Source organism: Phyllostomus hastatus, unplaced genomic scaffold, assembly GCF_019186645.2.
Source record: "Phyllostomus hastatus isolate PE091 unplaced genomic scaffold, TTU_PhHast_1.1 phas_contig_38, whole genome shotgun sequence".
NCBI classification, from domain to species: Eukaryota; Metazoa; Chordata; class Mammalia; order Chiroptera; family Phyllostomidae; genus Phyllostomus; species Phyllostomus hastatus.
The window spans coordinates 3,635,939-3,773,084 of NW_025333869.1; the positions used below are offsets into that span (position 1 = coordinate 3,635,939).

Genomic DNA, 137,146 nt, shown 5'->3' on the forward strand with positions numbered 1-137,146 from the left:
TTACAGTTGTCCGGTCATTTTCCTCCTTGCTCACCACAAACCCCCACTCCCACAGTCAATCTCCCCCCATTTTCTGTGCCCATGAATCCTCTATTCATCTTCCTTTACTTGCCCCTTCCCCCCTCTTTCCCCCATTATCGCTCTTACCCCTCCCCTCTGGTCACTGTCAGTGTGTTCTTTTGTTTGTTTGTTTATAGCCTTATTTTTAATATATTTTATTGATTATGCTATTATAGTTGACCCACTTTTCTCTCTCCTTTATTCCTCTCCTCCTTGCATGACCCCTCCCACCAGCATTCCCTCTCCTTAGTTCATGTCCATGGGTCTTACATATAAGTTCTTTGGTTTCTCCACTTCCTATACTATTCTTAACCTCCCCTTGTCTATTCTGTACCTATCATTTATGCTTTTTATTCCCTGTACCTTTTCTACCATTCTCTCCCCTACCCCTCACCACTGATAACTCTTATGTGATCTCCATTTCTGTGATTCTGCTCCTGTTCTAGCTGTTTACTTAGTTGTTTTTTTTTTAGGTTCAGTTTTTGATAGTTGTGAGTTTGTTTTCTTTTACTGTTCATAGTTTTGATCATCTCCTTTTTTTTAGATAAATCCCTTTGACATTTCATATAATAAGGGCTTGATGATGATGAACTTCTCTAACTTGACCTTATCTGGGAAGCACTTTTTTCTGTCCTTTGATTCTAAATGATAGTTTTGCTGGATAGAGTAGTCTGGGTCATCGGTCTTTGGCTTTCATGACTTTGAATACTTATTTCTAGCCCCTTCTTGCCTGCAAGTTTTCTTTTGAGAAATCAGCTGATTGTCTATGGAACCCCTTGGTAGGTAACTCTCTCCTCTTTTCTTGCTGCTTTTAAGATTTCTTTCCTTATCTTTAATCTTGGGTAATGTAATTATAATGTGCCTTAGTGTGTGCTTCCTTGGTTACAACTTCTTTGGGACTCTCTGAGCTTCCTGGACTTCCTGGAAGTCTATTTCCTTTTCCAGATTGGGGAAATTCTCCTTCATTATTTTCTCAGATGAGTTTTCCATTTCTTGCTCTTCCTCTTCTCCTTCTGGCATCCCTATGATTCAGATGTTGAAGCACTTAAAGTTGTCCCGGAGGTTCCTAAGCCTCTCATTGTTTTGAATTCTTGTTTCTTCACTGTTCTGGTTGAATGTATACTTCTTCCTTCTGCTCTAAATCATTGATTTGAGTCCCAGTTTCCTTCCCTTCATTGTTGGTTCCCTATATATATTGCTTTGTTTCACTTTGCATAACCTTCACTTCTTCCTCTATTTTTCAACTATACTCAACCATGGTTGGAGCATCATCCTGTAGACCAAAAGGCTGCAGGTTCAATTCCCAGTCAGGGCATATACGAGAAGGCAACTGATCAATGTCTATTTCTCACATCAATATATCACTTCTCAGCCTATTGGCTAAGATCAAGTGTAGTATCTGTTCTTATCAGTTTGTTCTTTACTTCCAAGTCTCTGGTTCTATTTTGCTCATTTGCTTGTCTTGTTGATTAGGTTCCATTTATAGGAGAGATAATATGGTATTTGTCTTTTACCACCTGGCTTATTTCACTTAGCATAATGCTCTCCAGTTCCATCCATTCTGTCATGAAGGATAGGTACTCCTTTTTTCTGCTGTATATTATTCCATTGTGTAAATGTACCACATTTTTTTTGATCCACTCATTTACTGATGGTCATTTAGGCTGTTCCCAGTGATTGATTATTGTAAATAATACTGCTATGAACATTGGGGTGCACAGGTTCTTTTGAATTGGTGTTTCAGGATTCTTAATGTATAATCACAGCAGTGGAATTGCCAGGTCAAAAGACAGTTCCATTTTTAGTTTTTTTAGGAAATTCCACACTGTTTTCCACAGTGGCTTCACCAGTCAGAATTCTCAGCAATAGTGTACCAGGGTTCTTTTTTTCCTACAACCTCTCCAGCACTTATTTATTTTGTTAATGATGGCCACTGACTGACATGAAGTGGTATCTCATTGAAGTTTTATTTTGCATATTTCTGATGGCCAGTGATGTTGAGCATTTTTTCATGTGTCTATGGGTTCTCTCTATACACTCCTTGGAGAATTTTAAAAAATATTCTTGTGGGAGTTTGGCACTATTTACCAAAGCTTTATATGTACACCTCCTTGAATTAAGAGCCTGGAATTATTGATTTTTTTCATTATATTCACACATGAATGCAAATATCATTATATGGGGGGAACCCCCAAATGATGGAATTATCTTTTGAAGGGTGGGCCCCTTGTAGTACAGGCTTCCCCTACTAGGTGAGTGTTCTCAGGACCCATCTGTATCAGTGTACTAGCTGGCATTGTTGTGAGAGGCTGAGTTCAGCTTCAGTGAATTTTTTGAAGACTCTTTCAACATGTTTGCCCATTTCATGATGGGTGATTTATGAGTGTACCTGTCCACACCATGCTGAGTGTTCAGCAGTTTTTGACCAAAAATGGCATGACCCCCATTCCCCACCCTCCTTATTTACTAAATCTCACCCTGAGTTTGTTTTTTTTTTGTTTGTTTGTTTCACCAGGTAAAAAAGTCCTCAAAGGGAAACGTTTTGCTAATGCAGAAGAGATGAAACATAAAACAGCAGAACTAAAGGGCGTCAAAACTGACAAGTTCAAAAACTGTTTTGAGCATTGGAACAATTGTCTTGATAGGTGTATTGCATTAAATGGAGATTACTTTGAAGGAGACTGAAGTTTAAAAATGAAAGAATAAATACACAATTTTTAATAAATAAATTCTGGGGGGTTAGGGTCCCCCCTCATATACAGATGTGCAGTGCAACTTTGTTTATCAGAGCAAAAGAATAGAAAGACTAAACGTCCTTTAGTGAGAAGGTGGTTAATTAAACCTTGGCACATTCACACAAGAAGTGTTGGGAGACCCAAGGTAAGCCATGTGTCCTGATGTGGAAGCATTACCGTTTCATTTATTCATTTACTCTACAAATATTTGTTGAGAATGTAATGTTCCAGGAATTGGTCTAGGCACTGATGGATACAGAAGAGAAAGCTCCTTGGCATCAGAAGCTTACATTATAGTGGAAAACCACACACACATAAATATGCAAACACATGCAATGGTACAAATATAAGAGAGTTCTAAGCAGAGCAAAGCAGAGTAGAGATGTCACAGGCGGGCACAGGTAACCAGGTTCTTAGTGATCAGGACAAAGAATTGAACCGAACACCCAGAGTTCATAGAAGAGAACATGGGAGCAGGCCAACTCCAAGCAGAGATTGACTTCATGGGCTGGAGGGACACTATTCTTATAGGGGGATCCTTTCTAGCTAGTTTTGGTGGGCTTTTACTGAGTATATACAAGTAGTTACATTACTTTAAAGCTACTGCACATGTGGTTTCCCATGATCTTCCCCAATTGGCCACCAGGGAAGAGGGTCCCACAATGCTACCAAATTGACCCCCATTTCTCCTGGGGTCCCCCTGTACTAGGTTCACCTTTCCCTATGCCAGAGAATTATAGCTCTCCATGTTAGAGGTTGGTGAAAAGGAAAGGAATTATTTATTTAAGTTATACAGACTAAAAGTAATGACTTAATGTTTTTGTCAAAATCCCAAAGTCCCTTAAAACACACACAAACACACATAGTTCTTCCTTCCCCCTTTTGCCCAGTCTGGGGTACCACATCTCAGGAAAAGAAATAGAAGTACGTGACTCAGGCAGCTCTCGGTTCTTCCTAGTAATTTGTGCTCAGCTGGCAGGACTTCCTCAGTTCCCAGCACCATTGGTTGTGTTGCCAGGATCTCCAGCTAAAGCCGCGTGGTGGTTCTCTGTTAAAGCCACATGGTGATACTTCTCATGGCTGCGGGGGCGGGGGTGTCCCCCTTTCTGGGAGAATGATGCAGTGGTGGTGGCAGCAGCACCAAGAGGGCTAGCGTGGAGCTCATCGTGTCCTGGCCAGAGTAGGTGGCTGCGAGGTTGCCTGAGCCCGAGCAGTGAGAGCTCTGTCGCAGTGCTGGGAGGCCTGGCAGTGGCATTAGCGGTGGCTGCAGCAGTGGGGCAGTGACCCGGTGCTCCTGAGTCACTTACTGGTGGCCCCTTCTCGAGGCCACTGCTGCAGAGCTGGCTGGGGCTCAGAGCCAGGTGGTAGAGGAGCAGCAGGCGGCTGCATCTGGGATGGTGTCTGCACCGCTGTGGGAGTCCCCACTCTACTAAAGCCACATGGTTCTCTCCTCCGTGGCTGCAGTCCTCCCTGCACTGCCACAGCTGCATGGTTCTCCCTCCAATGGCTGCCATGTCTGGGCTTAAATCCCTGGGGCCAATCTTCCTCTGCAGCCCCATTTCCAACTCCTCCCACACTCGGCCTCACATGCCAGAACTCATATCCTTCCAGCTTTACTGGGCTGCCATCATGAGTCTGGGCAGGAGTGGCCCCATGTCATGGAGCTAGTCTTCTCTGAGCTCCCATGCAGTCACTGTAACTTGGGGGACCTGCCCCCCAGTTACATCTTGGTGGGGAAGTTACTTCCATTCCCGTGGCTCAGAGCTGGTCACAGCTATTTAACATATCTATGCAACCAGTTAAAGGTTATAGATATGTTAAATGACCACGCTAGAGGGTAGCTGCAAGGCTGTTGCTATGCGAAACAGCTTTCAATGGCCCTGCTTCATTTGTCCCTTCCCCCAACTCACACTTGGGGGGTGGGGGTGAGGACATCTTAAAATCACCTGGACACCTTGAGTTCTGGACCCCATTCCAAATCTCTATTTGGGGCCCCCTCTGTCTGCACTCTCCTACAGAGATAGTGTGTAAGCACTAATTAATTTAGTATGGCCAGGTAAGGCCTGCTAAGGAGCTACATGTGAGTAGACACCTGTGCAAAGTGAGGGAGAGACCACAGGCATCAGGGCTGCTAGCACCTCCCAGATAGTGGGGACAACCAGTGCAAAGGACCTGAGGTTGTGACGTTTCTGAATCCCTCCTGTGAACTTGCAGCAAGCTGAGTTCTGGCCTGTAAAGATATTGATTTTACTAAACTTCTGAAAAGCAGCAGTAATAGGGCTGCTGTGAACACCAAAACGCACTGAGCAGGGTAGATCAAAGGGTACTAAACAACACACTGCAATTCTCTGGAATAAATTTTACCAAGTGAAAGTATATGATTTCGTAACAGGGTGCAACCAAAGGTGGGCCCCAAATGGGGATTTGTAATGGGTCCAGAAGTCAGGGTGTCCAGGAAATATTAGAAAAAAAAATATATATATAGGATGCCTGCACCCTCACAAGTCTGAGCTGGGGGATGGGGCGCATGGAGCAGGGCCATTGAGAGTTGTTCTGAATAGCTACAGTTTTGCAGATAACCTCCAGAATGGTCATTTAACATATCTATAAGTTTTAACTGGTTTCATAGATATGTTAAATAGCTGTGGCTATGATTGGAGCCAGGGGGTGGGAGTGAGTTCAACTCATGGTGTAACTGGGAGTCAACTCCCTCTAGGTACAGCGCCTATGTAAAAGCTTACAGAAGATTGGCTCCATACCATGGGGCTACAGCTGCCCGGACTTACTATGGTAACCCAGTAAAGCAGGAAGAATATCAGAATGCTGTCAGGTGTAATGTATTGTGGGAGGAGTCAGAAATGGTGCTGCAGAGGAAGATTGGCACTGGGATTTAAACCCAGGCACAGCACCCATGCTGGGGATTTTGGGTACCATGCAGCTTTGGCGAAAGTTAGAACCATGCAGATTTAGGGTGCTCCCTTTTTGCCACGTGGCTTAGGAAGCAGGAGAGACTTTGCCTGGAAGATAAGGGGTGAAAGTATTCTTGCTGGTGGGCCACAAGAAGTGCCACATGGTTTTGGATTAACTGGAGATCACAGAAGCAACACAGCTGATGGCACCAGAGCCAAGGGACTGCCTGAACCACAGATTTCTACTTTTTTCCCCTGAGATATGGTACCCTGGACTGGGCAAAGGAGAGAAGAAAGGACTGTGCATTTGTGGGTATTCTAAAGAACATTGGTATTTTTAATGAAGACATTAAGTCATTACTCTTAAGTCTGTATAAATTTTTAAATAAATAACACCCTTTTTTTTTCACCAGTCTCTGGCACTGAGAGACGTCTTTCCCTGGCAGTGGGCAAGGCAAACCTAGTATGGGGGCAGGTGGGCCCTGGAGCACAAAGGTGGGTCCATTTGGTAATAGTATATAATTCACCCTCCCGCCCCCCCCGCCCCCCCCCCACCCCCCCCCCGTCTGTTCTGTAACAGTTTTATTTAAAATAATATTGTATGATTACACCTACACCAACAATGCCCAGGAAATCCTTTCTATTTAAATAACACTAGGCTATTATGTAAAAGGACAAGCAAGCACTCAGAAGCTCATTTCCTCCATCTCTTTGACTGGAGGGAAGTGCCTTAGTTGGGGTGCCAAGGGGTTCCTGATCAATGTCACTATCATCAACAGAGATAGCAAAACAACACCAAGACAGCAGCAGATGTGGGCTGTATTTCCTTTGCCCACTGTTTGCCTCCAGCAAATCTCTGACTTCCATTCCAACAACCTTGGAACCACCATCCCTTAAGAGCCACTGCCCCAAGATGTACCAGGCAGCCTTTCCCATCAGTATCTACTCCTAAACCTCTTATTGTTAATCAATACATTTTGATGTGTGGATCCATAAAAACAAAACAACCAAAAAAATTAAAAGCAAAAAAAATCTGAAACACCACCACCCCAAAAATCAAAAACAAACCAAGCTATCAGCACTTCAAGTTCATTATCATGAAGTTCTTTACAGTCTATATTAGTTTCCTGTGGCTACCAAAACAAAGTACCACGCACTGGGTGGCTTAAATAGGAGAAATGTGTTACCTCATAGATCTGTAAGTTAGGAGTCTGACATCAAGGTTGGTTACTTCTGTGGGCTCTGAGGAAAGGATCTGTCCAAGGCCTCTCTCCTTGGCTTGAGTCTCTCCACATTGTCTTCCCTCGGTGCCTATCTCTGTGTCCAATTTTCCCTTTTTTATAAAAACCCCAATGACCTCACTTTAGCTCGATTACATCTGTACAAACCCCATATCTAACTAAGGTTGCAAGCTGAGGTCCTAGGAGTTAGGACTCCAATGTTTGGATTTGGGGGACACAATTCAGCCTGTCACACAATGAAAAGAATGATGTCTGGGTTTATGTTTATCTCCTCAATAAGATTCAGTACCACTCTTTGGTGCCCAGACCAGCACCATGGGTAACACTGCAGCCAGGTCCAATAGGCAGAGGGTACTGCCCTGGGGCCAAGAAGGCTGCTTTGCTCTGTGGCCTTGACCAGTCTCTCTGGGGCCCCAGTACCTCCATCTGTATGCTGAGGCTTAGATTGGGTGGTCCATCAGGGCCTTTCTATCCCTGAGATTGAATAGCGTCTCTTGTTCCTGGCTTTAAGCCCTGGAACAGGCCCCATATGGGTGTGGACAACAGTGTTGAAATTACACAGGCTTCTCTCCTTGGCTGCTCAGGGAAGGGCATGCAAAGATGTCATCAAATGCCTCCCTGGAAGTGCTAGATTCATGTCATCAAGAACAGGGAACCAACACTTCCCTGAGAGTCTCCTCACTACTCATCCCTGTAGGAATTTTCCTTGGGTGCTGTATGGTCAGAGCCCAATAGAAACAGAGAGCACACATGAAGGATAGTGAGTAGGGCTTAGTGTAAGAACAGAGGACTAGGCAGGACACAGGGAGAGGCTGGCACAAAGAGGAGCTAGTATCCTCTACACTCTGCGGTTGTTGGAACTCCAGACCTGGCAGGGAGTGTGGCTGATGAAGAGGAACCCCCAGGGGAAAGTTGGGGCTTGGCAGGGAGGGGCTAGGGGACAAACACTCAGTCTCCTGGCATTGGTCTCCTCCAGAGCCTCAATATTGAGGGACAGATGATAATGTGTTTCTTCCCGCAGGACCAGGTCTAGGGCAGACACCTCTGCAGGAGGCCAGGCTCACTGGCCCTGACTCTGCCTGCCTGCCCACTGTCCATCCTGCCCAGGTACAGCATGTGCACGGGGGTCTGGAGATGGAATGAGCAAGCACAGCCCTCACCACAGGTGAGTGCCTCTCCTTTTACCTGGCTCATCTGGCACAGCAGGAAGGCCAAACCTATAGTTGCAAGATACCCATCTGCTTCTGTGCATGAACCCCAGATTGAAACTCCCTGCAGAGAATCATCCAGGCACTAGCTAGGAAGTGCTTAGACTTACATCTCCTTGAAGAAAACAGAAGATCCCAGATTAGTAGTGGTGAGAATTCATGCTCGCTTAGGCAAGTTTCACCGAAACCAGGAGTTTGGAACAATAGTTGTCACAGAGGAAAGATGGATGTGTGTGTATGATTACCACCAGGAGGTTCCCTGAGCTCATGGCAGTCTCACTGCTCTGGTCTCAGTCAGTGCCTGGTCCAGCCTTCCCTGCCCTCTTTTTCTGGCCACTTCCTGCAGGCCCTTAGAAGGGGAAGGGGAGACAGGTGTGAGGCCCAGTGAGACAGTGCCATGAACCAGGCATTCATAAACTTGTCAGCTCGTGGCCTGGAGCTCACCAGGGAGGTAGAAGAAGGAAAAAAAGGAGACTGGGTGGGCTTGGATGGACCCCAGTAGCCTCTAGGGCAGCCCACGTGCTCCCTTCGGCTCCCTTCACCCCAACCACCTGGGCAGGCACAACCAGATGGCCCCATTTCTTATCCCTGTGATTTATGCTGGCAGGGCCCTACAGCACAAAAGGTAAATCATTGTCTCAAGGTATTTAACCCAGAGAGTGTTAGATGGAGGTGGCCTCCCTTAGAAATTCTGCATCTGATGTTTTTATATTAATCCCTTAGGGGCAGATTAATTTTTATTCAACTGACTGTTTTCCTCATTGTCTAGGAAACATTTATGAACAATGCATATCTTGTTAAGTATCCTCTGGCTGCAAGGTTTTCATTGAAAACTGAAAATTCCTTTGCTCCAAAGTCTGTCTTGGTAAGTAGCAATACATAGGCCAACCATAGTAACTGCCACCACGGCCACTGCCACCTGTGTGTGCTGTCTGGAAGGGTGTGAAGGCCCAACCAAGGACACAGGGTCCCCTGACATCCCCATGGCTTCTCCTCTTCCCCCAGCTTCCTCAGGCCCCTGTTGGTCATACAGAAGTCCTGAGTCAGCCAAGTGACTATAGCTTGACAAAGACCAGCTCCCCTAAAGCTGAACATATGGTCATCAGGATGATGTCAATAGCTGACTTGCTTTGCAGATAAGAGAAATGTGTTTGCTGTAGATTCTCTAAAGCTCAGTATTGTACAAGGGATGGGTCACAGATTTGGGGCTGAATTTGGCCCAGTCATGGGAATGGCCACCCTGTGTGCCTGTACACTGAGGACACTGTACCCTCCATTGGACTCTGAGGAGTCTGAGCCTCACATGAGCGGCTCAGCTGAAGAGATGGGTCTCAGAAGGAGATAGAACTGTCTGCAACCACAGGCAGATCCTTGTAAAGGAGCACAGCAGGTTAGCTCTGGGTGGGCTCCCAGCAAATCCAAGGCCATGGGCATAAATCAGGAGTGGATGAAGGCTGGGAACAGGGAGCAGATACAGAGGAAGAAGAGAGGTATACTGGCTGGAGGGCAAAGTGGGTGGGCACCTTCACCCCTGAGACCCTCGTTGCCTTTCTCCCATCCAACCATGCACCCCAGTAGACCCCATAGTCTGGGCCTGGAACCAGAAGCATCTGCAGTTCCTGGTAATGTGTTCCAAGTGAAGTCTCTCATCTCACCCCACATTCAGAGTTAGAACCTGGGGGTCAGGCTCAAATTGTTCTTAAACAGCCCTCTACCGAGTGGTATGGAGCAAAGCCTCCAGAAAAAGAATACCTGGGCTGGCACCTCAGTGACCTCACCTGTAAAATAGAACACTATTACCACCTGAGCAGGAACTGTAACTCTGAATTAGACACTTCCGTCCAAGGCTACTCCTAGGTAGATTGTCCATAGCCAACAGCTGTGAGCTATTCTTACTTAAGCCTATCTACCCTAGACCTGCCTTTTTTCTAGGAGAGATGATTTGAGCTTGCAAAGGTTTGCCCTAGAATGACCTCACTTGTACTTTCTTCCAGGGGTCAGACATGTGTAATTAAACCCCAAATCTTTAGGATTTGGAGAAAGCTGATAAATTACAGATGCAAATGGGTAATCAATCAATACCTCCCTTGAGCCTGAGAGGTTATTCCCTCCTGCCCCCCATACAGGCAAAATCATGAGAGCCCCCAAAGATGGTTTATAGTTGATGGACTGCTTCTAATGTGTGGGCAGCTGCTCCCAAGACACACTGTGAAAAAGCAGGAAAGATTGTTGTGAATGGTACAAGAAATCAGCCACATCCAAGTATCATCCTGCAAGGAAATGAATCACAAAGCAGGAGCAAAAATTTAGAGGATTGTGTACTCCTGGTGAGGGTCTTAGCAAGTCCCAGGGGCTAATGGGTGAGGGCGTTAACAGTAGGGGAGGAGTAAGTGGGCAGACTCTTGGGGTGGGGAAAAGGGAATCAAGTTCAGGCCTCTCAGCATCCACTGCCTGAGACAACTGGGATAAAATGACTGAGACTGTTGACCACACTGGATCTTGTTCACACACAAACTCCTGTTTAGGAAGATGCCAAAATATTGACAAGTGAGGGTTGGGGCAAATTCTGAGCCTGGCCCCTGAGCGCCACAGCTAAGGGTACAAGATGGAGGGGCAGGATGGGAGGACAGAATAGCCACAGAAACAGAAAAACTGAAGCTGAGTTTCTCTGTTACAGCAGCTGGAGCTGTTGAAAGCATGGTTCTAGGTGTTCACATAATTCACCTGATGAAATGTGAGGCTGCTTCCTGCAACCAACACTGAGTCTTGGTGCATTGACTGATTAGACATTTCTGTGCTCCTCAGAAGGGGTACTATCCTGTCTAGGGATGCTTCTGTCCAGATGATCACTATCTCCAGTGTTTGTCACAAAGCTGTGTTAGGAGGAGGCCTGCTTACCTGTGTTGTTGGAACCCACACCACCACTAAGCCCCCACGGATTTCCTCTCAATTCTTTCTGTATGTTTTCTGTGAACCAGATCCTGGGTCTCCATGGTGGCCCCTCTGCTTTTGCCTAGGCTCCACATGCCACCTCCCCACCCACACCCACTTTACTGGGAAGACAAGACTGAAGTCAATCCAGCTTGGCTAGGGGAATCCCTCCACATCCAGGTGGCCCAGAGCCACAGCACAGAAATTTGGGTTATAATGCTTTGGTGCTGGCCTCATTTGAGGATAAATTGCAATTCAAATAAGGCATCCCCCCTTTCACAAAGAAGCCTCCATCCTGGAGGGAGCAGGTGGAGGCTGAAAACAGAGCAGCACCCAGAGCTTGTTAACTAAGCCAGAGCTGGACAGAGGGTAGCTACAGGACCCAGGGCTTTCTGCTGATCCTAGACCAGACAGAGCCTGAGATAAGCAGGTGGGAGCCTGTCTCAGCTACAAAGCAGAAGCTTCCAGACATGATTGCATCTGACCTTCTCCTCATGTCTCCTCTCTGGCATAGAGCCCATAGTGAGCTCAGCTCCTGAACACTCCTGGGCTTTAGCATGGGGAAATTTGTAAAGTTTCCAGTCCATAGAATATTTCCAGCCTCTGGAGGCACCCCATCCTCCACATGGAGCCCTACTCATCTTTGATGACCAGCCGCCCAGGCTCTTCTTCAGGTGGATTGGGAAGAGAAACTGCTCTGAGTGAAGAAGACACTTCTAAGCTTCCATATCAGCTTCCTGAGATACCCTCTTCCTATGCCTCCCCACCAAACTCTGCTGGCTTAGAGCACTAAGGTCTCCAGAACCTCCCAGAACATTCCTTATTTGAGCAATGCCATCCCAGGGAAAATCCTGAGGGAACCTGGAGGAGAATGTTCCCCTCACTGAGGATTCTTATATCCTTATGTTTAAAAGGCCAGAGGGAAAAGGAGTGGAGCTTTTAAGAGAAAGTCTCTCAACAAAACACTTCCTGATGCTTGTCTTACACTCAAAACCTATTAAAGTCATAAACCTCTATGAAACACTTCTCAAAAAGAAATTTACCTAAAGGGCATCTGTATTTGGTCTGAAACTCAAATGTTTCAAAAGTCAGGCATTAAATGATTTATTTGGGGGCATCTTTCTCTCCCCCTGAGAGAGGCAGCCCAAAGGAAGAAGGGGTACAGAGGAGCATATGAATATGCATTTAAGGTCTCAACAGATAGCCCCCTACCACTCCACCTGTGGTCCATAGCATACCGCTTTGCCTCAGCCAAACCGTCCTCTCTCCCTGGAGGTCCATTAATCACTGAAAGGCATTTCCAGCATTCTGAATCCTCTCTAGGTCCCCATTCCAGGTACTTGGCATAAATTCAGCACAGTTATACCAGGAGACACACCAAGCCCCCTTTGGAGTGTCTCCATGGGGATTTTGAGCATGGACTAGGAAGAGATAAATATTGGAGCCAAGATTTCTGAGTGATGAGAAGGAGTTGAACAACAGAAAGGGCCAGGAAGAGGCAGGAAGAGCTTTCTAGGCAGAAGGAACAGCTGGTGGAAGCCAGTGGCCAGGGAGCAGGTGTTAAGTCTGGGGCCACTGGAAGGCAAGATCTCAGGAGCAGAGGGATGATGACTATGGAGAGGGAACCAAGTGCTGAGCTCCCAGCATTAGCAAGCAGGACCTTGAGTCTCAGGCTGCTGCACGGAGTCCCCTGACAACCCTTCATCACTGCATCTTAATATGCACAAATTCATCAGCTCTTTCCAAAAAGGCCCATGAGAGGAGGGCCCTACCTTTACTGAGTTGCACTCACTCTGCCTTCAAGGGGCAGGGACTTCAGCAAGCATGGTCAGGTCATGAACTGGACCTGGAGAGGAACAGAAGATGCTCTAAGGCAACTAGGGTATTCAGGGTATACCCCAGCAATGCTACCCATCTCCCTGGGTCTTTGGATCTTTAAACAACCAGGAAGTCAGAAAGAGTGAAAGCTGCTGGATCAGAGAGCCCACTGGGGCCACCCAGTACCCACAGGGCCTGGACCTGGGAACCTCGCCAGGCTCTGGCTTCTCTGTTCACACTTCAGTGGGGCAGGTTTGTTCCAGGAGTCCATCCCACCCCCAGGAGCTCCAGGGAGAGGCTGAGGAGCTGTTTCTTAAACTTTACTGCCCAATAAGTATACTAGCCACATGTGACTATTAAATTTTACATTAATATAAATTCAGTAAAATTAAAAATTCAGTTCCTCAGTCACATTAGCCATATTTCATGTGTTCAATAGCCATAATTGGCTAGTAGCCATCATATTGGATAGCACAGAGTGGAAAGTTTCCATCAATGGGAACATTCTATCAGACATCACTCTTCCGTGGGTAAAGGTCAGACTGGCCAACTTCTCAGCAAGGAGGGAGCCAGCCCCATCTGGCCTCTGTGATGGGTCTGCAGCAAGGGTGGGAGCCCTGTGGTATCTAAGCTCAGGTAGCTACCTCAGGGAGGTACTGGAGAGGAAACAATGAGGGCAACTGTGATTCACCTGAAACCAACTCCCTAGGGTTTCTGAAATAGTTGGGTATGGTGTGCAGGGGCTAATGGGGGTTGGGGCGAGTAAGTACTAGGCTCCTGGCCCAGTCTGCAAACACAGGGATCTGGGGCAGCCACCCATACTGTACCTTTATACATTGTACCTGCCCACTGGCAAGCAGTGGTCTCCCTCTGTCCCGCCCCTCCAGCTCACAGCACACCACCTCAGCAGCCAGGCCTGAGATGGATCTGAAAGTTGCACTTTGTGCTTTGAGCTGCAGCCTACGCCATCCTGGGCAAGGAACCTTCAGAATCCATTACAGGGCATTAAGTCAATGGACTTTCTATTTGTCAGCATGCCAACAGCACAGCAGGTTTTTCTATATCCAAAAGCCCACCTAGGCCAGAATATTTGCCAGCAGATCCTGTGACTGTAACTGTCTCAGACCAGAGCTGCAGCTTCCATGAGGACAAAGGTAAGGCTGCTAAGGAGATGCTCTCATGAGGAGATGGAGAAGAGTATGGATCCTGTTCCTGCTGGGGCAGTGTGAGGAACTCTAAGGCCAACCGTGGCCTCCTTCCCATATCCCAGTGTTTCCCAGGGAGGGCAGTAATGTCCCTTCAGCTCCATCCTCATTGCCCAAAGTCAGCTCTCCAGGGCACCCAACCCTGAGGAACACACTGCCCTGTATCCCTCACTATCTGGGTCACTTACAGATGTACTGTACATATGCATTGTGTGTTGGTGATTGTAAGAAGCACCACGAAGGAAGGGTCTTTGTTTCATTTTCTGTAATATCTCCATTGCTGAAAAAAACACCTGGAATATAGTCAGCACCCAACAAATGTTTGTTAAATAGATTAATTCTTCATATGGAAGGGCAAATTGGAAATTTGAAATATGGACTCATATGTGAGTTTTTAAGCAAAAATAAGTCTCAGCTTTATGCTACTTGATTGCTTTAGGTTCCATGACTGAGAAGAGGGAAACAAAAATATTGGCGACATTGGGGGTCCCATTGGGTCCATATCTACTTGTGGACCCTCACTGAGTCACTACTACCCTTTGCCTCAGCATCCTTCCCACATAGTAGGCTTCCCTGCAGGGTCTCCAGCTAAGACCCCCCGCTACCTTGTCACCAGTTTTTGTTTGTTTGTTTGTTTGTTTTTTATTGTGGGCCATAGACCAAAATTAAGAAGTATCACACATCTTACCTGATGGTTTTGCCATTTTAGCCTGAAACTGGAGAAGTCCTATTTAGGTTTTGAGATGGTAATAGTGAGCTTAATTTTTCATTCTCCAGCTAATAGTCAGCCCTTCTCCAATTCCAGAAGCAAAATGGAAAAGAAAGGCTTCCTGGTGACAGGATAATTTGTCAGAAAGTTATGAGTGAATACAAGCAGGGCTGTATAGGAAGTGTGTATTGAATGATATGACACACTGGCTTCTAATTGCTGCTACCCTTCTGATCAATAATACATGTTTTCAAAAAGCCTCCTGTTTGCATTTATACAATGGACTGTAACTACTGCAAAGGATCCATTAAGACCTATTTTAAAAAGTGCATTCATAAAAACTTGTCTAAATCTGCATTACAAGGCAGATAATGAAAGCACCTGGGGATATGTTTTTTTCTAAAAAGCATCCAGGCCATATTTGCTGTACTTGCCAACTCAAATTTTCTAATATCTGCACAGCTTGCTTGTGAGCCAGGACTGACCTTCTCCTTGGCCAGAATGATGCAAGAGGCAGCTGCCTTAGGCCAGCTGTGCCCTCAGGCTGGGCACTCTCAGACTCCATGTGAGCAAAGCCCCTAGGAGCCAGGTGGGGCTCCCAATGTGTAATGAAATGGTTAGTAAGTGCTGCTGTGGCAAAGAGGACTCTCAGGTTCCAGGGCTCTCTCTCCTTCCACTGAGAAGGCTGCAGGTCAAGTGGTGAGGGTGAGGGATAGGTGTTGGCTCAGGCAGTTCAGTCTCAGTTTGGCTGCCATCCCCATATAGGTGTGCATTGTTGCCTGTGCTGTTGGGGAGCCAGACCAAGGAAAGTAGTCATTTAGGTTTAAGGGACACCTGTTCTCCATGCTAACTTAGCTAACCTCTGTGACTTGTTGGCCTCAACTCCTGCACCTAATGGACATCAGTAGTAACAGCTCACCCTGGCTGCCTGGAGATTAACTTTTTGTCAGGCACCTGGAGAGGAGGTGCAAAGATACTGGGGATATATTGGTTCTCACAGAGAGAAGACACAGCCAAGACACAACTCAGGGCTACCTGTAGCCTTCACACCATGCCGCTGCCCCAGCCTCCTACCCAGACAGCTTCCTGGATTTCAGAAAATCTTGGAAGAAAAATGAGGACAACACCCATTTTCTGCTGAGCCAGGAACTGTGTTGATTCTGTTGATGCTTCATGTGGGTTTAGGCTTGCAGCACGGCAAGACAGTTACCATATGATATTCCCATGTTACAGGTGAAGAACCCAAGGTCTAGTGAGGCAGTTAGCCAGTTCTTGGGCTAGGTGACAGGAATAGGGACAGATTCCTCTAAGAGAAGGGGGGCGGGGAGGAAAAGAGAAGGAAAAGCAGAGAAGAAAAGGGAGAAGGGAGGGGAAGGAAATTCAGAGGAGAAAAATAAGTCCATTGTGAGGCCCTTGGAAGGGTAAGTTGGGGCTAAGAGTTGAGTTCAGGCCTTCTGGGTGGAGGTGGACCTTACTGAGCCTCAAAGGGTCTCTGGCAGATAGACAGGACCAAGTTACTTGTGCTCCAGAGCCTTGGGCCCAAGCCTCAGGCACCCAGTTCCTAGCAAGGCATGAGGAGGGTCCTCTCACTGGTCAGGCTGAAACCCTGTCTACAGACACTAGCTGTGGGCATGAGGCAGGCAGGCAGGACCTCCACAGAGCCAGGGAAAGAATTTCCCTGGGCCACACCCTGGGAGTCCAAGCCTGGCATGTTGTGAGTGTGTTGGGGACACAGCATATTTGACATGGGGGTAGGCAGGCAGTAAGGCTTGCTGGGGGCCCTCAGAACCAACTGACTCTCCTTGAAGCTGCATCTAGTGGAGAGCAAACAGAAACATCCATAGGAGTAGCAGTACAGTGGTAAATACTATCATTACTTATGCCTAGAGAGGGAAAACTGAGGTGCAAAGCAATTAGCTACAGCACTCACAATCAGCCTCAAAGTCTATGCTTCTAGTCTCTATATCAATATACTTGCAGGAGGGACTGGGATCCTATCCTATGCTCACTCTGACCACATCTGACACTAAGCAGGAGACTGAGGGGTCTCCATTGGCAGTTCCTGGAATGCTGCCTGGCCTCCAGTACCTGCAGGACTGGGCTGTGCTCCTGGCTTTGTTTCTCCATCCCTGTAAAGACCTAGGGCCCTGTTTCCTGTCCCTGTACTCAACCTCTACTCCTAAAGGTAGTTCTCCCCAAGTCCTGACAGCCACCTGGGTCCATGGTCACAAAGCATCCTGCCCTACCTCCTACCCCCACCAGCAGTTCTTCCACACCTGGGCAAGCCTGCACCAAATACAAGATGGGATCCCTGTCCACTGGGCTTGATCTCTGTCCTTCCTTCCCTGAGCTGTGTTTTAGACCCAGACCCAAGGGAGCTCCATGTAGGCCTCATCTGCTCAGAAGCAAGGAATGCTGAAGGAATAATGTGAGCTACCCACCCTCAGAACACCTTATCCTGTGTTGGAGGCAGAGCCTCACAAACACTATTTTAGTCACTTCTTCCAGCCACCAAGAGGAAAGAACACTATTTCAGCCCCCATTTTAGAGATGACAAAACTGAGGCATAGAGAGATAAAGTGACTTATGCAATAGCACATGACTATCAGTGGCAAAATTCAAACACAGGTCTGACTTACTTCTAGCAGAAGCCCATATCAGAACCTCTTGTGGTACTATTTTTTTAGATGTGGATTTTCTATAGAGGTGGGGCCCAGGAATCTCTTGATAAAAGTTGCCCTGTTGATACTCCAAGGTTGGTTATGAGCAAGGGTAAGCAGAATTAACCACACTGTGACCCACCTCCTCCCCCAGCTCCCATATAACTTTTCAATGCCTGTGACAGCCCACACCCTTCAACAGTGTGGCCAAGCCAAGTCCTAAGTCTGGGCAAGATGGTGATTGTGATTTATTGAGTACTTATTGTGTGCCCAACACTGAGATCTACTTTCACACCCCCTTTTTTAAATCTTCATTCCTTCTGAGAGGAGGATGTATACAGTTGGAAACTATGGCACAGAGGGAGATGACTAGGAGAAGCCAGGGCAAGGAATAGGACAGGGAACCTCCTACATACTCTCTCCAGGGCCCCTGGGACAAAATGGAGAGATTTCTTAAGGAATCAGACTAGCCTCTTTGGATTCTGTCCCAACAGGGCTCTGATCTCACTCCGTGGGACCTCAGGGAGGTGGCATTCATTTCTTCTCTACTGGGGAAGGAAGTACCTCCCTACTGCTCTGATGTTCTGGATCCTAAGCCAATGCACAGTACCAGGCAGGGCTGAGTCACTCTCTGCCTACAGTCTGAGGCTAGCAAGCCCAGGGTTTCACAACTGCCCTTTACTGGGTGTGCCTTCAGTCAGGTCTCTGAACATGCATGAGGGGAAGGTCTACAACTATATCCATGTATGAGAACATATATGTATGCATGCATGCCCACATATGTGCATATACATGTATATACAGTGGTACACAAGTGAGGACCCCGAGACACTGATGTAAGAGGGCAATGCACTCACCATAGTGTCAGGTGTACACTCAAGACCACAAACAGTGGAGGTACAAAGAAGGTGGAAGCGAAGAGGGAACCCAGGCAAGAGCATCACCTCAGACAGGACACACAGAGCCAAGCAGACATCCAGCCTGTCCAGGATCAGCCAAGGTCTGGCCAGGGTACTCCCTGGGAGATGGGGGTGGGGGCTGGTTGGAAGAACAGACCCAGTCACCCCTCTTCCTTCTGCATTCTCCTGCCACAGGAGGCTGTTGTAACAAAGAAGTACCCCCTCCTTCCCTGCTCAGGTTCCTTCGCTGCACATAGCCCTGAGTGTGTAGCTGTGGTAGCCATTAACACCAGAGTTAGGGCCTATCTACACCCAAGGGAGCTCTCTGCGGCCAACTCCAGCCCCATAAATCCCAGGGGCTTAGGCCTTGGGCATAGGTAGCAGGCAACACAAAAGTCTGATGGCTGCAGGATGGTTCTACTGAGCTGGCAACTCTGTGTCCTGGCCTCCTGCCAGCAGGCCCACTCCGCACATCCTGGTTGGCAGAGCCCCCAGCTAGTCTCTGTCTTGGCAGCTCCTCCTCATGCTTGCAAGGATGACTTCACTTTGACTTCATACCTGCAGAGTGATGTGCAGATATCCTAATGAGCCCCGAGCTCAGTCAGGCAGGAGGTCCCAGCTCTGGGCACAGCAGGAAGAAAAGACCCTAGAGTAGTGGCCCCACAGGCCTAGCTACCCTAGATCCTCCCACCCCAAGGTTTCTTTTCCTCTGACCCAGGTGGAGGCCAGGCCTCAAAAGGCAACTACAGGGTGGGAGAAAAACAGTGGACTTTTCCCACAGAAACATAGAACCCACCTCACCTTAGGAACCCCCTGGTAAGGCCACTGGGTTTCCCCCTTTTAGGATTACATTGCCAATATGTGTTTGTGGGCATCATTTCTTTGGGTGAAAATTAAATTTTGTGGCCCCAGTTCCACCCTGCTACTCTCTCTCCTATCCAGTCAGTCCCACATCCAAAGAGTTCCATTGTGGAGGGGGTGCGGGGTCGGGCAGAATCTAGCCTCCAAGTACCCAACTAGGCTACCAGCGCCAAGTCTCTTTGAAAGGTGTGCCCAGGCCCAGTTTCCTGCTCCCGTTGGTTGCACCAGTCCTAAAGAGGTGGTATCACAAACTGACCCCGGAAGACCCCTACCCTCTTTTCCACCGCAAACGCTGATATTGTAAGCCACACCCCAGGCTTGTCCTAGGGTTCCTCAGAAAGCACAAAAAGTGCTTTGGCTCCCCTGCCCTTGCCCTGGCTCTTCTCCTCCCGCGTAGAGCTCCAAAAGGCCGCGTTCCCAGCTCGCCTCCCGCTCTGAGAAATGGCGGAGGATGTACTCCGTGCCAGGGCTTTGGAAGAGAAGCACCATCATAGTCCCTATGTCCACTCGGGTGCAGCTCAGCCAGGCCTCCCAGACCCCACATCCCCGCGTAGTTTCTCCCAGCCCTGTGTGGGCAGCGGGGAAAGGCGAAGCGCTGGGACCGCAAGCTGGCGCACAGGCTACGAAAGAGTGTCTGGGCTTGAGAAGGGGCGTAGGTTGGGCTGTGGGTGGCAGGCCTGCACCCGGAGCCCTGCACCTCGCTCCTACTCCTGCTCAGCCCAGCCCAGCCCAGGTCCGTACTACTACCAGGGCCTCCCCGGATCCGCACCAGCACTCACCGCACCAGTATCCCAGTCCCACCCCTACTCCAGCCAAGCCGGCCTCCCGGCCCCGCCCCTCCCCGCCCCGCCCCGCCCCTGCCAGCACCTCTTCCGCAGCCAGCAACAGCCTCGCCTAAGCTTCGAGACCAGAGGCCGGTGCACAGCACCGCAGAGCACCCAGAGTCATTCCCCTACGCTCAGCGTCTTCAGTGTCTCCTGCGTCTGGAGCGGGATGGGGCGGCTCCGCTGAGCGCCGCACCCAGCTGCCAACAGCCCCTGCCAGAGCCACCAACCACTTGCCGCGGCTCCGGGGCGCACAGGAGATGGCTAGGGCGACGGCTGGCACCGCAGGGCTGCGGTGGCTGCTGCTGCTGCCGCTGCTCAGCGAAGGTGAGTCCTACTGGCTGCCGGTACCCGCAGCGGCCAGGGCGAAGTTGATGCCGCGTGTGGAGCGGCAGAGTGGACGTGTTCCAAAACACTGTGTGCAGTGGGCATCAGGCAGCGCCTTTTCGGGCTGAAGGGACGGCAGGGAACGAGATAGTGTAAGTGAGCAGGGAACCTAGGGAGGGCTCGGAGTTGTGCGAGTCTAGGGCTAGAGAAAGAATAGAGCAAGAAGTGTGCTAGGCCGGGCTGCAGGGATCGGCGCCCAGAGTCCGAGATGTAGCCTCACATCCCAGCCTGGTGATTCTTGGAATAAAGCGGACGTATCTTGTCGCGGTACCGGAGCAGGTAGGGGAGGACAGACGAGGTAGCGGTATAAAACCTGCGACCTGCGCAGGGAGTTCTATTTCTGCAGAAGATTGAGCCCTGGTTTCCTTTTGCGCTTCACCTCGGTGCATTCCTCCTCCCTGTAGGATCCTCTGTGCCGTGGCGGTGCGGAGGCCAGCTGCTTTAGAACACACCACTGTCGGGCAAGTCCACCTGAAGGTGAGGCCTTTGGGTCCATATTGACAGCCCTGGACCAACCTTTACCAAGAGCTTTTGACAATCTTAGAGTGGGCTCTAGGCCTCTGTGCCACCATGTTGGTGCAAGGTGCTAGGAGTATTAAATATGCCCTTGCAAAGGCTGGTCACCGCCTCCCCACCCCCAAATCCTAATAGGATGAACCCCGAGGCTATAGAATCTGACCCCCTTGGCCATGCATTTTAGCATTTTAGTTTCCCTCAGACTGTCCCTGACTGGTCTGCACCTGTAGTACCTCTGTATGCACCAACTTTTCCTTAGGCAGAGAAGGAACACTGGCCACCCTCCCCCCACTGCTTACAAACAGATTTCCCTCTCTGTGGCCTTTGGGTACAAAAGAGGAGGTGACACCTTGCCACTAGTCCCAGGTCCTGCATAAACTCTGGGTTCACAGGCCTGCTGGAGGCTTAGTTTCTGTGACTGGATCTTAGTATCAAGGATCAGATACTGAAGCCATAATGGTCCCCAGGGTGAGCCACCCTTTCTTTGCCCTTGGGAAGAGTGGGAGGAGTGAATCTGTTTCCACTGCTGGTGCTCCTGTGTCACAGTGCTGCAGGAGGAAGACAGGTTGTAAACACAGGCAGAGCAGAAGTAAACACAAACAGGCTGTTTTAAAGATTTTTTGTAACTCTTGGGTTGCAACTTTGTAATTGTGGGTTTGTAGTCAGGTGTAAGCCAGAAGCAGTGTGGGCAGCTAGCCACTGGCCTCTGGCAGGGACAGGCTTTTCTACGCCCCTGGCCCATGGAGTTGGGTGGTCAAGACAGGCTCTCCAACCAAGGGAAAGTGAGACCCACTCTGCCCACCCTTCCCTTGGGATGACCAAGAAACCACAATTGGTGGCACTGAAAGTAGAGAAGTGTCCCCACAGCACCCTAGAGTAGACAGCTGAGACCTTTGGAGAGGCCTGTGGGCATCCTTTGGAACTACAGACCCTGATTCTCTGTGAGCTGCTCCAGATTGCCACTGCATCTATACCCACCCAGGTTGGGAGCAGCTCAGCCTGCCAGTGCCCTCTTGTGGATATGTGCTCCAGTGGCCTTGTCTGTTGCCTGGGGGGTGGGCTGAGCCTCTAGAGGCTGAAGGCCATGCCCTAGCTGGCCTCCCTAAGACAGAAAACTCCCTTCTGTGCTGGAGGACTGACAGGAGGGGGTGAAAGAGGCAGCCCAGATAAAGAGGCAGTGGCCAAGACCAGAATGCAGGGAAAGGAGCAGCACTGACCCATGGCTGGTAGGGGCGGGCTGGAGGACCCAAAGAGGCCCAGAGCAAGGTCATGAAATATAGATTGACAACCACCCCCCAGCAATACCAATCCTCCTGCCTCCTCACCACATGTGCACATTCTTGTTATGTGTAACCATGTACACCTTCAGAAAAGTGTGCCAACCCAGGCACAGACTCCCAGAGCAGGGCAGGACTCCTCCTCTCACCCACACCCTTGCATCCATGCTCATACTCACACTCAGTCATCACCAAGATACACTCCTGCCCTTTCTCAAGCACACATGCCCATGATACCTAAGGGAAACTCCCACAGCATGGCCTGGTCCCTCACACTCCACCCTCACACAGGGAACACAGACCCTCTCCCTGCCACTCATATACACAGGGATTCTGCATATGTATACAGGTCTCATTTTAATCATAACCAATTGCTGGAAGGAAGGACTTGCCCTCTCTTGCTGGGGACCCCCAGGCCTTTGACTCCCAGGCACCAAAGAAGGGAAATCTTTTCATGACTTGGCAGGCCCCCTCCCCAGGCTGCTGTGCCCACTCCCCTGTAGTGGGTCCTGGGCAGGTACTCCTGCCTGGACCAGCAGGTACCAGAGCAGCCTGCTGGCCAGGAAGGCTGCTCTATCTAGCCTTCCTTTCTCTTTCAGTTTCTCTCTTCCTTTGGGCTAAGGACTAGTAGAAAATGGATTCTATTCCCAGCTAGGGCACATGCCTGGGTTGCAGGCCATGGCCCCCAGCAACCACACATTGATGTTTCTCTCTCTCTCTATCTCCCTCCCTTCCCTCTCTAAAAATAAATAAATAAGATATTTTTAAAAAATCAGTGAAATACATTAAAAAAAAAAGAAAATGGATTCTTTTTTGCCAGACTCACCTAGACCTTGTCCTCTTTCCTCCATCCTGCCAAGACCCTCTGGCCTCTTGGAGCTGCCTGTGTCCCACACTGGCTGCTCTAGGCCCCAGCAGAGCTCAGTTTACCCAGAAATACAGGGCTTGAGCCAGCCGGTGGGCTCCTAAGGGTGGGGCCTGAGAGCAGGGCACAAACATGGAAGTTTATTGAGCACACTGCTAAATTGCCTTTATTCTGCAGAATTGCTTAGGGATGGCTAAGTAAATCACTGTTTCTTTGGTGGTGTGAAGAAAATGGGATGCATTTACCTAATGGGAAGCTAATGGCCTTTTAGCCAGGGAAAGAGAGAACTAATTAAAAATTATGGTATGTGTTAAAACAGAACCTGAGGTGCCAAGATAAAGGCAGGACCCTGAAGCTGCCACCTCCCCTGAGGCCTTCCCCCTCTCTGCAACCTGAGAGAAAAGAACTCTTCTGTCTTCTGGTCTTAACTGGATAAGGATGATGCCAACAGTAGCCACACCACACAGGGGGCTCAAAGCTGGTCTGTGCTGAGTACTGCTTGTCTGCCAGCTCACTGTGCCCTCCTGAAACCCAGAAGGAAATTCCTTGTGTCCTCATTTCGCAAGTTAGGAAACCAAGGCTCCCATAGCCTGTGAACTTGAGTCCAAAGAGAAGACTTAGTGACTCCCCATCCCTGGTCCTTTGGCTTTCAGCAAGCCTGTTCTTTGGGCCAGCAGCAGTGGGGACAATGGGTAGGGCTGAGAAAGTGTTCTGGGAGAGGAAGGTTGTCCTGAGCCTACTCACCCACCTGTGACTCACCTGCTCAGGCCTTCAAGGGATCTGGGGACAGCCTGGCCCAGGTATAGAAGTAAAGCGTGGCTCTGTGCTGAGTTGCCTGAAACAGGAACCCCTCTGGGTCCCAGCTGGTTTCTCAGGTGAAACCACTGCTTTAGCTGATGTCTGGGAGTCCTGTAGGCCTGGGCACTGCCACCAGTAACGGCCCTGTCATAGATGGCCCCAGGGGAGAAGGCAGGCATGTGTGCTCTGGTGTGATAGGAAGAGGTCTCTGTGCTAGTGGCATAGGACTGGAGTGTGTCCCCTGCACCCATCTTCTGCCTAGGGACCCAACACCTAACAGAAGCAACTGTGCTGAAGAAAGAGGGTTCAGAGGAGGGGGAAGGGACTAAATGGGAGGGGCTGGGCTTCTGGGTGGGGAGCATGGGTGCAGTCAGGGTCTCTTCTTCAGGGCCCTCCCCCCATAGAGCTCCAGTGCAAGCTGGAAGAAGACAGCACCCAACCTGGCACCCAGAAAAAACAGAAGAGTTGGAGAAGTGCCCCACTAAAGTAGTACTTCCTTTCATCCTGTGGAAGTAGCTACATTTCCACTGTGGGACCTTTTCCTCCTTCTTCTGAGTTTCAAGAAGGACACTTCTTAGTGTGGGGTCTTGTGCAGGCTCTTGACCTTGGCTGCCACTCATCTCAGGCCCCTCCTCATGTCATCATCATCATCTTTCTCCTCCTCCTCATTTTTGCAGTTTTTCTGAGTGACTTAATAGTAACAATCACAGTAATAGTGATCAATCCACACACACTCCCCAAGGTACCACCTGCTGCCCAGAGCACTTTAAAGGCCTGGGGATGCACAGTAGGGCACAACCAAAGGGCCCTTTCACCTCAGAGCTGTTACCTGCAGGGAGAGACATAGGCACTAAAGGAAGCTGTCACTAATCTCAAGTGTGTGTGTGTGTGTGTGTGTGTGTGTGTGTGTGTGTGTGTGTGTGTATGATTTCAGATGGAAGGCAGGTTGAGCAGGAGATGGCGAGGTCAGTAAAACTCAGAGAGGTCAGGCCCAAGGTGTCCCTCTAGGGGCCTGAGAGGGTGCTCCTGGGGTACTTGAAGAGGTGAGAAAGTTCAGGGTTCTCAGATCTCACATTGCTTTCCCTCCCCAACCCAAGTGGCAGAGAACAGCAGTCCAGGGCCAGTGTTAGGGGTTTAGGGGAGGCTGTGACTCCCAAGTCAGGGCTCTGCCTCACCTCAGAGGACCTTAGAAGACAGGCCTTCTTCTGGCTGAGGCTCCAGGATATTTGGGAGCCCCTGTGGACTGGGACCTCCTCCTGTCCTCCCTCCCCACCTGGTTCTCCCATGACCCACTTTCCCTGAGCTCTGGAGCCAGACAGGGCCTTGGTTTCCAGAGAATTAAGGCCTCACAATCATGTGTTTGTTGGATCATGTGGTACCCCTGTCTGTCCCCAAGGCTAGAAGCTGTGAAGCCAGTGGACCTCTGAGCTGTCCATCCTGAGAACCTTGGGCAAGGCAGAGGTGGGGCAAGAGGTGACAACAAGGTACCACTGTTTCCTTAGCTCCTACCTTGCTGGAATTGATGCCCCTAAAAAAGGGTGGCTGTGGAATAGATTATACCAATGGGACCTTGAGGGAAGCAGTCCAGGTAACACCTGGACCCTCAAGGAGAGCAGGTGGCCAGCCTTGAGCAAACATCTCTGTTTGCTTTTTGCCTTGTGGGTGGCTCCACAAAGTTTAGCACACAAGGCACTACCACAGAAAGGTCACCTGTACACCTACATTTACAGGTGTGTGCTCACCTAGAGGACCGGCCAATGCAGGCTCTCAATGACATCAGCATTGTCCACTGGAGCTCTTCAGACCTGTTCAGGGGAAGCACCTGTGCCTCTCCAGGCTCAAGTCCTAGGGGCCCCAGATTCCCCTCCCAGATCCAGGTGCTGGCAGCCGCACCTCATCGCAGTCTTGGGCCTTCACTCCTCTGTGACATGGGTGCACATGTCTGGGTTCTGTGTGGCCCAGAGCTCCAGAGAAGTACCTAATAGACAGTGTGGCCCTGGAAGAGGAGGCAGTGAGGCAAAGTTTCAAGCCCTGCCCAGAGCTCCAGCCCCGACCTGGGCTCTGATTGAAGAAAGGTATCTGTTGCTAAAACAATCAGAAAGCCCCTGGCAAGGTGATGGCCATGAAAAGTGGTTCTAGGCCACCCCTTACCCCACATGTACCTATGTGATTGCCAAAATATTCTGATGATTCTCGCTCTTCCAGAAAGGGAAAAAGAAAATAATGTAATTTCCTAAAATTTAACTAATAGCTTGAAAATGCTAGGAAGGATATGTGTTCTTTATGCCAGGATCCAATGGTGGGGGTAAATGTGGAGACTGAGATGGGGGTGCATAGTAATGATGGGCCTCTGAGCAGAGAGAGAGAGTTTATTGAGCTTCTTCCTCAAACTTTTCTAGCCAGTGAAACAGGCAAAGACAGTGAAAAGTGAAAGACACTTGAGCCAGCTGATCCTGGGCACCGGCTCTCTCTTTGCCTGCTCTCTATCCTGCCCTTCCAGCACTGGTTGTGGGGCCTACTGCTTCCCCTTCTCTCTTTTCTGGAGAGGAGAAAGGATGGAGTCAGGAGTAGGGATCTGCCAGCCACCACTTAGCCACAGAGTGGGTGCAATGTCTGTGTGTAGAAAGGCATTAACAGGCACTTAACACCACCACTAGGAGGGGTTGAGCCTTTTCAGGTGGGCAGCCTGCAAGTTTTCCTTGCTGGACCACAGATATTACTCCACAAAACCTTGGAAAGTCTTGACCAAGGATCAGCTGGGATTTTCTTTGCTTCCCTACCCTCCCACCTAGCTGTATCTACGATGGCTGGTGATACTGCACGTGGTAAGTGAAACCCCTACAAGTCTCACTCACTCAACAGTCTGTGTGTCTCCTCTTCATGACACCTTCACCAGCCAATCCACACCCACACCCAGGGATACATGGGGAGGGGCTCAGAGCTCTAAGCAGCCAGGGCCAGAGAGGCCCATGGCAAGCTGCCCATGTTCCATACCCTCCTGGGGGTCTCTGGACATGTACCCCTACACACCAGCTTTTCCAGGTCAACCTCTCCCAGTCAACACAGCAAGCACCTGTGTTGGGCCTAGCAGCTAGGGGAGGAAAGGGAGAAGGACAAGATGGTAAACAATTATCATTTCCTTCTGTGTGGTTTTTTTTTGAGGTCAAGTTCATATAACATAAAATTCAAGATTTTAAAGTAAACAATTCAGTATCATTTGATAGTGTTGTATTGGCATCACCTCCAGTTGTTCCAAAACTTTTTTATTACCCAAAAAGGAAACCCCATATCTATGGAGGGGCTCTGCCCACAAAGAACTCCCCTCCACCTGCTGCCACAGATGAGAATAAGTCTACCAAGACATGATCTGCTTGGGGAGGAAATGTGGCCAGTCTTTCAGAGGAGAAGGGCCTTGAGCCTGTTCCTCAATGGGCTTTTATTGGGTTTAATTTGCAAAGGAATACAGGGTATATATGTAAAGCTCATCAGTCATTGTCAGGCAGTAATGATCAAACAATAAATAACATTCAAAGAACTATGAGGGCTTATTCTGAGTCGGGGTCAGATAGCCAAAAGGCCATAAAACTTTGGGAAACAAACTAATTTTATGCTTGGACCCTTATCATTTAAATTGAGGACATTCTTAGCAAAGCAGGTTTCACAGAATTTTATGTATTCTTAGGCCTAATCACCCCAGGGAATTGCCCTTTCCAGCACAGGGCCACACCCACCTCTGGCATTGTTTCAGGCTTAAAATCAGGTGGGGGGATGCAGACAGTCAAGAGATTAGGATATTTTTTACAAATAGAATGAGGACTCAGGGTATGACAAAGCTGAGGGGTGAGGGTCCACCACCCCTTTTCTATAGTCCCCTAAGTCCTTTCCTGATGGCCCCTTTGTGACTGTGACTGTCTTAGGTTGTCCCTTCCTTGAGGAATCTTACCTGTCATTGGCTAACCAATCATCTGTCTGGGGCCAGGCAGGGTGAAGTAAAGGGGACAGAGGTTGCGCCCCTGCCAGGAGGATAAGCTTTGTCTCTTTAGTGGTGTATGGTCCCAAGGTCTTTTTACTCAGCCTTAGCCATGGGGGTTACAGTTTCTGAAACCAGGCAGGACGGTTCCTAACAAATATCCATTAGACAGTGCTGCCTATTTTCCCCAGCCCCAGTCTCTGGTAACCGCCACTCTATGTTGTCTCCATGGGTATGTCCATTCTGGATATTTCACATCCACATTTTAGTATGTATCAGTACTGCATTACTTTTGAAGGGTGAGTAATTTTCTATTTCATGTAAAATTACATTTATTTATCCATGACATTTGGGTTGCATCTGCCTTTTGGCCATCGTGAGTAAAGTTGCTATGAACGTTCATCTGTTTGAATCCCTGTTTTCATTTCTGTTAGGTATATGCCTTAGAGTGAAATTGCTAATTTATGTGGTAATCCTATTACTTTTTTAGGGACTTCAAACTCTTTTCCACAATAGTCAAACCATTTTACATTCCTACTAATGGTGTGTGAGCATTCCCATTTCACATGCTCACCAACACTTTCTGTTTATTTGTTGTTGTTTTTTCTTAATGATAACCATCCTAGTGGGTACTAAATGGCATCTCATTGTGGTTTTAATTTGCATTTTCCTCATGCGTAGTCATGTTTAGCATCTTTTCATGAGCTTCTTGGTCATTTATGTCTCCTTTGGAGAAATATCTATTCAGGTCCTTTGCCAATGTTTTAATTGAATGATTTGTCTTTTTATTTTGAGGTTTATTTTGCTCTATCAAATCTGCAAGTATTTCCAAGAAGCAGTTTCATCCAGTGTCACTTGTGCCAGTGTCTGAGCCCTACTCCTCTTTTGGGGAGGACATGAGTTCATCTGATATCTTGTATGTAAGTTGAGTCATCATGACAACACTGGGACCCTGAGGACATTCTCAGAAGACATGAACTCTAAAGCCACATTGAGTGCAAACTTCCCAGAAGCAATGGTGTGTGAGAGATACTGATGCCTAGAGGCTGCCCTGTGAAGGACATGGGAAGGGAGGGATGCTGGGAACCAGTGACCCACCAGCTTACCTGACAAGGCAGAGCTCTGCAGCTGGAGAATCCAGGGCTTCCTTGTCTTGCTAACCCTTAGTCCGGATTCTAAAAACAACCAGGCAGGTGGAGTGGATTACTGTTATTGCCACTGTGTGACATCATGCTGCCCATCTGTTAAAGCACTTTTTGGGGACAGTGGTGCTGACTGAAGCAGTGCTGCCACCTTACACAACCACCACAGCCCAGAACAAAGGCAGGAAGGCCTTGACTGTGAGGAGTAGCAGGAAGCCTTTATAGGCCAGGACAGATCTGATACCAGGTTGGGGGAGGGAGAAAGGAGGAGAACTGGCTTCTGTCAGCAGGTTCTCTGTGCCTGGGCCCTCCCAGCAGTGCTTCCAGGGGGGAGTTCACAGCTGGGAACAGACCCAGAAAGGCCAAGTGCCAATCAAGTCACATAGCCAGGGGTGAAGGACCATGGGCCAGCTCTTCTCCTTTCTCTCTGCTTTCTCCTGTCATGCTGAAATCTTTCCTTCAGATTTAGGCTCATGTCTTCCTGCTTTATCATTATGGCCTAGGACGACATGTGTGGTTCCAATATTATTCCAGCCCCATGTCTCTCACACCACAGTAGCCACCTAGGCCAAAGCCCACCCTAAGGTCCATCATGTCTCTTGGCCCCTGGTCAGGAAGTTAATTCCATGACTGCTCCTGCACAGACATCACATAGACTCATAGGGGAATCAGTATTTGATCTACAAGGAGCCTCAGCAGTAGGTACTACCCTCTTATTTTATAGATGGAGAAATTGAGACTCAGGAGGTGTGAACTGTCACATGCAGGGGAGGTGTATCAGTTGAGGACTTCGTTGCCATGACCTCTTCTCCACACAGCCATCCCAGCCCTGGAGTTGGATTCCTTTTTTTACTCTTAAAGTTGAGGTATTCAAGGTCTGATGCCCCCAGGGGACTTAATGACAGTAACAAAATGCAAGTGGCATGGGCCTCACCACTGGTCTGCTGGGTGTGCATCGGGGCCTTCAGTACTCACTGGCTTATCTGACTCTAGGTCCACATTCTGCTAGCACCTACCTCTCTCAGGGCCTTCCCCAGCTCTCTTACCTCCACAATTCCAGCAAAGCAGACCCTAAGGCCTTCTTTGAGGTCTTCTGTGCTCATGCTCACAGCAAGAGTGGAGAAAGGAGAGGACAGCACTGTGACATCTCAAGTCCGCCCTCCCCACAGAAGGAGGGAGTGTGTGCTGGGGGCAGGAGGGCAGGTCGGCTTGGCAGGAGTACCCTAGTCCCCAAGGAGATGGGGCTTCCTTTGAGGGGGATGACTTACAAGTGTGACAAGGAAGCATGTCCAGACTGCAGTGGTCCCAACGAGGCCCAGCTCTGACAAACAGGGTGCTGGGGGCTCATGGAGACATCTTTGTCCCAGTCACCATGTGTAGGTGGCCCTGTGTGGGTGCTGCTCTCCCAAGGGCTGGCCTGACTATCCACCCCCACCAGAAGTTATAGTCATGAGTCACCATTGACATGCAGAAGCAGACTTTGCTGAATCCACCTTCTCAATTGTTTAGTGGTACTAGGACCTGATAAGGCCATAGGGAATGACCCCTCACTTCTGTGCCCAACAGGGGTGGGTCTGTCATAGCTCTAGCATCCTTGGGCCCCTGGCAGGTGGCTCTGTGCACACAACAACCATTACTGTGTTTTTTCCTGTCAGGCAGGGAAACCCCTGAGGCACATGAGCAAACCCCTGCCCCATTATCCTTTCCTAAGTCATCACCCTATTTCACAAAAATGTTAAAGAGTAAATTTATTTGAAGAAACATTTAGAGGCACTTGCCTTTTAGAAGAAGATGAAGGAGACTATGGATGTTTATTTATGGTAATATTTTCCACCTGATCTGCAAGCATGTGGGTGGGTGGTGGCCTGGGTCCCCAGATCACAGTGCACATGTGTGCATGGCTGACCCTAAGCAGGAGCCCTGTGGCTTTGCACACTGCTCTGTGGTGGCCCTGGGCTTAAGGCCTACCACACTGTCTATGTGGCCTTGTGTAAGGTACTTAGCCTCTCTCTTTACTTTGATTTCCCCTTCTATCAGACAAGGATCATAATTGCTCCTACCTCTGGCAGTTGTGTTGATTAAGTAGGACAGTGCATGTGAAGTACTTTGAATGAGGCCTCTCACAAAGAATGCTCTGTAGAAGTCTTGCTAGTTAATATTGAATACCAGTGAGAAGGGTACGTGGAACAAGAGGACAAAAAAATGGGCAGGCCAGGGATAGTATACCCAATGTTTTCTGGGGCTGCAGGACACCAGAGCCCTGGAGCCAAAGGGGCCTGATGACCTGCACAAGGTCATGAGCAGGCCCCTTGAATGGCCATTCTTTGTCCAGAAAGGCCTTACCCTGAGTAAGAAATTAATTGTAACCTAATTGACAGTTGCCTTTGCATAGAAGCTGGAAGGCACTGCCATTGAGGCTGGTGATTAACTTGGCAGCTGGGAAATTACATTTGGGCAGGAGTGTCCATCATCTTAGTCCACTGCAGCTGGTTTGGGCAGTGGTGGGGAGAGTGAAGGTAGTAGCTGCAGGTATATGCTGGGTGCAGTCTTGGGCCCTGATGCCTGGAAGCAAAAGGCCAGGGCCTGTAGGCAGAGGATAAGTCTGGGCTGCTAGGTCCCATGCTGACTGCAGATCTCAGTCCCCCAAACTTCAGCCAAGCCCAGCCCCTTCCCCACCTTGGGCAGAGGGCTCCATGGATGACATGGGGGACTTTGGGAGAACAAGGCCTTGTTTTCAGTTCCACTGTGAGTGTGAGAGGTGAACTCTGGACTTGTTTTGCAGTGTGGAATGGGGAGAGTGAAGTCCCTAACCTATATGGATATCTCAAGCAAGGTGTGCGAAGAAGGACTTTTCACAAGCATAGAGGAGTCACTGTGTGTGCAGGTACTATAGGGTTTCTAAAGCAAGGGCTGGCCCTGGGTCTCTCCTCCTCCACCAGATGCTCTTCCAGATGGCCAGCCACTTTGCCCAACCAAGGCCCAGGAGGACAGGTGTCAGGGGACACACTTTGGGTCCCCTGCCTTCTCCCACCATGGAACACCCCATGGGGGTTCAAGCTAGTGGGACAATGGTGGGAAGGGCCTTGAGAGCTGTGCTATGTGTAAAGCCGTAGACCAGACAAGTGAGTAGAAGGCCTGGACTTGTGTGCTATTTGTGGAGCATGGAGAGCTCCATTGCTTATTCTGGAAAGTCTGGGTACTCAATGTGTACCAGGATGGATTTTGCTCTTTTCCATGTGCTGGGCCTATCAAGTTTGCTATTGCTATATGTCCAGCTGAGGAAGGCCACTCAGCTTTGTGGTCACAGTGGCAGTGTCTTGTAGCCATTCAAGGCCAAGTAGGTTCACACAGGATTTGGGCATATGGAAGAAAATTTGTGGAGCCATCGGGACATCTGACATGCATTTATTCTGGGATGGGGTGATCCACGCATGCCGCAAGCCATATGTCACACCATGGGAAGTCCCGACTCCCTTATATACTAAGTGCACACAAAGCTGGCTGGGTATTATAAAAGCCGGCCAAGATACTATATAACAAAGTGTGATTCTGCACATGTGGGCCCATTCTCAAGGTTATGGGAATACTACTTATCTTAGTTGCCCAGATATCTGGGTGAGAGAGCCTGACTGACTCAATTTTCCCTAAAATCTACCCCTTCGGGATTCCTCACCATAAAATCCATACAAGGGTGTCTTCCACTAGGGTCCCTTGGCGAGAAAGGCAGAGCCCTTTACCCAAATGCTGCAACAGCAGTACAAACTGAAACAGCAGGCAACCAGAACACAAGTGCTGCCACTAAAGATGGCAAGACCCACTGCTACTCAATAGTTAGGGATGCCCACTATTCCTGCAAGGGATAACCTATCAGGTATTTGATAGCACGGGTCTCAGGAGCTATTGCCGGTAGAGCTTGGCTAACATTATGGTAGACATTTGGAATGTATACATAGCACTCAGCCCCTAGGGCACATCCCCCACACTATGATGCAATTAGCATATATAAGGCTATACGATTTTGTAAGGCTACTTTTCTTAATTGGCACATTTCCTCATTTAAGAAGCTTAAAGAATCACGTGTTGCATTCAATGCACCAGCAGTTTGCAAAGCCAAAGTAGTTATCTCGGTGTCTGACTATTGAAGCAGCTTGCGGAGAAAAAATAGCTAGTGGGTAATACCACCAGGGGGTACACTTTACCCGGTGTTGTGCCTTAAGTGCTTCCTATTTGCTTGGCCAGATTGCAAGAGTTTTCTGAACTCAAGCATGCAAATCAGGCCATCCCCAGGTACAAAGACCAGTCCAATTTCCGGGCAGGTAAGGCCACCCATGTGAGCCACATACCTAGTGGGGACTGCACCCCACATACCCCTCCATGCCTCTCAGTAATGATTCAGAATATGAGCCTAACACAAATCTCTTGGAATCCAGCCCACTTAGTCTTGTCCTTTGAGGTTCTCAATACAAAGAGGAGCTGATCCAGCCAGCTCCTCAGCCTCAGCCATGAGCTACCCCAAGCCATCCCAAATGGAGTAGCTGCCTAATGGCCAGGTCTGGTCATAACGCTGCTTTGCCCCAGCATAGATGTCAGTCCAGGTCACATTCCATAAGGGATGTGCACTGTTCCACTTGTTCTGTAACCAAGTCCAATTTGAGACAGAAGTTGAAGAAATGCACCATGGGGAGCTGGCAGACATGTTCAGGGGGATTTCAGTGCAGACCCAGCATGCTGATTGGTCAGCTACTGAGGCATAGGTATGTACCCAGTCCATGAAGGTGTTACTTTGCACCCTAGGGGCAGAAAGACAAAGCAGTTATCAGAACTAACGATGGCAAATCACAATACTCAGGCAATATACAAGCAAGTTTCTGGTCAGCCGATAAGGTACTGGCTGTCAGAGAAGTCTTTCTTAGGCATGAATATCGTACCTTGAGCACCTCAACTTAGGGTTAAGCATCTATTTGCAACAACAGTGGAGAACTCATAATGGGCCATAAGGATATCACCAAGCTGCTACACAGAAGCATTTCGTGGTCTTCGCACCCTGGGTATGTTATTTTTAAAATTGGGGGCCATATCCCAATCACTCAGGGCATTATTTGCAAGTTTCTCTCCCCACCTTGTCCTGAAGGGACAACAAGAGCCACCTAATGCATGGGGGGGGGGCACTTTTATTTCCCAAGACCATGCCCAAGTGGCTGTTTGCCCTCACTCCAAGCTGTCATGTGAAGGCAATAGAATAGTTACTTATTTTCTCATGCCTGGTTTCAGCAAAGCATCCCTGTCTGTACTTTAGCTGAGCTGGAGCAGCAGTCCAGTGGAGCAGTGTTTCCCAGGAGATGGGCTCCCCTCTCTGACTCCTCTCATTTAGAGTCCAGAAGACAGTTCATAAGTGTTTTGTCTATCCCCCCAGCATAGGGGTGGCAGCTGTGGCTTGCAGGCCCTGCTTTAAGAGACGATTATACCATTCAATCATCTCAGCAGCTTGGGTGTGACAGGCCACATGGGACTTCCAGTAAATCTGCAAGTCTCAGGCCCATTGTTGCACTAAGGCTCCAGTAAAATGTGTCCCCTGATCATTTTCAATGATCAAGTGTTGCCCATAAGCTGTGCTCCAACACAGCAATTACCACTTTCTGATCTGGGTGGCATATGGGGTATGCTGCTACAAGTTCAGTAGCCATGTCCACTCATGTGATTGCATACTTATACTGCTCTGAACTTGGTAGGGGCCTGATTACATCTACCTGCTACTGGATCAGCAGTACCAGTCCCTGTACCACCTGCCCAGTAGAGTTACCACAGGCCTCTGGGGATGCTCTCACAGCAGATAACACAGGTCTCCCAAGCTTCCTGTACCCTGCTAACGTGACAGGTAACCCCTAAGCTTTTATAGTAGACCACATGGTCTTCTGTCCAGCATGTAAGAGGCGATGGTGTAGCCACTGAGTGACTTCTGATCCTAACAGCCCAACAGGCACCTTTTCCAGCCATTGCACCTTGGCTAGTATGTCAGCTGCATCATTTCCAAGGGAAGCAAGGGATGCTTACCCAGCCACATGATATACAGTGATTTGCTTCTGGTGGCCTAATTCCCATAGGCCTTGCCGTAGGCCTGCTCTAATAATGGCCTATGGATAACCATCCATTTATTTGCATGTCATGTAGAGATCCACAGGGTTAGCCCACAAAACACTGCCAAACCATCCGTGCAAATGGTCAGGGGTGATGCTTCATTGACATCCCTGAGCCGCATGACTCACAGTTCAGCCAGCTGGCTACTCTGACCTGCTCCAGTATCAAACCAGATCATGTCTGTTTCTGGTTGAATTGCCACAGCAGTCCACACAGCAGGCTGGCTCCTGTTGGACCCATCAGAATACCATGCATCTGAAGGAATAGGTGCCCACCCTTCATGGAAGGGGCTAGCTACCATTTCTTCTATAGGGGCAGAAGTAGTAGATTTTTCATCTACATAGGTGATAGGGCCCAACACTTCCTGCAGCTCTGTCCATAGGGGGCTAGTTGACAGAGTATTCCTTTGTTACAGATAATCCCCCCACTTAGCCATCGTGGATGTCTCAGCCATCCCACTGCAAGGCTTGGCCATATAGTCTTGGATCCACCTGTCATTGAGGTAAGTGGTCCTTACTGTCATGGGAGCAGTTCCTGTTATAGCCTCCATGGCCAACAGGGCAGCATACACTGCAGCCAGTTGCTTTTCAAGGAGTACCATACCTTTGCTCCCTTCCATAGTTGGGACCAGAAACCCAAGAGTCGACATAGCCATTCCAATCACTGCCACAGACCCCACCCACAACCTTCTTGTGTCACATGCACATCTAGCTCACAGGGTCTAGCAGGTTGCAGAGTAGGGAAGGCCAGAGTGTGTTTAATGATGTGCTTTGCTCCTTGGAATGCTTGTTCCAAGATTGGAGTCCAGTTTCAGCTCACTCCTTTTTTTACCAAAACATACAAAGGGTGAATAACTTGAGTGAGGTGGAACATGAACACTCTCCAGTACCCTGGCAGGCAGGCCCAGAAATGTCTGGAGCTGTTTCACAGTGGTAGGGGTAGGAGACACCTGAATTTTATCCATCACCGCATCAGGGATGACTTTTGTTTTACCTGGTCTGACAATCTCCAAATATGTGACAGATAATCCAGACCCTTGCAGCTTGGCTTTGTGGACTGCCTGGCCACATGACTTTAGGTATGAACGCATTTACGGCACTGCTTTCTCTAACTCTGTAAGAGATTCACTGGTTAGCAAAATGTCATCAATGTAATGGAACAGACACACTCCTGCAGGCCATGGCCACTTAGCCAGGTCCTACACCAAAAATCTGTGACAGATAGTTGGGCTATGCAAGTACCCCCAAGGGAGCACTGTAAAAGTCCATTATTGGCCCTCCCAGGTGAAGGCAAACTGATCTTGACTCTCCAGAGCAATATCAATAGAGAAAAAAGCATTTGCTAGATCAGTTACAATGTGGTAAGTTCCTAGCTCATTAGTTAATCATTCCATCATGTCTACCACAGAAGGGACCACTGCACGTATTGGAGGAATGACCTTACTGAGCTCCCAGTAATCTACCATCATTCTCCATGTGCCATTTGACGTCCTCACTGGCCCCATGGGGGAGTTAAAGGGACTGGGAGTGGCCCTATTTATCCCCACCTTTTCCAACTCTCCTGTAGTAGCTGTGATCTCCTCCATCAGTATTTCTCTATTGTCATTACCCATCTTGGGAACAGCAGCTGAATGGGGGGATGCTCAGCATGTCCCCAAAGAATGACTTTTACCTCTAGCACCTTTAGGCAAAACTCTCCCACAGTGGTTTGTAGCCACAACCCTTGGAGCACATCAATACCCAGGATATACTCAGGAGTAGGGAATACAAAAACAGTATTTACACAGCAGGGCAGTCACCCAATACCCAGAAAGAGCAGCACAGCCTTCACCTTTACACTTAGTCCCCCATAACCATCAATAAAGGCCTCAGGCCCCGGGAACTAGTCCGGGTTTCCATATTGGACAGTACACTCAGTGCCTGTGTGCACTACAGACAGGACCTGGGGACATTTATAGGGGACAAATAGATAGCCAATTCTACACATGGCCTCTGGTCCCTATCCATACCCTGTAGACAGGTTCCTTGGCCTTCCCCATATTCAAGTGTCCAAAAGATATCTCTTCCCTCTTCTCAGGAGGTTGGTGTAGCCAGGTGATCTTTCAGCCAGACTGGATGGACCTCTCAAGTTGTGTCCCTGGGCTTCTCTTCATTACCTTCTTCTTCTAGGGCTGCAGGAAACAATCAGCTCACAACTGTTTCCAAAGTTCTAATAAGAAGCATTTGACATCCTATCAATCTTAGTTCGATCTACTCCAGCCCCTAAAAGGTCTGACCACATCTGTGTCCTAGTCACTCACACGGGGGCACTGTTTGAGAAGAAAAGCTCAGGACACCATCTGCACTCCTTTCTGCTGCTGGTGTGTCTCTGCCTCCCCCCGAATTGCACCATCGTGGTGACATCACTAATATGATGGACAATATACAGGGCCAGGATTTCTCTGAGGGATCCAAAAGAGGCAGAAGGGGTGTTTTGCAACACTAGATCCCACATCCCTGCTGTAAAGCATTTATCATCAGGGCCCTGAGTATTGGGATTGAACATAGCCTGGTGCATGCCCAACTCCCTCAGGATTTGCACTAAGTCCACAAAGGACTGCCACTTGCTCATAGTGTCTGGCATGTCTCCTGCATCCGCCTAGACCGTATGAATTGCTGCCATGACCCACTCCAACAGAGAATGCGATCCCTGCCCTTTCTATGCTGCCCGCTGTTCTGCAGTTGTTGCCACAGAGAGGGGTGAATAGTGATAAAAGCTAACTTTTTCATCTCATTATCAGTGCTCATGATGCTATCCACCTCTAAATCCCAAAGCATAAGAGCCACGCTGCTAAGGGATCCCTGGGTCGCAGACAAAACTGATTTTTGAGATTGACCTGTTTGGCCTGCGTTTAGGGACGATAGGTTGTGTGCTCAACCATCCAGCAAAGTTTCCTCCAGATGCCATGGGCTGCTGCAACTTTATTTTCTGTAGCACTACTGGGAAGGCCTGCAGGGAACTTGGTTCCTCCTCCCCCTCCTCTGACTCATCTGCTACAACTAGGGAGGGAGATTGCCCTTACTCCACCATTCAAAGGTCTTTCTTCAGGGTGTAGATCCTTGCCTCCAAGGCTTCCTCTCTTCCCTGCAGTTCACATAACTTCTCTGCATCATAAAGTGCAGTCTCCATCTCAGCTTGCAAAGATGAAAGAAATACCCAGCCCATGGCCCTGTGGCTGCCCTCCACTTCTCCAGGGTCTCCTCTACCACTCACAGGACCTTCTCTACCATGTTGGGTGCGCCACTAATATTAGGTCAATTCTGGAGGGGAGCCCATGCTGCAGGAGACTCACCACCAAATACCACATACCCTTCCAGAGTTCAGGGGAGCCAAGGGCTCCTCCATGTTCATATTGTACTGTGATGAATCCTGCTGATGGTGCCAATTATCTTGCAGCTGTTCAAGGCCACGCAGGTTCACATGGGATTCAGGCAGACAGAAGAAAATTCATGGGGCTGTTGGGATGTCTGACATGCCTTTATCCCGGTGTGGGGTGATCCACGCATGCCACAAGCTGTGTGTCATGTTGTGGGAAGTCCCAACACCCTTATATACTAACTGCACACAAAACCAGCAGGGTACCAAGATATCAAATAACAAAATATGATTCTGCACATGTGGGCCCACTCTCAAGGTTATGGGAATACTGCTTATCTTAGTTACCCAAAATTTCGGGCGAGAGAGGCTGACTGACTCCATTTTCCCTACACACAGGCTGCCTACTGAAGGCTGCTGGCAACATTTTGGGAAGAAGAAATTTAAGACTTGGACTCAGACTGCACTAGTAGTAATAAGTGTGCTCACTGGCATGAGGGAAGTAGCTGGCCCTGGCATTTATTGAGCACCCATTGTATACACTAAGCAGTCTATTTGTTAGGCATATACTCATAGAGGCCAGAGATTTTTTAATTATTTTATCAATGGTTTTGCAAAAAGAGGCTTAAATTCAGAGCAACAGGATTGGGACAAGCTATCAGATTTCCCCAAAGAAGGCATTGGCTAGTGAATAAGTACAGCTGAGCTAAGTCAGAGAGCCATGACAGGGACAGCTGGCTCTCAGACTGAAGTGCCTGGGAGACCATCAAGTTGTTAGAGCCTGCCCCAAGCCTTCCCTTCATACTTGCTCTGTGCCAAGCATCAGGCAAGGTTCTGGGGATACAACAGTAAGCAAGAAAGGCCTAGTACTGACTCAGTAGGTCTACAGCCTAGTTTTTCTCCCACAACTTATATGGGTCTAACCAGGCAAAACTGCTTTCATTTGGAAGCCTCGGGATGGCTGGCAAAGTGATGATGGTGGTGGTGATGGAGTAGTGATGGGGTGAAGGTAATAATGGTGTGGTGATGATTATGGGGAGGTTGGTGATGGTGTGACGATGGGAATTTGGGTATTGGGGAATAGTGTTGATGTTGGTGGAGGAAGTGTAGCCTCACACTGGGAAGCGCTGAGCATTTTGTCAGCACCACCTACTCAGGGCCACAACAAGGATGGCCTATGGGTCCCTGCTCTGTGCTCACAGGCAGGGCTGCTAAGGAAGCAGTCCTTCTATCCACTGTTTGTCCCTGAGCAAAGGCCCACCTTGCTGCTCCTATCCCCTGCATGGAGGCTGGCCAGATCCATAGTCTCTCTGATCTTAGCTTCTTCACCTGAAATTAGAATAATGAAAATAGCCCCTGGAAGGTTGTGATGGTGCAACAAGGTGGAACAGGCACCATGCTGAGGCTGGCACCTGTTACTGGGAAGCATCAGCTACTGCTTCTATTAGCATGAGGTAAGTGCCCTGAGAGTTAAGGCTGCAAAGGCCAGCATTGTCAGGGGAATAGGGAAAAGGGCTGAGCTGGACATGGGCTCATCCAGGAGAGAGGGTGGGGAGGATTGGGCATGTGTGAGCTATAGGCAAAGCTGGGCAGAGTGAGCTCAAGGCCCAGAGCCAGGGTCTAAAAGCAGGAGTGGCAGGCAGTGGCTGCAGGCATTAGGCTGGGCACAGGAGGCCAAAGTGGTTGGAAAGACACCTGGAAAAAGGTGTGTGTGATGGCTGCCCAGGGCAAGTGGGAGACTGGGAGGCCACTGAACCCCCAGGTTCACGGAAGGAAGGAAGAAGATAGAGTTCAGTGAGAAATCAGGAAGGGTGCAATGAATGGTTACATGGGGTTCCTGGGAATGGCACCTTGGCACATATTGGGAGGAGGCATGGCCAACAGGCAAAGGGAAGTACTCTGCATCAAACTCGATGGCCTGGGTGTGGATTCTGTCTTCTTTGTGGGGACCAAGTGACTCTAGAACCATGGCCACATCATGACCACTGTGAGTTCAGGCCCTGTTACCTCCATGGGCCCTTTTCCCATAAAAAAAGTAAAATTATGTTTTATGACTGTGTTGGTTTAAAGACAAATATAATCCATGCCACTTTATTATTACATATTCCTATTATATTTCTTTTTTCTTCTGATTTTAAAATAAAACTAAAACTTTTGTGTGGGATGCAGGCACCGTGCCCACTGTGCTTGCTTGGCAGTTGGCATGGGGGAGCACACAGCAGTGGCTGCAGTGCTGGTGCCTGTCTGGAATGGAGGACCCCTGGGATCCTGGCACTGGGGGTTATCCCATTTGGCCAGACCTGTGTGTACCCTCACCCATGAGATGGTGAGCTTCCTAGTCATTCAGGCCTCTCCTGTAGCTGGGTGCTGTGGTCTTGTGAGTGATGGTAGCAGTGGCAGGAAGCACAGAAGAAACCAGCAGTGCTGAGTAATTACCTCACCTGTGGCAGGCAGGCAAGAAAGCATTGGTGGAATCCAGATAGGATGCAAGAACTTACTGTTCTGATTGGCCCTGGTTCTGGCTAAAGATAGAGGAGTGGGCACATCTTTAAAACTGAGATCCCCATATATGACACCAAAAGCACAGGCAACAAAAGAAAAACTAGATAAATTGTACTATATCAAAATTTAAAACTTCTGTTCATCAAAGGTCATAATCAACAAATGGAAAAGGCAATCTAGAGAATGTGAGAAAATATTTGTAATCATATATCTGATAAGGGTTAATATTCAGAATATATAAAGAACTCCTACAACTCAACAACAAAAACTTAATTAAAAAATGAGCAAAAAATTTGAATGGATATTTCTCCAAAGAAGGTGTACAAATAGCCAATAAAAATATGTAAAGATGCTCAACATCACTAATAATTAGGGAAATGCCACAAATCAAAACCACAATGAGATATTTCCTCTTACATCAGGATGACTACTATTAAAAACACAGAAGATTACAAGTGTTAGCAAGTATGTGGAGGAATTGGAACACTGCATTGTTATCTGCTGGGCATGTAAAAGTTGTGGCCATTATAGAAAACAATATGAGAGTCCCTCAAAAATTAAAAACAGAATTACCATATGATCCAGCAATTCCATTGCTGGGTATATATTTAAAACAATTGAAATCTAGGCCTCAGAGAAATATTTGTACTCCAATATTCATAGTAGTTCTATTTCCAATAGCCAAAAGATAGAAGCAACCCAAGTGTCCATTGATAGATGAGTAGATAAACAAAATGTTGGTATATACATGCAATTAAATATTATTCAAACTTATAAAGGAAGGAAATTATGATACATGCTATAACATGGATGAAACCTGACATTATGGTGAAATTAAGCTAGTGACAAAAAGAAAATTATTGGATGATTCCATTTATATGAGGCACCTAGAGTCATCAGGTTCAGAGACAGAAAATCAAATGGTGGTTACCAGGGGCTGGAGGGAGTGAGTAATGGGGAATTATTGTTTAATAGGTACATAGCTTCAGCTTTACAAGATGGAAAGAGTTCTGGGGATGAATGGTAGTGATGGTTGCAGGTCAATGTGGATATATTTAATGCCCCTGAATTGTACACGTAATCATAGACAGTAAATTTGATATTATATTTTATCATAATTAATATAAAAAGCTGTGATTCCTTTTAAACACCAATCCCCCCAATTTGTTATTTGTCATAGATCCTCCCCTGATCTGTGCTTTTTTCTTAAAAGCAAAATTACATTACAATCCCTTGAAAAAACAGTCTGCCACTGGGACAACACCCAGTGATTGCAAAATGTATGAAGTACACTCCAGGGGACCCTGCTGTGCATAAACATGTATGTGCATGAGAGCACACATGTATTGGCACTGTTCCTCAGTCACCAGTAAGTCACTTCCTGAGCTGGGGTCAATGATTTTATTCTCAGCCTAATGGCTGTTTGCTGGCCTCACCAAGGAGGTAGGACGCTAGGGGGCACTGCATGCCCTTGTGAGATTTGTGAGCAGAAGGGGCATCCATCCACAGGGCTCTGTGTGCCTCATCCTGCTACTGACTAGCGACCCAACAGACCAAGCCAGAGTATCTAACATGTCTGATCTCACCCACATCCCTAGTACCACCCCAGATTCCAACCAAGTCTTAACAGTGTGCAGCCATTTCCCACCCTGTTCATGAAACCATTTATTCACAAGTTTTTCCTTCATTGATTGATTTGTTGTTTCACTCATACTTGAGTTTGCCTCTGTGGCCAGAAGGTGGGGCACCTGAGAGAGTAGAAAGGAATGAGTTGGGGTGGAGCAGATGGAACCTCTCCCTGATGAGAAGCTGTGTTTTATTCTGCTAGCAGTGGACAGTTAATGCTGCACTGCAGACAAAGGGTGACATGATTCTACTGAGCCTGCTGCTCTTTGGCAAGTGGCAAGTGGACTGTGGCATTGAGTGGGCCCAGGGAGACTGGTTGAGCATTGTCATATTGTCCAGGTGAGGGTGGTGATGGAGAATGGTGGCTTGCCTAAGTTGTGGCACAAAGCAGTCCACGGGCTGGTCTAAGGGGTGGAAAAGAGAAAGGCTCAGGGTAATCTGAGGTTTTGGGGCTAAACAGGGCAAGGAAGAGGGGCCTTGAGTGGGGTGGGAAGAGTGAGAGGAGACAGATTAGGACATGGCAGGGGAACAGGTTGATGGAGATATGCATCTAGCACTTGAGATGGAGTTGTCAGGGCTGGTGGACTGGTGAACACTGCAGTGTCAGCAAAGGCAATAATTAGAGCTGCAGTGTAACCAAACGAGCAGCGGGGTCCTACACTCGCCACCAAAAGGCAAAATATCTGGAGTCAGAGTTCATTGGAAATAGAAAGTAATCTTTTATTCAAAAGCTATGCAGTTTAAAATAATGGCAGATTTCTGCCTCAAAGCTCATTTCCTCTGAGACACCCAAAGAAAATCACCCTGCCACCCTCTGCTGGCTCAGTTGAAGGCTACACCAGGAATCTCTTCACCCACCCAAAAGTACCATCCTTTAAGAAATGCAGGTGGCTTAGCTGGTTTCCAGTCACTGTCTGGCTTCAGATATCTTTCCAACTCTTTGTATCCAGGTGTCCTACTCATAGCATACTGCCCTCTTGCTCTGGTGCCTGCCCTCTGGTGCATCTGTGCCTGGCTGGGCAGGACCCACTCAGTGCATCTCCAGTCTCCAGTGCCACCATGTCTTCCTGTGTGGAAGTGGGATATAGGGCTTTTCACCTAGCCATGCAACTTCCAGGGACCACCAGCCTGGGCTTCCTTCCCTTCTTCCCTACCAGCCAAGTGTTTGCTGTGCTCCTGGCCAGGCAGACTTGAACAGTGCTCAGGGAGAGGCTCTAGGAACATTCCAAGACCACCAGTCTCCAGAGCCTACTGGCCCAGGGACTCAAGCCCCTGGCAGTCAGGAAAGAGAGGAGAACACAAATAGCAGTGGTTCTATGCTCTCCACTTATATAGTCTGGTCTCAAAATCTGTGTGGCAGAAGCACATATGAAAGTATTTCCCTCCATCATGCTGCACTGTTGGATTGCCAAGGAACCTGCTCATGTGCAGTCCCCGGAGCTTCCCAACCTTCCCCCATCTCCAGGATTGGGGGTGGGGGACAGAGTGCAGCCTCTTATGCTACTCCTGGGGTCCCTGCTGCCTTCTGCCCAGAAATCCAGCCAGAATGCCCCCTCCCATTACAGTAGGATTGACTGCCATTTTCTAGAGGAGAATTTATAGAAAGAACAGGAGCTCCCATGACCTAGAAAAAGAACCCCACATGGAAGGTGAGCAAGTGGGCTAATTGTGGTAAAATGGGAGAATGCCAGACAGGAGGTCCTAAAAGCAACTGAAGAGAAGTGAGAATACCAAGGGGTGACAATTACAATAAGCATGGAGTTCTCCACAGCTACAGAAACAAAAAGACATTGGAATCATGCCTTTACAGGACTAAGAAAATAACTGTCCCACAGAATGCTCTGCCCAGTGAAAGTACCTTCCAAGAAATTTTGAGAACCTCCCTGCCTGGTTTCAGCAGCTGTAACCGCCCCCCCCCCACCAATGGCTAAGGCTGTGCTGAGTGACCTCTGGACCATAAGCCACAAAGGAGACAAAGCTTATCTCCCTGGCAGGAGCTCCACTTCTGCTGCTTTTTCTTCACCCTGCCTGGCCCCCAGTGCTTGATCAGTTAGCCAATGATGGGTAAGATTCCTCAAGGGAGGAACAATCTAAGACAGGCACGATCACAGGGAGGCCCCTGGGAAGGACTTGAGGGGCTATAGCAAAAGGGGATGATGGACCCTCACTCCTTGGCTTTGACATAGCCTGAGTCCTCATTCATTCTGTCTGCAAGAAGTCTCCTAATCTCTTGGCTGCCTTACTTCCCTTGCCTGACTTAAGCCTGAAACAATGACAAAGGGAGGTGCAGCCCTGTGCTGCAAAGGGCAGGTTCCCTGGATGATCAGGCCTAAGAAAGAATATATAAAATCCTGTGAAACCTGCTTTGCTAAGAATGCTCTCAATTAAATGACAAGGGTTGGAGCAGGAAATTAGTTTGTTTCCCAAAGTTTTATAGCCCTTTAGCTAACAGACCCTAACTCAGAATAAGCCCTCATAGTTCTTTGTATGCTATCTATTGTTTGATCCTTATTGCCTGACAATCATTAATGAGCTTTACCTGTATTCTTGTGCAAAATAAACCTAATAAAAGCCCATTGAGCAAAAGGCTCTTGGCCCTTCTTCTTTAAGAGATCAGCCATTTTTCCTCCCCAAGCAGATCATGTCTTGGGAGAATTATTCTCATTAGTGATGGCTGAGGCTGGGGGACAGGGCAGGGAGCCCTACAGGCAGAGCCCCCCCACAAAGAATAAGATGAAAATATTAATTTAAAAAAATTTCTATTACAGTTGTCATACAATATTATAGAAGTTTCTGGTAGACACTCCCCTCACTCCCATTCTCTTGCTCACTTAGTATAGATACTAAGCCCTGCCAAGTCCTAGCTATTGGCTCACACTTGACATTTATATAATTTAAGAAGTGACCACCCCTATAACTCTAGAGTAGGTAAAAGTATTTTTTTAAAGGCAGGAGACAGGCAAGACCCAGGTTCATGTTTGCTGTGAGTGGTTGGAGTGGATGGTGGGGATGTGAGGGCAGCAGTTTGCTTAGTACTCAGGCTTGCCATGGGTTCATGGTATTTGTTGTAGTGTTTACTTCCAGGGTGAATATCATGCAAAATGTATTCCTTCTATGTATCAAATATTTAACTAGAGTAAAAAGAAAACATGAATGGGATATGGGAGGAGGGGACCTGGGTAAACAGGCCAAATCCTAAGAGGTTGACGGTGCCAAGTACTAGTGTCTGGGCCCTGAGTGAAGGCTGGAGGTACCCCCCACATACACACACATACAGGGACAGCTGGCCTGCAGGGGGGAGGAGCCTATGATATCTGCATTCCCAGTGAAGGTATTACGGAACTCAAGGGGTTCACCACTTGGCATGTTGACATGTGGTTGTTAGGTTGTTTTACTTACTTGAATCCAATAAAAGAGACTGGATGCACACCCAAGCCCTGCCTCCCTGAAGGGAGGCTTAGCCATTTCTTATATACAGTTTAGTTAATTACATGCTAAATTCTTCTTTGAAGTTGGCTACACTTATCAGATTGGGTTCCTGTCAGGCTCATCCTATTTACAGTTATATCTGCAAAATACTTTGTTACATTTTAGTATTTAGCAAGAGTAGCACTTAATAAGAACCTATTATACCTTAAGACTCTTGTCCTATCTAACAAAGATGATGGCATTCAGAAATAGTCCATTAAAGAGACTCTGCTGGGCCTTAATAAAACTGTCACCTGTACCATCTGGCTGACATTCAGCAAGGGTGAGAGTGGGCTCCCTGGAGAGTGGATCTATAGGAAGGGCCTGACCTACACATGTATGCATGTGCTGTTGCTGACCACACACACTTCTTGGATCATACTATTTCACAATTTCTTTTTCTAATGAGCCCCCTGATCTGGCTTTTGTGTTAACAATTTTAGTTGTCTGTGACTCCATGGATTTCCATGGCAGGGTGAGCAATGCTCAGAACAGCCTGGAGGGCAGGCTCAGAGGTGGGATAAGAGACCAAGAGCATCTGGCCATGAGGTACCTGCATGATGAGATGGTAGCACATCCACCACAGAAGGAGGTGAGGAGGTTGAAGGAACCTCAGGTGGCTGTATGTGACCCCTAATGGCCCAGGCTGGCCAGAACCATGGAGAGCTGATGAAGGTGAGCCCATAGTCAGGGCCTGGCAGGGCTCAGTGTGTCTGCACTAAATGAGCAAGAGAATGGAGGTAGAGGAAATGTGCAACAATGTGAATGTGTGTGTTGTGTGAGAAAGACTATGCAACCATGTCTGTGTGTTTGTGTGTGTATGTGTGAGAGAGAGAGAGAGTAAGAGTAAGAGTAAGAGAGGGAGAGTTTGGGGAAGAAAGAAATAGGGGGAGAGAGAGAGAGAGAGAGAGAGAGAGAGAGAGAGAGAGAGAGAGAGAGAGAGAGGGAGGGAGAGAGAGGGAGAGAGAGTTAGAGTTGTGTATCAGTTTGGGTCCAGTCAGGAAACAGCACCTATACTGCAATTGAAATTGGAGTTCACATTAGAATTATTAAGCAATGATGAGAGAACACAGTGAGGCATCTGAGAGTGTTACTGAAACCAAACAGTGAGGGTCTTACTGCATGCATGTGCAGTCCTCAGTGCTTCCCAACCCCTTCCCAACTTTGGGGAGGAGAGTGTCCTCCTGTTACAATTCCCCCCTTTAACACTCTTCACATTTGTAATCTTACAAGGGCAAATGGACAAAGTCCCATTGTGTAACTACTTCATGCTAGCCAAGGGGTGTAGTCCTACCTATTCCCCGGTCCAGCGGTCCCTAACAAAAGGGAGTCTGGCATGTAGGGAAGCCTTCATGCAATGGAAAAGGATCTTGCAAAGTCCAGGGCAGTTGGTTGTACCTGTAAAGTGCCATGTTTGATGTATGAAGAATGGGATTACTGGACAGGTTAGTGACCTTGTTGTGTTCTGGAGGTGAAAAATTTGGCAACAGGGTTAGAAGGCACAATCAGAAACCACAACTAAATGACAAAGGTGGAGACCAGTTCCACAACATCCCAATTAAGAAAGGGTGGCTTCCTTGGAGGAAGGTGTGCAAGGGATGTCACACCTGTCCAAAGACTTATTGCCAATGCTTTTAACTTAAATCAGGCAGAAGGGAACATTCTGAGATTCCTCCCTTTAACACTTCTGGGTTCTGTCTGTCTAAACTATTAAGGTAGAAAGGAAACAAATTTTAAGCAAAGTCAGTAGACTGCCCGATACTTAAGCCAATTTAACCATTTAGTCCAGCCAAACTGTTGAGTCTCAGGATGCAGATGGGCTTCCTCAGTGAGGTCTATACTGTGTAAGCAACTGCCCAGTAATAAGATCATAGGCATGCACCCCATGAAAACAGAAGGAAGAACACAGGTTAATTCACACAACAATCACAAACCAGTCTCTGAGTCTGCAAGACTATCTTTCAAGAGGATGTCCAGTTGTAAGGCCTTTGCTGGAATAATATCAATCAGTGACAATTTGATGAATCTTTTCACGGCTGTAAATTGGACATCTCTGGTGATGTCATCAGGTGTTGAAGTAAATAAGTTTAATTTATTTTTCTCTTTATACTCCACCCTCCACCAGTTTAACCTTAAGTGGAAATAAACTTTGAGGACAGTCAGCTGCACTAGAGTCCAATATTTACAACTAAGCATTGTGATTTTCCTTAAAAAACAATTCTTCTCCCTAACAGCACATATTGTCAACAAAAGACTGCCAGTTTTAATTTTTTCCTCATTTTTTGCACAAAGACAACAAAAGCAGCAATTGACCACACATAGACTGTTCAAATCTGCCTTGCTGGGACTTACATAAGGAACCTTTAAACTGACTTAGTGCACCCTTTGCAGCACAGAAGTGAAGCCCTATATCTGCCATACAGCTTTGCCTGCAGTACCTGTATTCCTCAAGTCCTTGAGGTTCTCACTATATGGAAAATAAGTTCCTCCTTGCCATATTTTCAGGAGAGCAACCTTTGTTTCTCCCCTGGAAAGACTGTAATGAACAATATGACCAAACAAGGTACCAGACCATTTCTTCAGTGAGCTTTTATTAGCTTTAAAAGTCAGTCTCAGTTTCTCAAGGCTTTCTGGCAACAGCCAGAGCCCAGGCATGTTCCCTTCAGGTATGACATTCCAGTCAAAGTCTTGGTTATTAAAACCATCATTGGAAACTGGTCTTATTGGTTTTATGCAAAGAAACTGTATGCCATCACTCACTCATGAATGACAAATTCTGGAGGAATTGGGTAGGAACAAAAGTACAAAGTAAAGAGGAAAATCCTTGTCCTTACAATAGCCACAAAAATTGCAGTTCCATGTTTTATCTTTCATTACTTTACCACAACTTAATGTGAAGTTTTATCCTTTAGAAACTTCAATTTCTTATCAAAACAGAAACAAAACAATTCAAAGCAAAGACAGAGCTTCAGAAAAAAGGGCAACTGTGACTAGCCTTAGAATCTTGTTTCACACCAACTGATCACATAGATGACTGATCTCTGAGGTCCAAATGGCACAAAGCTCCAATAGCAGAGACATTCTCTCACCTACCAGTGCATCTACTGGTCTCTCACCCCTGCTGGACTCTATCCAGGACCAATATCACAAAGCCCCAATTTAAGAGGCATTCTTTCACTCCATGTGGACTCTAACTGGCACTTGACAACCTTTCTAGGCCCCAATGGCAGAGGCATGACCTCTCGCCTCAGCAAAACTCCACCAGCACCAATGGCACAAAGCCCCCAATGGTAAAGATAGAGGGTTCTCATTATACACAAAAGAGCAAAGATTAAAGCAAATCCCCACAAGATCAGAAACCAAGCAAAGAACAAAGCAAGCAAAGAGTAACCACGCCCAAGAGCTGAGGTTTCCTTTCTTTCAGGTTTAAAACTTTCACACCCTTCTACACCATCCACAAACTTCTTCAGCTTTCTCTACAGCTTACAACTTTCTACACACCTTCTGCAACTTTAGTAGACCTTTTTACTCACACAGGAATAACCAAAACTCACTTTCAATCATTGTGCTTGTTAACAATGGAAAAGACCATACCTTAACTCTGCATCTAGAAGTCAAAAGTCCCCAAATCTGCAAACATGTAAGTAAAGTAAAAGGAACATTTGCCACTTTTTATTAGGGCTTGTTATCTTCTTCCAAAAAAAATTTCAAATCTCCTTCTGGAGTGAAGGTCCAGCTGTCCTTTTCAGCATCAACCATAGCAGCAGGTTTCCATTCCTCCTCATGCGGTGCCCATTTTGTGTGTGTGTGGTGGACCCAAGGCTTGCTTTCTGTGAGCTTTACTGAAGAGTGCATTGTCAGTAGGACATCATAGGGACCAGTATTTTGCTCAGCTAGCTGTTGTTCAGAGCCTTGAATTTTTCAGGTCTTTAGTAAGACTTGGTCCCTCGACTGGAATGGGTTTAAGGGCTCATCACATGGGTAGGAGAACCTACAATTGCAAACATGTACAGAACTGTTAGTGATTGCCCTAAATGTTTCACATATTGCTTAATTTTTGACTCATTCTCCAAATCTGTGGGGATGTGCCCCCAAAGCCAAAATTTGGAAGAGACTCCCATAAACTACTTCAAAGGGGCTTAACTTTAGCCCACTTCTGGGTGCTACCCGAATCCAGAGCAAAACAATAGGAAGTGCTTGGGCCCACTTCAAATGTGTTTCCTGGCATATTTTTGTGGGAGTCTTCTTTATTGTGTGGTTCATATTCTTGGTCTTTCCTATAGATCAGGAGTGTCAAACTCATTTTCACCAGGGGCCACATCAGTCTATGGTTGCCTTCAAAGGGCCAAATGTTATTTTAGAACTGTATAAATGTAACTACTGCTTAACAGTTAAGCAAGAGCTCAGCACTGCCACCAGGAAGAAACATGGTGCTGGGCCATATAAAACAAGGTGGAAGCCTGGATTCGGCCTGCAGGCCTTGTGTTTGCTACTTCTGCTATAGATTGAGGTCACCAAGATGCATATAACTTCCATTGTCTTTGCAGTACCTGTCCAACCTTCTGGGAGATCTCCAAAGTGAACAGTGGTCTATTGCCACTCTGAATGCTGTGAGGAAGCCCAAACCTAGGAATTATTTCTTTAAGTTTCACTACCTCAGTTGCCTTCTCAGTACTAGAGGGGTATGCCTCTACTCAATCAAAAAAAAATATCCACAAAAACTATTAAAAATTTGAAATTCCCTCTGGTTTTAGGCATTTGTGTGAAGTCTAATTGCCAGTCCTCAAATGAGCATAATCCTTCATATTGTACTCCCTTTTCTGCTGGGGCGTATTCTGACTTAGGATTGTTTCTGGCATATATCTGAAAGGCTTGGGTGATCTTCTGAATGGTCCTTTGCAAATTAAGGCCCTTCAAGTGTGGCCTAAAGAGGTCCATCAAACTATCCCTTCCATAATGGGTTCCTTCATGTAGGTGTTTGAATGTGGGATACACTAGAGAGTAGGGAAGTAAGAGCATATCATAGATGTTGAACTTCCATATGAAATTGGGGTTAGTGTTACTGAATCTCCATTCATGGGCTCATTCTTTATCTTGCTCTGTACACTGGGGTTTAAATTCTGACAAGTCCAAGCAGGGAATCACAACCCCTTGGTGTAGCAGCCCTCCGGCTGCTTGTCTTGCTGCTTTATCAGCAGTTTGGTTTCCATGAGTCATTTACAAACAGTCCCTTTGGTGTCCTGGGCAGTGCATTATGTCAATCTGCTCCAATAGATTCACTGCCTCTAAAATCCAGTAGATTTCACTGCCTGTAAAATCTCTTCTGCATCTCTTCTTTCTTTTTCTCCAAGATTGTGAGGCCTTTCTTCTTCCATATTGCTCCATGGTCATTGACAATTATGAAGATATATTTGGAGTCTGTAGATGTTAACCCTTCTTTCCCTGGGCTGGTACTAAGGCTTTTGTGAGGGCAATCAACTCAATCTTTTATGCTGAGGATCTCAGTTCAAGGGCTTAGGCTTCTATTACCTTGTCTATGGTGATTACTGTGTACCCAGCTTATTGTTGGCTGTTATCCATGAAGCTGCTCCCATCTGTATATAGCTCCTAGTTTTGTGCTGCCAGAAGCTGGTGCAGTAGATCTGGCCTACTAGAATGAACTTGGTGAATGATTTTCAAGCAGTCATGCTGGATGGCTGAATCTCCCTCTGTGTTTGGGAACAGAGTGACCAGGTTCAAGGTTGTGCTGGTCTAAAAGGTAATATTTGGGTTGCCCAACAGAATGGCCTGGTATTTACCCATGTACCTTGTGTTAGCCAATGTCCTCCTTTCAGTTTCCATAGAGTTAGGATCTGGTGTGGAACCAATACCATGGTAGACTGCCCCAAAATGAACTCCTCAGCTTCCTGTAAAATGTCACAGATAGCTGCCACTGCTTGAAGACATGATGGCTATTCCTTTGTTATGTGATCCAACTTCTTTGAGAGATAGGCTATGGGTCTCCAGTGCCTGCTTTTCATGAACGTACAATTTGAAAGATTTATGTAAATTGGGCAATCCTAGTCCAGGAGCTGAAACTAGCTTTTCCTTCAAGGTATCAAATGCTACTTCACAATCTCTTGTCCATTTGAAGGTTCAGAGTCCAGGCCTTTTAAGGAACTGTACAGTGATTTTGCTATAAATCCAAAGTTTGGAATCCAAATTCAACAGAATCCAATAATCCCTAAGAACCCATGAAGTTGCCTTCTGTTTTCTGGAATTTGTATTGTAGGGTTGGCTCACTTTCTATTTGCCATCAAGCACCTAATACCCTGTTTCAGTTGAAATCCCAGGTAGGGCACCTCCTGTTTACAAATCTATCCTTGTGAGGCAACGTCTTTTATCCGAAATGATTTAGAACTGTGATGGTGTTGCGCAAACAGTTCTCATAGGTATTGGTAGCTATCAATATGTCATCTATGTATTGCAGAAGAACTCCTGATTTCAGTAGAATGTCCCTTAAATCCCTTGCTAATACTTCCCTGAAGATATTCACAGAGTCCTTGTGGCAGCACAGTTCCATAGTATTGGATCATGGCTTTAGTTTCTAGGCCCTGCCATTGAAAGGTGAATGGTAGTGGAGCCTGTCCACCTACTGGAATGCAGAGAAAGGCATCCTTCAATCTAGGACTGAAAGTCATTTGCTATTTACAGGCACCGTGGTCAACAGAATATAGGGGTTGGGCACTATAGGATGAATGTCTTATGGTCATTTATTACCATAAGATCCTGTACAAATTGATATTCATCAGAGTGAGGCTTTTTGACTAGAAAAATGGGAGGGTTATAGGGAGACTGGCATTACAAAAATAGTCCTTATTTTAAGAATTTTTGTAGTATTGGTTGAATCTCCTCTAAAGCCTCCTTTTTAAGGGGGTAGCATTTCTTCCTTAGGGTCTGCACCCCTTCTTTTAAGTTAATTTTTGTGGGTTGGATATTAGCCACTTTAACTGCGGTTCCATCAGCCCAAACAGTTTGAACCACTTGTTCATAGACCTCAGGTGGGAAGAGTTCACCTGCAGGAACTTCTGGGCAAGTTAGGAGTGCCTGTAGCTGGAGAGCATGTTCCAGTGGTACCTTTCCACACATACCTGTTGCTTTTCAGGAGAAAAAGACTTGTGCATGCAATTTGCAAAGTAAATCTTGGCCCAACAGTGGAAAAGGGCAGTCTGGCATGTAGAGAAAACCATGTACAAACTTTTGATCCCCAAACTGGCATTCTAGGGGTTGAAGGAACTACTGTTTCTGTAATTGTCCAGTCATTACAATTACCATTACCACATCTGGACTTTTATTGGTTAATTATGTATTCAGCACTGAGTATGTAGCTTCCATATCTACAAGGAAATAAATTGGTGTGTTCCCCATCATCAACTGAAACCAGACTTCCTGTGGGAAAATAGTAATAGGGCAGAAGATATCCAAGGGACCCCTGGGCCTCAAAATTCATCATCAGAATCCCCTCTGATTTTAAGCATTTCTTGGCTAGGGTTTTTGTCACCTCTGTTCTCCTTTTTGAGTTTCAGGCACTCTATTCTCCACTGGCCCTCTTTCTTGCAATGAGCACATTGGTGCCTAGTGGGTTTCTCTTTGCCCTTAGGGTCCTGCCTCTCCTTCTGGTCTCACCCCGTGTTTCCAAGAACACTGTAGCTTGCTTTATCTTCCTTGTTTCCTGGGTACCATAGACTTTAAGTACTACGTCCACCAGCTGAAAGAAATTCATTCTCAATGCCCCATCTAAACTCCAGTCGCCTTCCAATATCTGTGGCACATTGCCCAGCAAAAGTCATGTTCACCATCATCACATTATCTGGTTCTTGCAAGTCAGCATCAGTGTGAGTTCTATTGGCCTGATAGATCCTTTCTAAAAATTCAGAAGGGTACTCTTCTTCTGGAGGGCTTGTATCATATTCAGCCTCTTTTGCCCAGGCACCCCCTGCCAAGCCCCTCTAATATGTTCCCGGAAGACTAAGTCTCCACCATTTGGGTCCAAGTCAGGTTCTGTCAAGGCAATTGCCCCGGCTGGGTTGAGGGTTCCATTGAGATTCTCTTGGTGGAAGCATTGGTCCTCTTCATTAGTCTTATTTATAACCAGCCATCTCTCATTTGCAGTTAACAGGATGTTAAAGAGAGCCTGTACATCTGTCCAATTTGGATGATGAGTGGCAAAAATGGAAGTGACAAGATCTTCCATTTTCTGTGGATGCTCCCTATGAGGGGTTGGAATTCTAACAAATCAGTAAGTCTGAAGTGGAAAACAGACTATAGGCCCAATAGTAGCCAGCAGGCTGGCTTTCCTGATTTACTCCACGTATAGGATATTGCTTCAAAGGGAACTGGCTTGCTAAGGATTGGGAGGCTTCCTGGAAACATTTGGTGCCTTGATGGGTCTTCAAGAGGGAGACCCATCATTCATCATACAGGGGTGGGGCTCTTGGCTCTCTGGGCCCTATTTCAGGGGTAGCTAATGGTGGGGATAGGATGGAGTAGAACCTCCCACTACAAACCTTTGTCCCCTAGGTTCAGGGCATTAACGAGGCTTCTTTCCTCATCCTCCTTTTATTCCTGTGTCCTACTATCAGGAAGAAGTTTCCAGACCCCCTCCCTCCTCTGCACCAACAAGTCAACATCTGTCTATGGTGAAGCCCTGTTATGCAATGACATAAACGCCTTGACATAACTGATTTCACCCTATTTGTGTAACTGTTGGTAATACTGTGACAATTACATGATACAGTAATCTAAAGAATCATCCACGGGCCACCTTTCCCCACAATCCAAAACATTCAAAGGTCACAAAGTATTACAATAATAAGCCAATACCTCTTTAGGCATTGGATAATGGTTGTACATACTCCAGTCCATTAACATTCTACCCACTGGGCTCCCTCTAGGAACCAACTCAGAACAACCCCTGCTGTCATGGATACACAGAAAGCCCAACCCTATGACCAGAAGAAGCCAGGCAACCTGGGAACATATAGATAAAACTGGCTTCCACAACTCCATTAGTTCAACAAATGCTCATAAGAAAGTTTTCTGTCAACCAATCTCACAATGTTTGTCAAGCAATGGCCTACCCAAAACTCAGCCAGTCTTCACCCAGATTCTGGTTTGCAGCCTCAAAACTCAGGTGATTCTTTCTTCTTTCCAGAGTTTATTCCCTTCCCAGACCCATTTCCTTTCTACCTGCCAGGTGTGTTTAAGTGACTAACATCTCTAGTGGGCATGCAGAGAAATTCCCAGCAACTGGAAAACCCCACAGTCCCACTCCTTGGCTTTAGGTGGGGAATTGACCTCCCATGACCAACTAGGGTCCTATGTTGGGTGCTATTACTGTTACCTAAAACCAACCAGTGGGGCACTGCAGCAGGAGCTAGAAAAAGCACATTGTGATAGCAAGAAGCATGAGCAAAGCCCTTATGTGCCTACAGTGGCCTCCATCAATGAGGCCTAGGATCTTGTTCACTGCAAAGAAGGTACTCAGAGAGTCCCAGGAAGGCATGAGAATGTATGTGTGTGTGTGTGTGCACATGTGCTCTTGTGAATGGTTGTACTTAATAAACAAGAAGGAGAGGAGGACTCAGGCCTTGTTCCATCTGCATCAAATATAAATCAATTAAACATCCCAATCAAGTATGGAGAATTGGCACCTGCCTTGCCAGGCTCCAGAAAGGTAAAGGCAGAAGCAAAACCATAGCTAGGTGACTGAAACTTGCAGTTTCCACTTGGCAAAGTCTGTGAGGTTTACTTGTAAAGGAGATACTGAAGAAGGCCCTACTGGGAGTAGGATGGCACTTCATCCCATTGAATGTTAATTCTGCATCTTTTCCTTATAGGTGGGGACAGCGTGAGAGAAGACAGGTCCTGGGGTTCTGGGCCCTGTCTCTGTTTCTATCTCTTGCACACCTATGTACACAAACAATATAACACTCATGTGTGTAGGCACACACAAGTCTTGAAGTATCCTGTGGTCTCTTGGCATGTGTGTAAAACCTGCCTGTCCTGTATGAGCAAAAGACAGTTCCTCACCCCTCAGCATGATGTCAGGGCACTGGGGCAACCTGAGGAATCAGAACCACAAGATGCTGCTGGAGGATGATGCTAGCCAAGCCTGTCTAGGCAAAAGATGTTAGACTAGATATCAGGAGGAAATTCTTTCACCACATGGCCTTCCAGAGGTGGAAGGCAGGGGTGGTAAATGCTTTGCAAGTCCTGCTGTTGACCTGCCCAAAGTACCAGAGGCAGGTGGTAGGCAGTCCTGCCTGGCAGAAAAGTGCCAGCAGTGGAGGCAAGGTGGTCATCCAGAATGGCCCTGGGCCTCACAACAGTCTCAGAAGCTGCCTTTATTCTGACTCTTGCCACAACTTTGTTAGCCATTGTACTGAACTCCAAGATGTAGAATTTCTGTTTGACTTCAGTGATACCTTACCACCCAGTCTCAGTGTTCTTAACTGTGAAATGGGGGAATAAAGGGATATGCACACAGTGGTTTTGAATCTAAAGTGAGAGGTTTATGGAATACATACCTATGCAAAGGTGAGGCCTATCTGCACTGACACTGGCTGCTCCTCTCTTCAGCATGTCCTCCTCTGGAGAAACTGAGATCCATAGGAGACAAGCACTCTGTGGGCTGTGAAAATGGACACCAATTGCCCATCATAGATTCTCCTCATTCATCCACCGAGATTAGGTGCCTTGTTTGTGGGGCCCAGTATACAATGATGATGTGTACTAAAGATGTGTTCTAAAATTATGAAGAATTTTAAGACAGTGACAGCAGAACATTAAACCAAGTGTGGGCCCTTTCAGACTGCCCAGGCTATACCCCCTTGAGACCGGCCCTGCACCCACATCCTCTCCCCATCCTCCAACACCACCTTGCAGCATGTGTTTTTCCATCAAAAAGTGTGACAAGGGGAAGCATTAAGGCATCCATGCCCTGCTTCAGGGACTATCTGAAAGGCATTTTAAGTACATTTAAGTTTGTTTCCACTCACAGTCATTACCTGACCCACAAATCCCTCTTGGCAGCAATAGACTGGACCCCATATGGATTCTGCAGGGCTGGATTCTGCGAGCCAAGAGCAGATAGGGTCTATTCTGCCCTGACAAATGTAGTCTGTGTTGGGAATGGGACTGGATCACCTTGGAGGTAAGGGCTCTCAGGAGCTTGGTTCATCCCACCTCCCAGCCCTGAACCACTGAAAGTGTATGCACTCTAGGAGACTCCCCAGAGAAGGAGCACTATACTGGATATGTGCCTATTTTCCTGGCAGCTGGGGCACTCTGAGTGAAGCATCTCTCCCTTGACAAGACCCATCTTCAAGGCCTTCCTCTCAGAGTGGCTCCAAAGGCAGTAGGTTCTTCCAGTGACCAGGGCCAAGGGTATGTGTTCCAAGATAGCAAGCCTGCAGAGGCTATGTTGCCTCTCATGACATAAGCTGAGTTGTCAAGTCATCACACAGTGTTCTCATGCTGGTACCCTGGAGCAAGAATGAAGGACCCACTTCTGTGGAGGTATTAGGCACACTGAGAAGAGCTGGTAGTCTCATGGGCTTCTGGAAGACCCAGGCTGCTCAGATCTGAGTGCCATCTTGTGGATGTATAGCTGCCCTTCTCTCCTTCCCACTCAGTGGGATTCCCTGCAAGCCTTGAGATTTGAGACTCAGTGGCAGCATCTTAGATCACTAGTGGTTAGTGCATGCCCTTCTGCTGACTGTGGTCAGCATCTGTCTTCCTCGTGGCAGTTTCCTAACCCTACCCACAGCCCCTCAGTGAGCAGTTTTTTAGGCACAATTTACTTAGGTTGAAATGCACAAATCTTGGCTGTCCATTGTTGACAGATGGATGTGCCCATGTGACCTATACCCCTATCACTATATGGAAACTTTATATTCCCCAGAACATTCTTTCCTGCCCTACCCAGTCTGTTGCCTCCCCACCCACAACAGGTAGCCAGTTTGATTTCTACCATCTAAAATCAGTCTAGAATTGTGCCATGTGTATTCTTTTGTGCCTGACTTCTGCTTAGCCTGATGTCTGAGACCTGTTCAGGTCATTGTGTATATGAATAGCTCATCTCTTTTCATTGGTTCATAGGATGCCGTGCTGTTGGCTTATCCATTCACCCCTGAAGGTCATTATGGTTGCTTCCTGTTTGTGACTGTGAATAGCCCTGCCACTTGTGAATACGTCGTTTTTATTTCTCTTGGACAAATGTAGTGGAATTTCTGGGTCATATAGTAGGAATGTGTTTAACTTTAGATAAAAATTTGTTGTATTGTAATAAAGTTATTTTTTAATTTTATTTATTTATTTTTAGAGAGAGGGGAAGGGAGGGAGAAAGAGAGGGAGAGAAACATCAATGCATGGTTGCCTCTCACGTGGCACCCCCAGGGACCTGACTTGCAACCCAGACTTGTGCCCTAACCAAGGATCAAACCAGCAACCCTTTGATTCACAGCCCATGCTCAATCCACTGAGCTACACCAGCCAGGACTGTAGTAAAGTTATTTGATTCATGTTTGGTGATTCTTGCCTGCCCTGCTTATCTGGCTCAAGGTGATGTATTCCAAAGCCTGCAGGAACTCCCCAGGTGTGTTGTTTACATGCTTATCAAGCTTGGGGAGTTGACAATGATTTTACAACTTTTGTGTACTGCTCCTTTTCCTCCATGTCCTATTTTAAAGCAGTACATCTTTAGCTAGTATTTAGCTATACAAATAATTGTGTCAGTGTTCTTGGAACTACAGATGAGAGTCCTACTATATTCAGAATTTTAAATTAGTGAAAATATATTTTTTTGGTCCATGTGAATCTTTTATCAAAGTATGGAATAAAGCCACTACGGAATGCCAGCCTGCCTAGGAGGCCTGCTCCTGGCTCAGTAATCATCCCCTCCTCCTCCCTCACTCAATTCCCTACTCCCTACAGCCCCGCTGGGACTCTACTTCTCCAGGGACACTTACTGGGAGAAGCTGTACCTGGACCAGCCAGCCGGAATGCCCCTGCTCTATGTCCACGCCCTGCGTGATGCCCCTGAGGAAGTACCCAGCTTCCATCTTGGCCAGCACCTCTACAGCGTCTATGGCACACGGCTGCATGAAAACAACTGGATTCGCATCCAGGAGGACACAGGCCTTCTCTACCTTAACTGGAGTCTGGACCACAGCTCCTGGGTGAAGCTTAGCATCCGAAGTAAGGCAGCAGAAGCCCTGTCCCGACCCCTTCTTCTTTTCCCACAGCCAATGGCACACTTACACTAAGGCTCAGAGAGTGGACTTCTGCTGAAGAGTGAAAGAGGTTGGCCTGACTTTGTATCCAGCCTGGCAAGGGAGCCAGGGCAAAGTAGGGGGCTGTTGGTGGCCCTGGGGCTTTCTGATGCTGTTAGCATTTTGAAGGACCTATGTGGAGGATGTGGGTGCACTCACCATGCTGGACCCAGATGACTTTACCAGTTGGGTTAACAAGGATTTAGGGCTTTGAGAGGGGTTAATAGAGGCTAGAAAGAATCCCAAGGTTTATATTTAACAAATAATTTGGAACTTTCTAAAGTAAAGCTACCCTTGGTACCTGGTGGGGATTTGGATCTAGTGCCAAGGAGGAAAGTGGAGTAGAAGGAAGAGTTGGCCAGATAGATCTTCAGAGCAGGAGTCAGAGCCTAAGTGAAGGCTATGTGTGTGACCCTGGTATAGCAGGGAGGAAGGGATGTTAAGTAGAGTTTGGCCTTGTGGCACAAAACAGTGATTGTATACCCAGTAGCTCCCTAGTGAACTCTCACATCAGCCCTGAGCTTCCGTGTGTGGGTAAGAGGCAGGCAGCCTGTGAATGAAGGTGGCTGGCACTACATTCAGAGCCATGAATGACTGCACGCATTTGTCAAGTAAAATCAGCGTTCCCTAGTAAAGAGCACACCCTGGGTGGCTCCCGAAAGAGATGATGTCTGAGATGGATTTTGTTTATACACGCACTTACTTGTCATCATTTTCATTCCCATCTGTGGGAACTTCAAGAGCCAGGGTCCCTGGGATAGAAGCCAGAGTAGAATTTTCTAAGGGTACCATTGCATAGGAGGCCTCTTCTGTTCATGATTGGAGATCAGTTTCATGCACCTGTTGGGTAGAGTCAGGAGAGAAATCAGTAATAGAAACAGGGAAAATTTGTACAGAGAATTAGTAACTATGACAGGGGATTGGAGCAACAAAAAACAGGCTAGTAAGAGGCAAAGAGAACTAATGAATATGGAAAAGCAGATGTGAGGAGCAGCCACTACCCTAGGGCCGAGAAACAGGGTTCAGAAAGAGTCCCCCACTCTAGCTAAGGTCTAGACCTTATTGGAAGGGCAGTCACTGTGGTGCCCCATGATGAAATTTGCTAGAAATCACACCTCTAGATGCTAGATACTCTGACCACAGGTTATGTTTCTGCAGAAGTGCTCCATAATGAAACTGCCTGGGGGAGGGTGTGAAGGAGAGGCCCACATTAGCAGAAGTCACCCTGGGGAAGCTCCTGATCTCGTGTTAGACTCCAGGCTTGAGTGATAGAGAAGCTGGTGGGGGAAACAGTGGGGGCACAGGGGAGGTGGGGGCACAGACCAGGGACAGGGGACTTGAGGGTAAGCTTGAGACCCAGCACTCAGGGCACTTTCCTGAGGAGGAGTGAGCTGAGACCTGAATTATAAGAGGGGTGGGCCTGTGGTACTTCTCTAGTCAGTACGGGGCAAGTGGGAGGTACTGGCTAAGTCAGAGACCCCAGCAGAGCCCTGCAGACCATGATGAAGACTGGGCTTTACACCAGCCCTGGAGTTCCTGCCCTCTCCCCTCTCTGTTCCACATAACCTGACAGGTGTGGCTGATACCCCACTGGGCCTGACTTTTCTCTCTCTGCAGATGGTGGCTTTCCCCTGCTTACTGCCTACGTCCAGGTCTTCCTGTTGCCCACATCCCTACGTGAGGGTGAATGCCAGTGGCCAGGCTGTGCCCGTGTGTACTTTTCCTTTATCAACACCACCTTCCCAGCATGTAGCTCCCTCAAACCCAAGGAGCTCTGCTTCACAGAGACAGGGCTCTCCTTCCGCATTCGGGAAAACAGACCTCCTGGCACCTTCCACCAGTTTCGCCTGCTGCCTATGCAGTTCCTCTGCCCCAACATCAGCATGGCCTATAGGCTCCTGGGAGGTGAGTGCCGGCCTCATTATCCATTCTTCGGTGCCCACTGTGTGCCAGCACAGTGCTCCGAGCCCACAATATGAGCCATGCAGTTTATTCTTCACCACCACATCATTCATTTAATACTACCGAAGTACCTGTCATACACCTGCAGTAGGCCAGGCATGCTCTAAGGTCTAAGGATACGACAAAACCAGCAGAAATCCTGTTTGCCTGCAGCTTCCACTCCTGTGAACAATGGAAAGCACACATGTACTAGGAAATCAAGTGGCCTCTAAAAGGGGCCAGGTGGGAAGTAAAGTCAAGAAAATGTGGAGTGTGGAGACTGCTGTCTTCAATTGGGTGGCCAAAGAAGAAGGCACTGAAGCCAGGGTAGGAGGGTGCCAGGCAGCAGGGCTAGCCCCTTTGAGAGTGTTGATGTCAGACCCCATGAAGCTGGAATATTGTGAGTGACAAGGGAGAGTAGAATTGGATGAGGGCAGAGAAATTCCAGGGGAGTGGCAGAGCTTCCAAGTGAGAGACTAGGGAATCATAGAAGGGTTTTGAGAAGGACATTGACAGGACCTAACTTATCTTTAAAAGATTAGTCTGGCTGCTGTGAATGATTTGGGGTGGTGTGGGATGGTTTAGAGAGGGAAGCATGGAGAAAACTGGGAGTCTACGTGAGGAATTTCTGAGCAAGAGGATGAGTAGAGGCTCATCCAACCTCCTCTAAGTAGAGGAGGATGGAAGCCAAGGGGCAATGGGAAGTAGCCATGTTTGGGGCATGTTTTGAAGAAAGATCCAGCAGAATTTCTTGATGAGTTGAATGTGTGGTGTTGAGAGGAAGAGGAAACCAAACAAGGTTCCAGGATTCTACCCAAACAGCAACAAGGACTGCCAACTTGACAAGATGGCCCAGCCTTCAGATGACCACATGCTGGTCCTGGGTGGTATAGGGGAGGGGAGGGAGTTGGATCCTAGTGGAGATGAGCAAAGGCAACTGAGAAGTCATGTGAGGCACTATTTAAAGACAAGAACCTGGGACTCAAAGAGGACACAGAGGGCGCTGCTAGTATGTGGAACCTGGATTCATACCAAGTTTATTGCACACACATAGTAATAATGTTAAAAAATTCTCAAAATAAAAGTAGTCATGCACCCTTCCCCATCACATTTGGTTTGCCCTGTGGCAGGGACAGCTCTTTTTGTGCAAGATTATTGCAAAGCATATGGTTTATCATGCTGCTCATTTGGCTAAAATTTATATAACTAAATTATGTTGAGCATGTTTTCCTTTTGTAACTATCAACAGTAGAGGGAAATATTATTTGATAAGCATTTCTTTCCCACATGTATAATCCATATGTTAGTATATGTCTGTGATGTGAGAGTCTTGTGATTTCCTACCAAGTGGAGTTGACATAACCCTCCTGTGTTGACCTTTAAGCCTTTGGCTTTTCCCCTTTTTTGGGTTTTTCCTGGGGGATAAAATTCCAGCACAGGCTTGGATTAAAGAGTGTGTCATTGTTGCTAGTTCTCCCCACACTGAGTTGTGGGAAGATAGATGAGTTGATAAATGTAAAGTGCCTGGTGAGAAACAGGCACATTATTCTCATCCACTCACCTTCTGGTGAAGAAACAGGAACAAAGAGCTCAGCAACCAGCCTTAGTCCAGACAGCCAGGAGCTATAGAGAGGGAATGCAGAATCTGCCAGTCAGAAGTATTGTGTGTTAACATCAAATCATTCACCAAATGTCCTCTGTGTTTGTTTTCAAGTGGTGGGATTGACTTCCCAGATCCTCTAAAATGAGCACATATTGCTTCCATAATTTAAAAAACTAACATTTTTTCAAAAAGCAGCAAATGCTGGCAGATGGATCTCTAGGCCTGTAACCTGGCTGAGCTAGTGCCACTCCACAGCTGAGGCAAGGTGGGCAAGGGGTATAGCATCCTCATAAGTGGTGAGGATGAGTACCTGATACAGGCTTCCCAGTTCTCAGTCCCCACTCCCTTTGTCAGCATGAGAGAAGGCTGCAGCTACAGGAAAGCTCACTAGCATGTAGTCTTGCAGACTGTTCTTGGAGTACTGTGTCCCCTGCTTAGCCAAGCAGGGGGAGCCCCACAGAGCCCCTCCCATGCCACCATTCCTGCTGGGCCCTTGAATAAGACAGCTCAGCATGTCACCAGCCCGGAATTACACTGGCAGTTCCTGGTCTGCTTGGTGTGCAGGTGAGAATCTGCCCTTCCACTGCGCCTCAGACAGCCTAGAGGTGAGCATGCGCTGGGCCCTGGACCGCGAACACCAAGAGAAGTATGAGCTGGTGGCTGCCTGCACGGTACACTTGGGCACACGTGATGAGGACATAATGGTGCCCTTTCCCGTGACTGTGTATGATGAGGACGACTCACCGCCTACCTTCTTCAAGGGTGATGACACCGCTAGCGCCATAGTGGAGTTCAAGCGGAAGGAGGTGCCTGCCCCCACCCCATGTGCTTGTCCATTGTCTATTGTCTGTCTGTTCAGTGTCTGTCTCTGCCTCTACCATTTATTCCTTGGTCTATTTGGCTGTCTATCTAGCCATCCAGCCATGAGGATGACCATCCTTCTAGTTTTTCATTTGTTGGTTATGTTTCAGGGCTTTCTGCCTGCCTCCGGGGCAAGAGCCCCCAACTGGCCCCTGAGTGGGGAAGCCAGGGCCCTGGGAGCCCAGCTTTTGTCCCAGCAAGCAGACAAGGCTGAGGGCGCGCATCTGGGGATACATTGCACCCCCCAGGAGGGTAGAGGATAGCAGCAAGCCAGGAGGACATTTTCTTCCATCAGTACTCAACTTTCACAGTTGGGCTTTTGAGGTTCCTGGAGGGTAGCCCGGGAGTGGAAAAAGGCAGGACTGGAAAATCTGAGGGGTCAGCTCCCCAACCCAGCCTAGTCCCAACCCTCTCTGGTCACATACATGGAGTGAACTGCCACCTGCTGGGCCTTAGGCTGTCCTGCAGCAGGCCAGCTGGAGGTAGCAGTGGGAGAGTGGGTAGGTGGTATGCTGTCTTTGTTTGCCTCTCTGGGTACCTCTAGGATGGTGAGGGTGCCAGTGGGGAAAAAAAGCACATCTTATAAGGAAATGTCCCTGAGTCTGGCAGGGCTGCCTTGGGGTGACAGCAGGGAACCTGATTAGCAAAGAGAGCAGAGGTGCCCTGTGACTTTGCTTAGAACCTTCCTTATAACCATCTCCAGCCTAGTGTACAGATGCTTGAAGGAAAACATTCTGAAATACACCTGGGCATCTATCCTGACTCTGCTGTGTATCGCTGAGTGATACTGAGCTAACTCTCCACCCTGTGAGGCATGGCTGCCTCAGGGGAGAATGGAGTGCTTACTCTGCTCTGTGGGGACCTGGATGAGGCCTGTCAGTAGAATACCAGGCACCTGCTCTAATGCATCCTTATAGAAAATCTATATATGCCTATCATATTTGTTACACAGGGTAGGTGTGGCAGAGTGGCCCAAGTAGGATGACTGGGCCAGGCTAGCAAATGACCCTGTGGAGACTTGATCCCAAGTCAGTCTGTCCCTAGAGCCAACTGTGTGAATACCTGGTCCACCTGTAGGGTTCATGCCCTCTCTCAGTCTTACACTAAAAGAAATATGACTGGCACCTCCTGTTTTCTGCAGGGTACTGTGGTGGCCACACTGCATGTCTTTGATTCCGATGTGGTGCCATCATCTGGGGAGCTCCTGAGGCGGTACACAAGCACACTGCTCCCTGGAGATGCCTGGGCCCTCCAGACCTTTCGTGTGGAGCACTCACCAAATGAGACCTTGGTCCAGGTCAACGGCAGCCTCATTCGAGCAACTGTGCATGACTACAGTAAGAAGGGCTAAGCATGGCCTGGCTGGGCCCCCAGAAAACTGGCAGCCCCTGTTCCTGGGCAGAGAAGCACCTTGTACATACCACCTGGCCTGGCCCTCTGAGCCCCAGGCAGCTGCTCCTTCCACCCTCTGCCCAGCCCTTTGTCTCTGCTGGGCTTGCTTCAGCCACATTGGTGGGGTTTTACAAGCTGTCCTCTCTCCCTGAACTACCCCATGGCTGACCTATCACACATCCCCATGTTGACCACACCAGGGCTCACTGCATACACGTATGTCATTGCCTGAGTCCTTTCTTGGACCCTGGCATCTATTTTGCTGCACCTCAGGTGCCTAAGTACCTGGGGATTATTGCCCTATCCCTCTCCTGCCAGCACCTCTCTACTAACAACAGTTGGTGTACAGTAGCAGCTCCACACCCTTGAGCTGGAAGACCTTGAGACAATTGTCCTGTTTGGCTCCTAGAATGTACCTGCAGGGCTAGGCACCAGGTGCCAGCAGTGTTCTCCTACAGCACAGGGCATCTTTATTAACTGCTTGGCTTGCATGCCTCCCTTTCCAGCCTTTCTGCCCATGTTTTCTGTAATCACCTTCCAAATATCCCACTTATACTTGGATCCTTGTCTTGGGATCTGCTTCTGGGGGAACCCATGTCACTGGTGCCTTTACCCTTTTCTGCCTGGCCTGATTCTGTGTGTTTCACATCCTTCCCTCCACTACCAAATCTTTGAATTCAGGCCTCCTGCTTTGTGTGAGGGCAAGCATCATCCATACCCTGGCATGCTCATTCTGTACTCTGTACCTGAGCTCCCTACCTCCATCTTTCTGTCTCCATGAAGCTAAAACCACAGCATTGGCTCATGGCCAATGCACCAAGCTATACAAGATCCAAGACTGGGGTTGGGGTGGGCTGTGGAGTCCAGGCTGCTACTGTTGAGAGTTCTCTGAGGGAACTGGAGGGCCAGCACATTGTTCCCAGGGCCTTGATGGTGTTATATCTTTACCTTTTATGTGCCTACATATCACATACACACACACAGACACACACACACACCCCATACACACACACACCCCATACATACCACACACGCATACTCCTACACACACACACTTCTATACGTATACCTCACACATACATACCCTTACATACATATACACTCCATACATACCCCCACACAGATACATACATATACCTCATGCACATCACATATACATTCCCTCATGTATACACACTCATACATACCACAAACATACTCCACACACACACCCTCACACATACACATGCTCCATACATACCCCTCATACAGAAACACACATATACCCCATACACAACACACATACACATAACATACACATTACCTCCTAGCTGAGAAGGGCTCTTTGGACTTCCAGGTCAGTACAACAGCTAACATTTAAACAATGATTCTAACTTATTGCCAACTGCTAGATCTTTTATCTGTATACTGTGTGTGTGAAAGTACCTGTTTTCACCCATGTGCATGTGTGGGCAGGGCATGCATCTGGGAGTAGGCATGCAGTTGCATGGGGCAGTCATCACCATGCCCCTACCCGCAGGGCTTGTTCTCAACCGCAGCCTCCCCATCTCAGAGAGCCGCACCCTGCAGCTGGCTGTGCTGGTCAACGACTCAGACTTCCAGGGCCCAGGGAAGGGCACCCTCCTCCTCCATTTCAATGTGTCTGTGCTGCCAGTCAGCTTGCACTTGCCCAGTGCCTACTCTTTCACTCTGAACAGGCGGGCTCGCCACTTTGCCCAGGTGAGCTTTCAGCCCACTGCCATCCTGGGAGGGAGGTTGTGGGGTGGGGAGTCTAGCAGATTGTAAGCTAGGCTGGGGGTGGGTGACACCCTATCCCCGAGCTAATAAATGCACAGAGTGGCCTATAGAGAGGCATGGACACAGGTCCTCTCCCTCCTTGGTATCTTTAAGACATGTTTTGTATTAATGTAAGAGCAAAACCAGGTAAATATACATATACTAACTTGGAAAGATGTTCCAGGGAGATTAAATGAAAAAGTGGTTTGCAGAAATGTTGGTGTCACATGGCTCCATATGTTCAAAAACAAAACTTCATCAATGAGAATTTATGAACAATGGTGCCTTCTGCTGGGGAATGTGGGTAGGTGGGGAGCACTTCCTCTTTTCTACTGTAAGTATATTTATATTTGTCAGGAGAATAATGATTAGAAGTAAAAAAATAAGAGGAATCAGTATTTATCAAAGAAGATACATCAGTATTTGGCATTTTGGTGCAGTTCTTTCTAGAATGCAAGCACTGTTAAAGTTACTTTAGCCCTGGCTGGTGTAGCTCAGTGGATTGAGCGCGGGCTGTGAACCAAAGCATTGCAGGTTCAATTCCCAGTCAGGGCACATGCCTGGGTCACAGGCAATGGCCCCCAGCAACCGCACATTGATGTTTCTCTCTCTCTGTCTCCCTCCCTTCCCTCTCTAAAATAAATAAATAAAATCTTAAAAAAATAGTTACTTGAAATTATAGCAGGCATATGGTTTAACATGCTGCTTCCTCCTAACAGAGCAGCTGTGGATGTCATGTTTAGGGCCACATATTATTGTCTTAGTTGTAGTTTCTGTGGTTGGTTCCCCTGGCCCCTTCACTTCCAGCAACTACCTGGATCCAGCATAGGAAGAGGAAGGCATCCTCCTCCTCCCTAGTACATATCCAAACTCCCTGACTTGTCACCACCCTGGGCTTTTCTTGGAGGGAGATATCAAGGACGGTAGGATATGACAAGGCAGTCCCCTCTTTCCCTGGAAAGAGTCAAAGAGTTTTAGTCAAAGTCCCAGGAAGGCCCCTGGTCCTTTATGAGACAGGTAACCACTGTACATGATCATGTGGCCAGTTGCAGTGCTCTGACCAGGTTGGTGACCTGGCAGGGGTGGGCCATCCCAGCCACATGCTGTGAGAAAAGGAAATGGTGATCCCCAGGGCAAAACTGGCCTGGCCAGAAACAGAAAGTATGGTACATAGGAGAAAGTCAGTAGGCCTTTGTGTCTGAATGAGGGAATCAGTGAGGAATGAGCCACTGTGTCAGCCTTTCCTTAGAGGACCAGCCACTAAACCAGACCTCAGTTTCCTGCTCCTAGAAGCAGGGGTATATGGTGATATGATGGCCTTGGCAGGGCAGGGCAAAGCCAGGGAGATAGATGGGGCATGGAGAATGAGGAGTTCAGGGGGGTGGGGGTTTCCATTCTCAAGTGAGCAGGGGACTGTTCCAGGACTCACACTACCAAAAGTCCTTCCAGCCAATATCACAAAGCTGTTTAACTACCCAGCTGAGGCATCCCCTCTGCCTCACACCTAGGTTGGGAAAGTCTCTGTGGAACACTGCCAGGAGTTCACCGGCATCCATGTGCAGTATAAACTGCAGTTTTCTGGTGCCAACTGCAGCGCCCTGGCAGTGGTCACCTCGGTAGAGGACGCCACCGGGACCCTGTTTGTGAATGACACGGAGGCCTTGCAACGTCCTGAGTGTACCCAGCTCCAGTACACAGTGGTAGCTGCTGACCGGATAACCCGCAGGCAGGCCCAGGCCCCATTGCTTGTCACCATGGAGGGGACATGTGAGTTCTGTGGCCCTAGGGAGGGAGGGTGGGGATGGATGAGACATGATACTGCTATGGGCTTCCCTGACACAGAAGGGACCTGGTCCTGCTCCCTCTCATGAACTGGTGGCTTCTCTGAGCCTGAGTCTCCTTCTCTATAAAATAAAAATAACACTGCACCCCACATAGCAGAGTTGGAAGGATGACAGAGCGGGGAGTATGAATCAGCTCAACCCAAGGACTACATAGTAAACAGAGCTGATCCCTATCACCACCATCAAAGCATCTGCACATGTGCTTGCTTTGGGGCTGCCAGATAAAACACGTAGCATCCTGGTTAAACTTGAATTTCAGGTAAGGAAAAAAAAAGCAATGTTTTGGTGTACATCCCATGAGATCTCTGCAGTCTCTTAGAAGACAAATTTCTAGATATATCAATAAAATATTAGGGACATACTTACACAAAGCAGGTATTCACTGTTTATCTGAAATTCAGGATTAACTGGGCATCTCTGGTGTCCTTGGCCAGGCCTGGCCACCTCACATCCTTCCTCCACAGGATCCCAGCCCAATAGCTGTACCCCCTTTGTGACCACAGTGCCACCCCCCTCTCCCAGCAGCCCCATGACTTTCTTCACCTGGTGTTGAGTTACTACCTCCCATTTAAGTTCGACCCATTGGGGCAGCTCAGCAAGTGCTGCCTCTGTCCATAGGTGCTGGCTGGATAATGGGGTCAGGCTTGTTCCTGTGACCTGCTTTCTTCTATTCCTAGATATGGCTGAGGAGCCAGGCTGCCCCCTGTCCTGTGCAGTCAGCAAGAGGCGGTCTGAGTGTGAGGAGTGCGGTGGCCTGGGCTCTCTGACGGGCAGGTGTGAATGGAGACAGGGAGATGGTAAAGGTAGGCCCCATACATAGCCAGGGCCATGTGGCCAAGCAACCAAGAGGGGTGCTAATAGCCAAGTGAAAATGGGGTCTGTGCAGGTCCTTCTCAATCCTTGTCTATTCCCCAGAGCTTGATCCCACCATGGCTCCTGATGCTTGGAGGTGACCATGAGTCCAGGGTATGGGTGGCCCGAAGACATTCAGGCTGTCCATTGCCAACAGAACAAAGGTCCTCAGGGCTGGAATCCCTTTTGGCTTGGGCAGGTCTGGGCCAAAGTTGAGACATGCAGGAAACAGGGAGGCTCTACCTGGGAGGTCCCAGACCAGAGAACAGGAAGAACCTAAGCTGGCTTATGTGTGAAGAACAGCTAACTCCAAGCTGCAACTACCACTATGAGGGTCCCTCTCATGGTGCAACTTTGAGATTAGCTTAGTGTTGTTTGAACTCTTCTGGTCCCCTGGGTGTGAGGCAGGCACAGCACTGGGACAGCTGGACCCTCCATCCCTCATCACCCAGACTGCCCTGTGCATTCAGGACCCACAAGTACTTCTCAGGGGTGCCCCTGCTGGTAAGGCTGCATATGTGGTTTTCCTCTGCTCAGACCTTGGAGGGGCAGGGTTGGCCCTCAAGGCCTAGGGTACTGCCCTTCTGGCTCTGAAATTCTGTCCAGGGCTGTGCCACCTCAAGGCAGTGACCAGCCTACAGTACATTGTAGGAGCAGCACCCTCATGTAGCAGTGACCAGCCCACTGTGTGTTGCAGGTATATCCAGGAACTTCTCCACCTGCTCCCCCAGCATCAGGACCTGCCCTGACGGCCACTGTGATGCTGTAGAGATCAGAAACCACAACATCTGTCCCCAGGACTGCCTGCGTAAGCACCCTTTGGGGCCTACCTAGCCCATGTAAGCTGGGACAGGGCACAGGGAGGTTGCATGGCAATTAAGAGAGGCTTGAACTCCTCCTGCAATTCAGCCAAACCAACCATGTTCCTGGGTTTTACAGTCTGGCCTTTTCTTAACATTTTATTTAATGAAGAGCTGTCTCCCTCACAAAATATTGAAGCCTGGTGCCCTGACCCACACTTTATTGTCACCATGGCTACTCACGGGGGTGCAGTTCTTTGCCCCGAGTCTGCTGGTCACCCCTGCTGCCCCTTCTCTGTTTCTGAAAAGCAGCCATGTGTGGGCCTTAACAAAGGCACCAGGCAGTCTATGGGTTCCTCCTTCCATCCACTGTAACCAGGGAACTGGCTTGGGAATAGGTCATGCCAAGACTCCTGTCCAGATGATCTGGACTTCTGAGCTCATTACCAGTTCCTCCACCCCTCAACTTCCCACCCTGGGTGTGAGCAGTTGACATGAGGTGGGAGGGACCTCTCACACTCTTGTCTGGGTAGTGCTAGCTGGGTAGTGCTATTCAGGTCACCCAAGAGGCTAAGTTTGCTTCTTCTGTCACCAGGGGGCGGCAGCATCATTGGTGGGCATGAGCCAGGGGAACGCTGGGGGATTAAAGCTGGCTTTGGTAACTGCAACTGCTTCCCTGAGGAGAAGAAGTGCTTCTGTGAGCCAGAAGACAGCCAGGGTGAGTGGGGCAGGGCTGCCTGTACTTCTTGCAAGCCAGAGAGGAAAATGCAAGAAAGCCTTTGAAACCCAGGAGACTCTCATCCTTACCTCTGGGTCTCAGTTCCCCCATCTTTGCAGACAAAGAGCTGGATCAGGGCCTCCATATAGTACCTTATGACTCAAAGGTTCTATGATAAAGGTTTGGCTGGGAAATTAGTTCTTCCACCAAATAACTCAGTGTCTGCTCAGATTGTCTTTGTGCAGGGTCCTTGGCTTGGTCCCTAGCACTGTTCAACTGGGACCCCACTCTCCCAGCCAGAACCTCCAGGTGCTCCTTCTGGGACAACATGTGTGGTAGGCAGCAGGGGCCCCACTGAGCACATGGGAAGATTTCCTGCCTGAGCCCAGGGACACTTTTCTGGTATTTGGGTTGTTACTGCATGGCCTTAAGTCCTGAGCTACTTTCCTCCCCTGCCCCACTTTTTATAAAGAAAACACGAAAGATATTGGAAACATAGAGGAAGAATTTTATCTCTCCATGGCCCTCCAGGTTGAGCTGACCAGTACAGTGACTGGCAGCTGGTGCTGGTGCTGTGGGCACTACTTCTGCTGTGTGGCCTCGGCAGGCTGCTGACACTCTCTGTGTTGCTCTTTCCTCTGGAAGAAGGTGATAGTCTCCAGATAAGGGAAACTTCACTAACAGTACCTGCCATGCAGCCAGTGCTGTTAGAGTTTGTAGTTATTCTCATACTTTCATGCCAGCAGCACTTGCCAGGCCACTCATAGTTTGTCACAGCAGCTACTTCACAGCTGCTGTGGGCATGGCAGGCTAGAGAATGGTGCCATGCGGGCTCTTGTTGGGATATGGGGGAACCCTCCTGGACCATTGTCCCTTAAGGCCACCCCTGCCCACAGATCCACTGTGTGATGAACTCTGCCGTATGGTGATTGCAGTGGCTGTGCTCTTCTCCTTCATTATCTCTGTGCTACTCTCCACCTTCTGCATCCACCGCTACCACAAGAATGCCCACAAACCACCCATTGCCTCGGCTGAGATGACTTTCCGTCGGCCAGCCCAGGCTTTCCCAGTCAGCTACTCCTCATCCAGTGCCCGCCGTCCCTCACTGGACTCCATGGAGAACCAGGTCTCTGTGGATGCCTTCAAGATTCCGGTGAGGTTCCATATCTGGCTTCCAGAGGCCCTGCAGATGAAACTGGCCTCTGGGAGCTAGAGAGGAGAGGGGGGCAAGCAGCTAATGCATGGGCATTCTAGTAGCCACCCTGCCTTCATTGAAATGACATCCAGGGAAGGCAGAAGGCCATGGGGAAGAGAACATGGAATCAGGTAACAGAGTGGAGACTGATGGACTTTAATCCAGGTGGACTGAGATTTGGGTTCTGAGGACACAATGAGTTCTGACAGGGAGCTCCTGCAGATGTGCCAGGGGTTTGGGGGCCCCAAGGAAGAGTATGGATTTTTCTCAGAGTGGGACCCCTGGAGGTTTGGGGTTGCTCAAAGGAGGCCTATGGTCTGCCTTCATTTTCATAAGATTCTCCGCTGGGGAGTCTATAGGGTGGGTATAGAAGTGAGAGCCCAGTAATGAGGTACTCTTTTCATCCAGGTGAGAGATGGCAGTAGGCAGGAGCTTGGTCAAAGTGGAAGCAGAGAAGAGAGTCCATCTGTGGCATGGAGGGTGGGCCTCTGAGGGGTGAGCCACCTGTGGGGAACCAGGCCCCTTGACTCTGTGACTGGCTAGCTGACAGAGTGCCAGCCAGACCCAGAAGTTGTCCAGGTCCCCCTCTCAGTGGCTACCAGGATCTGTGGCCACCCAGTGTTCCTCAGAGCTCTCATCCCATCTAGGTCTCCCCTTGGCCTGCAGCACCCCTTCGTCAGTTTCACTGGGAACTGTTGGAGGATCTAGAAACCACATTTTTAAAAAATATATTTTATTGATTATGCTATTACAGTTGTCCCATTTTTTTCTCCCTTTATTCCCCCCTGCCCTGCAACCCCCCTCCCACCAGCAGTTCCCCCTACCCTTAGTTCATGTCCATAGATTGTATGTATAAGTTTTTTGGCTTCTCCATTTCCTATACTATTCTAAATATCCACTTGTCTATTTTGTACCTATCACTGATGCTTCTTATTCCCTATACCTTTTCCCCCTTCTCTCCCATCCCCCTCATTTCTGATAAACCTCCATGTGATCTCCATTTCTGTGATTCTGTTCCTATTCTAAATGTTTGCTCAGTTTTTTTTTGTTTTTATTTTTTAGGTTCAGTTGTTGATAGTTGTGAGTTTGTTGTCATTTTACTCTTCATATTTTTTATCTTCTTTTTCTTACATAAATTCCTTTAATATTTTATATAATAAGAGCTTGGTGATGATGAACTCCTTTAACTTGCCCTTATCTGGGAAGCACTTTATTTGTCCTTCCATTCTAAATGATAGCTTTGCTGAATAATCTAGGTCATAGGTCTTTGCCTATCACTTCAAATACTTCTTTCCAACCCCTTCTTGCCTGTAAATTTCTTTTGAGAAATCAGCCAATAGTCTTATGGGAACTCCTTTGTAGGTAACTCCTCTTCTCTTGCTGCTTTTAAGATTCTCTCCTTATCTTTAATCTTGGCTAATGTAATTATGATGTGTATTGGCCTGTGCTTCCTTGGGTCCAATTTCTTTGGGACTCTGAGCTTCCTGGACTTCCTCGAAGTCTATTTCCTTTGCCAGATTGGGGGAGTTCTCCTTCATTATTTTTTCAAATAAGTTGCCAATTTATTGCTCTTCCTCTTCTCCTTCTGGCACCCCTATGATTTGGATGTTGGAATATTTAAAGTTATCTTGGAGGTTCCTCAGCTTCTCTTCATTTTTTTTTTTGAATTCTTGTTTCTTCATTCTGTTCTGGTTGAATGTTTATTTCTTCCTTCTGGTCCAAATCATTGATTTCAGTCTGGTTTCCTTCCCATCACTGTTGGCTCCTTATACATTTCCCTCTATTTCACTTTTCATAACCTTTACTTCTTCCTCTATTTTGTGACCATACTCAACCATTTCTGTAAGCATCCTGATTAGCAGTGTTTTGAACTCTGCATCTGATAGGTTGGCTATCTCTTCATTGCTTAGTTCTATTTTTGGAGTTTTGATCTGTTCTTTGATTTTGGCCATATTTTTTTTTGTCTTGGTGTGCCTATTGCAAAAGTTGTAAGGAGTGAAGTCTTAGGTATTCACCAGGGCAGGGTAACCCTATGTTTTGGTGCTGTATGTGGAGGAGGAATCAGAGAGGGAACAGTGCCACTTGCTGGGCTCTCAGCTGGCTTTCAGTCACTTCCCCCACTACCCACAAACAAATTGGGCCCTTTTGGTGCTGATTCCAGGGTGGGTAGGTTTGTGTACATTCTAGGACCCTGTGGGTCTCTCCAATGAACTCTTCTGTGAGGCTGGTCATTTCTCCCACCACCATAACCCCAAAAGGTTTTTCCAGTCATAGGTTATAAGGCTGTTTCTCCATGCTGGAATCCTGAGTCAGTGGTCTGTCTTGCTCCCCAGTTGTTTCTCCCAGTTTATTGGCACGCAAATGTGGGACTGCCTGGTCTGCCAGCCACCGCTTTGCTGGCCCCAGTCTGCCAACTGCCACCAGCTGTTGCCTTGCCCGCCTGCCCGGTCCTCCAGTTGCCACCTTGCTGTGCATCCTCTTTCCTGGCTGTCCATCTTTGCCCCTCCTACCCGCCTGGAGAAATATTTCTTCTTTAACTCCTTGGTTGTCGGACTTCCATGGAGTTTTATTTTCTGGCAGTTCTAGTTATTTTTTGTTTTCAAATTAGTTGTCGTCCTTTTTTTGGTTGTGTGAGGAGGCAAATGTATTTAACTATGCCTCCAGTTTGGCCAGAAGTAGAAACCACATTTTGGGAGAGACTTAGGAAAATGCTCTCAGAGTGGAGGGTACATGGAAACAAGTCCCACCACATGGCTGGGAAGGGAGAGTTCTGTGTGTGTACCTCCAGGTAGCTCCAGGCAGGAAGTTCAGTATCCAGTGGCTACATGGCCCTGGCAGTCTCCAGCCAGGGATGGAAGGTAGCTGGGGTTTGTAGGAGGAGCCTTTCCCCTTAGTGATGGTTTAGGCCATCAAGGCATTTTGCAGGTGCAGTGGCCACTGCAGTCTCCCTTCCAGCTTTTCTAGTTTGAACCACTCAGCAGATGGAAGGCCTGCAACCTGAGCCAGCAGTATCTCAGTTTCCACTGTAGGCCTCTGGAATGAGCCATGTGATTCTTTTATATATCCTGGTAGTCACGTCCTGCCCAGAATACAGAGCAACCAAAACACAGACTGAGACCCAAGGGCCACACTGATCAGCTCTAAGGCCTCAAACATGTTACTTAACCACTCAGCCTTAGTTTACTCATATATAAAGTAGGGAGAATAATATTTAATATTTTTAAGAGAATCAAATTGGTGATAGCCACATATGCTCAGCATGGTCTCTGTGTAGTAAATGAAGTTATCCAGTCCAGTGTGGAGGTGAGGATACCAAGGCAGTGATGACACTGTTGTCAACTCTGATCCTGACTTTGATTTCCTAGGGAACCTGAGACAACACCAGAATACCCAGTAGATGGTAGGTGCTCCAGGCCAGAGGAAGTTTCTGTACCCAAACATCAAACAGCATAGTTTTGGCCATTCAGGGGCAAACAAATTCCCATTGGTGTCATCTCTATGGGTTTGGCAAGACTGGTAGTGCACATTGTGAGCAGGTCCCAGAAGCCATAGCCATGCCCAGCTGCAGGGAGACTTGGAGAGATGGATGCCCAGTTCTGGAATAGGAGGGGAGAGTCCAGACAGGCTTCAGCATCCCAGTCAGAATTCAAGTATACAGGGCAAGCTGAGTGCCTGAGAAGGCATCCTAGAGTGGTCTTGAGTGTGTGGACAAGACTTCAGTAGGAATACAAGGTGTGTGACAGGGAGCATGATAAGCAGGTATGTGCAGGTTCAAGATGATGGCCAATTCCATAGGAGGAGCAGCCTCTTCCACACAACTCTGTGGAGGTTCCTCAGGAGCATAGTAGTACCTGTCCAGAGGCTGCCACACAGGGAAGTTGCCCTAGACACTTCCACTTGTAGGTGCAGATTCTGTGCTGGGAAGCAACTTGGGCCACTGGTGCCAATTCAGTCTTCTGGGCATCTCTGGAGAGGACATACCTGGGCTGGGGATATAGCCCAGTGAGTGCCTTGTGGGCCTGGTGTCTAAAGCAGACCCAATGCCAGAAGAATTGGTCCTGACTCCTACAGAAGAAACTATGCTCCCACATGAGTACCTTTATTGCTTAGTAAGTCCTGAATACCTTATTTGAGAGACAAGGACATGAGCCCAGGGTAGCCCAGGGTATGTTCAGTAAAACAAGGTACAGGCATCCAGAGTCCATACCAGTCCATGGCAACACCTGCCTTGCCCTGGTGGAGACCTGTCATGGAATGACTGACACCTTAGGGCCCAGCTGTGGGATCCTGCCTTTATCAACATGAATGATTGTTACCTACTGGTTCAAATTATGGTCAGTTCTCTGCAGAGTGGAGCTTGTTCATGGGTCTTGCCTTACTCCTTTTCTCTTATCCTCACCATCTTCCTCTCTGCATCTCTTCTCTTCCTTCCTTCAACCCCAATATAGGAGGATCCAAAGTGGGAATTCCCTAGAAAGAACCTGGTTCTTGGGAAAACTCTGGGAGAAGGAGAATTTGGAAAAGTGGTGGAAGCAACAGCCTTCCAGCTGAAAGGCAAAGCAGGATACATGACTGTGGCTGTGAAGATGCTTAAAGGTACCTGTCCAGACAGCACACACAGGTAGTTCTGCCATGCACACCTGTGGGAGCCCCAAGGAGTAGATGAAGCCAATATGCTGGCAGCTGTCCTGGCACCTGCTCAAGAGCCTCCCATGGTTGTCTTGAGTGGTTGAAGTCTGGGGGCCTCACCTATCATAGGTGACATGGGTTAGGGTGGTTCCTGAAGGAGGGTGAGGACGTTCCTCCCTTAAGACATTCTGGAGCAGTATTGCTTAGATACCAATGTTGGGTAAAGATCTGAGTTTTTAAAACTCTAAGAGCCCTTTTGGTTTTGAATTGATAGTTCTTCCCACCTCACTCTGCCCAATTCATTTCTCTCAGTGATCTGGCTGCTGGGGTCCTGGTGAGAAGACCACCTGAGAGGACTGGCCCTACCTCCAGAGTCCCTGGAAGATTGGCCCTCCCCAGTCTTGCCATGAGTGACCAGTTGTGCCACAAGCTTGGCTCTGAGTGGTCACACAAACACACATTCATGTTTTTCCACAGAGACTAGGCAGATGGCCCTCTGCTGTGGCAGGGCTCTGACCCAAGTGGACTGACCCAAGGTCCCAGCAGCAGTGCAATGGGCGGATTGGGTTGGTTTATGCACACACAGATTCTAGTGCAGCAGTCATGGGGCCACTTATTACAGTGCTTCTGGATGCTTCCTCAGGCCTTCAGACTGGGGTCACCCCTCATCCAAGAGAACCCACACCTTAAGAGGGCACAGTGATCTTCCATGTGTGATACAGGGGGTCCTGATTCCTGATGCACCAGGGGCCTCCCATGTGTGATACAGGGGGTCCTGATTCCTGATGTGCCATCTCCTCTAGAAGCTGTCCTCTCACTTCCAGAGAATTTTGCAGCCAGAGGTAGGGCATGGCACAGATGGGCAGTGAGCCATGGGACTCTGGGCCAGGAGGACTGTTTAGCCACAGCTTCTCACACAAAAACCTCCACACCAGGCTCCTGGTGAGAGACCAAACCCAGCTCCACCCACTCTCAGGATGCACATCCTCCTCATGGTGAGAGGACTTCTGTGAAATCTCGTGATCTTTACCTTCCTCCAGAGCCTTGCCTCCAACTGTTGAGTCCTTGGTCATTGGGTGTTTGGGGGCAACAGGGAGTCACCTTACCTTTCCAGAAAGATCAATGAGAGGAGTCTCTGTACATCTGTCTTTGAAAGATGGCAATTGCGAAGAAATTACTCCACTTACACATAGCCCAACCCTGGGAGGCTGTCCATGGAGAGATCCTATTTACATGGACTTTGGGTCCTCAGGTTCTTATTCCCCAGAGGTGGAAGAAGCCAATCATCCTGTGGGATGAGAGTAACCCCAAGCTGTGGGATCCTGGGGTAAGGTGTTTCAGAAGGAGATAATGGGTCCTTGCAGAGCCCCAGTGTGGATTAATGTGGCCCTGCATGGTCACAGAAGGGGTCTTCAAGGGGATGGATTTGCAACCTTCTTTGTTTACATGTGTTCCAGAGAATGCCTCCCCAAATGAGCTGCGGGACCTACTGTCAGAATTCAACCTCTTGAAGCAGGTCAACCACCCCAATGTCATCAAACTGTATGGAGCCTGCAGCCAAGATGGTAAGGCCAGCCACAGGATAGCAGCTGCGTGCCACAGGCCAGGAACTCTGGGCTGCCACACTCTTCTTCCTCCCCCTCTGCATCCTCTTCTTCTCTGACCTTTATTCTCTGTCTTCCTGGAAGCATGATCTCTGGCTCTGGCTCCTGACTAGAGCCTCCTATGTCAGTGAGAAGGCTAGAAGGGACTGCTGCAGGAGTGCCTGCATGAGGTCACTGCTCTGGGAGCTGTAGGCCTGCTGGGGCTGCCCAAAGGTCTCTGGTAACATTCTGGTTGTTACTACCCTGCTCCAGGCAGAGCCCCAGCCAAAGAACTCCAAAAATGGATAGTGCTTTCTAGGGACCTATGGGGGACTAGCCATGCCATGATCTCTAGGTGACTCCAGCCCTGCATGACAAAGGCATTGGCACTGTTTCTCACATAAGGACACAGGAGACCAGCCATCAGGGGACTCACTGTTTATGCACACGTGTGTGTTGGGGGTGTGAGGGAACAGGAAGCCAATAGGGAGAGGACAGCAGGGACGCTGGCCCTAGGGTTGGGTGTAAGATGGGAACAGAAAGCAGGTGGGCCATGTGCAATCCAAACTCTGCCTCCATCAATCATTCCCAGGCCATGCTATGGCAGGACCAAGGATACAGAAAGGCTTGACATCCTAGCAGCAGGGGTGTACATCCCCAGGAAACACTGAGTGCGGTAGCCTTATGCCTTAGGCACTCTTGAATAAGGTCATGCTTAACCACCCAGGCAGTGGCTTCAGCACTACTGGCCTCACAGGGTAGAGAGCAAATGATGTTAGAATGACCTGGGACTCACCATATTTTGACATGATGATGCACTGCTGTGTATAATGCATACACACATTTTTGGCCCAGACTTTCAGGGAAGAAACCTTTCATTTTAATTTTTTAATTTAATGTTTTATTTATTTATATTTAGATACTTGTTTTTGTATTATAAAAGAATTTTAGCATTTATTTTTTAACATTATGATACAAGAAATTTTATGTAACAAATAATTACAAAACACAAGAACAGATAAAAGGCATTTCAGGTACTACCCATGTATAATGCACATCTTTATTTTTCCCTCAAAAATTTGGGCAAAACAGTGTGTATTATACACAGGAAAATATGGTAAGTCATGGAGCTGCCCAGAACCCAGACATTTTCCACTCAGAACAGGGCTGTGTCCATCTGCCTACTACTGGTAGCGTGCAGAGCTGTTCTGAGAAGGCCTGCATCCCCTACTTCCTGTGCTGTGGGAGGTGCCAGAGTTGGCTTGACCTCTACCTGCTCAAGGCTTGGCAGGCAGCCAGGCCACAGTCCCTTCTGCCCCCAGGTCCACTTCTTCTCATCGTGGAGTATGCTAAGTATGGTTCCCTTCGGGGCTTCCTGCGAGAGAGCCGCAAAGCAGGTCCTGGCTATGTTGGCAGCAGAGGCAGCCGCAACTCCAGCTACCTGGACAACCCAGATGAGCGGGCCCTGACCATGGGTGACCTCATCTCCTTCGCTTGGCAGATCTCACGGGGGATGCGGTACCTGGCCGAGATGAAGGTGTGTGCTGCCCCAGCCCTCACCTCTACTGCCTATTATGGGCCTGGGTTTTAGAGGTCCCTGTTATTATTGTCCTTGCAGCTTGTTCATCGGGACTTAGCAGCCAGAAATGTCTTAGTAGCTGAAGGGCGGAAGATGAAGATTTCGGATTTTGGCCTGTCACGGGATGTGTATGAAGAGGACTCCTATGTGAAAAGGAGCAAGGTACCAGGGTCCAGTTCTAGGATGTGCTGGCCTGAAGTCCTCAGCTGGGTGGGGATAGCAGTCAGAGTGCCTACAGGATGGAGGCAGAGCCCTTAGAATACCTGGAGAAGATCAAGCGGATTTTTAGAGTACAAACTTCTAGCCCTTATTCCTAAACCCGTCCCTGATTTTGGGTCTCCAAAGACCCAGTTTAGGACTGATCCCTGAGTCTGTTCCTTCTCTTCCTGAGGACCACATCTGACCTTCCTGAGCTGGGCCCTGAAGCTTCTGTTGCTTTTAATCACTATCATCTTTGAAGGTCACCTAATGCTTCAGAAATAGCCATCCTCTTCTCCACAGTGTCCTTTTCCCTTCTACAGAATGAAGGTCACTGTTTCCTTTTTGTGTAATTTAGCTGTTTTCCTAGAGGAGAGTGAAGGGATGCTCTTTGCAGGAAAGAATGAAGCATATTACAGGTAGAGGTTCCCCTGAGACAGGGGCCTGGGAATCCCTGGCTGGGCAAGTTTGGAAGGTATAAGGAGGACCCTAGAGATGGGATCCAGCGACTCATTGTAGCATCCTCAAAAAGCTTTCTCCAAATCTCTGAAGTAGGTGGTTGGGCCTCTCTGGGGGAATCTGGTCCATGTCATTGGCCAGTTTCCTTTAGCATTTGTCTTGGTCCTCTCAGTTCTGTTGCCCACTTAGCCCCTCTCCTGCAGCCTCCCTATGACAGGCAAGACAGGGCCTACTCACAAGCCATTCAAGTCACAACTGACTTGACATTCAGAATAGATGCTGCTCAAGAAAAAAAAAACACCAAAAGTAACTGCATACACTTTAGCTTCACTCTGAGAGTGGGGTGAAGCCCTTATGTTGCCATGGGCTGTAAGGACAATGTTTCATTTTTTCTGGGGTTTCTGTTGTGATAGCATATCTCAATGCTGCCAAAGGGGAAGTGGAGAAGGGCTACTCCCCACCCTGTGAAGGGATGTGGACAAAGCCTTCCTGTTGTTGCATTGATCCTCCAAGAAGGCTCTGTGTCACAGAAAAGAGAAACACAAGGAGTCTAAACACAGGGCCCTGGAGAGAACAGGCTGCAGGCAGCATTGTTACAAACATGTGCCCCAGAAACAGCCACACTTTATTAAGGACAGGAATCAGTGCATTAAAGAAAATGCTTTAAAGAATTTTAAAGAATGCTTTAAAGAAAAAGAAATTACAATAAATGCTGCATTAAAATCCAGTACACTAATTTTTTTGATTTTTGCCTGAAGACTTACCTACTGAAAAGCTATTTATCAACTTGCATTGGGGACACTTCTGGTCAGGATGGCAAAATAAGTAAATTATGCTTGCCTCCTCCTTCAACCACATCAAGATTACAACTAAATTATAGAACAATCACCCTTCAGAACCACCTGAAGAGACTATAACCAAGAATATAAAGAAGTAGCCACATTTGAAACTGGTAGGAGGGGCAGAGTTGCAAAATGGGCTTGTGTCATACCTGTGTGTGGCAATTAAGAATCAGGAGGGCCATCTCAGCTATGGAGGTCCCCACTGAGGAGTAAGGGCTCTCATCCCCACACCAGGTTTTCCAGCTCAGATCACCAATGCCAGGAAGAGGAATTGCCACAACAGATGACTGTGAAAATCAGTGGGGATTTCTTCTAGGTGAGACAGAGGGGCTGGTGTAGACCCAGGAGTCCTTGTAAAGGACCTAAGCACAGATTCACTCACTCATAAACACTCACCATAAGCTCCAGAAAAAGATAACAGCTCAAAAACTGCCAGTGATAAACAGGGAGGAACTGAATTGTCTGGTTTCAGAGCAAGGGTAGGAGGGGCAGTTCTCTCCAGGAGCAAAGTGCCTGTAGGCATCATTGTTGCTTTATGGAGCCATCCATCAACCCAGCCTACAAGTACAGGCTGGCACAAAGTCTGAGTCTCCATTAACCAGTCTGCTATGGTTTCCATCCCACCCTGATGATTCTCTTATAGCGTGCCTGACCTGAATCTCTTTCAGAGGCTAATCCACACAAATTGCCAACCTGTGTTTGCACTGCAGAATTTTCTAAAATCTCTCAAAGGTCCACAAACCCAAATAAGAATTCCCTGGCCTCAGTGTGCCCCAGACCTCTTACTATGTGACCCCAAACCTGGTAGTAGTGGTAATTGGCCTTGGTTCCAAGAATAACCACTCTGAGATGCCTCCAAGCCCAGAATAGACAGCTACCAACCAAAAGCCACTTTGTAGCTCCTACCAGGTTCAGCTGACCTTGGCCTGCACTGAAGCCTCTCCAAGAGGCCCTCAAACTGACGGGCCTCTGGTGGCTGGCTTCATACCACACCAGAACACCACCAATTAGCACTACAAACATCATACCCAAAAGGTGAACTCAGCATGTGCCTGAGCCTCACTATGGCAAATCTCACTCCTGGGGTAAGTCCCTGCACAGTAGCTTGTCTGCTGTAGTCATGGCCGGTCCTCACAGCTCATCAGCATGAGGGTCATTCCTACCCACTTATATGCCAATGGCAATCAAGGCTCAACTACAACAGGAGAGCACAAAAACCCACACAAGGGACACCCCAAGAGCATCTAACTCAGGTAAACAGGGAGACTATGCCACAGGGTCCCACAGGACACCTACTACATAAGTCTACTCTGCCAAGACTGGGAGACATAGATCTGCCTAATACATAGAAACAAACACAGGGAGGCTGTCAAAATGAGACAGACATGCCCCAAGTGAAAGAATGGTGCAAAACTCCAGAATGAAAACTAAACAAATTGGAAGCAAATAATCTACCAGATACAGAATTCAAAACAAGGGTTATAAGGATGCTCAATTGAACTTAGGGGAAGAATAGATTATCTCAGTGAGAACTTCAACAAAGAGAAAAGAAACATAAAAGAAGAGATAGAAACAATTAAAAATAGAAATGAAGAATACCATCACTGAAATGAATACATTAGATGGAGTCAACACCAAATTAGATTAAGCAAAGGGTTGGATCAGCGATTTGGAAAACAAGGGAGCAGAAAGCACCCAATCAGAACAGCAGAGAGAGAGAGAGAGAATCTCAAAATAAGGCTACTTTAAGGGATGGAACCTCTGGGACAACATCAAGCATAACAACATACATATCATAGTGCTACCAGAAAATGGAGAGGGCTAGTAAGCAAGGAATTGAGAGCCTATTTGAAAAAATAATGACTGAAAACTTCCCTAACCTGTTGAAGGAAAAAGACACAGAATTCCAGGAAGCACAGAGAGTCCCAAGTAAGATGAAGCCAAAGAGGGCCACACAAAGACACATTTTAATTAAAATACAAAAGGTTAAAAGACATAGAGAGAATCTTTTTTAAAAAAGCAAAATGAATGCAGTTATTTACCTGCAAGGGAACTCCCATAAGACTGTCGGCTGCATTCTCAACAGAAACTTTACAGGCCAGAAGGGATTGATATGAAATATTCAAAGTGATGAAAAGCAAAATCTACAACCAAGATTTTTCTACCCATCCAGGCTACCATTTAAAATCAAAAGAGATAAAGATCCTCCCAGACAAGAAAAAGCTGAAGGAGTTTGTCACCACCAAACCATTATTACAGGGAATGTTATAGGGACTTTTTGAAGAAGGAGGAGGAGAGGAGGAAGAAAAGAAGAAAATAAAAAATACAAATAAAAAAACTCACTGACAAAGGCAAATATATAATAAAAGTGGATCAACCAACACTAAAGCTATGACAAATGCTAAAAAAGCAAAAGTAGCAAGATCATGTGTAATTACAATAAATTAAAGGATGCACACAAACACACAAAAGAAGTAAAAAATGACAAAAACATAAATATGGAAGGGGTGAGTAATAATGGTAGTGATTAAAGAATGTGTTCAAATTTAAGTGACCATCAACTGAAAATAGACTGCTATAAACATAGCTTGGAACATACGAAGTACATAGTAACCACAAACCAAAAATTCAAGAGATGCAAGAAAGAGAAAGGAATCCAAACACAAAACTATAGAAAATTATTAACATACAAAAGAAGCGAGCAAGAGAACAAGAAAGGAATAGAGAAGTACTAAAAAACAATCAGAAAATAATAAAATGGCAATAACTACATACCTGACAATAATTGGTTTAGGTGCAAATGGATTAAATGCTCCAATCAAAAAATGAATGGATAAAGAAGAGGTGATACACATACATGCAATGGAATATTATTTGGTCATAAAAAGAATGAAGTCTTAACACTTGTAACAACATGGATGGACCTAGAGAGTATTGAAGTAAGTGAAATAGCTTGAACAGAAAGACAAATGCTATATTATTTCACTTACATGTAGAATCCAAAAATTAAAAAATAAATAAACAAACAAACAAGACAGAAGCAAACTCATAACAAGGTGATGGTTGCCAGATGGGAGGATGGTTGAGGAACTAGGTGGAGAGGTGAAGGGATTAAGAAATACAAATTGGCAACTACAGAATAGTTTCTGGGATGTAAATTACATACAGCACAGGAAATATAGTCAATAATATTGTAATAACTATGTATGGTGTCAGATGGGTACTAGACTTATCAAGAGGATCATTTTGTAAGGTATATAAATGTCTAACCACTATGCTGCCCACCTGGAACTAATAAAATATTGAATGCCAACTTTAACTGAATATAAAAATTTTAAAAGTTGTATTGGAAATGATTCATTAAGTCTTACCCTAGTCCTGCTGCAGTGGGGGGCACTGTTCTAAAGGATGCTACAAGGGTCCTGGCATAAAAGGGAAAAACCAGCCTCAAGGAACATAAACAGATCTCTTCCCTCAGAGCTTCTCACAAGAGCCTGTTGTGTGTTAGTTTGCATTAGAAGTCTCCCAAAGTCATTCACCCTCAGATATCAGGGTAGATCTTGCTGGATGGTGTCCTTGGCCCATCAGTTGGGCAGCAGCACCCAGGATGCCTCAGAGCTCCCAGATGTGGCCTAGGGGACCTTCCTTGGGCTTGGTATCAACTCCTTGAGTTTCTTCTCAGCAGGAATGGGATATGTGACAAGCAAGCCCTGTATATCCGTGGGCAGACTACCTCTGTCATCTCAAACATGCCTGGAAAAGCTAGACTAAATCTCTGGCCCTTCTGAAGCTGTGCTACCAGTTGTGTACCCAGGAATATTCTGGGTGTCATTACTCAGTACCCCACAGAGCTGGAAGCGCCCGAAACAGGGCAACTCCTCTCCTCCAGTTCAAAAGGTGTCTGAGCAACATTAATGCCCTTCTTTCATTCCCTTTTTAGGGTCGGATTCCAGTCAAATGGATGGCAATTGAGTCCCTTTTTGATCATATCTACACCACCCAAAGTGATGTGTAAGTGTGGGTGTTGCCTTCCTGGGGTGGAGGTTACATGTGAAAGGGACTATGATACTTGTCTGGGCAGCTCAGCTAAGGAAAAGCACAGGCCCTGAGCGCCTCTCAGCTCATGCCACCCTTCTGCAGTAACCCCCAACAAGAGAGGGAGTTTCATGTCTTCATTGAGCAGATACGAGGGCCCAGGCAGTAGTTCTGAAAGCCGTGAGATTCATGAGAGCAGTGAGCAGTGACTGCAAATACCCTTCTCTTCTTCCTCCTCTTCTTTTCCCCCTTCCTCTCCCCTCCCTTCAGTGGGAGGCTTAGTGACACCCAGGTCCAATTAAACAGTTCCCATCCTGTGGGCCTGAGCAGGACTGGGCTCAGGCAGGGGTCCTGGGATTGGTCCCTGCTACAGGTGGAAATGGCTTTGAGTAAGTTCGAGGCTGCTGTGCCCCAAACTGCTCAAAGACAGGAACCAAAATTCAGTCTTCCAGGTCAAATTACAGACTTGATAATTTTCAAAAACATAATAGATTTGTTTCTTCTAAGTGTTCTGACATCAACAGACATGCATATCTTGAATAAAGTGGGCTGTGACAGGCAGCTCTTATAGTATGAAACTGTTTTCTGATTATGGAAGTTGACTATAAGGCAATCAGAAAATTTAGAGTAAAGCATGATGAAGAGACTGAGTCACTCAGATCTCTGAGTAACTGCTGCAGGCCTTTGTAAGCACAGCCTTCTCATGTTTTCTGTGGTGTGCAGTTATTTTCTCTTTATCACTGTAAGTGGGCTCATGTGATAATGCTATTTGGTGATATGATTTTGTTCCCACTTTACAATTAAATTTCCCTCACAGCTAAGTATTTTTCCAATAGCCGTGAATTTTTTTTTTCTTCTAAGACTTTCTGAAAATTTTCAAGCACAAAAAGGTGAAAGAAACATACCCGACACCTGGACACTTGACCTGGGTCCAGCCTGCATATTGCTGCACTTGCTGGTCTGGTCTGGGCCATACCCGCTGCTTCAGGGAACCATTGCCCAGTGCCCTTGTGGATATGGGGACCAAGCTGGGAAGCATCACAGCTGCAGGGGCAGGGCAGACAGATGGCTATTCCCACCTCCATCCTGCATCAATTGGTGCAGTGGGATCCAGGCTGAGACCAGCTCTCTGCAGGTGGCAGCAGGAGACTCAGCCAATGAGTTAGCAGCTGCTGGGAGGATGGATGTCTGAGCTTCTCAGAAGGCACTGCAGGCCTGGTGTAGCCACTCACTGGCTGTCTTATTCTTTGTAGGTGGTCCTTTGGTGTCCTGCTATGGGAGATTGTGACCCTGGGGGGCAACCCCTACCCTGGGATTCCTCCTGAGCGGCTCTTCAACCTTCTGAAGACAGGCTACCGGATGGAGAGGCCTGACAACTGTAGTGAGGAGATGTGAGCAGGCTCTGTGTGGGCCCAGCCTCCCTGATACAGACAACCGGGGTCTGAGAAGGGAGGGGCTTATGCACGCATTCCCTCCCCACTCCTGATCAGCCCTTGGTGCCAGTCTGTGGTGAGCTGGGTGGTGGGTAGTGGCAGGGCAGACATCACAGAACCATCCTTGGACATGGTGGCAGATGCTGGGGATTCAACTCCACTGGGGGCTGGGCAGGCTTCCTGGGGGACCTATAAGGTTAAAGGGGAGTAGGGCTCAGGGAGGGGTGTGGGAAGAATGAGATGAACTTCACCCTAAGAGAGCAGCTGAGCCCAAGGCCACAGACCTGTCCTTTCAGGTCATTTGGGGAGGGGCAGGTAATTCAGACTGGCCCATGGGGCACTTACTGGGGTGTGCCCGAGTGGAGGTGCAAAGGCAGGCAAAGGGTAAGCAGGAGGAGCCCAGACTTCAGCCCAAGGTCATAAGTTTCACACACACAGGTTCTCTCAGATGATTCTTGGAGGACAGGTTGAGGACACATAAGAAAGTGGTTGTTTGCATGCAGAGACATGCTGGTCCATATATTCTACAAAGTCGATGTGCTTCTGCCATGTGCCTAACTCAGGGTTAAAAGGTGAGTGGCACTACCACCCTGGCAGCCTCGACTGGCAGCCAGCCGCCCAGAGCTCCATGTATGGCAGCACAGGAGGCCTTGCATCCAGGCTGGGGCCCCATGGAAATGAGAAAGTGATAAAAGTATAAGACAGAGGTGTGACTGGCAGAAGTTTTCATTTGTTTCCACATCTAGTTCATCCTTCACAAGAGTTTTAAGGACTGGCATTTCCCACTCAGCCACCATAGTGAGCACAACATCTTGTTAGCTATGTACCTACCAGTGTACCTGAGAGGAACATGAAAACAAATCTATCTCAAGGAAAGGGAAGTTTATGGTACACACGACCCTGAGCCCCCCATGACCCCTCAGACCTGGGCCCAGCTTGGAGAAGGATGCAATGATGCAGAAACTGATTTTGGGTTTGGGAACAGAGACCCCCAGGCCCCAGCCACTGCTGGATGTGGTGACTGTGACAGTGTGGTCCTTGCTGGGTTGCAGCCACCTATCTACACTCCCCACCAGGTACAGTCTGATGCTGCAATGCTGGAAGCAGGAGCCGGACAAGAGGCCAGTGTTTGCTGACATCAGCAAAGACCTGGAGAAGATGATGGTTAAGAGAAGAGTGAGTACCTAGAGCAGATTGCCAGTGTAGGCCACCTACAAGCTGGCCATGGCAGTGGGGTGTATGTGGTGAGTGGGAAATGGGAAGGGTGGTTTCCAGCCTCAACACAGGTCCATGGAGGTCCCTGTGGAGGCACAGAGCAAGGCTATATAGGAGAAAATAGTCATACTGACTTCTGAGGGCACCAGGCTTCTTGGGCTTCTTTTCAAATCATGAGGACAGCAAGATTCTCAGTTTGGTACTTAGGAAGAGCTCTCAAAAGACAGGTGTAGAAGGAAAATATTCCAAAGCCAAACAAAATCACAAAAAAGAGTAGATATGAGTGTTCTAACTTCAGATGTCCTGAGAACCCCATCTAGGGTGGGAAGTGACTACAGAGTAGGACACCAGCCCCCTCTAAAGGACTTCTTGCTGTAGCTGCATGTGACCTATAGGAAAATGAATTAAGCATGCCAGGTCTTCTGAGTTTTAAGGGATACTTACGTCAAGTTTCCCAGTGTTTAATGTTAGCAACTCATTTAAATGTTCAAAATCCCAATGTGTGCCTCCAGTTTACAACTCTGTAGGAAAATGAGAAAGTCAACAAAGTTTCAACTAATATTTATTGAACAATTGCTGTGCACCATATTCTGTCTTAGACCATGGAAGTTCAAGTAAACACACAAAGACCCTGCCCTTGCATTGTATACATAGACTATTCATCCTCACATGTACACATTTATCGACATTTGTAATTTCTTCAAACATGAAAAGCAAGATGCATGGTCTAGACCATTTGCAATAAAACCTAACATCAGTGTATCACTTGGGCAAAGCCTCCAAATCCTGTGAATGAAGGGTCACCCTAAACAAGTGATAGCTGATGCTAAGAGACAACCTTTCCTAGAGCATTGCTAAGAGGCAGTGAAGAAAATGCTGGGACAGTTTTTTACACATTTAACCAGAGCAGTGGGAGTAGCAGACATTGCAGGATTGTCATGCTTGGGACCTGAAGCCTATGAAAAACCCACATCAATGACGCAGATTTCAGAGACCTGATATGATGTTCTAGATGGTAGGGGTCTTTGGAAGAAAGCTGGAAAGTGTTCCGCAGATGGAAGATGCGTCTTGGCACTTCTGCATGAGTAATGGAGCTGCAGTGCACTCCCCCAGAGAGCCTCAGGGTTTACAAACAGACTGATTCCCCAATGTGGGGCATGTTACTCAGTGCTGCAGAGATAGGAACAGAATAATAGTGGAGAACATTTCTTCCCCCAAAGAGGTAACTTTTTAGAGGGGGGAGCAATGAAGACTATGGAACAGGGCTTGGTGAGGCAGGGGCTGTGGGACCCCTATGCTGGTAATCTGGTGAGGGGCTCAGATCTCTCAAACTGATAGGCTGGTGTGGGATGGGACATGGCCAGGGCTTCTACCTAGGGACATGTCCAGTGGTGACACATATTGCAGGGTGGTGACCAGCCATCTATCTCTTCTAGGACTACTTGGACCTGGCTGCATCTACCCCATCCGACTCCCTGCTTTATGATGATGGTCTCTCAGAAGAGGAGACGCCCCTGGTGGACTGTAATAATGCTCCCCTCCCTCGAACCCTCCCTTCCACGTGGATTGAAAACAAACTCTATGGTAGAATTTCACATGCATTTACTAGATTCTAGTGACATTGTTCCTCTCTGCACTGTCCTTACTCTCTGGAATGCTTTTTAAGAGTCTTTCTTGTCTGAATGAAACCAAAGTCCACTCTGAACCTTTTTCTTTGTAATGTCTGACTTTGCATCCTTTTACATTTAGGCATTTTTGCAGCTACGTTTTTTTTTAAAGGATGTGAAAATAAGTGTAACTACCATATTGCCCAGCAATTTAAGATGATAGAGAGCAGGGGAGAACATTCAGGGGATATTGAGAAAATGATGAATAAGTCATTTTTGGGGTGGGTATCAAGTCATAGTACTTCTAATTTAACTACTGGGATATACTTACCCAATTGCGGCGGGGGGGGGGGGTGGCGTGTAATTTAGAAAGGAGGGGCCAGCACCACCCTGCCTGCACTGAGTTCAGCCAGTGGTTCCCCCAACCCTGTCTGGGTGGGTGGGCAGCTCTGGGAGACCCCTTGGTAGGGGTGTTCCCAGCTACATGTCCCACATCGGAGAGGTCACACACAAGCTGCTGTTTTCACATCCTTTGCATTACACACTGTCATGACAGTTGTCACTTAAGAAGTCAGCGCTAAAAGCTAGAGTAAATGCTTTTTGAAATAATGTAGTCTGTGGTGCTGTGGTCTTGCAATGGACAGTAAATGCGGTTCTTGCCAAAACTCCTTCTTTTGTCTTCAATTAAATACTTGAAAATTTTTTCTGTTTCCTAACTTCATCATTGATTGTTTTTTGAAATCTTGGAGTTTCAAGCATTTTGCAGCTGAGATTGTTCTTTTTGCATTTCTTTGAGTCACTTGATTCCTTGCTGGCTTTGGGTCTAGTGCTACATGCCATTTCTCCTGTCACTGCTGTGGAACTCACCTTTGTGCACCCTTGATCTGGAAGATCCTCTCCCCCAGGATTACAGTCATTTTATAGAAGCTGCCTGCTGCAGCGAGCCATTTAGTACAGCAATGTGCTGGTGCTTTACTCTGCCTTAGAAAAGTTAGATAGGCCATCAAATATACGCAGGTTTGAGAGTCTGAAGCTTATAGAAGTCAAAATTGGTAGTTTCTGTTAAGTTACAGTTACCAAGAGAGCTCATAATATTTCCTCTAAACATGTGTTTCGGAAACCTGGAGCATGAAACCATTCATGTAATTGGCACAGAAACCAGAAGTTTGGTTTGAACCTCAAAGGGAGTTTTGCCAAGGCTTTACTGTCTGCACATGAAATTTTGATTCTTCAGTGCAGAACAAATGATCTGTTTTCATTTTTAGGCATGTCAGACCCGAACTGGCCTGAAGAGAGTCCTGTACCACTCACGAGAGCCGATGGCACTAACCCTGGGTGTCCAAGATATGCAAATGATAGTGTATATGCTAACTGGATGGTTTCACCCTCAGCGGCACAATTAATGGACTCATTTGATAGTTAACATTTCTTTGTGAAAGGTAATGGACTCACGAGGAGAGGAAACCTGCTGAAACCATCACTGGTCCCTCATTTTTTCTTTTCCTTTGGCTGGTGACTTTCCCTCCTAGCAGACGTTGTGCTCTGGATGGGAGCTACGAGTGTAGTGGTCAGGTCCTTCCTTCCTCTTCAGCCCTCAGCAGCGTCAGTGTTGGTCTGTGTTCATCAGGGGTCACCATATTCTTTGCTCACTCATTTGATTCCCTCACTCATTACATGGTCTGTTTGATTTTTCTTGTTGCCACCAAATTTGGCAATGATATTTAAATATAAAACACACACACACACACCCCCCCCACAAAGACAGCAAGGAAAAAAACTGGCCCAAACAACTTGTCCTCATTGAGAATGGGAGCCTTGGAAAGGCCCAGTGGTGGTGTCAAAACCCTGCCGGGGCTGGAGTGGGAGAGGGGATCTTGGGACCCGTCTCAGCTCAGCATTCAAGATCCTGAGAATATTTTTCTTAATTAAATGATTCTTAGGCTTAGCACAATGCAGATATTTCATGCCATATTTGCCATGTAGATAGTCAGTGTAAAGGAAGAGAGCTCACAGACATATTTTCCCCATCACTGAGTGGTCATGACCCTGTCAAGAACAGTATGAAGAAAAAGGGCATTGGATTAGAATGGCCTCCAGTCCAGAGACTGCTGACAGCAGAGATGTGGCTGCTGTGAAACCATCCCCAGCTTTTAATACACTATATACCCAGCACCAAAAAGGAGTGGCTCATGTATGAGTGGGTGGAGCTGGTACTCAGTTTAAAAGGGACTGTTTAGCTAGTTATGTTAGAAGTAACATTGACAATGACCAAGGAGTACTACACTTCCGATTACAATTCTGATGTGAAAAAGACAGTGTTTTGGCTCGTAGAGAGCTTGTATGAAAAAGTACATGTATCCACTCTCCCTGCGTTTGTAACTTAATGCTGGTATAGCAAGACATTTTTAGATTCTGACCATGATTCATAAGCTTCCTATCATTCCTCTCTGCTTGTTTATGGTCATAGACACTGTATTCCTTCCATTTTGTGGGAGTAGCTTTTGGAAAGTCCTGGTAGTTCTTCTGTTGTGAGCACTGTAACTTTACTGGGGAGGATTGGTTACCAAACACTGTCTGGTCTTCAGATATAAAGCACTGTGAAAGGATTCAAGTGTAGTTTTATTATAATACTGTATTTTATTGTCATTTCACAAGAGCAGTAAAATTATGGCATTTCTGTGGCCAAAAAGGCTTGGCTGAGCATCTTTTGGAGCCTCATGGTGTGTGTGTATGCTTCTGTATACACACCCAAGGAGAGAGCTGGAAAAAAAACTTACTGGAGATATAACATAGCTGTAGTTGGGCCAATTTTCAGATACACTATAATTAGTTCTTTTACAAATATCTAGTTGTAAGCTTTGGTTTTCAGATGTGCTTAATGCTAATCTTATTAAATAAGAATAAACTCTCAAATTATTAAAAATGCCTACTCAATAGGTGAGTTGCTATAACAGGTTTGTTTTTATCAGGGTGATAACCTTGGGTGTCAGCGCTGACTCAGTGATTAACTCTTAACTGATAATCCACTTGTCTAGTCCTAAACTATAAAAGTACTCATACTTCTAATCCTATCAGAAGTTTCCTTCATATATGCAGAAGTTACTAAGTATTAAGTATTATGGAGTATTAAGTAGCAATTTTTCAGTTATTAAAATTTGTAAAATCTATTTATGAAAGGTTATTTAAATCATACCACATTAATTTGCTTTTGTAAATCAAGGTAACTAAGAAAACAATTTCAGTTATGTGAATAAAATCATGTATCATAAAATGTCTAAACTAATTTTCTCTATTTAACATCCTAGTTGGAAACATCAGCCTTTTGATTTTGAAGTTTCAATGCAAGGATAACAATGTCACAAGGGAATCTATTGGAGTAACCACTAAGGAACTAACAGTGATGGAAGGTTAGGAGGCACTTGGTGATATTAGCAACACGTCTTGCACAATATGTATGTGTAGGGTAAATGGAGGCAGCCTGGCTTCCTCACCCAGATGTCTGGGCAACTAAGGGAAGCAGTTTCCCATAACCTTGAGAATGGGCCTGATAAGTAGTGTTCTCATAGCCTTGAGAGTGGGTCAGATAAGTATTCCCATAGCCTTGAGTAGGCTCACATGCGCAGAATCTTGCTATGTTATACAACCTGTTTTGGCCCTCTGCCAGCTTTTCTTCTGTTCGGTATTTAAAGGGTTAAGGACTCCCCACTGGGTGCCATGCTGAAGGACAAGTACTACTCTGGGTGGCATGCAGATGGACAGGTAACATACAGAGACATGCAGGGGGAAACGCAGCTTGCAGCATGTGTGGCCTGCCCACCCTTGAATAAAGGCATGGCAAGCATTCCCAACGGCTCCGTGAATATTCTTCTGTCTGTTCGAATTACATGAACCTGTCCACCCTTGAAGGGTTGCAACACAGTTGGTGTTGATGGCAGTATTTATCGCAGGAGCCTCGGGGGTCCCCAAGAGGAGGGCCTGGACAAGTGGCCAGGCTCCTGGTGGCTTGGCCTCCCACCCTTGGATTAGTCCAATGTTAGTGGCATACCCAAATAGAGAAAGCCCTGCGGATGGTGAGGAAGACCCTAGAAAAGCCCAGTACCTGTGTGGCTGTGGGGGCCCTGGGCTGAGTGTTTCTTTCAGCTTTGCGACTTGCGGAAGTTCCAAGATTCCCCGGAGGGATCAGAAGCCCTGAAGGCTGAAGAAGAGGAAACTGCACTTCCAATGCAACAAAGTTGCCGGAACACCAAGTCAGAAATGAAGCCCCGGAGGCTTGAATCTGCGTGCTGTCCTAAAACCTCCAAGCGGCTGAGCTGCTGCAATCCCCTCCCCACTCCTGAGTGATTCAGGGGAAAATGTGGAGTAGAGAGGAACTAGGTTCCCTGAAGGCAGCAGCCTATGGTGCGTGGGGGAAATTTGGGTCTGGGAATCCCTCCCCCCCCCCACCCCCACACAGATGTGGAACACAGTTTCGGAGGGCAACTGGGAAGAAGGACTTGGGCAGACTCAGAAAGCAAAGGCGGGGCGGGGTGGGGAGGACCTCCGTGGGCAGATAGCACGCGCTGTGCCTCGGAGTCCAGGCCAGGCCTGCGGAGCTGAGTTTTGCAGTGGCATTCCAGAAGGCGGGGCTGCCCAGGGAGGTGCTGATGCTGGTGCGACCAAGGAAGCTATGAGAAAGCATGCTGGAGCTGGCACAGAGAAGACGCTGGTGGTGGGCTCCTGGCCTGTGGAACTGTGGAGACCGCGGTGCTGCCGCCACAGTCGCAGGCGATGGCGTTGGCCGTCTGCGTGGCCCCCAGAAGACCTCAGCAGCAGGAGCCCCAGAGAAGTGGGTGGCCCAAGTTGCCGGAGTGGCAGAAATGGTGGCAGGGCGACCCGAGGGTTTGCAATGGCGGTGCCAGCAACCAGCACTCACCCTGGTGGCGGGCTGGGTGGATGTAGGAGACGCTCCAGGCGCAGCGGCCAGGGCCTAAATACACTGGCAGTAAAGGCAGTACAGCTGCAAAAGGATCTAGAGCCTGCGGCCAGTGCGTCGGGTCTCCAGACACCACAAGTGGGGAGCTCCTGGTGCCCACACACCGGCATTGGGTGCAGGCCTAAATTATCTGTGCAAAACCTGGGGGTGTGACCTGAAAAGGCCCGTCCTGTGCATCTAAAAGACGATATGGCTGTGCCAACCTCCCAAGAAGAAGGAGGAAATATCCTTTGAAAATTTGAAAAGGGAAATGGCTGGAGTAACCTGTCTATAGGGGACAGGTGGGGACTGATCTGAAGGGTGACTGTCCCCTGTGAGTATACTGTTTAGGTGTCCTCCATTCCTGAGTATATCCTGGGTATCAATGTACTCCATGGTCTGTGGCTACACACAACCACAGGAGAGTTTTACCTGTGGGTACAAGTAGTAAAAGCCATTTTGTGGGGATATGCTGAACATCACCCCCAAAAACCCTTACCATTGCCATCCCCATTACAAGTAATGGGGTGAAACAATACTGGTTGCCTGGAGGACATGAAAGTTGTAGAAGGTGGGAATAATCAGGACTGCCCACAGTCCTTTTAACTCTCCTGTGTAGCCAGGGAAAAAGCCAGATGGTACATGGAGAATGACAGTTGGTTCCCAGGATCTCAATAAGGTCATTCCTCCAATACATGCAGCAGTCCCTTCTGTGGTGGACTTCATGGACCAGTTAACTAATGAGCTGGTAATTTAGCATTTTGTAGCTGATCTAGCAAATGACTTTTTCTCCATTGATATTACTCCAAAGATTCAAGATCAGTTTGCCTCGCACATGGTAAGGCCAAAATGGACTTTTACAGTGCCCCCTCAAGGGTGCTTGCACAGCCTGACTGTCTATTATGGACTTGTGGCAAAGGACCTGACTAAGTGGCACAGCCTCCAGAAGTTCATCTGTTTTACTACATTGATGACATTTTGCTAACCAGTGATTCTCTTGCAGAATTAGACAAGGCAGTGACACAAGCAATATCCCACTCTAAGTCATGTGGCTGGGCAATCAATGAAACCAAGCCACAAGGGCCCGGATTGTTTGTCAAATTCTTGGGGGTTGTTTGGTCAGATAAGACAAAAGTCATCCCTGATGCAGTGATAGATAAAATTCAGGCATATCCAACCCCTACCATTATGAAACTGCTTCCCTTAGTTGCCCAGACATCTGGGTGAGGAAACCAGACTGCTTCTGTTTACCCTACAGTATGTGAACAGTCACATTATAGAAACATAAAATCTCACTAGTTCTGCTATTCAAAGAAATCCTTCAGGTTTCCTTCTCAAGAACAGAGCAACAGCCAGTGTCAGGTTCAGGTATTTGCCCTTCCATGGCAACTTGCTTGCTGCTTATTTCTTGAAGCTGGAGTTGGACAGCTGTGGGACAGAGATGTAGAAGACTATGGTCTTGACTGAAAGTCTATTAGAAGTTGGAAAAATTATGTCCTAAACCATTGTGAAGTTTAAAATACAAAATGCTTCTGTTTCCATTCTCCTGGACTATGTAGGAATTCTATGAGCTCCTCCTCAAAATGCCTGGCAAGGAGCAGGTGGGCCAGTTGTCAAACATGAGTTGTTACCAACATAAATCTGATTTGTAGTTGCTGAGGGCTATGTCATTCCCTAGGTGCATACATATGCATATGCACACATAGCTCCTCTGTGCCTCACCCAAGGGCTACCCAGGCCTTGGTCCTACAGCTGCTGACCCTCAGTGCCTGTATCTGCTTTCAGCTTCTTCCTTCTTCAAGCCAGACCACGGGGACTAGAAATAAACCTAATTTCTAGGTTCCATTATTTGTTACAGCCTTTACCTCTGAATGCTTAGAAACCTATAATGAGAAAAACTAATACTAAAATATTAATAGCCCCTTTTCAGGAGTATAGAACTCCCATTAGGAGTGTTTGTGTTTGGTTAATTTTTATTAAAAAGCACATTCTCCAAATCTGCTTTTAATAAAAGCACAGCCTCCACAAACAATTCCTTGCCACAACAAGGCCAGCTTATTTGGGTGCAGATTTAGTTGAATGAAATTTCTGAGAATAGGACTTGGACAAATACTTTATATATAAAAGAAAATTCAAAGGAAAAACACAATTTACCACAGTACAAATAAACCTTTTTTCCAAGGCAGAGCAGTAAACAGCTTTCTCTCATTCTTCCAGCATATTCACACAAAGGATATTTAGTTGGTGGTATTTAGGGTGGTTCTGGGAAGTGCCTAAAAAATTCTTACCTCTGTGGCCCTAGAAGATGTAGTGAGAGGGTATGAGGGACATGTGGAGCATGAGGATCTTCCCCCTCATATCTCAGCATAAAGACATGTGTAGACCCCTGGCTGGTGTGGCTCAATGGATTGAGCACTGGCCTGTGAAAGGGTCGCCAGTTCAATTCCCAGTCAGGGCACATGCCTGGGTTGTAAGACAGGTCCCTGGTGGGGGGCATGCAAGAGGCAACCACACACTGACGTTTCTCTGCCTCTCTTTCTCCATCCTTTTCCCTCTCTCTAAAAATAAATAAATAAAATCTTTTTTAAAAAAAGACATGTGTGGAGTTTATCTGCTTATCTGCCATTATATACATAAAGCACTCTCACTGCTTAGGCTGTCTGCCATCCCCATCCCTTCTCCACCGCAGCAGCTTCAATGGCGTTGTTAGAACTTTGTAGAGTCTCCCATCTCTTTAGGAAGCTACCATTCATGTGAAGAGTTATATCAGCTAAGATGATATGAAACCAGAACCTGTAGGTAGAGAAGTTTTCAATTTAGGGCACACTGCCATGTTCTGCAGCTGAAGCTGAATATGTGGTTGTCTGACAGCTGGGAGAATAAGCTTCACTCCTTAAGCTAATGAGGCACACACTTTGAACACACACACCCACCCCACAAAAAAAATCATGGTTAATCCTTACAACTCAGGTTTTGATTGTCATGTCAAGTTACAAGATATTTTTACAGATATTTCTGAGATGTGCTAAATCATAGGACCTGGTGAACCAAGATCTCTCAGTGAGAACCCAGGCAAGGGAGCATGACAGGGAGGACATCTGGCTGTGGTGGCTGCAGACTGCAGGGACATCAGCATCACAAGGAACTGGGCCATGCCCATGGAGGGAGCAATGACCTGAGACTACCCCAACAACTGTAACTCTAGGAGTTCTGTCCCACACAAGGAAAGAGCATAATCCTGCATCCCTTCCAATAATACTGAACAATTCAAGTTCAAAATGTGGGCAGACAAGGTAAAGAAAGTGCGCTCTAAAACATTAAATAAATAAATAAATAAATATTTTTGAGAAGGAAGTCATTTTGAGGTTTCATATAGATAATATTTACCAGGCACACTATCAAGTTCTTGAATAAGAACTTGTTCAAGAGTCCATTTTAGTTTTATGTCCATGTTTTTATTGTTCTTTGTCAACTTTTTAAACAGTACAAAGGTAAACCATATCCTTTTTGGCTGCTCTTGTTTCTCACCTACCCTCCAGTCCTTATCAGCACTTGTCATATTTCCCCACTGAGGAAAGTCATTCCTATGGGTTGAGGAAGGGTCTAGCCCTGGATAAAGAAGAATATAAAGCTACCTCTTGCTGCCTGAGGCAAGAGACTTTGTCCAGAGGACTGCAGAGAGTCCATACAGTGCCTGTGTCACAGCCCTTGTCCTGAAAGGCTCCTCTCACCAAGGTCATATGACCTGCTCCATACTTCGTGCCTTTCTTCTGAGATATTTAAAGATCTTGCAAATTTTCCTGGAGGCTCTGTGGCCACATGGCCTGAGAGGCCAGGAACACACCAAGGATTTGGGAGACTTCATGAATGTCTGGTGGGGGAAGGAAGGTTATGGGAAGTGATTCTTAAGAATAGGAATAACACGGAGAAGGAGAGGATTCTGGTCTCTCTCAAGACGGTCACTGAAAGAAGTAAAAGAAGTGTTGTGGGAGAATATTGTATTTTTTAAGAGGTCCAATTATCTATAACCCTTAGCTTTGTAGAAACAGAGACCACCCAAACCCAAATGAGAACAAGCAGAAGCTATTTATTCTGAATTTGCTACAGCAATGGGCTCCACCACTATCACCTGTCTTTGGTAAAGACTCAAAGGCAGGCAGGGGATTGCAAGACCTTGATAATACAAACAAAAGGAGGTGGGGAGGCTTCGGTGTGCTGTCGTCAGAGGTGTTTGGCATGGTAAAACTGGAAGTAGGCCAACTAGATGCAAGACATGTTATCTGATTCACTTGGGAAACACACTCAGCTTTGTTAGGCTGGTTCCAAGTTGCAAATGGGAATAAAAAATATAGAAGCTGGCAGTCATTGACCGAGGCTTGATTGTTCTGAGCCGATCACTACATAGGTTGTAAGTCAGAGTTCTTTGGTTTTATGTGGCTTAGCCATTGTCTATTTGCATATTCAGTCTCTCAGTCCCCAATTTTGGTCATTTTTTTTTTTTTTTTTTGCTGGTAGATTGATCAATTCAAGGAAGTAAAAAAATCCAGATCTTTACCACTTAGAGATTGATTTTTCAGTCATCTGGGTCAACTATATCATGAGGTCTTTATCTTTCTGTTATATCATCGTGGTGATCATCTGACAAGAAAGTGCCTATGAGGAGCATTTCAGACCCTGGATAGAATGCAATGGACCAATGTCATGATTGCCATAACAAAGACAAGAATAATTAATAATTCTAGTAAGGTGCTTTGAACCAAGAACTCCAACCTAGGCAAAGAACAAGTTCTATATAGGACACAAGGATAGACTTTAGAAAGGCAGGTAGCTTTTGCTTTAAGGCACAGGTGACAAACACAAGGCCTGCATGCCAAATCCAGCCCTCTACCTTGTTTCTACCCAGCAGCAGCACCAAGCTCTCACTTAACTGTTAAGGAATAGTTACATTTATACAGTACTAAAATTACATTTGGCCCTTTGAAGGCTACCATGAGGCTAATGTGACCCCAGGTGAAAAATGAATTTGACACCCTGCTTTCAGGCATTATATCACCTTTCCCAACTTCCTGGTTTCACTGATCCAAGTACAGTATTAGGAATGGCAGAGACCATGATGAATCAACAGGAAATCCAGCCCTGGCTGGCATAGCTCAGTGGATTGAGCGCGGGCTGTGAACCAAAGCATCGCAGGTTCGATTCCCAGTCAGGGCACACGCCTGGGTTGCAGACAATGGCCCCCAGCAACCGCACATTGATGTTTCTCTCTCTCTCTCTTTCTCCCTCTCTTCCTTCTCTAAAAATAAATAAATAAAATCTTTAAACAACAACAACAACAACAACAAACAAGAAATCCAGAGTGATGTCAGTCATTGTCCATGGCAAAGAGTTGAGATTGATCTGTGTTTCATCCAGGGAAGAGGTGGTACCATTAATGACTTTTGCCAGACTTAGTATTAATTTCTTATAATCCTATATGTTTAATTCCCACTAATGAGAATCTGATAAACAATAAATAGTAATTCCCCCAGGTATGCATTCCACCCTAAGTGCTGAATTTTCAAGGGTGGCTCCCTTTTGAAACTTGTGTCTGTATTAAAATTTTCAGCTTTGATGATTTATAGAATTAGGATCACTATGTACAGACAAGTCTTGAAATACTATTCCTACATGCATAAGATGTTAGTGTGAAGCAAACAGAACCAGGTATCCTGACCACAAAATATGTAATATCTGGCAGGGACACATGGAGATCTGGGGAAAAATAAAACAAAAAACTGTTCTTGACGGAAAGCCAGACCAGACCTTACATTAGCTGGTTATTTATTTGGACCTCTCTTGGTATCTTGTAGGCAGCAAGTATTTGACACATCATTTCTGAAGGCTGTCTGAGTGATAGACTATAATAACTGATCCTTTTTCTGAGAAAGCAGGATAGTATCAAAGTCACAGGTTAATGTTTTAAAGTCATTTGTCCATGTTGCTGCAAATGAATCTGCCAAACTCTATAAATCCCTATCATTTCTACTCATGAAATTGGAATTTCCCCAACATTTTCATTGTGCAGTTTTGGTGATGGTTGGCAGTTGCTAAGATCTAGGGCAGTGCATATTGTTTGGGATAAACTAACAATGGCATTAGAATTAGTATATTCCCACCTAACAATTACATAGAGAGGAGAGACAGGAGAAGATGGTGGATGACAACCAGGAGTCTATAGAAAATAAGAAGAACGCTTACATGGAAACAGATAAAAAAACAAAACAGAAATTGGACAGGGATCTTCATCCATCATTTTGGGTAAAAGTTGTCTACAATCCTAGGTCACATGCTCATTCTACAAGTCTTGAGTCAGCTGTCTACTTCTGAAGATTGGCTGTTTTAGAAGATCTTTGAGAATGCTCAGTTTGAAGTTGCCTATTGGAGTAGCCTTGCAATTGTTTGGAATTCCAGATTTCCTTTGTTTTTTTCTTTTCCAACAATTAATATGCATTTATTTATTTTTTCTTTTCTAGGGCATTGCATTATTTTTTATTTACTTCATTGTTGTTCAATTATAGTTTGCATTTTCTCCCCACAACTCCTCCCCCACCCCAGCCAAACCCATCTCCCTCCCTTGTTTCCACTCTCCCCCTTGTTTCTGTCCATGTGTCCTTTGTAGTAGTTCCCAAAAACCCTTCCCCCCACTGTCCCCTTTCCCCTCCCCTCTGGCTATTTTTAGATTGTTCTTAATTTCAATGTCTCTGGTTATATTTTGTTTGCTTTTTTCTTTTGTTGATTATGTTCCAGTTAAAGGTGAGATCTATGGTATTTGTCCCTCACCACCTGGCTAATTTCACTTAGCATAATGCTCCCCAATTCAATCCATGCTGTCGCAGAAAGCAGAAGGTCCTTCTTTCTCTCTGCTGCATAGAATTCCATTGTGTAAATGTACCATAGTTTTTTCATCCACTCATTTGCTAATGGGCACTTAGGTTGCTTCTATCACTTAGCTATTGTAAATTATGCTGCTATGAACATTGGGGTGCATAGGTTCTGTTGGTGTTTCAGAACTCTTAGGATATAATCCCAGCAGTGGAACTGGTAGGTCAAAAGGAAGTTTCATTTTTAGTTTTCCAAGGAAATTCCATACTGTTTTCCACAATTACTGCACCAGTCTGCATTCCCACCAAAAGTGCACTAAGGTTCCCTTTTCTCCACATCCTCTCCAACACTTGTTTGTTGGTTTGTTTATGATGGCCATTCTGACCACTGTGAGGTGGTATCTCATTGTGCTTCCAATTTGCATCTCTCTGATGGCTAGTGATGCTGAGCATCTTTTCATATGTCCATGGACCCTCCGTATGTCCTCCTTGGAGAAGTGTCTATTCAAGTCTTTTGCCCATTTTTTAATTGTGGTTTTTTTTTTGTCCTTCTGAAGTGGAGTTGTGTGAGTTCTTTACATATTTTGGAAATCAAACCCTTGTCCAAGATATCATTGGCAAATATGTTTTCTCATATAGTTGATTCCCTTTTCATTTTAATACTATTTTCTGTAGCCATGCAGAAGCTTTTTATATTGATGAGATCCCATTTGTTTATTCCTTCCTTTATGGCCCTTGCTCTGGGGGACATATCAGTAAAAATGTTGCTGTGTGAAATATCTGAGATTTTCCTGCCTATGTTCTCCTCTAGCACTTATATGGTGTCACGACTTATATTTAAGTCTTTTATCCACCTTGAATTTATTTTTGTGTATGGTGTAAGTTGGTGATCAGGTTTCATTTTTTTGCATGTAGCTGTCCAGGTCTCCCAACACCATTTGTTCAAGAGGCTATTTTTACTCTATTTTATGTTGCTGCTCCCTTTGCGAATATTAATTGATCATAGAGGCTTGGGTTTATTTCTGGACTCTCTGTTCTGTTCCATTGGTCTATGTGTCTGTTTTTATGCCAGTACCAGGCTACTTTGATTACAATGGAATTGTAATACACTTTGATATCAGGTATTGTAATCCCTCCTGCTTTGTTCTTCTTTCTCAAAATTGCTGCAGCTATTCCGGATTGTGTATGGTCCCATATAAATTTCTGAAGTGTGTGTTCTCTATCTGTGAAATATGTCATTGGTACTTTAATAGGGTTTGCAATGAATCTATAAATCACTTTGGGTAGTATGGCCATTTTAATTATGTTTTTTTTAAGATTTTATTTATTTTTAGAGAGGGAAGGGAGAGAGAGAGAGAGAGAGAGAGAGAAAGAAAGATCAATGTGTGGTTGCTGGGGGTTATGGCCTGCAACCCAGGAATGTACCCTGGCTGGGAATCGAACCTGGGACACTTTAGTTCCCAGCCCGCGCTCAATCCACTGAGCTACACCAGCCAGGTAATTATGTTAATTCTTCCAATCCATGAGCATGGTACATGCTTCCATTTGTTTGTGTCTTCCTTAATTTCTTTCTTCAGTGTTGTGTAGTTTTCTGAGCACAAGTCTTTTATCTCCTTGGTTAGGTTTATTCCTAGCTACTTTATTTTTCTTGTTGCTATAGCAAATCAGATTTTTTTCCTAATTTCTGGTTCTGATATTTCATTGTTAGTGTACAAAAAATGCCTTTGATTTCTGGATATTGACTTTGTATCCTGCTGTTTTGCCAAACTCATTTATTAGTTAGAGTAGGTTTTTGGTGGAGTCTATAGGATTTTCTATGTACACCATTATGTCATCTGCAAACAATGATGGTTTTGCTTCCTTCTTTCCAATTTGGATGACTTTTATTTTTTTTCTAGTCTGATTGCTGTGGCTAAGACTTCCAGTACTATGTTGAATAGGAATGGTGAAAGCGGGCATCCTTGTCTTGTTCCTGATCTTAATGGGAAAGCTCTAATTTTTGCCCATTGAGTATATGATGTTGGCTCTAGGTCTCCATATATGGCATTTATTATATTGAGGACTGCTCCTTATGGAATTCAAGATTTCTTCTTTCGTTGTAAACATGAATGCAAGGATTTATGCCATAAAGTTTCATTGCTGTGACACATTCAAATCTAAAACATATTTAACCTAATGGAGGATAGAAACAATAAAATCCATCTGAAGGTGTTCAAAAATCCCTGGAGAATTTGGTTCCTGGCCATGACCCACTTTTATAGTTTTTCCAGGGTTATATTGTTGACTGGTGACACATGACCCAAAAATAACCTTGAGTCCTCTCCACCCCAGCTGCCCAATCTCCACCCCTCCTGCCAGTCTGGATGAATGTTTCTTCTTAAACTCCTTGGTTGTTGGACTTCCATACAGTTCAATTTTCTGTCAGTTCTGGTTGTTCTTTGTTTTTAAAATTTGTTGTTATCCTTCTTTTGGCTGTGCAAGGAGGCACAGTGTATATACCTACACCTCCATCTTGGCCAGAAGTCTACTTTTGAGTGTTTAGATAAAGTCATGACCTTGATTAAGGCTACTTGTTTGTCAGGATAACCTGCTAAAACATTTTTTCTAGCATCAGCATTATCTCCTTTTTGCATTGTTCTCAACCTTTATAATAGGTACCTTTCCAGGATGCAGAGTACTTAACTTGTTGCCCATTTTGGTGAGGGCTGTACCATCCCAGAGTCATATACTACTACAAAAGCATTTACACTATATGTATGTTTGTTTACTGCCTAGTCCTTAGCTAGTTGGCAAACTCTAACAAATTCAATAAGTTCTTCCATCTAGACTGATTTTTACCTCAGGTAGAGGACTGTAGTCTAAGAGAGACCATAAATTAGTGAAAGCATATGCTGTTTGATAACTTCCAGCTTTAGTTTTGACATATCAACAAACAGTATTGGATAAGGGTTCTCAATAGGATACTAATAAATCTGGGTGAGGTACAGAGAGTTACCTAATTATCTGAAGTAAGATAACTACAAGGCTCTCCTTCTTCTACTTGTTAAGGAGAGTGGCAGAATTCATGGTTTTTCACACTCACAGTATGAATAACAATATGAGAGGGGGAGGTAGAGTAATAGAATAATTTTATAAGAGGTTAATCAGCTGGAAAATAAATGTTGTGTTCTCAGTCAATAGTAATATCTGTCCTATGGGAAGAACCAAGAGGGCAAGTAAGAAGCCTAAAAAATAGCTCAGCAGAAGAATCAATAAATTTTGTGGCTGATCACAAGGGGGCTAGGCCTTTGAACCAGGTTAAAGGAAGGCTGTAGTAAGCAACAAGTTTTGGCATTGTTCTCACGAAGCTCCAATGGCAAGTGGAGATTGCTCAAAGGCAAATAGACAAAACGGCTTCACTTGTTATGGATGATTGGGGAAGGAGGCCATTCAGCAGCTGTCTTCAGTTTCCAGAAGTCCTGTTCACATTTGGCTCTCAGAGGAGAGAAGCAATTTCTGAGAACTTAGTCAGTTCATAAAGAGGTATTAGAGCCCCCAAGTATACAGACAAATATTGAAGGACATAAAGGCAGAGATAGACAGTAATAGAGTCATAGTAAGAATCTTTAACCCCCATTGACATCAAATGGATAGGTCTTCCAGAGAGAAAATCAACAACAAAATGGTGGCCTTATGTGACAAATTAAACCAAATAGATTTAATTGACATTTTTAGAGCATTTCACCCCAAAGCAGCAGAATACAAATTCTTTTCAATTGCACATGAAATATTTTCCAGGATAGACTGCATGTCAGGGAACAAAATAAATCCCAGTAAATGGGAGAAGACTGAAATCACATCAAGCATCTCTCTAACCACAATGGTATTAAACAAGAAATCAATTACAAGAAAAAAAACCCTGAAATATACAAAAACACGTGGAGGCTAAATAACATGCTACCAAACAATGAAATAGGTTAACAATAAGACCAAGGAAGAAACCAAAACATGCCTTAGACAAATAATAACAAAAACAAAATGACCCAGAATCCATAGGACATAACCAAAGCAGTCCTAAGAGGAAAATTCACAACAATACAAGCCTACCTCATGAAGCAAGAAAAATCTCAAATAAACAATATAGAGCGTCAGAAGATGGTGGTGAGGTAGGTGGGAGCGGAGTGCACTTCCCCCTATACACAGATGGAACACCTGGATGATCTTCTGAGGAACAGAGTGAACAGCCAACAGAATCCCAGCATACATGAAGGTTGGAGGCCAAAATTGTAGAGGACACTGAAAAACAGATGGTAAGGAGAATGCTTTGGGATGGTAAGGTCCTTAAGAACAGCATGGGGACCGGGCTGCTGCAGCCCCAAACCCAGCACATGCCAGGCCTGCCACAGGAGTCTTGGAAGAGAGCCAAATCAAAAGCTCCCTCCCCTGACAAACAGGGAGGATAGAGCAGCACCAGGATGGACCTGGATGCTTGAAGTCACTGGGGGAAATAAAGATGAAGTGGCAGACATCCAGGGGCAGTGTTCACCTACTGAGACTGTGGATGCTGGCTGGATTGTTACCAGAGAAATTGGGGAGCCAGGTGACTCCTGAAGAGGGGAAAAGAGTTGGGTCATGACAAACCCTGACCCAGATAGTCTCTGGTCTGGTTGGAAAGTAGGGCTGTGTGAGAGGCTGGGCACTTGTTAGGAGCAGCAGGCTTGACCAGGAGGACTTTTGTTCAAAAAAAGGTTCTTGATAGCTGTTTAGGGAACTCTCCCACAGAGGCCACCAACCATGGTCTGCCGCCAACCATACCCCCACAGCCACAGCCTGTGGAAGCACCTCCACTCTGCGTGGACAGACTGACTTGCTGAGAGTAAGGAGGTGCCCCTGCAGATGAGATTAGCAGGGCTCAGGGACTTAGCAGTCCCAAGAAAGACTTAACTCAATGGGGGAACTACCCTGAAGAGATTTTGAGAGTGCCTAGTGCCTACGACAGGAAAGAACTAGAATGTGGTATGTGAGTTGTCCCTAACTGAGACACATCAAGGACAGCACAACTGCTAGATTGAAGGTGCTAGCCTGGAGAAGAAGTACACTGGGGGCTCAACAGCAAACTGAGGAACTGGGCTGGAGGCTGGACAACTGTGAAGAATTCGGCCCAGACCTGGTCTTCATCCTCAGAAGATCACTGGAAGGGAGAAAAGCGATCCCAACCCTCCTCAGCCTGCTGCAGCCACTAAGACCAGCAGAATTTGTTTGGCTGGTTTAAAGTAAGCAGGAGGCTTTTCTTTTTTTCTTATTTTTTCTTCCCCCCCCCACCCCAGTGAAATAATAAGACCTAGCTCTGTGAAAGGACCAGAGTAAGACCCAACGAGGGATCACAGGCTAATCCCAACAACTGAGAAACTGAGTCAACTTTCACTTTGCTATTCCAGAGAACTTGTATGTTATTGTTTACTTGTACTATTATGATATATTCATTATTTTTACTTCTTTTACTTTATTAGTATTTTTTTATTTTGCTTCTTTCTGTTTAGTTTTTTTTTGCATTTTATTTGTTTCATTGCATTATTTGTCTGGTTTTCCTTGTTCTCTCTTTCATAGTGCATTTTTAATTTTCCTTCTTTCACTTTGCTGTGTTCCAATAGCACACTACTCTAGGTTGTGTACTTCTTATTCTTGTTATCCACATCATATAGATTTTGTCATATGATTGTTGTTCTAGTATTATTGTAAATAATTCTTGTTCCATACAATTCTAAATACTACACAGCACCCCCCCGCCCCAGATCTTAATCTTAGCCCATTTCACTGTCTTCTGGAACTTTATTACTGTTGAGGCTAACTCTATTCTCTCCAACATAACACCTATTTTTTTATCCTTTTCCCTCACCATACCTCATAATCTGACCTCTCACAAACTCACTGTTTTCTAGATTCAACTCCCAATCCTTCCCCCCTCTAACAAGAGTCTTACTTTTTCCACTTTTTTTAAAAAGCAGCTGCTTGGGTAAGATATCATGGTGAACACTATACTTATCCAAAGGATCTCCTATCTCTTCTCTATGGGTTGGTACTTTAAATCCTGTAGAATATACTAGAATACACTCCCACTATCTTATTCCGTTTTGCCTTCCCGATACAAATGATCACATAACAGAGTGCGTGGGAGCTGTGAACACCAGTATACCCGCTGGAAGACAGAAGCCACCAAACAGATAATAAAGAAACCACCAACAGATAATAAAGGAAGATGGTAAAGAAGCAAGTGGAAGCCACACTAAACTCCACTGAGGACCAATCTGGAATTACAGTTAAACAGTGGAGAAATTAGCCAGAACAGACCTGGCTGGTGTAGCTCAGTGGATTGAGCGTGGGCTGCAAACCAAAGTGTCACAGGTTCGATTCCCAGTCAGGGCACATGCCTGGGTTGCAGGTCATGACCCCCAGCAACCGCACATTGATGTTTCTCTCTCTCTCTCTTTCTCTCTCTCTAAAAATAAATTTAAAAAATCTTACAAAAACAGATATTAACCAGAACAAACAACTGAACAATAGTGAGAGAGAAGGCTCATAACCTCACATAGACAGAGAACCGGCTTTGGCACAACCTGACCACAACTGTACAACATACAAAATGTGGTTGGCAGAGTGACCCTCAGTCAACTAGCTACAGGGAAGGACCCATCAAAGAAATACCCAACAACAATCAAAACCCAAAGATATCCAGAGAGCCAACATAAATGACAGCCCAAGAGCAGCAAGTTCAGGAGGTCAAGGACACTGTAACACTGAATCTCACAGGTCTCGTACCAAAGAATTTGACACCACACACCTAGGAAGCCAGAACAGATCCATTTAAGAAGCAGAGGCTTACAAGAAGACCAGAAGTCCTCACAAACAATGGGAGGACAAAGAAGGGAACCCCTAATGAAAGGAAAGGAGGAAGCCTCAGAAAGAATGCTAAATGAAATAGGGGCAAGTCAACTATCAGATATTGAGTTCAAAGCAATGGTTATCAGAAAGCTCAATGAACTTACTAAGAATTACCAAAAACTAAAGGGAAACTATGATGAACTCACTGCAAACTATACCAACATGAAAAAGGAAATAGAAACTATCAACAAGAGCCAAGAGGAAATGAAGAATACAATTTCTGAACTGAAGAACAAAGTAGAAGGAATCAAAGGCAGGATCAATGAAGCAGAGCATTAAATCAGTGAGCTGAAGGACAAAGTAGAAAAAAGAGCAGAAATATCAAGAAAAGGAAAAAAGACTGAGAGAGAATGAAGAGGTGTTGAGGGAACAGAAGGACAACATGAAATGTAATAATATCCATATAATAGGGATACCAGAAGGAGAAGAAGAGCAAGGGATAGAAAATGTGTTTCAAAAAGTAATGATGAAAAAGTTCCCTAATTAGATGAGAGAAAAAGTCACACAAATCCAGGAAACAGAGAGTCCCAATCAAAAAGAACCCAAAGAGTCCCATTTCAAGACACATCATAATTAAAATGGCAAAATTCCAAGACAAAGAGAGAATCTTAAAGGCAGCACGGGAGAAAAAGGAAGTAACATACAAGGGAGCTCTAATACAGCTAGAAGCAGACTTGTCAAAGGAAATACTAAAAGCCAGAAGGGATTGGGAAGGAATATTTCAACTAATGAAAAACTAAGGCCTGAAACCAAGACTATATACAGCAAGGCTCTCGATTAAAATGGAAGGCAAAATGAGGAGTATCATAGACAAAGGAAGGCTCAAAGAATATACTTGCTCCAAACCAGCACTGCCAAAGATGCTAAAGGGTCTCCTTTGAGAAAAGGAAAAGAAAGAATGAGAGAAAGAGGAACACAGATACAACGGAAGTAAAATGGGAATGAATAAGTACCTATCAATAATAGCTTTAAACGTAAGTGGGAGTTCCAGCCTACATAGAGGCATAGGTAGCAACCCTTTGCTTCCTCACACAATAGAAAGGAGGATAACAACCAATCTGAACTCAATAAACAACCAGAAGTGCCAGAAAATCAAACTGTATAGAGCTCCAACAACCAAGGAATTAAAGAAACAGTCAAACAAAAAAAAGAAAAGAAAAAGAAAAACCAGACTGGTAAGAACATGCTGCAAGGCAGTGGACCATGCCAGTGGATCTGGCTGCACAGAAAACTGAGACTGAGAGCTCACTGTGGACTACAGCAGTTGCTGCAGTGGGAGGAATGCCCAGTCTCACATGAAAGTGGGACTAGAGTGAGCAGGAGAGCTACATTGTTCCTTCTTTGGCTCCTCCCCCACAGTCAGCACAGCAAGGAGGGTTGCCCTGCCCTGGTGAATACCTAAGGCCCCACCCTCTTACAGCTTAACAGGTGCACCAAAATGAAGCAAATAAAAGAACAGAGCAAATCTTCAGAAAGAGACCTAACTGATGAGGAGAGAGCCAACCTATCTGATGGAGAATTTAAATCCCTGGTTATCAAAATACTCACAGAAGTGATTGAGCTTGGTCAAAAAATGAAAAAAAAAAAAAACAAATGAAAGATACCCAAAATGAAATAACACAAAATATTTAGGAACCAACAGTGACAGGAAAAAAACCAGGACTCAAAGCAATGACTTGGAACAAAAGGAAGAAATAAATGTCCAACTGGAACAGAATGAAGAGACAAGAATTTAAATAAACGAAGAGAGGTTGAGGAATCACTGGGAGAACCTGAAACATTCCAATATCTGAATTATAGGAGTTCCAGAAAGAGAAGAACAACAGCAAGAAATTGAAAACTCATTTGAACAAATAATGAAGGCAAATATCCCCAATCTGGCAAAGCAAATAGATGTCCAGAGGACCAGAGAGTGCCAAACAAGTTGGACCCAAAGAGGAACACATCAAGGCACATCATCATTAAGTTACCCAAGATTAAAGATAAAGAGAGAATACCAAAAGCAGTAAGAGGAAGGAATAGAGTTACCTACAAAGAGGTGCCCATAAGGCTATCAACTGATTTCTCAAAATAAACCTTGCAGGCAAGAAGGGCCTGGAAAGAAGTTTTTTAAGTCATGAAAGGCAAGGGCGTACATCGAAGATTGCTCTATCCAGGAGAGCTTATATTTAGAATGGAGGGGTAGATAATGTGCTTCCCAGAAAAGCACAAGTTAAAGGAGTTCATCATCACGAAGCCACTGTTTTGTGAAATGTTAAAGGAACTTATTGAGGAAAAGAAGATAAAAAATATGAACAATGACAATAAACTCACAACTATCAACAAACTCACCTAAAAAAAAAAGAAAAACAATGAAAACAAAAACTAAGCAAACAACCAGAACAGGAACACAATTAGAGAAATGGACATCACATGGAAAGATTTCTGTGGGGAGGGGGAAGGGAAAAATGGGGGGGAAAGGTACAGGGAAGAAGAAGGATAATTGGTAGGCATAAAATAGATGAGGAGAGATCAAAAATGGTATAGGAAACAGAGAACTCAAAGAATTTATATGTACAACACATGGACATGAACTAAGGGGGGAATGCTGGAGGGCTGGGGGATGCAGGGTGGAGGAAGGTTAAAGGGGATGGAATTGGGAAAACTGTAATAACATAATCAATAAAATATACTTAAGAAAATAATAAATTAAATGTACATGGATTAAATGCTCTGATCAACAGACATAGAATAGCTAAATGGATAAGAAAGCATGACTCCCACATATGTTGCCTACAAGAGACCCACCTCAGGACAAAAGATATACACAGACTAAAAGTGAAGGGCTGGAAACAAATTTTCCAAGCAAATGGACAGAAAAAAAAAAAGACAGGGTAGCAATACTCATATCAGACAAAATAGACTTCAAAAAAAGGGCCATAAAAAGAGACCCAGAAGGTCACTTCATAATACTCAAGGGAAGAATCCACCAAGAAGACATAAACATTGTAAATATATATACACTGACATGGAAGCACCCAAATACATAAAGAAAATCTTAGAGGGCTTTAAGGAAGATATTGACAGCAACACAATTATAGTACGAGATTTTAACACCCCACTGTCAAAAATGGACAGATCTTCCAAACAAAATATCAAAAAAGTTTTGCAGCATTGAACAATTTCCTGAACAGATGGGTTAACAGATATAGAGCCTTTGATCCCCAAAGAGCAAAATATGCATTCTTTTCAAATGCACATGGAACGTTTTCAAAGATAGACCACATGATAGGACACAAAGCAAGCCTCAACAAATTTAAGAAAATTGAAATGATATGAAGCATTTTCTCTGACCACAAGGGACTGAAACTAGAAACCAACTCCAAGGGAAGAAACCCAAAACACTCAAGCTCATGGAGATTGAATAGCATGCTGTTAAACTATGAATGGGTTAAGAATGAGATCAAGGAAGAAATCAAAAAGTTTCTGGAAACAAATGAAAATGAACTCACAACAATCCAAAATGTATGGGACACAGCCAAGGCAGTCCTGAGAGGGAAGTTCATAGTGATACAGGCCTACCTAAAAAAGATAGAAATATTTCAAACAAACAACATAACCCTATGTCTACAAGAACTGGAGGAACAACAAAGACAGCCCAGAGCAAACAGAAGGAAGGAAATAACCAAGATCAGAGCAGAATTAAATAACATAGAAACTAAAACAACAATTCTAAGGATTAATAAATCTAGGAGCTGGTTCTTTAAAAATATAAACAAAACCAACAAGCCTTTAAGCAGACTCATCAAGAGAAAAAGAGAGAGGACACAAATAAACACAATCAGAAATGAAGGGTACAGATTACAACTGATACCACAGAAATACAAAGGATTGTAAGAAATTACAATGAAGATCTGTATGCCAAGAAATATGAAAACCTAGGTGAAATGGACAAACTTCTAGAAAAATTCCAAAACTCAGTGAAGTAGAAAGCCTGAACAGACCAATAACAGTTCATGAAATTGACACAGCAATCAAAAAACTCCCATCACACAAATGCCCTGGACCAGATGGTTTCAAAGGAGAATTCTACAAAGCATTTAAGGAGGAGCTAACCCCTATCCTTCACAGATTATTCCAAAAAATCCAAGAAGACAGAAGACTCCCAAACTGTTTTTATGAAGTCAGCATCATCCTAATCCCAAAATGAGATAGACACAACAAAGAAAGAAAACATCAGGTCAAAATCACTGATGAACATAGATGCTAAAGTCCTCAACAACATACCGGCAAACTGCCTACAGCAATACATTAGAAAGATCGTACGCCATGATCAAGTGGGATTCATTCTAGGGATGCAAGGATGGTACAATATTCACAAATCAACAAACATAATACATCACATTAAAAAATAGGAAAGACAAAAATCACATGATCATATCAAAAGATGTGGAAAAAGCATTTGATAAGGTATACTACCCATTTATGATAAAAGCACTCAGCCAAGTGGGAATAGAGGTGGCATACCTCATCATAATAAAGGCCAGATATGAGAGACCTAAAGCCAACATCATACTCAATGGGCAAAAAAATAAAAGCTTTCCCATTAATATCAGGAAGAAGACAAGGTTGTCCATTTTTACCACTTCTATTCAACCTAGTATTGGAAGTCCAGGCACAGCAATCAGACAATAAAAAGAAATAAAAGGCATGAAAATTTGAAAGGAGGAAGCAAAACTGTCACTGTTTGCAGATGACATGACAGTGTACACAGAAAATCCTATAGGCTCCACCAAAACACTACTCGACCTAATAAGTCAATTTGGGGAAACAGCAGGATACAAAGTCAATATCCAGAAATCAAAGGCATTTGTGTACACTAACAATGAAATATCAGAACCAGAAATCAGGAAAAAAGTCCGAATTGCTATAGCAACAAGAAAATTAAGTAGCTAGGAATAAACCTAACCAAGGAGGCAAAACTACACAACACTAAAGAAAGAAATTAAGGAAGACACAAACAAATGGAAGCATGTGCCATGTTCATGGATTGGAAGAGTTAATATTATCCTCATGTCCATAGTACCCAAAGCAATGTATACATTCCATGTTATCACTATTAAAGAACTAATGACATATATCACAGATATAGAACAAACATTTAGAAACTTCATATTTAACCTTTAATGTCCCCAAATAGCTGCAGCAATTTTGAGAAAAAATAAAGTAGGGGGGAATCACAATACTTGATATCAAATACTTGATATCAAACCTTGTTACAAGGCCACTGTAGTCAAAACAGCTTGGCACTGGCATATGATTAGACACAGACCAATGGAACAGAATAGGGAGCCCAGAAATAAACCCATGCCAGTAGAGTCAGTAAATATTCAATAAAGGGGGTAGGAGCATAAAATGAAGTAAAAATATCCTCTACAATAAATGGTGTTGGGAGATCTGGATAGCTACATGCAAAAAAATGAAACTCCATCACCAACTTACATCATAAACCAAAATAAATTCAAGGCAGCTAAAAGACTTAAATATGAGTCATGACACCATAAAAGTCCCAGAGGAAAACATAGGCAGGAAAATCTCAGATATTCCACGCAACAATATTTTCACTGATATGTCCCTAGAGCAAGGGATATAAAGGAAAGAATATACAAATGAGATCTCATCAAAATAAACACTTCTGTTCAGCTAAAGGAAACAACATTAAAATGAAAAGAGAACCAACTCTGTGGGAAAACACATTTGCCAATGATACCTCAGACAAGGGTTTAATATCCAAAATACATGAAGAACTCACATGAGTGTACTCCAAGAAGACAAACAACTCAATTAAAAATGGGCCAAAGACCTGAACAGACACTTCTCCAAAAAGACATACAGAGGGCCCAGAGACATATGAAGAATTGCTCAGCATCACTAGCCATCAGAGAGATGCAAATAAAAAAAAAACCACAATGGGATACCACTTCACACCAGTGAGAATGGCCACCATAAGCAATCAACAAACAAGTGTTGAAGAGGATGTGGAAAAAAGGGAACCCTGGTGCACTGGTACAACCACTGTGGAAAACAGTATGGAATTCCCTCAGAAAAATGAAGATGGAACTGCCTTTTGACCTGGCAATTCTAATGCTGGGATTATATCCTAAGAATCCTGAAATACCAGTCCAAAAGAGCCTAGGCACCCCAATGTTTATCACAGCACAATTTACAATAGTCAAGTGCTGGAAGCAACCTAGGTGCCCATCAGGAAATGAATGGATCAAAAAACTATGGTACATTTATACAACGGGATTTTATCCAGCAGAAAGAAGGAGCTCTCACCTTTTGTGACAACATGGATACAACAGGAGAGCATTATGCTAAGTGAAATAAGCCAGTTGGTGAAAGACAAATACCATATAATCTCACCTTTAAGTATAACCTAATTAACAAAGCAAACAAACAAGCAAGAGATAACCAGAGACATTAAAATTAAGAACAGTCTGACAGTAACCAGAGGGGAGATGGGAGGCGATAATGGAGAAAAAAGTTGGAAGGCTTTTCAGGAACAAATATAAGGTATACATGGACAAAACCAAGGGAGGTGGAATCAGGGGAGCGGGAGGTGAGGATGACTGGGGTGGGGGTAGAGCAGTGAAGGGAAAATGCAGACAACTGCACTTGAACCGCAAAATTAAAAAAAAGAAAATTCTATGAGCAATCTAGATGAAATGAATAAATTTCTAGAAATATACAATATTCCAAGACTGAATCAAAAAAAATAGGGAATCTGAACAGACCAGTTTTTACTAACAAAATCAAAGCAGTAATAAAAAAAAAAACTCCCAACAAATGAAGGTCCTGGACCAGATGGATTCAGAGATAAATTTTACCAAGTATTCAAAAAAGCACTAACACCTCTTCTTCTCAAAGTATTCTGAAAGGATGGGAGGGTCCCAGGCTCATTGTACAAGGCCAGCATCATCACATTCCATATCCAGACAAAGACATTAATAAGAAGGAAAGAAAATTATAGGCCTAAACCCTGTTGAACATAAATGCATAAATAATTAACAAAATATATGGAAACTGAAATCAGCAATATGTTAAAAGATCATACACAATGATCAAGTGGGATTTGTTCCTGGGATTCAAGGTTGGTTGAATATCTGCAAATCAATTAAAATAATACACCACAGAAACAAAAACAAAGAATAAAAATCACATAATCATACAAATAGATGGAAAAACATTTGACAAAATCCAGCATCCATTTATGATAAAAAAGAATTCTCAGCAATGTGAAAATAGAGGGAACAGATCTCATAATAATAAAGGCCATAATTGAAAAATCCACAAGTAACATCATACATAATAGGAAAATCCCAAAGTATTTTTCTTAAAATTAGGAACAAAACAAGGATGTCCATTTCCAACATTTTTATTCAATATAATATAAAAGTTCTTGCAACATAAATAATAAAAGAGAAAAGAAAAGGCACCCAAATTGGAAAGAAGAAAGTAAAACTCTCATTTTTTGCAGATGGCATAATACAATACTAAGAACTGTAAAGATTCTACCAAACCATTAGCAGAGCTGATAAATGAATTCAGTAACGAAGTAAAATAGAAAATTTATATTCAGAAATTTGTTGCATTTTTTCTTTATAGTTATTCTCATTTTTCTAATTTTATTTTAATTTTTGTTGCAGTACAATTTCCTATCTTTTACTCCCATCCTATCCACCAAGCCCTCCCCTCCTCCCTCCGATTTCCACCCGACCCTAGTTTTTATCCATGTGTCCTTTCTACTTATTCCTGTAAACCCTTCCCCTTTTCCCCATATATTCCCCTGAAATTCCCTCTTCTCTCCCCTCTGAACTCTGTCAGTCTGTTCTTTATTTCAGTGTCTTTGACTATATTTTGATTGTTTCTTTGTATTGTTGTTTAGGTTCCTGTTAAAGGTGAGATCATATGGCATTTGTCTTTCACTGTCTGGCTTATTTCGCTTAGCATAATGCTTTCCAGTTGCATCCATGCTGCTGCAAAGGGTAGGAGCTCCTTCTTTCTTTCTGCTGCATAGAATCCCATTGTATAAATGTACCATAGTTTTTTGATCCATTCATTTACTGATGGGCACCTAGGTTGCTTCCAACACTTGGCTATTGTAAATTGTGCTGCTATGAACATTGGGGTGCATAGGTTCTTTTGGACTGGTGTTTCAAGGTTCTTAGGATATAATCCTAGCAGTGGAATAGCTGGGCCAAAAGGCAGATCCATTTTTAGTTTTCTGAGAAAATTCCATACTGTTTTCCATAGTGGTTGTACCAGTCTACAATCCCGCCAACAGTGTACTAGGGTCCCCTTTTCACAACAAAGCACCACCTGTTGTTTGTTGCTTTGTTTATGATGGCCACTCTGATTGGTGTGAAGTGGTATCTCATTGTGGTCTTAATTTGCATCTCTCTGATAGCTAGCGATATTGAACATCATTTCACATGTTTCTGGATACTCTGTATGTCCTCCCTGGAGAAGTGTCTGTTCAAATCCTTTGCCCATTTTTTTAATTGGGTTCCTTGTCTTCTTAGAGAGGAGTCGTGTAAGTTCTTTATATATTTTGGAGATTAAACCCTTGTCTGAAGCATCATTGGCAAATGTTTTCTCATACAGTTGGTTCTCTTTTTATTTTGATACTGTTTTCTTTGGTGTGAAGAAGCTTTTTATTTTGATGAGAGCCCATTTGTTTATTCTTTCCTTTATGTCTCTTGCTCTGGGGGATGTATCAGTAAAAATTTTCTGCGTGAAATATCTGAGATTTTGCTGCCTATATTTTCCTCTAGGATTTTAATGGTGACATTGTTTATATTTAAATCTTTTATCCACCTTGAATTTATTTTTGTGTATGATGTAAGTTGGTGCTCGAGTTTCATTTTTTTGCACGTAGCTGTCCAGTTCTCCCAACACCATTTGTTGAACAGGCTACTTTTACTCCATTTTATGTTGCTGACCCCTTTGTTGAATATTAATTTACCATAAAGACTTGGGTTTATTTCTGGGCTCTCTGTTCTGTTCCATTGGTCCATGTGCCTGTTTTTATGCCAGTACAAGGCTGTTTTGATTACAGTGGCCTTGTAATACAGTTTGGTATCAGGTATTGTGATCCCTCCTACTTTGCTTTTCCTTTTCAAAATTGCAGCAGCTATTTGGGGTCGTTTATAGTTCCATATAAATTTTTGAAGTATTTTTTCTATGTCTGTGAAAGATGCTATTGGTATTTTAATAGGTATTGCATTGAATCTGTAAATTGCTTTGGGTAGTATGGACATTTTGATGATGTTAATTCTTCCAATCCATGAACATGGTATATGTTTCCATTTGTTTGTGTCTTCCTTAATTTCTTTCTTCAGTGTTGTGTAGATTTCTGTATACAGATCTTTTACTTCCTTGGTTAGATTTATTCCGAGGTATTTTATTCCTCTTTTTGCTATATCAAATGGGATTTTTTTCCTGATTTCTGTTTCTGCTGTTTCCTTGTTGGTATACAAAAATGCCTTTGATTCCTGGATATTGAGTTTTTATCCCACAGTTTTGCCAAATTCATTTATTAGCAGAGTCTATAAGATTTTCTAGTGCACAGTCATGTCATCTGGAAACAATGACAGTTTTGTTTCCTCCTTTCTGATTTGGATGCCTTTCATTTCCTTTTCTTGTCTGATTGCTGTGGCTAAAACTTCCAATACTATATGAATAAAAGTGGTGAGAGTGGACAACCTTGTCTTGTTCCTGATCTTAGTGGGGAAGCTTTTATTTTTTGCCCATTGAGTATGATGTTGGCTGTAGGTCTCTCATATATGGCCTTTATTATGTTGAGGAATGCGCCCTCTATTCCCACTTTGCTGAGTGTTTTTATCATAAACGGGTGCTGTACCTTATCAGATGCTTTTTCTGCATCTATTGATATAATCATGTGATTTTTGTCTTTTCTTTCATTTATGTGATGTATTACATTTACTGATTTGCGAATATTGAACCATCCTTGCATCCCTAGAATGAATCCCACTTGATCATGGCGTACGATCTTTCTAATGTATTGCTGGATGCGGTTTGCCAATATTTTGTTGAGGATTTTAGCGTCTGTATTCATCAGTGATATTGGCCTGAAGTTTTCTTTCTTTGTTGTGTCTTTATCTGGTTTTGGGACTAGGATGATGCTGGCTTCATAAAAAAAGTTTGGGAGTCTTCCATCATTCTGGATTGTTTGCAATAGTCTGTGAAGGATAGGGATTAGCTCTTCCTTAAATGCTTTGTAGAATTGTCCTGTGAAACCATCCGGACCTGAACTTTTGTGTGATGGGAGTTTTGGGATTACTGCTTCAATTTCATCTGCTGCTATTGGTCTATTCAGGCTTTCTGCTTCTTTTTTTATTGAGTTTTGGAAGACTATATTTTTCTAGAAATTTGTCCATTTCACCTAGGTTTTCATATTTCTTGGCATACAGATCTTCATAGTAATTCCTTGCAATCCTTTGTATTTCTGTGGTGTCAGTTGTAATCTCTCTTTCATTTCTGATTGTGTTTATTTGGATCCTTTCCCTTTTTTTCTTGATGAGCCTGCTTAAAGGCTTGTTGGTTTTGTTTATCTTTTCAAAGAAGCAGCTCCTGGAGTCATTGACCCTGAGAATTGTTGTTTTGGTTTCTATGTTATTTCATTCTGCTCTGATCTTGGTTATTTCCTTCCTTCTGTTTGCTCTGAGCTGTCTTTGTTGTTGTTCCTCCAGTTCTTGTAGACATAGGGTTACGTTGTTTGTTTGAAATATTTCTATCTTTTTTAGGTAGGCCTGTATCACTATGAACTTCCCTCTCAGGACTGCCTTGGCTGTGTCCCATACATTTTGGATTGTTGTGAGTTCATTTTCATTTGTTTCCAGAAACTTTTTGATTTCTTCCTTGATCTCATTCTTAACCCATTCATAGTTTAACAGCATGCTATTCAATCTCCATGAGCTTGAGTGTTTTGGGTTTCTTCCCTTGGAGTTGGTTTCTAGTTTCAGTCCCTTGTGGTCAGAGAAAATGCTTCATATCATTTCAATTTTCTTAAATTTGTTGAGGCTTGCTTTGTGTCCTATCATGTGGTCTATCTTTGAAAATGTTCCATGTGCATTTGAAAAGAATGTGTATTTTGCTTCTTTGGGATGAAGGGCTCTATATATATATCAGTTAAGTTCATTTCCTTTATGGCATTGTTCAATGCCACAATATCTTTGTTGATATTTTGTTTAGAAGATCTGTCCATTTTTGACAGTGGGGTGTTAAAATCTCGTATTATAATTGTGTTGCTGTCAATATCTTTCTTAAAGCCCTCTAAGATTTTCTTTATGTATTTGGGTGCTCCTATGTTGGGTGCATATATATTTACAATGTTTATGTCTTCTTGGTGGATTCTCCCCTTGAGTATTATGAAGTGACCTTCTGGGTCTCTTTTTATGGCCCTTTTTTGAAGTCTATTTTGTCTGATATGAGTATTGCTACCCTGGTTTTTTTTTTTTTCCTATTCATTTGCTTGGAAAATTTGTTTCCAGCCCTTCACTTTTAGTCTGTGTATATCTTTTGTCCTGAGGTGGGTCTCTTGTAGGCAACATATATGTGAGTTTCTTATCCATTCATGCTTTCTTATCCATTTAGCTATTCTATGTCTTTTGATTGGAGCACTTAATCCATTTACATTTTAGGTTATTACTTATAGGTACTTATTAATTGCCATTTTCGTACCTGTGTTCCTCTCTCTCTCTCTCTCTCTCTCTCTCTCTCTCTCTCTCTCTCTCATCTTTTTCTTAAAGCAGTCCCTTTAGCATCTCTTGCAACACTGCTTTGGTGGAGGTGTATTCTTTTAGACTTCTTTTGTCTGGGAAGCTTCTTATTTGGCCTTATATCTTGATTGAGAGCCTTGCTGGGTAAAGTAGCCTTGGTTGGAGACCTCTGGTTCTCATTACTTGGACTATTTCTTGCCATTCTCTTCTGGCTTGGAGTGTTTCCATTGAGAATTTCACTGCTAACCTTATTGGGGCTCCCTTGTATGTTACTTCCTATTTCTCCCTTGCTGCCTTTAAGATTCTCTCTTTGTCTTGGAATTTTGCCATTTTAATTATGATATGTCTTGAAGTGACCCTCTTTAGGTTCCTCTTCATTGGAACTCTCTGTGTTTCCTGGATTTGTGTGACTTTTTCTCTCATCAAATTAGGAAAGTTTTCCATGATTACTTTCTCAAATAGGTTTTCTATCCCTTGCTCTTCTTCTTCTCCTTCTGATATCCCTATTATATGGATATTATTACGTTTCATATTGTCTTTCATTTCTCTTAACCCTTCTTCATTCTTTCTGAGCCTCTTTTTCTTTTCTTGCTTTTTCTGGGTGTTTCCTTCTATTTTGTCCTCTAACTCAGTGATCTAATCTTCTTCTTCATTAATCCTGTCTTTCATTCCTTCTACTGTGTTCTTCAGTTCAGAAATTGTGTTCTTCATTTCCTCTTGGTCCTTGTTAAGAGTTTCTATTTCCTTTTTCATGTTGATATAGTTTGCAGTGAGTTCATTGTAGCTTCCCTGTAGTTCCCGATAGCTCATTTTTAGCTCATTAAGCTTCTGACAATCATTGCTTTGAACTCAATATCTGGTAGTTGAGTGCCTCTATTTCATTTAGCATTCTCCCTGAGGCTTCCTCCTTTTCTTTCATTTGGGTTTTGTTTCTTTGTCTTCCCATTGTTTGTGAGACTCTTCTTGTTTGCCTCAGCTTCTTCAATTGATCTGTTCTGGCTCCCTGAGTTTGTGGTGTGAACTTCTTTAGTAGAATAGCAGTGCATTTCAGTGGTGCAGTTTCCTTGATCTCCTGAGCACACTGGCCTTGGGCTGTCATATAAGTTGTCTCTGTGTTTGTCTTTGGGTTTTGATTGTTGTTGGGTCTTTTTTGGTGGTTCCTTCCCACCAGCTGGTTAAATGAGGGTCACTCTGTCCACCACCTCCTGTATTTTGTTGTGCTAGTGAGGGCAGGTTGTGTTGAAGATGGTTTTTCCATGTGTATAAAGTTTTGAAGATTCTCTCTTGCTCTTGTTCAGTTGGTTGTATTGGATACTGTCTCTACTGTTTAGTTGTATTTCCAGATAGGTCCTGGATTGAAGTTTGTGTGGTTTCCACTCCCTCCTTCAGTTTCTTCTGTTGTTACCTGTAAGTGGTTCCTTTGTAGTTGTGTTTCCTCTTCCAGTGGGTATCCTGGTGTTTACCACTTCCACCTACTCTTTTTTGATATCAGTTGGAGGGGGAAGGCAAAATGGTTTAAGACAGCAAGAGATAATTCTATGATATTCACAGTAGCAGCCAGTAGAGAAGCGATAGTTAATCCTTTGACTATGTATAGTGTTAACCATGATCTCCCACCAGCTAGCTGATTTTTAGAAAGGATGGAAAGAAGATAAAACTCTTGTTGGAGAAGGAAGGATTTTGAGTTGGATCTAGAAAGCAGTGAGGTTGTGGGAGGTCAGATTCTGAGGTAAGGTGAAAGTAAAGGATAGTAAATTCATGTAGTGTGTGAGAGAATAGAGTTAACCACTACAGTAATAGAAATGGGCTAAGAAATGGGCTAAGATCTGGGAGGGTTGTTGTGAAGTATCTACAACTGCATGGAACAGCAATTATTTACAATAATATTAGGGAAACGATCATATGACAGAATCTATGAGATCTAGGTAACAAGAATAGGGAGTACATAACCTTGAGTGGTGTGCTAATGGGACACAGGTGAGTTAAAGGACAGTAAATTAACAATACACTATGAAAGAGATATCAGGGGAAACCTGTCAGGTCATACAATATAATCAGCCTAGCAAAGCAGACTATACAAAAAGAAGAAGGATACAAAAATACTATTAAAACAAAAGATGTAAGAATACTGAAAAAATAATAATAATACAAGTATGCAATAACTTCCAGGTTCTTTGTAATAGCAGAGTGAAATTTGTCTCACTGTCTCAACTGCTGTGATGCCCCTTCTTTGGGTTCAACTCTGGTCTTTTCACAGATCCAGGATTTTGTCTCACTTGTAGGTATTTAAAAAAATTTAAAAGGCAGATGAAGGAAGAAAGAAGAGATAAAATGGAGGGAAAAAAGGAGGAAGGAATAAAACAAGAAAGCAGGAAAGAGAAAAATTAAAAGAGAATAAAAATAATAAAAATTAAGAAATTAAGAATTGTTAAAAAAGTAGAATAAAATTAAAAAGTCTCTTGGTTTCAAAGTGGCCAAACCAGTGTTTCTGGTCTTGCTAGCTGCAGCAGGCTGAGGTGTGATTAGTTTGGCTTTTCTTCCTAGGACAACGGGGCACTGTCTGGGAAGCTATCATGGCTCCTCAGCCCTGTGCCCTGGGTGTGGGAATCAGGCCTTTCCCCAGGGTTACTACTGTGGACTGGGATGTGGGATGCTCTCCCGCTTGCATGCCCAAGCGCCTGCCCACCCTGGGCCAGACTGCCTCTCCCTTCCCAATGCTATGGGGGTGCACAGGGTCTTGCACAGAAGTACACCTCCCATGCAACCTCGGGATTGCTCCTGGATGGCTGAGAGGCGGGAGTGATTGATCACTTTAGGAGAATTTCCCAAACAGTGTCTGTCTTTTCACTCCTTCCTCTTGAGAAATTCCTCCTATTCAAGCCTGCTGCTCCATACAATGGCCTGGCTTCTCCTTCTCCCGCAGCCCAACTCTCCAGCCAGACCGGTGACCATGGGGATCAGGGCCTGGTGCCCGACCCAACCCCACCAGTGTCTGCAGCCTCCAAGGGTGCTCACAGCGCTTGTGTGTTTGCTAGTAACTGGGTTCCTCCTGGTGCCGCTCAGATCTTGTTTGGCTGGGGAGGGAGCAGTTGTTCCAGCTCTCTCCCAAGGACTCTGTGGCAAACCTGGCAGTGGGTGCTGGGCCTGGGGCTGCAGCCCCCCCGACCCCACACTGGTCCCTGGGACCCTACCACATTGCAGCACTCTTCTCAGGGTCTGGTTTTTTGGTTCCGCTACAATCCTTGGTCTCCTATTTTCACATATGCTGAAGTATGTTGGTTGCTTGCTCCTCCACTCCGTAGATCAGCCAGGATTTTCTCCCGTGTGCAGAGGAAAGCCGAATCTGTTCCCTCCTACTCCGACGCCATCTTCTTTCCACCTCTGTTGCATTTTTATACATCAGTAATGAACTATCAAAAAGAGAAATTAAGAAAATGATCCCATTTAAAATTGCATAAAAGTATCCAAGAATAAATTTTACCAAGGAGCCCTACACTCAGAAAATTATAAGACATTGAAGAATATATAAATGAATGAAAACATATTCTCTGGTCATGGATAAAAAAAATTAACATCATTAAAATGTTCATACTACCCAAAGCAACCTATAGATTGAATGTAATTCTTATTTTTTATGTATATATTTTTAATTTTAATCATTGTTCAAGTACAGTTTTCTCCCTTTTACTCCCATTCCAGCCCACCCACCCAACCCTCCCCACTTCCCTCCCATTACCACCCTCCCCCCAGCTTTTGTCCATGTGTCCTTTAAATTTGTTCCTGTAAACCCTTCCCATTCTCCCCTGAAATTCCCCCTTCTCTCCTCTCTGGTCACTGTCAGTCTGTCCTCTATTTCAGTGTCTTTGGTTATATTTTTCTTGTTTCTTTGTTTTGTTGTTTAGGTTCCTGTTAAAGGTGAGATCATATGGTGTTGGTCTTTCACTGCCTGGCTTATTTCACTTAGCATAATGTTTTCCAGCTCCATCCAAGCTGTTGCAAAGGGTAGGAGCTCCTTCTTTCTTTCTGCTGCATAGAATTCCATTGTGTAAATGTACCATAGTTTTTTGATCCATTCATTTACTGATGGGCATCTAGGTTGCTTCCAGCATTTAGCTATTGTAAATTGTGCTGCTATGAACATTGGGGTGCATAGGTTCTTTTGGATTGGTGTTCTAGTGTTCTTAGGATATACTCCCAGCAGTGGAATTGCAGGGTCAAAAGGCAGATCCATTTTTAGTTTTCTGAGGAAGTTCCATACTGTTTTCCATAGTGGTTGTACCAGTCTGCAGTCCCACCAACAGTGCACTAGGGTCCCCTTTTCTCTACAACCTCTCCAACACTTGTTGTTTGTTGCTTTGTTTATGATGGCCATTCTGACTGGTGTGAAGTGGTATCTCACTGTGGTTTTAATTTGCATCTCTCTGATAGCCAGTGATATTGAACATCATTTCATATGTCTTTGGATTTTCTGTATGTCCTCCTTGGAGAAGTGTCTGTTCAAGTCCTTTGCCCATTTTTTAATTGGGTTCCTTGTCTTCTTAGAGTGGAGTCATGTAAGTTCTCTATACATTTTGGAAATTAAACCCTTGTCTGAGGGATCATTGGCAAATATCTTTTCCCATACAGTTGGTTCTCTTTTTATTTTGATGCTGTTTTTTTTTAGCTGTGCAGAAGCTTTTTATTTTGATGAGGTCCCATTTGTTTATTCTTTCCTTTATGTCCCTTGCTCTAGGGGAAATGTCAGTAAAAAAGTTTCTGCGTGAAATATCTGAGATTTTCCTACCTACGTTCTCGAATGTAATTCTTATTTAAAAATCAATGTCATTTTTCATAAAACTAGGACGAACAATCCTAAAATTTATTTGGAGGCAAAAAAGTTTCTGAATAGCACAGCGATTTTGAGAAAGAGCATATCTCTAGGTATCATGCTACTTGATATCAAACTATACTCATGGCTACAGTAATCAAACAAGTATGATACTGACATACAAACAAACCCATAGATTAATGGAACAGAATGGAAAGCCCAGACAAAAACCTGTGTCTATATGGTCAATTAATATATGACAAAAGAGGCAAGAACATACAAAAAGGTAGAGAGTGTTTTCAGTAAATCGTGTTGGGCCCTGGCTGGTGTGGCTCAGTGGATTGAGGACTGGTCTGTGAACCAAAGGGTTTCCAGTTTGATTCCCAGTCAGGGCACATACCTGGGTTACAGGCCAAGTCCCCAGTAGGGAGAGTGCGAGAGGCAACCACACATTGATGTTTCTCTCCCTCTTTCTCTCTCTCCCTTTCCCTCTGTCTACAAATAAATAAAATCTTTCTTTAAATGGTGGTGGGGAAATTGGGCAAATACATGCAAAAATCAAACTGGATCACCTTGGTTTTTCTTGAATTTATTGGGGTGATAGTGTTTCACAAAACCATACAAAATTCAAGTGTATAACTAAATAAAACATCTGCACACTGCATTGTGCACCTATTGCCCCAAGCAAAGTCTCTTTCCATTCCCCATTCTCTTCCCTTTGCTCACCTCCATCTACCACCCTCTTTTCCCTCTAGCTATCACAAAATTGTTATCTGTGTCTATGTGACACACACACACACACACACACACACACACATATGAGTGAGCATGTGTACTGTGTGGCCATCACATTCAAAATGACTGAGCAAGTAGAGCAATGAATCTTCATCAAATTTTGCATTAAGTTTGAACATTCCTCCATGGAAGCTATTCAGATGATTCGAAAGGCCACAGCTGTGAGCAACTGGTGACGCACAGCTTCGTCACAACAATGCACCCACTCATGCATCATGTCTTGTGCAGGATTTTTTGGTGAAACATCAAATCATTCAGGTAACTCAGCCCCTCTACAGCCTATATTTGGCACCCTGCGACTACTGGCTTTTCCCAAAATTAAAATCGCCTTTGAAAGGAAACAAATTACAGACCCTTAATGACATTCAGGAAAATACTATGGGACAACTGATAGTGATTGGGATAACTGTGAGATCTCAAAATTCCTACTTTGAAGGGGACTGAGGCATCATTTTCCTATGTACAATGTTTCTTGCATGAGGGTTCCCCTTTCTCCACACCCTCACCAACACTTGTTCTTTGTTGATTTATTGATAATAGACATTCTGGCAGATGTGAGGTGATAGCTCATTGTAGTTTTAATTTGCATTTCTCTTGATGCTTAGTGATGTTGAGCATTTTTTATATGTATGTCCTGTATGCCATCTGTATGTCCTCTTTGGAGAATTGTCTATTCAGGTCCTTTGCCCACTTTTTAATTGGGTTGTAGGTCTTCCTGGTGTTAAGTTGTATACATTTTTTAATATATTTTAGAAATTAACCCCTCATCTGATGTATCACTGGCAAGTACATTCTGCCATTCAGTGGGTTCCCTTTCCATTTTGTTAATGATTTTGTTTGCTCTGCAAAGCTTTTTAGTGTGATGTAGTCCCATTTGTTTATTCTTTTTTATTTTGTTTCCCTTATCCAAGGAGATAAATTAGAAAATATTGCTACAAGGAAAGGCTGAAGTTTTACTACTTATGTTTTCTCTTAGTATTATTATGGTTTCTTGACTTACATTTGTCTTTGATTCATTCTGAGTTTTTTTTCCTTGTATGTGGTGTAAGTTGGTGGTCTAGTCTTATTTTTTGCATGCATCTGTCCAATTGTCCCAACACTACTTATTAAAGACACTGTTTTTACTCTGTCATATGGTCTCACCTCCTATGTCAAATATTAATTGACAATAAAGAAGTGGATTTATTTCTGAGTGCTCTGTTCTGTTCCATTGATCTATATGCCTATTCTGTTATACTAGTACCAGGCTGTTTGGATTACAGTGGCTTTGTAGTATAATTTGATACCAGGTAGTGTGATACATCTGACTTTGCTTTTCTTTCTCAAGATTGTTGAGGCTAATTGTTGAGGGATCTTTTTAGCTTCCATATAAAATTTTGGAATACTTGTTTTATATCTGTAAAATATGTATTTGGTGTTTTAATAGAAATTGCATTGAATCTATAGATTGCTTTGGGTAATATGGACATTTTAATTATGTTAATTCTTTCAATCCATAAACATGGTATATGTTTCCACTTACTTATATCTTCCCCAGTTTCTTTCTTGAATGTCTTATAATTTTCTGAGTACAGATCTTTTACCTCCTTGGTTAAATTTATTCTTAGGTATCTTATTTTGTTGTTGTTGTTGTTGTTGCAATAGTAAATGAAATTTTTTTAAATGTCTCTTCCTGATAATTTATTATTGGTGTATAAGAATGCCATTGACTTCTGAATATTAATTTTGTATCCTGCTACTTTTCTAAATGCATTTATTAGATCTAGTAAATTTTTTGGTAGATTCTTTAGGGTTTTATATGTACAATATCATGTCATCTGCAAATAAATACGGTTTTACTTCCTCCTTTCCTACTTGGATGCCTTTTATTTCTTCTTCCTTTCTGATTGCTGTGCTAGGACTTCCAGTACTAAGTTGAATAAGTGGTGAAAGTGGACATCTCTCTCTTGTTCCTGGTCATAAAGGAAACACTTTTACTTTAGTCCATCAAATATGATGTTGGCTATGATTTTGTCACATATGGCCTTTTTATGTTGAGGTGAACTTCCTCTGTTCTCATTTCACTGAGAATTTTTTTATTATAAATAAATGCTGCAATTTAATGAATGCTTTTTATGTATGTATTGATATGATCATGTGATTTCTATCCTTGTCCGTTATAATATTGCTCCTCCAGCTATTTTTAGTTTCCATTTTCATTGAATATTTTTCCATCCTTTCACTTTCAGTTTGTGTGTACATTTTGTTCTGAAGTGAGTCTCTTAAAGACAGTATGCAGATGGGTAATGTGATCTTATCCATTCAGCTACCTTAAGTATTGAAGTATTTAATCTGTTTACATTTAAAGTAATTATTGATAGGTACTTATTTCTTGCCTTTAATTCTTTATACATATGTTCCTCTCTCTCTATTTTTTAATTATTTTATTGTTGTTCAATTACAGTTGTCTGAATTTACCCCCCCTTGCCAGCCAAACACACCTGTCTCCCTTGCTTCCACCCCCCCCCTTGGTTTTGTACATGTGTCCCGTATAGTTTTTTTAAATAATTTTATAGTTTCCTTATTTTTTCTTATTCTTATTAAAGCAGGTCTTTTAACATTTCTTGCAATACTGATTTTGTGGTAACAAACCTCATTAGCTTTTCTTTGGGAGGCTCTTTATTTCATCTTCAATTTTAAATGATAGCTTTTCTGGATAGAGTAGTCTTAGATGTAGGTTCTTGCTTTTCATTGCTTTGAGTATTTCATGCCAATCTCTTCTAACCTGAAATGCTTCTGTTGAGAAATCAGCTGACAGCCTTGTGGGAGCTACTTTGTACATAACTGACTGCTTTTCTCTTGCTGCTTTTAATGCTCTCATTGTTTTAACCTTCAGCATTTTAATTATGATGTGTCTTGGTGTAGGCCTCTGTGGGTTCATCTTGATTGGGACTCTCTGTGCTTCCTGAATTTGTGTGACTTCGTCTTCCAACAGGTTAACAAAAAGTTTTCCGCCATTATTTCTTCAAATTGGTTCTCTATCCCTTGCTAATTCTCTTCTCCTTCTGGTACTATTATGATTTAGACATTGTTGTGCTTGATGTTTTCCAGAGATCCCTTGAACTTTCCTCATTTTTAAGAAGTCTTCTTTTCATTTTGATGTTCTGCTGGTGAACTTACCGTTTGTTATCTTGTCCTCTAAATCTCTGATTCTATCCTCTGCTTCATTCTAACCTGATATTGTTCCTTCTAGGGTATTCTTCATTTCAGATACTGTATCCTTCATTTCTGACTTGTGCTTTTTTATGATTTCTATGTCCTTTTTAATGCTTACTATCTCTTGGTTTACACTCTTATTGAGATCACCCATTCTTTCCCTAAGATTCTTGAGCACCTTTATAACCACTGTTTTAAACTCTGCATCTGGTATTTTGGTTGCTTCTGTGTCATTTAATTCTCTTTCTGGTCATATCTCTTATTCTCTAATTTAGGGCATATTTCTTCGTCTCTCAACTTTGTCTGCCTTATTGTGTTTTATAGGGAACTGTTGCATGTGGTGTGGGAAATGTAGCCCAACCCCCACTCAGAAAGGCCAGTGGGGAGCAAGGTTGGGCACACAGGACCCATGCCCACAAATAGGTTCTGCCATGAGGAATCAGGCCTGCATTGTACCTAGGCTACTTTAAGAATTGCTTTTGCTAAAATTCCCTCACCCTGAGTTGAAACTATAGATGTTTAATGTATATCTCTGAAGCAACTCCCTAAAGCCTGTACTAAGTCATCCCAAGAATGAAATGTAACAAAATCAATCATTTTATCATTGCATTTACATTTTCTTTCTTTTTCACTATCTGCAAAAAATAATCACTTAACATAAATCTAAGGATAATGAATGAAAACCGTCTTTGATGTAATGCGACTAGAAAGCAATAAAAGCCTCTCCACACAAGGGTCAACACACTCTCCCCTTGAGAGAGTGGCCAATGTGTTCTCTCTCAGAGTGAACACATGCCATCCCTTTTTCTCCACAGGACTTCTACAGTCTGTGTGAATTTGTTTACAGTATCCACAACACACAGACTCTGCAGGCTGGAGTCTGCATCAATGTTTGTCTCTGGTATTAGGTAAGTATGCTATGACTCTCAAGCTTGTTATGAGGTCTTTCTGATATAGGTGCTTTGTTTGTCTCAGTGGCAAATGTGCTGGGTCACCTGAGGTAAGTGCTCTACAAGTGATTCTTGTTTATGTTATGTGCCCTCTCCTGTTGCAGTTGAGTCTTGAATGCTGTTGGTCCATTTGTGGGAAGAGTTAACCCTCAGGCTAGGTGACTATAAAGATAGTCCTTGTTTAGTGTCTATGATTCACTGTTTAGGTGCTGCCCCCCGAGGCAGAGTTGTTTCCAGCAGGGTCTGGTGTCTGTCAGAGTGCCCCTTTGGGTCTACTGCTTGTGTGGCTATTTGGGCTGAGCTCTGGTGTAGTTTGAAGCCCACCACTGGTTATGTTGGTTCTGAGCTCCCTTATCCAGGGCTCTGGTGTAGGTTGATGTCAAACATTGTGTGTAACCAGCCTTGGGCTACCTGTCTGGAGCTACCTATTTACTGTTTGTGTCTGCATCTACTGGGTCTGGATATGTGTGGGAGGGTCCAGGATGTGTTCAGCTTTCTGAAGTTTTGAACTAGGGGACAGATTAATAAATGTCTAAGGCTTCCTGTGGTCATCCTCTACCTGTCAGCCACTTTGCTATTCCCTGAGGTTGCCAGGAATTCCTCCAGAGTCTTATAAAGAAAAGCTATATAGTGGGCCCAAGCTTGCCATGCCCCACTGACCATTCCACATGGCTTAAGCTCACAGGGCAGGGCAACAGGGTTGGGAGGATAGGAGTAATGGGTTCCCTACTTGGAGAGAGCACAGTTAGGCACTCAATAGGGAGGATGCAGCCCCTGCTTCAGAGCCATGCCACTCAATCTCTGCTACATTTTCCAACTTTAGCTTCCTGTGGAGGAGTGTACCACATGTTCAGGTTGAGTGTAACCAGCTGTCCTCATTACAGGAGCAAGCTCAGAAGGATGGGACCACCAGGACTTGGGCAAACAGATCAAGAAATCTTTTCATTGTGAATAGCACTGTCTGTGTCATGAGAGTGAGATGAACTGCATTCCCCCTGTCAGCTCTGTAGCTACACTTGCTCAGTTCTGGGTTAGAGCCTCTGAAGGAGATACACTCCAAATGTTCCCACTCTGGGCAGAGCTATCTTCCTCTGTGGAACTTAGCGCAGCAGGACAGGGTCAGAGGGACTTATAGGAATCAATCAAAGCAGTCTTCAGTTGAGGATGGCACTAGGCTTCATGGGGGGAGGAAGCTGCATGCCTCCCCCTAGTTCCTCAGCCATGTCACCAGACACCCTGACTGGAGGCCCAAGGTATTATCATTGAAGTTTCCAGCTCTGAGCTCTGCCCGCTTCCAATGCAAAGCTGAGCTCAGCAGGATGGGGCCAGCAAGATTTGGAATCCATATAAAGGCAGCCCTCCACTGAGTATTGCAGATCTGTTTGGGGAGGAAAAGTGGCAGATCTCTCAAAGGAGAAGGGCCAGGAGCCTGTTCCTCGATGGGCTTTTATTGGGTTCAGTTTGCATGGGAATACAGGTAAAGCTCATCAATCATTGTCAGGCAGTAATGATCAAACAATAGATAACATTCAAAGAACTTTGAGAGTTTATTCTGAGTCAGGGTCAGATAACCAAAGGGCCATAAAACTTCTGGGGAAACAAACTCATTCTATGCTTGGACCCTTATCATTTAAATTGAGGGTATTCTTAGCAGAGCAGGCTTCACAGGATTTTATGCATTCTTTCTAAGGCCTGATCACCCAGGGAACCTGCCCTTTCCAGCACAGGGCTGTACCCACCTCCAGCATTGTTTCAGGCTTAAGTCAGCCAGGGAAAGAAAGGCAGCCAAGAGATTAGGAAACTTCTCACAGACAGAATAAGGACTCAGGCTATGTCAAAGCTGAGGGGCAAGGGTCCATCACCCACTTTTTCTATAGCCCCCTAAGTCCTTCCCTGAGAGCCCCTTCATGACTGTGCCTGTCTTAGGTTGTTCCTCCCTTGAGGAATCTTACCTGTCATTGGCTAACCAGTCATCTGCCCATGGCCAAGCAGGGTGAAGTAAAAGGGGGCCAGGGAGATAAGCTTTGTCTCCTTAGTGGCTTATGGTCCCAAGGTCTCTTACTCAGCCTTAGCCATAGAGGGTTAAAGCTTGTGAAACCAGGCAGGGTGGTTTCCAACAACACCCAACAGTCCTTTCTGTTGAACTCCAGGTTGGCAGGATGGTGTTGCCAATATTTGGAGGACAAGGTTAGTGCTGGTACTTACCCCAGCTGGTACTGTAAGAATAGGAGTGCCTGACCCTAGGAGATAATGCCTGAAAATGGTGTGGGATAGGGACTCAGGACAGGGACCTCAGGAGCTGACCCTCCAAATCTCTCTCCAGAGCCATGCCACCAAGATCTTCTCTTTATGACTTCCATATACCCTGAGTTGCCTTCCCTATACCTGAGCCCAGGGTGACTATCCAAGAGCAAGCTCCTGTGCTTTGGTTCTTTAACAGAGTACCTGGGATTCTAACAGACTCCCTCCTCTTCCCAGCAAAGTCCCCAGTGATTTTCACAGCCAGATGATACACAGGCTCCTCTTCCTAGCCCTGGTGCTGGTTTGTGGGTCCCCATATGGAATTGAGACCCCATGCTTCTCAGGGGGAATTTTGCAGTCAAGATATCTTACTACACCTGGGTGCAGGGACGAGCCCTCTCTGTATCTCTGCCCTTCTTACCAGTTGCTGTGTAGCTTCTTCTATAAATCCTTGCATATAATACTCCTGTTAAATCGTGTTTCAGTTAGTTTTTCAGGTTGATTGCTTTGTAAATCTGATTTGGTGCCAGGAGGAGGTATGTGTGTAGCTTCCACCCACTTACTCTACAACCATCTTGGATCCCTGGACTACCTTCTTACACCATGTATAAAAATAAACTCCAAATGGATTAAAGACTTAAACATAAGATCAAAAAGCATAAACTCCTAGAAGAAAGAAAACATGGGCAATAAAATCTCTGACATTGCTCTTAGTAATATTTTTTCTTATGTATCTGCTCAGACAAGGGAAACAAAAGAAAAAATAAACAAATAGGACTGCATTAAACTAAAAAGTTTTTGCACAGCCAAGTAAATCACCACCAAAACTAAAAGACACCCTACTAAATGGGATAAAATATCTACTAATGATACATACATAGGCACTAGTATGCAAAACTTAAAAAAAAACTCATACCACTAAACACCAGAAAAAGCAAACAATGTAATTAAAATATGGGGAGAGGATCTGAATAGACATTTCTCCAAGAGGACATACATATGGTCAATAGACATATGAAAACATGCTTGATGTCACTAAGCATCAGAGAATGCAGATTACAACCACAGTAAGATATCACCTCACACTTGTCATAATGACTAATATTAATAAATCAAGGAACAACAAATGTTGGAGGATGTGGAGAAAAGGAACATTTGTGCACTGTTGGTAGGATTGCAAGTTAGTGCAGCCACTATGGAAACAGTATGGAGGGCCTTCAAAAATTTAAAAATATAGCTACCATATGACCTAGCTATTTCACTTCTGGGATTTATCTGAACAAATGCAAAACACTAATTTGAAAAGATGCATGCACTCCTATATTCATTGCAGCATTATTTACAATACCCAAGTTATGGAAGCCACCTAAGTGTCAATCATTAGGTGACTGGACACACTCAGCCATTAAAAAAATAATGAAATCTTACTATTTGTGACAATACAGATAGACCCTAGAGGGTATTATGCTAAATGAAATAAGTCAGGTAGAGAAAGACAAACACCATATGATTTCATGTGAAGAATCTGAAGAACAAAATAAAGAAACAAACAAAAAACAGAAACAAACTCATAAAGATAACAGACTGTTTTCACATGGAAGGGTTGTGGGGGACTGTGTAGAAAAGGTAAGGGGATTAATAAGTACAAATCGGTAATTACAAAATAGTCAAGGGGATATAAAGTAAAGCATAGGGAATATAGTCAATAATATTGTATAAGAACTATGTATGTGGCTAAGTGAGTACTAGAATTATCAGAGGAATCACTTAATAGATTATATAAATATCTAACCACTATGCTGTACATCTAAAACTAATTTGAAATATATTGAATACCAGCTGTAATTAAACATTGTTTTAATTTAAAAATTTAATCAAAAAGTGGCACAATCACAGAAAAAAATTGGTACCCCATTGTCTATAATATCTAGTTAAACCTGAAATTCCTCTCAAATGTAGCTTTGTGACGGGCCTAGAATAGATTTGGATAGTTTTTAGTCTAGCAGAAGAAAGTGTTTGTTTTCCTTTAGAAGAGCCATGCCCTAAAAAATGGACTGTGTTTTGGCAAAACTGTAATTTATCTTTTGAAACTTCATGTCTATATTCTGCCAAGGGTAAGAATAAATGGAATCCTCTCAGCAAAGCAGGAGACCTTCTACAAATTGTATAAGAACTGAATCATAAAGAAATTTTTTATTATAGAAGTCATTTTTTTAAAAATTTCATTTATTTTTAGAGAGAGGAAGGGAGGGAGGAAGAGTGAGAGAAACATCAATATGTGAGTGCCTCTTGAGTGCCCCCAACTGGGGACCTGGCATGCAACCCAGGCATGTGCCCTAACTGGGAATTGAACAGGCAACCCTTTGGTTCACAGGTTGGGACTCAATCCACTGAGCCACACTGACCAAGGCTGATTATTTAAGTCTTGATTAAAGACCCAGATAAAATAGCAGTAAGCTTCAGACAACCCTATGGGCATGACTGTCCAGGAGGACTGTTGTCCTCACCAGATAAAAGCAAATAGCTATTGACTGTCACTATTCAACCCTTAAAATAATGAAATTCTGACACATGATATAACATGGGTACATTTTGAAAACATGCTAAGTGAAATAAGCCGACACACAGAAATAAATATTGAATGATCTCATTTATATGAAATACTTATATTAGTGAATTCATAAAGAGAAAAATTGAATGGCGTTTGCCAGGGGCTGGGAGAAGGGAAAGTGGGAAGTTAGTGTTTAATGGATACTGAGTTTCAGTTTAGGTTAGTGAAAAATTTCTGAAGATGGATGTTGATGCTGGTTGCACAACAATGTGAATGTACTTAATGCCACTTAACTATAAACTTAAAAATAGTTAAAATGATAAATTTTATGCTCACACACACACACACACACACACACATACACAAAGTTATTGACTGTCCTGTTCTATAAGCACACTGGAAAAAGTTGATGAAAGATTCACTATAGCGAGTGTCTTCAGCAAATGTTTTGCAGGATGGTATCTGAGTTTGAAGAAATGAGGAATAATAATTTTGTTGGTGGCCCTTTAGTCTTAAACAAATGGATGTCCCTATCCACTTGGTTTCTTTACTTCCAGGATGGATGTATTACAAGGGCTAGAGCATGGCGAGAGAACAGTTTTGGATCTGAGGCTTCAACTACAGGTTTGACTTCTTCTTTTACTTTTGGCTTCAAAAGATATGGGGAAATTTGAGTGATGGTAAGTAGGCTTTATCTGAATCTTAATAGGTTCTGCTCAAATTATTTTTCTCATATCAATATTGGGCATGGTGTCAAATACTTATCTGGCATATGCATCAAATATAATGGAGAAAGCAAAGATATATTCAGAATAGAATCAACTTGCTTGTAAATAGAGGAGTCTTCTGGAATCTCACAAATAGTCCCAAATACTCTTGGCGTTCATTTAAAGTTGCAAAGACTCTGCTTTTTAAATATGTAGAAGGGTGTCACAGAGCAAGAAGGAATGTTTTGCAATTAAGGGTTCTGGGCTTACAGTTAAAGGCTGAGAAATAGAGAAAAATCTATGGGTTATTTGAAATGTTTACTGCCTATGTCTGTTTATATTTACTCCCCCAAAAGAGGCAGAGCAAAGATGGCAGGGTTAAATGCAGAAAGAGTATACTTGTATCTACCAGAAACTCATGAGGTTACAGTATATAGTGGGTAGAACTGTGTCTGACAGAAAGATATGCTCCAATTCTTACCCTCAGAACCTGTGAATTCAACCTTATTTGAAAATAGGGTCTTTGTAGATGCAGTCAAGATGAGGTTATACTGGATTAGGGTGGTGTCCTTAGAAAAAGAGAGAAATTTGTACACAAAGAAAACACAGAAAAGAGTACCATATAAAGATGGAGGTTGAAATTAGAGTGATACATCTACAAGCCTAAGAATGCCAAGGATTGCTAGCAACCATCAGAAGCTAGAAGAGTTGAGAAAGGATCCTTTCCTAGAGCCTTTGGAGGCAGTGTGGCTCTGCTGTGAGAGAATAAATTTCTGTAGAAAGATCACTAAAATAAAAACAGGTTTGTTGTAGCAATGGAGTCAGCCCCCATTGCTTGCTTTTGGCAGAGATGCAAAGGAAGGCTAGGGAAGTAGGAAAGCTTTATGTTTTGTTTTGTTTTTTTAAGTATCAGATTGGAGATTTGGGAGGAAAATGTCCTTTTTTTTTCAAGAAAAATTACATTCTTCTGATATTATTCATACCATAATTTGTACTTTAGTATTTTCCCCAAGGGAACTACTCATTTAGAAGCCCCAGTATGTCATCCATTATCTTCCATCAAATTTGAATTATGCATTATCTTCTCTCCAAATTCAAATTACACACATTTAATACTTGATTTGGCAGTAAAAATAATAATAAGCTAATAAATCCATTGACGAAAACTCAATTGTTTTTAAAACAATTCTAATGGAGGAGTCAAATAACACTTTAAAAGAAATGACAGCTAACCTGAATCCTGCTGCTTTAATTTCATACCAGGTCCTGTGCTGGGAGAGGCTCTGACTTTCTGTTTACTCCATTGTAAATTGAGGACCATAACCTACTCCACAGAGATGGCAAGAGACTTGCACAAGGCTAATCTCTGTACTAGAACATAACTAGAAACCAGACAGAAAGCTTAATTGTGAC

At 45.0% G+C, this 137,146-nt stretch overlaps 1 protein-coding gene and 1 pseudogene across 2 annotated transcripts; both read left to right on the forward strand.

Moving 5' to 3' along the window:
• The first annotated feature begins 1,420 nt into the window (after positions 1-1,420).
• On the forward strand, positions 1,421-1,596 carry LOC123821209 (annotated as a pseudogene).
• Positions 1,597-20,187: 18,591 nt separating this feature from the next.
• RET (ret proto-oncogene) lies at positions 20,188-93,185 on the forward strand. Of its 2 annotated transcripts, XM_045842358.1 has the most exons (20): positions 20,188-20,387; positions 59,076-59,339; positions 61,031-61,318; positions 63,522-63,763; positions 64,960-65,155; positions 66,730-66,929; positions 68,495-68,753; positions 69,508-69,633; positions 70,380-70,490; positions 71,078-71,200; positions 72,097-72,353; positions 76,844-76,991; positions 78,482-78,589; positions 79,930-80,144; positions 80,226-80,348; positions 85,626-85,696; positions 86,974-87,111; positions 88,230-88,329; positions 89,805-89,952; positions 91,241-93,185. In XM_045842358.1, exons 1-20 carry the CDS (start codon positions 20,321-20,323, stop codon positions 91,396-91,398), a joined length of 3,342 nt encoding a protein of 1,113 aa, XP_045698314.1. In that variant the 5' UTR covers positions 20,188-20,320; the 3' UTR covers positions 91,399-93,185. The 2 variants fall into 2 exon arrangements, with proteins under 2 accessions (XP_045698314.1, XP_045698315.1); XM_045842359.1 differs by lacking the exons at positions 59,076-59,339; positions 61,031-61,318.
• The last annotated feature ends 43,961 nt before the right edge of the window (positions 93,186-137,146 follow it).

What these genes read in the sequence shown, in the direction of transcription:
- RET (XM_045842358.1), top strand. Translation starts at nt 20,321, where the DNA reads ATGGCTAGGGCGACGGCTGGCACCGCAGGGCTGCGGTGGCTGCTGCTG. An exon ending in TGGATGCCTTCAAGATTCCG is followed by an intron (nt 72,354 to 76,843) that starts GTGAGGTTCCAT and finishes ACCCCAATATAG; the next exon opens with GAGGATCCAAAGTGGGAATT. An exon ending in GACAACTGTAGTGAGGAGAT is followed by an intron (nt 87,112 to 88,229) that starts GTGAGCAGGCTC and finishes ACTCCCCACCAG; the next exon opens with GTACAGTCTGATGCTGCAAT.